At 47.1% G+C, this 110,946-nt stretch overlaps 4 protein-coding genes across 8 annotated transcripts; 2 read left to right on the plus strand and 2 right to left on the minus strand.

Annotated features, from left to right (window-relative positions):
- Positions 1-7,888: 7,888 nt before the first annotated feature.
- LOC134503037 (guanylate-binding protein 1-like) lies at positions 7,889-23,748 on the minus strand. 3 transcript variants are annotated; one of them, XM_063311641.1, is made up of 18 exons: positions 23,733-23,748; positions 22,107-22,302; positions 21,543-21,652; positions 20,542-20,654; positions 19,644-19,831; positions 17,942-18,145; positions 17,345-17,445; positions 16,231-16,317; positions 15,481-15,712; positions 13,963-14,090; positions 13,701-13,810; positions 12,715-12,923; positions 11,882-12,115; positions 11,263-11,537; positions 10,528-10,740; positions 9,980-10,082; positions 9,583-9,776; positions 7,889-8,366 (listed from the first exon to the last, which is right to left on the minus strand). In XM_063311641.1, the coding sequence occupies exons 2-18, from the start codon at positions 22,267-22,269 to the stop codon at positions 8,235-8,237; spliced, it is 2,796 nt and encodes a 931-aa protein (XP_063167711.1). In that variant the 5' UTR covers positions 22,270-22,302; positions 23,733-23,748; the 3' UTR covers positions 7,889-8,234. The 3 variants fall into 3 exon arrangements, with proteins under 3 accessions (XP_063167711.1, XP_063167709.1, XP_063167712.1); XM_063311639.1 differs by lacking the exon at positions 23,733-23,748 and adding an exon at positions 23,136-23,255; XM_063311642.1 differs by lacking the exon at positions 23,733-23,748 and adding an exon at positions 22,964-23,048.
- Positions 23,749-27,717: 3,969 nt separating this feature from the next.
- DMRTC2 (DMRT like family C2) lies at positions 27,718-39,047 on the plus strand. Its single transcript, XM_063312241.1, has 9 exons — positions 27,718-27,809; positions 29,003-29,243; positions 30,551-30,720; positions 31,022-31,119; positions 31,819-31,990; positions 32,995-33,112; positions 34,501-34,576; positions 35,766-36,753; positions 38,321-39,047. Exons 2-9 carry the CDS (start codon positions 29,014-29,016, stop codon positions 38,488-38,490), a joined length of 2,022 nt encoding a protein of 673 aa, XP_063168311.1. The 5' UTR covers positions 27,718-27,809; positions 29,003-29,013; the 3' UTR covers positions 38,491-39,047.
- Positions 39,048-40,813: 1,766 nt separating this feature from the next.
- PAFAH1B3 (platelet activating factor acetylhydrolase 1b catalytic subunit 3) lies at positions 40,814-48,731 on the plus strand. 2 transcript variants are annotated; one of them, XM_063312162.1, is made up of 6 exons: positions 40,814-40,874; positions 41,166-41,261; positions 46,388-46,477; positions 46,566-46,682; positions 47,701-47,823; positions 48,149-48,731. In XM_063312162.1, the coding sequence occupies exons 2-6, from the start codon at positions 41,181-41,183 to the stop codon at positions 48,413-48,415; spliced, it is 678 nt and encodes a 225-aa protein (XP_063168232.1). In that variant the 5' UTR covers positions 40,814-40,874; positions 41,166-41,180; the 3' UTR covers positions 48,416-48,731. The 2 variants fall into 2 exon arrangements, with proteins under 2 accessions (XP_063168232.1, XP_063168231.1); XM_063312161.1 differs by lacking the exon at positions 40,814-40,874 and adding an exon at positions 40,903-40,921.
- Positions 48,732-49,955: 1,224 nt separating this feature from the next.
- Positions 49,956-88,347, minus strand: CIC (capicua transcriptional repressor). 2 transcript variants are annotated; one of them, XM_063312235.1, is made up of 21 exons: positions 88,243-88,347; positions 81,755-84,343; positions 66,948-67,097; positions 66,529-66,748; positions 65,909-66,038; positions 65,473-65,655; positions 64,652-64,811; positions 64,382-64,563; positions 63,191-63,410; positions 61,196-61,296; positions 59,693-60,956; positions 58,410-58,630; positions 56,824-56,993; positions 56,541-56,710; positions 56,106-56,378; positions 55,013-55,494; positions 54,196-54,464; positions 52,923-53,074; positions 51,871-52,002; positions 51,623-51,754; positions 49,956-51,160 (listed from the first exon to the last, which is right to left on the minus strand). In XM_063312235.1, exons 2-21 carry the CDS (start codon positions 84,309-84,311, stop codon positions 50,829-50,831), a joined length of 7,500 nt encoding a protein of 2,499 aa, XP_063168305.1. In that variant the 5' UTR covers positions 84,312-84,343; positions 88,243-88,347; the 3' UTR covers positions 49,956-50,828. The 2 variants fall into 2 exon arrangements, with proteins under 2 accessions (XP_063168305.1, XP_063168306.1); XM_063312236.1 differs by lacking the exon at positions 88,243-88,347 and adding an exon at positions 86,975-87,061.
- Between the last annotated feature and the right edge of the window lie 22,599 nt (positions 88,348-110,946).

A 110,946-nucleotide genomic window follows, 5' to 3' on the forward strand; every position in this document is an offset into this window, starting at 1 on the left:
CATTTTCTCCCTCTATTTGCCAGTTATCAATCAAGCTTTTTTGCCATAATCTTGGTTTTTTTGAGGTTTAGCTGCAAGCCAGCTTTTGCACTTTCTTCTTTCACCTTCATCATAAGGCTCCTCAGTTCCTCTTCGTTTTCAGTCATCAAAGTGGTATCATCTGCATATCTGAGATTGTTAATGTTTCTTCCAGCGATTTTAACTCCAGCCTTGGATTCCTCAAGCCCAGCACGTTGCATGATGTGTTCTGTGTGCAAGTTGAATAGGTAGGGTGAGAGTATACAGCCCTGCCGTACTCCTTTCCCAATCTTAAACCAGTCCGTTGTTCCGTGGTCTGTTCTTACTGTTGCTACTTGGTCGTTATACAGATTCTTCAGGAGGCAGACAAGATGACTTGGTATCCCCATACTGCTAAGAACTTGCCACAATTTGTTATGGTCCAAACAGTCAAAGGCTTTAGAATAGTCAATAAAACAGAAATAGATGTTTTTCTGAAACTCCCTGGCTTTTTCCATTATCCAGCGGATATTGGCAATTTGGTCCCTAGTTCCTCTGCCTTTTCTAAACCCAGCTTGTACATCTGGCAATTCTCGCTCCATGGATTGCTGAAGTCTACCTTGCAGGATCTTGAGCATTACCTTACTGGCATGTGAAATGAGTGCCACTGTTCGATAGTCTGAACATTCTTTAGTGTTTCCCTTTTTTGGTATGGGGATATAAGTTGATTTTTTCCAATCGGATGGTCATTCTTGTGTTTTCCAAATTTGCTGGCATATAGCATGCATTACCTTGACAGCATCATCTTGCAAGATTTTGAACAGTTCAGCTGGGATGCCGTCGTCTCCTGCTGCCTTGTTATTACCAATGCTTCTTAAGGCCCACTCAACCTCACTCTTCAGGATGTCTGGCTCTAGCTCACTGACCACACCATCAAAGCTATCCCCGATATTGTTATCCTTCCTATACAGGTCTTCTGTATATTCTTGCCACCTTTTCTTGATCTCTTCTTCTTCTGTTAGGTCCTTGTCATCTTTGTTTTTGATCATACCCATTTTGGCCTGGAATTTACCTCTGATGTTTCTAATTTCTGGAAGAGGTCTCTTGTCCTTCCTATTCTATTGTCTTCTTCCACTTCCGCGCATTGCTTGTTTAAAAATAATTCCTTATCTCTTCTGGCTAACCTCTGGAATTTTGCATTTAATTGGGCATATCTCCCCCTATTGCTGTTGTCTTTTGCTTTCCTTCTTTCTTGGGCTACTTCTAGTGTCTCAGCAGACAGCCATTTTGCCTTCTTGGTTTTCTCTTTCTTTGAGATGTATTTTGTTGCCACCACCTGAACAATGTTGCGAACCTCTGTCCATAGTTCTTCCGGGACCCTATCTACTAAGTCCAGTCCCATAAATCTATTCTTCACCTCCACTGCATATTCCTTAGGAATATTAGTGAGCTCATATCTAGCTGATCTGTGGGTCTTCCCTAATCTCTTGAGTCTGATCCTAAATAGTGCAAGAAGAAGTTCGTGATCTGAACTACAGTCAGCTCCAGGTCTTGTTTTTACCGACTGTACAGATGTCCGCCACCTTTGCCTGCAAAGGATGTAGTCAATCTGATTTCGGCGTTGTCCATCTGGGGAAGTCCATGTATAAAGCCGTCTCTTAGTTGTTGGAAGAGACTGTTTGTTATGCAGAGTGAGTTGTCTTGACAAAATTCTATCAGCCTGTGTCCTGCTTCATTTTGTTCTCCCAGGCCATGCTTACCTGTAATTCCAGGTGTCATTTGACTGCCCACCTTAGCATTCCAGTCTCCCGTGATGAAAATAACATCTCTTTTAGGCGTCCAGTAGGTGCTGCAGATCCTCATAGAAGTGCTCTACTTCAGCTTCTTCAGCATTTGTGGTTGGGGCGTATATTTGGATCACTGTGATGTTAGATGGCTTGCCCTGAATTTGAACTGAGATCATTCTATCGTTTTTTGGATTGTATCCAAGCACTGCTTTAGCCACTTTACTATTAATTATGAAGGCTACTCCATTTCTTCTGTGGTTCTCTTGTCCACAGTAGTAGATCTGGTGGTCATTTGATGTGAAGTGGCCCATTCCAGTCCATTTCAGTTCACTGACGCCCAAAATGTCTATCTTTAATCTTGACATCTCACCAAGAACCACATCCAATTTGCCCTGGCTCATAGATCTTACATTCCAGGTTCCAATGGTGTGTTGATCCTTAGAACATTGGATTCACCGTTCACCACCAGCACCGTCGGCCACTAGCCGTCCTTTCAGCTTTGAGCTAGCTGCGTCATCACGTCTGGGGCTAGTTGAACTCATCCTCTGTTCCTCCCCAGTAGCATTTTGACCATCTTCCAACCTGGGGGTCTCATCTTCCGATGGTATACCGACATATCTCTGGTTGTACTGATCCATTTAGCTTTCACGGCAAGAATACTGGGGTGGGTTGCCATTACCTTCCCCAGGGATCGCATTTAGCATGACCTTCCCGTCTTGGGTGGCCCTTCACGGTTTAGCTCATGGCATCATTGAGGTGCTCAAGCTCCAGCACCACGACAAGGTAACGATCCTTTGCTGGGTTAGTCTGCTGTAGTTCCTATTATTGTTCCGAAAACTATCTATTCAGAATTCTGGGAATTGAAGTCCACACATCAAAGTTGCCAACTTTGAGAAACACTGTTTCAGAGAATATCAGCATGTGCAATAAACTCCATTGTTGGTTGTATCCACATCACACCATTCCATTCACACTCTGCAGGAAGGACAGCTGTCTGGTTTCTGTTTTCTGCCCCCATTCCAGGGTCACAGTACTGAACTCTGAGCTTCATGCACTTTAATATTTAATCTAATAGAATATAGGCTCTATTTCTAAGGCATAAAAATGAACATATGAATTAGACCTCCACCCTGGAGCACCGGAGATTGCTGCCTCATTGCTCAGCTGCTAAACCTTTACTCAGAAGACTAAACCTGTATATTTAAATAAAACTTCCAATGGTGTGTGAACAGGAAGGCTGCCAGAAAACTTCCAGACATGTTTGAAAGACAACTCATTCTTCTAGATCCACTATTTCTGAGGTTCCCAAGAAGCAATTATTTATTACTCCTGTCTTGTAGATGTAAGCCTGAATATAATTTAAATGGTTGCCAAGTGTTTTTTTAAATAATTCTATTAAAAGAAGACCCAGTCATTGTTGCTCTAACTGCACCAATTGTGTTAAGCTAAATGTATGTTTTAAGAAAGATTCTCCAGTTCTAGGGTTTACTGAATTTATTGATTGCCAAAAGCCATAATAAAAATTCCGTGCCATACAATTCAAACTCATTCTCCAATCTAGATACTTTAATATTCCAGCCAAGCAGAATTCTCCCCTACAAAGCCGCTGTTCCCAATTTAATGCCAGTTGTGAGAATTGGAGCCATGTCTTACCTTACTGCAATCTGATGTAAGCAGCGTGCTAAACTTGCAGTGCCCTTCCGAGAATTTTGCTCTTACTGAGCTCTTACTGAGCTAAGGCATTCTCAACGAGCAACCAAAAGCGAAAGTTGCCTTTAGTTTATATCTCAACAAAACACAGTATTTCCCCGTTGCTGGGCGTGGGGCAGTCTGAGAGGACAATCTCATGCAAAAAAATTAACACCTCCAGCTTGGCAACCACTTTCTTTCCCCTATATTAAGGAAATGGAACAACAACAACGATGAAGTGGAAATCCCCTGCTGAAAAAACATCTGTGGAAAGGGCTTAAAAATATCCCAAGATGGAGGAAGGGACAGAGAGAGGATGTTTGGCTTATAGGAAAGGGAATAGGCTCACCCTCAGAAAAGTTTTACAACTTTGGTCTTCTGAAGTCCACAGAAGCCTTGGATGCATCCTCTAAAAACAGTTCTTGACCAAGAACTCTTAGAATTCTTACCAAACAGTCATTTTGAATGTGATAGAAAAAGGAATATAAACAAATACGTGAGTGGAGGGTCATTGTCAGGGTCAGCCTCGCTCCGAATAAGACACGGACTCACTTAATAGGGATTAAGGATTTCCGGTTTATTGAAACGGTACTGACAGAGAGAAAAACGGGAACGGGGGTGCGGTGGTGAGGCACCCTGTTTATACCCTCTTGCGGGGTCCCGTGCTCCTCCACCCTTCATTGTCCCCAATCCCCCTTGATGGGTTTCTTGATGGCTGTGTGGGCGTTTTCCCGGTGGCTGTCGTCCTCTTGGTTCAGGTGTGTCCTCCAGGGCACCAGGCGCGGCTTATCGCTGCTTATCTGAAGTCCTTCTTTTCAGCTGCATATGATTCCATGGGTGTGGGTGCTTTGGGTGCTTGGTTTAAGCGCTGATTTAATTATCTCCTTCCTCTCTTTCTTAATGATCATGATCCACGTTGTGAGGCTCTTTGTGCCTTGCAACGGGGTCATGACAGTCATCATGTCAATTCTGTTTGTTATGTATTATGGGTAAATGAACTGAAATCAAACTCAGTTATTATTCTGACCCACCCATTGTTTTTGGAAGGTGCCTCCCCTTTCTGTCTGCCTCTCAGAGAGTAAGTGTTGTCTTGGCATAGGGCTGTGCATTTTCATTACCATTCATGTCTAAAGAATCGTACCTCATGGGGCTGGGCAACAACTCCCAGCAGCCACAGATGGTTTAGCTGATGCTGAAGAATGTTGGGCCTTGTAGTTCAGCAACATAAAGGGAGCCACTGGTTCAACTTCTTGAAGCAGGCTTCAATGCAGTTGTGGCTGCCATCTTGACTTTTTTGACCCTCCCTCCAGATGCTTATAGTCTCCATTCTGTTGTCAAATGGGGAGAGGAGCAGTTGGCTATAGGGAAGAAGCATGCCTCACCTGCCCAACTGCCACTATCTTTCAGGGTGGGGAATCATGCTTGCTTTTTTTCCAGGCCACAGTCCCCTTTTTGCCAGTTACATCCCAAGTTTGATTGTTTGTTTAAAACATTTGTATAGCCACCCATCTTCAAACCAAACCCTGGTTAGTTGACAGCTCAACAATGAAAACAATATATGCAACCATAAAACCAAGAACAGAAACACGTAGTGCCACACACTGCTCCCCTGATGCAACCCACCACATTCTCATCCCACCCTGGCCTCACCCTATCCCAGGGGAAGATCAGGTCTTGCATACTCTCTGGAAGGATAAAAGGGCAGGGGCCTGTCGGGTCTCTGAGGGGAGGGTGTTCCATAGGACAGGGGCTGCAATGGAGAAGGCACCATTCTGAGGACCCCCAAGGTGGCAACATTTAAGGGAAGGGACCTGGAGCAAGCCTACCCTATCTGCTCTGGTGGGATGGGCAGGTGTCCTCAGGGAGAAGCGATCCTGCAGATAACCAGGTCCCACATCTCCTCTTGAAATCTATACAGGTCGTCCTTGTTTAGCAACCGCCTTGTTTAGCAACTATTCACAGTTACGACGGTGATTGAAAAGTAACTTTATAATCAATCCTTGCATTTATAACTTTCTTAGGTCTGCTGGCGGCACTCTGCGTGGGAGCAGGAACCGACACTGGATCTGCCTGGATGCGAACGGCGGAGGATTGGTGGAGAAAAAGCCCTGGATGAGCCGACATCCCTAGGAACGCTGCTGGCCAGCTGCTGTGAAGCCGGCTCACCCTCTTGGGGTGCACCGCTGCAACAAAGAACTAGCAACTATCAGCGCCAGAACTTCTACCGTGTGTAAAAACATTGTGGACTCCCTGGCATTGTATGCCATACGTTAAATAAACAAATCAGGTCTGCAAAGCAAAGGAAAGCTGAAGGAAGATCGTATGCACAGTTGTGGTTTCACTTAGCGACAGCTTCGCTTAATAGCTAAGTTGCTGGTCCCAACTGTGATTGCTAAATGAAGACTACCTGTAATTTATTTACTTATTTATTTGCTCAAATTTGTTTTAATAAATGTAGATGTGGGCAATCCTGGCCTTCAGCCAATCACAGACAGCTCTTCTCAAGCACAGAAGAGCAGGCTAGAGCTTAAGGACTATTTATTTCAACAAGGAGATCCCCCCAGGGCTTTGTGGCCCCTGTCAATCAGTGTGGTCAACCTTTGGGTTTTCTGTCTCACTGCAAACCAGGGATGTTGGGGAGGTGTTGAAAATAACAAGATGGCAGCCAAGATCTCATGGTTGCAGATGCCATCTTGACTTTTTTGACACTCTCCCCCCCTACAGACACCTACATGTCATAGCTTGCCTCTGGCCCAGAGAAAGATATGTGGATGGCTTGTGGCTCATTACCATGGTTTATACTGAACTCCTAAAGGCTTAATACTGACCTTTTTCTACAATTCCATCATAAAATACAGACATTTTTACAGTATACACAACTAGACAGGCATTATAAATACCCACTAGTTACAAATATGGTTAATACTGATACTAGTAATTGTATATAACAGTCATGTGAAGATTCAATGGCAGCATTCCTGAGCAGTAAAAAAGTCTGGGGTGGAGCGATGAACATGGTTCCCCATCACAACCCCTGCATAAAATCTATCCAAATTTGCTTCATAACTAATTAGAAACCTAGATATATTTTCCATAAACTGGTTGAATCTGCACACTGAGCTAAGCCATCATGTGGCTTGTTTGTATTTTAGTGTGTAAAGTAAACACGGCCAATTCTAGGCTCCTTAGTAAAATTTTAAAAAATGCTTAGCATAACATGCAAATTCAGTTGATCTCTACAGATAAATCTCTACCTTCTGGTTCAACCCAATGTTATTTGCACCTGATCCCTCTAAAGCAGCCTTTCTCAAGCTTTTTACCCTGGGGGAACCCTTGAAATAATTTTCAAATGTCAAGGAACCCTACATAAAAATTATTATATCTACAGCTCACAGTACAGGTAGTCCTCATTTAGTGACCACAATTAGAACTGGCAACTCAGTTGTTAACCAAAGTGGTCGCTAAGTGAAACCATGACTGTGCTTATGATCTTCCTTCAGCTTTTGTTTGCTTTGTAGACCTGCAAAGGTTGTAAATGTGAGGATTGATCACAAAGTTACTTTTTCATCACTGTCATAACTGTAAACAGTCACTAAACAAGGCAGTCACTAAATGAGAACTACCTGTATGTTATCATGATCAGTAAGGTGTAAATATAATAATCCAATACTAATTATCAACGCTCTTCTGGGTAAAGAGTGGCTTTTTTTTTCAGTGGATCTGATTATTTTGGCCAACTTACTAGCTTACTCTTTTTGTTAGTTCCTCCCTCCCCCACAAAGGTTATCAACTCTAATGGAGGGCAATAGGATAGGCAGAGCAAATGTCAGTTTTTCCTTTCTTAAATTTCCTACTTGATTTTTTTTTCACCTTATCCAAGTAGGCCTAAAAGTCTTATCACAAAATTCTATTCTACAAGATGCTAATGAGGAATAGGATGTGCAAAAGTCCTCTTTTTTCCTATTTAAAACTAAGTGGAAGTTTCACTTCTAACCTACACAATCCATTTTGCAACATTTACAGCAACAGCAGAGCAGCAGGCTAGCAGCTGAGTCACAGTGTGTAAACATTCCCAACACTGCAAGTTTTACAACATCGCAAGGTGTGTGAAGTTCAAAACACAAAGGTTTTTTTCAACCACGCTACCCTGCAGAATCCCGGTGCAACTCTCAGAACCCCAGTTGAGAAAGGCAGTTCTCAAATATTTAGCATCTGTCTGGAGTGCAAATTGTTTTTGGCCTCAGGGGCCACACATCCTCTTCCTGCCCTGCCTGGGGACCATTGGGAGACTTGGCTGGTGATGACACTGGAATGGATCAAATGGGACATTCTAGATCTGTTCTTCTTTATTGGAGGGACAGTTGAAGCAGCAACCTGGTTCCTGAAGCCTTACAAAAGCTTTAGGCAACTATTTTGCCTCTTAACAACCCCCCTCAGGGGGAAAACATAGCCCCATTTTTGGCAGGGGTAGTTTTGAGCCTTGAAAGGATGCTATTTTATCCTTTAACCCCCAACTCAAAAAAACAAAAAATGTCCAGCTCTGCCAGTCTGAGACCTTTGGGAGCTGCAAATGAGGTTCAGAAGGGCATAGATGGGCCACAAGCTACAGAATTTCCACTCCGGCAATACAAGGATTGTCCAAACTTCTCTTCCAGACAGATTCTGTTATCCTGGATATTTCTCTTCACTTCCCACCCATTTTGTCCCAGCTGCACTCAGGAGTCCCTGTCTGTTTCTCAAAGCTTTTCTGAGGTGCCACCTTCACAACAACACACACGGTCCAGGGTCTTCTCTTCCTGAGTTTTGACTAATCTCAGAGTGCAGTTTCTGGATCTCATCCTGAAGATTCCGGACTTCCTGCTGACGCTGTTGTTCATGAAGCCTTGTCATCTCCTAAAAGGCAGAACAAATGTCAGTGGCTGGCTTCACACATCACAATAAACCATGGGGCTTTTTAACCATCACCAACCAAACAAGCCACAATGATTTAAAAAGCAAAACCAAGCAAGGCAGTTCATTGCTCAGCATCCAATAGGAGCCCGTTCAGAGTCCATGGGTTGTACCGCCGTAAGCAGGAGGAGATCAAACGCCCACAACTGCTTTCACACCACAAAACCACAGAAAAGAACAAAGTAACGGGATTGTAGCTAATTCAGCTTAGCACATTAGGTGAATGGAGCTATCAGGTCTAACTGACCTAGTTACATGTCCTATGTCAAGCCAGCCATTCAAACTCATAGGAGAGGAAACTGAATTGCAAAAGAATCCAATCAAGTATTTGGCTGGCCCCAGAATGCTTGAAAACTTGCAAGAAACAAGTTATTTCTTTCCTGCCTAGAAAAAGAAAATAACCTAAAACTTCCCAGAATCCAGAAGTTTTCCACCAACATCAGCTGTGTGCATCAACATGCACTGCTTTCTTAAATTGACCTGGATTTTGACGGCTTGTTCTCTAGGCTTCTGAGAAGTATGAATGGGAACCATGCTTTTGGAATCAGCTGAATGGAGAAACCTGGTTTCCTGTGCACTTTTGAAGGCACGTCTCCTAATGTATGCATTTCGTTGATCTCTTGCAGGCAGTTTTCTCTCATTTTTAATGGGCTTAATAAAGGAAATGCACTGCAGCACTGGGGGAAGTGCAAAATTAAAAGGCGTAAAGTGTGTATTAAGATGAGAATCAGCTGAAAATTCTCCTTGTATTTCTGTGTGTCACTGAAGCAACTGATAAAGGTAAGTGGAGTCCTTGGTGCTCTCTGAGCTTGGTTGTTGGCTTGCAGATGTTTCAAGACCTGACTAGGTAACATCATCAGTGCGAGGGAGTGATGGGTTCATTCCCTGTTTATTTATATACAGTAGCTTGCCCCTGCCAGTGTTTGTGGGGGGGTGGTTTTCTCCTTGGTGGTTCCTTGATTAGGATATTGTTTTCTGCTTGATTGTCTGGTGTTAATCCCTGTTTATCTGGGTATTGGCTGCTGGAGAGGATGTATTCTGGCTTGTTTCATTCTTAGCTTTTTTATTGTCCCTTTTGAATGGTGTGTAAATGGCGTGTAAAAGTAAAGTCTGTGTACTGGTGTGTCAAACAGACAGGAACAATGGTGAAGACCATTACCTGGATCTTCTGGTTCAGGAGCGCCTCATACTGAGTCGTGGTCTTCCTCCTCTCTGCCTCCATTTTGTCCAACAGCTGCTTTTTGTGCTCCTTAAAACTCCGTTCGTTTTCCCTGGCCGTCTGCTCTATCTGTTGCTGAATTTCTCTCTGCAGCTGAATTGCCCGCATAGAGGCCTCAGCCTCAGCTTCCTTGGCTGAAGACAAAAATAATAAATCAGAAATTCTTCCAGTATATTGAGGGTGTCAACACAGAAGGAGTCACCCCAGTGCCTCCAGCCAGGGACTGCCATTCAGAAGCAATCTCATATTTGCTGTGGCGGCAGACATGAGCCGTGGCAACCACTGTGCCTGCTGTCTTCCCTGGGGAAGAATCAAGGGTCCTCCCTGGAAGGATCACCTGCAATCGCCTTTGCCTGCTCTGTGAGAGTCTGATCAGCATGCAAAATGGATTGTCCTTCTAGCTCCTTAGATGTCAACAAGTCTTGCAGGGCCAACTGAGCCTAGAAAGAATATAAAAGAAAACGACAGCTTTTGCTTTTTACTGGGTCCCCCCCCCCCATCCTTTGAAAAAGAAGGGCTCTGTGACTGCATTCATAGAACATTAAATCATAAATTATGGCTTACAGGGGTGTCTGCAGGAAGGGGGATCAAAAAATAGATAGAGGCCACAACCGTGAGATCAAAGCCCTGCCCCTTTTTCATTCACGGATGTGCGTAAAAAAGGGGTGGGGTTTCAATCCCATGGTTGTGGGCATCATCTTGACTTTTTTTACCCTCCCCTTCCTGCAGACAGCCCTGGTGGTTTGCAAATTACGATAGCAGGTTTGCAAAACACAGTTATGACCCAACCAAATAAATCACACAACAGCTTAGCAAGTGCCTGTTCCCAGTCACCCACCCTGGTACACAATTTGATCAAAATATCCAGGTTCTCAGCCCACATACCATTGGTCCTTTCTTAGGTACCGTGTGATACCTCTCCACTAATTCCTGCTGGTCATCCAGGAAGTGTTGGTAGCCACCGGGCACTAAGTAGCTCCCACTGTTGATCTTCATTTCCAGCTCCTGGAACAATTCCTGGAGCACAGCCTGACAACGGCTCATAGACTCCTGCTGGTTCTGAAGGCAGAGATCTTCAAGTTTGGATTGCAGCTGGTTCTAAGAGGCAGAAAGCACAACAAAAGATCTCACAGACCCTCCATAAAGTGGACACAGCCCTTTGAACAGCACGATCTCAAAGACTGGGTACTTGCTGTATTCTGCTCACCAGAAGGGGCGAATAATCAGAATGTTACCAAGGGCAGCTTCTGGGTGTGGAACATCTTCCCAAAGGAAGCTGCCATCCATCATAACCCAAAAGATTCTTCCCAAATGCGATGCACATAAAAAACAGGCAGAGCTTCAATTGCACCATTGTGGCTGCCGTTGTGAGGTTTTTTTTAACCATACCCTGCAGACACCCCTGTCTGATTGAGATCAGCTTTTCTATGTCTTTTAGCTGGGCAGGTATTTCTGTCCTAGACATTCTATGCGTGTTCCTTATTTCAAGTTACTGACCTTCTGTTACTTGAATGCATCTTTTTAACAACCCAGGACAGATTAATTTTATTGTATGTTTCTTTAAGGAGAGGATCCTTTTAGACAGTATAGAAATATTAGACAAGGGATGTAATCTGGTACCTGCAATTGCTTCTGGTACTCTTGATCCTTGTCGTGGAAGGAACGAGCTAAGAACTCCTGAATGGCTGCACTCTCACAGTAGGCATGCATGGAAAACAATTCATTAAGATCTTCTGTGGGCAGATCTACAAAAAGCATGTTCTCGTAGCATCTGAGGGCGTCATTCACAGCAGCCGAGTTCTCTATCTGAGCCAACGCCAGCACCGCGTTCTCAATGCAAGGGATGGCCCCACTCCGAATGGCATCCACATAGGTCACTGCCAGGCTCCCCAACACTGCAAAATTCATCTTTATGTACTGTATCAAGTTGCATTTTCATCCCACCTTCTTCCCACCAGCCTCCTCTAACCCAGCATCTTCCAGATGGGTGGCTGAGAATAGAATGATCTGGTGGAAGCTATGGTCCCCCAGATCCAGAGGTTAAATCTGCTCTAAAGGCTCGACACAAGTTAAGAGTCATTCCACAAAAAAGTAGAAGCCAAAGAGCTTGTTTCAACTGTTTTATGAAGAGTTACACTGAGTCATCACGGGTCTGAAATGTTATCACCCACTTCTCTCCTTGCTCAGCTCCCCTTCCTGGGATTCTCCTGCTATGGCATTCTTTGCTGCTTCTACTTACGTGTCCCAGTGACCACGTATCCTCCCTGGATAGTTTTGGGCTGGGCCTCTTGATAGATGTAGCGGCAAAAGTGGTGTGCTTGCTCCAGGAACTCGGGTTTCAGCTTCGACTCATCCAGAGTCTCAAGGTGCAGCAGATCTCGTCGGGAGGCTGGGCGGTCAAACACGAAGCACTTACGGCGAGGGAAATACTGCCGTATGTACTCCTGAATCTTGGCCTGATTCTCTGGAATATCTAGAACAAAATCCATGGACGCAAAAATACAAATAATCAATCAATCAGGAGGCTTTAGTGGCTGTTCTACGACCCAACAGCCCACACCAACAGTGCCTTGGGAGAGAAGAGGAAGCATAAAATCATTGTGGGAAATTTCTTCTCTCCAACCCTCGTTCCACACCATGGATGAAAACTCGCAATTTGGCAAAGGCCGAGCTTGGTTTCCAAGAATAGGTTGTCTGGGTCTCTGGCAACAATTACATCACCAGTCTTTATAAGCAAAACAGCTGGGAGGAGGAGATGGAGGGGATCCACCTCTTTAGGCTGGGAAGCTAAGCAGGTTTGGGCCTGGTTCATGTTTGGATGGGAGATGCCAGAAAGTATTAGGGCTGTAGGCTGGACTGGGAAGTCGAAAAACATTCTGGAAGAAGGCAATGGCAAATGACCTCCCGAATGATGACAAGAAAACTACAAGGGTACGTAGTCACCAGGAATCCAACTCAGCTCAGAGGGATCTTTGCTTTATTTTTCCCCACCCCCAATCATCTTGGGGACAAAACCTAAGCAGCAAAGTGGCTGAGACCTCCCACGTTAGATCCCACCAGATCCTGCCTCACCGTTCTGTCTTTCCAAGGCTAATTCCAGGTACTCATCTTCAGAGATCGAGCGCCCATCCGCCAACTTCAGCTGCAACCAAAAATCACGCACCACCCAAATGAAGGCAGGGAAAAAAAAGGTGAAGTCATCGGGGGGACCATCGTTCCTTTCCCCATCTTGCTGGGGAGAGGACTTCACCTTGATATGCTTAGTGAGTTCAGCCACATAGCTGGGCATCAAGCTAAGAAACAGGACATGTTTTCTCCATCTGGGACAATCGCTTCTCAATCTCAGAGTCAGGCGGCCCTCTAAAACTCAAATGTCCGAGGCCCATGACATTGGTCCTGCAAACTGCCCACAGGAATCACCTCTTGGCTGACAACCGCCCGGTGATTTTCACCCCGTGACTGCTGCTGTCTGTGTAGGCGCATGTGGGTGCAGGCATATCTGAGCATGAGACTTCTGTAAAATGGCGGGCGCTTCAGTCATGGGATTGCAACTGCCACTGTGACTTTTCTGAACCACTCCTGCTGATGCCTCTGGCGCATATGCTTGCAGGCATGCATGTAGGCCATTACAGCTCACCACCTCCCCCTGAGAACTGGCTCAGGATCTGATGGTCCCCAACGCATTGCCCTCTTGCTCCAAACTGACTTGAACAATCCCTCATTTCATGTTTTGGGAAACCTCCTTGAAAAGAACTCCTTCTGGAGAATCAGAGGGCTTATCTAAAGCAGTGTTTCTCAATCCCAGCAACTTCAGGATGGGTGGACTTCACCTCCCAGAGTTTCCCACCCAGAGGGCATCTTGGGAGTTGAAGTCCACCCATCTTGAAGTTGCTGAGATTGAGCAACACTGATCCAAAGGTCTAGAATCCACAGTGGTCACACCTGCTCAGAAGCTGATGGGAGGTATCAGCATTTGGATGCCTTCCAGTTTCAGTAGCATGCAATCCTCCCCCGCCTCCCCCCCCATCCTCTCAGAAAGCCTCCTGTTAAAAAGATACTGCAGTTGTTCCAAATCGTAGTGGTTAATGGTTCCCATGCTGTTGAAAATGAAAGTGCTACTCAGCAGGATGGAGAGTACAAAGATCCATGCGTCGTTCTTTGTATTGCTCTGCAAAGACATGGATAGGCATCAAAGTCTGATGGAGGAAGACATCCTGGGCAGCCTCATCCTTGGGTGTACAAGACTTGGGAAGGATTCTCTGGCAGGCAAGGTCTCTGGGCTGTCTCTTCCTGATCACCATCATCCTACTTCCAACTCACCTTCTCAACATCACCTAGACCTTCCGTATCCAAGAGCACCAGGGTATGGTCAGGCTTTAAGGGATGTGGAAGACACCACATCCAGATACCTTTGGTGTGGGATTGTACTGTGGCACCTAGTGAGAAACCTAGAGGTTGCAAAACAAACAAGAAAAAGGGGATTAGTTATCTAGGATTCGTCTTTGTCATTCTTTTTCTCTGTCTTGCGCAAACCTTCCTTTTGATGACCACGTTCTCACCATCAAAAGTCATTCTATCAAATTTCAGATTCTCTGGTGTAACAACCCAGTGCAGCATGTATGTGCAAAGGGCACAGAAGCAAAAGAAGGCTTCTATATGCCTCTTTGAAGGAAGAGATGTACAGATTTCAGATTTACTTTACTGGTAATGAGGGTGCCCTGCCTGCAAGACCATCCAATTTCAGCTTTTCTAGTGTAGCAGCAACTTAACTATTCAAGCACAAGAACAAACGGGGTAAAACCTGGGAAATCATAGGCAAACCCTGTGTCTCCATGCACACATCATACTAATAGTAGTGCATTTTTGTAGCTCAGGGTTGAACTGTTGGATTCTTGGTGTTCTCTGAGCTTGGTTGTCTTCCTACAGAGTTTCAGTACCAACCTCAGTAACATCATGAGTCCATGAGAGGATGAAGTTTGTTGGCTGTTTATATATAGTAGCTTGCCCTGCCAGTCTTGATTGGGTTGTGGTTTCTTCACCGACGGTCCTTAATTGGAGTACTGTTTCTTCCCTGATGGTTTATCTAGTGCTGCTTATCTGAGGGTTGGTTGCTGGGGAGGATGTGCTCTGGATTGTTTTACTTCCTTCCTTGACCTTTGATTACATCTTTTAAATGGTACTAAGTCACAGCTGCAATCCATGGTTGTAAACCATGATTTGGTTGATTCACTGAGCCTTTCATTCATCACACCACATTATCCCTAGGTGGGGTGTTGTAGAGTGTAGGGAAGATGATCTTGATGGAGAAAGGTGAGATCCATCACCAAAGCAACAAAGGGAAAAATGTATCTTAGGACCAAAACAAGCAGAAAATATGCAGCTCAGAAAGACACCTCCCTAATTCACATGAGTATAAGAAGGGGAGGAGACTTGCAAGACTGTTGTCAGCCCACCAGATAGACCAGACCAGGATTCAACTCCACAGGAAGGCTAGGACTATTTTTATTGAGAGGGGCTACAATAACAGAATCTTGCAAGTCTGGTTGTGCTATACCTCCTCCCCTTCTTATACTCACGTGTATTAGGGAGGTGTCTGTCTGAGCCTCTTCAGCATATTTTCTGTTTGTTTTAGACTTACGTTTTTCCCCTCTTTGCCTTGCTAACAGATCTTGCCTATCTCCATCAAAGTCATCTTCCTTACCCTCTATAGGTATAGGAACCCAATCAGTGATAAGACAGATCGGGGGGTCTTCAGCTTTAATCACCCATCACGGCCACCATCCTGACTTTTTTGACTGTGGATATCCCTGGGGCAGATGTGCCTTCTTGCATTCTCACCTCCTTTCACCTTTCCTGCCAGCCTGTTCATGAGATAAGATTTGCCAGTGCGGTACAGCCCCACAATGGCCACCACCATCACAGGCTGCCCAATGCTTTGCAGAAGTTGTAAGGCATCCAGATTGATTTGCAGCTGCTCATTGGGCTTGTTCTCTATCAGGCACATTGGCCCTTTCATGATACTTGCTGGATCCCAGGATGGTAGCACTTGAAATGGAGATGCTTCTCTGGACTGAAAGCCAAGAATAAAACAGGTTGGAGGGCACACTTAAAGTTTTGGCACTGAGACACTGTTGCTGAAAATTGGGATGAGTTTGCCGCACTACAGGTTTCTTGGAGATGAAAGTGTCTGCACGTTTGCTACAATCGTAGTGTATGAAGAAATGTAGACATGGAAAGGGAGAAACTGGGTGAATGGATCAACTATGGATTAACTCCAAAGGTGCAACTGACTGGATGGGGCAATGGAGGTAGCTACACATGATTTATGGGAAAGGTCTCCCAGACATTATAGTCTCATCTCTGCAGGACAGAGTCAGCACCAGGAGAGTCCAGGGAGGGGGCCAAAGAAAGTCAAGATGGGTGTTTCAATCCATCAGTCATGGCCACCGTTCTGACTTTTTTGACACCGCCTCTGCAGATGGCCTGGTCTGCACTATGCAATTCCTGCTCCTGCAGATACCCAAGCCTGCCTTTGTGTGCTCAACATCTGGTAGATTCCTCCACTGTTGGCCTCCTCCTGTCACCTACCTTGTGTTCCCCCTCAAAGGGCTCATCTTCTTCTGGGGCTTCCAAGGCAAAATTCTTCATGGCGTCTGTAAGGCTCTCACAGGCATTCTGCAAGGAGGAGCAGGTGGAAAAGCATTGATTAGGTTTCCCACTTCACATTCCCCCATTTATTTTAGCCATCTGATTTACTGCACTCAAATCCGGCCAGTTCAACCACTGCACTAGTCTTCCCAGATGTCTCCCCAGATGTGTTCAAATTACATCTCTCAGAAGAAGATATGTTCAGCACCAGGCATGTCCATGGGGGGTGGGGTTAAAAAAGTAAAAATGGAGGCTGTGGCTCCACCTTCGAAGCCCCACCCCTTTTGGATGGGGCAGGCCTTCAGTCATGAAGTTACAGTCTCCATCTTGACATTTTTGAATCCCTCTGAGAAGGCTGCTGCTGAACATCTTCTTCTGCAGAAAAATGGCATATGTCCTCTAGAGTTGGGCTGGGCTGCTGGATGCAGGGTCTCAAAAGCTCCATAGTTCAGAGCCACACTTAGCTAACTCACTCACTAAAATAGCAGAGATCATATCCTGCCCTCTGCTCTTCTTTCTGAGAAAATAAGATCTGCAGCAGCATTCTATCCTGAGTGCAACTCCTGCTCCCCTGACATTGATGGTGCTGAGAAAAAGCCTTTCCTTTCTGAATCTCCCTACCTGCCGTTATACCATCCAACCCACTGAGGGTGAAGTGGTGAGAGTCCAGCCTTCAGCTCACATTCTGTCCTCCGTGCCGGCTAGTCAAGTGTGTAAGAGTTGAGCAATGCAGTTGGCACCAATTTGGGGGATTCAGGATGGTTTTAAGAGGACTACACTGGGGCTGTCCCCTTCATCCTTGTTTTCCTCTAATCCAGTGTTTCTCATCCTCAGCAACTTTAAGATGTGTGAACTTCAACTCCCAGGATTCCCCAGCCAGCCACACATCCTGAAGTTGCTGTGGTTGAGAAACACTGCTCTAATCTATTGTGGGACTGTTCTGATAATGCTGCTCTTTCAGCCTGTCATCAGCTCTGGAAGAGTTGTCTAAGAGGCGGGAGAACCGTGGCCTGCTGCAAAGTGAGCAAGGGTGCAAATTTAGCTCCAGTCTTACCCACTGGATTACTCCTTGGAGAGTTTCCGAGATCTGGCTGAGAAGGATAGGCTTATCCTTTGATAAGGCATCCACAAACAGGTCCAGCTTATGAGACAAAACTGAAAGGCAAAGAACTTCAAATAATCATGGATGTACCACCAGCTCCATCTGCGCTGTTGCATAACAACCGCTTTATCTTTGCACTACAACTACTGCAGATTTAGATTTACAGCATACCCTTTCTCCTGGAACTCAGCTGAGTGGCTTGCAGGAAACTATCTATTTTCAACCCACCACAACTCTGTGAGGTAGGCTGAGCTGAGGGAGATTGGCCCAAAGTCAGCCAATGAATTTCCATGGCTGAAGGTAGACTTGAACTTAGGTCTCCGCAGTGCAAATCCAACCCAGCTTCCCCACTGCACTATGCTGCTTCTCAGGTGAACTTAGCCCATTATGGCTTGCTAAGCAAAGCATGGCTTGTCACAATGTGCAAACCCAACCGGAAACCTCATGCAGCTTTCTTCCCCCAAATCTGGGCCAGGATCCCTTCCTCCTCCTCCCTCATCACCACTTCTTCTGGGCAGACGCAGGAGAAGAGTCTTAAGGGAATCTCACCTTTACCACTGACATTTATCTTCGGCTCTTTGCTCAGGATATAGTCATTAAATGCTCGAAACTGCTTCTGGAACACGGGATGCAGTGAGTCTGGTGGGAAGAGCCCCCAATCCTCTTCATTCACCTGAGGACAGCGAAAGCAGAATGCCTTCCGAGAGGGGAAGAGCTTCTGTATGCAGTCAATCGGCGTCTCTGCCTTCAAAGCTAAGGAAACATGGAAACAGAATTCCAGGTTACCCCTTCCATAAAAATAATTAAGGACTTGGACAGAGATGTTCATTTGCTACACAGAGGTATCTACCGGGGGTGGTTGAAAAGTCAAGATGGTGTCTGCAACTGTGGGATCAAAGTCCCACCCCTTTTTTTACGTGCGTCACAGACACCATCTTGACTTCTTTGCCCCCTTCCATTTCCACACCTTGTTCACATTCTACACCCACAGCTTTTTGCAACTGAGCCTTTAACTGTAGTCAAGTTTTACTGTTTTCTGGTTCTATCTGCCAATGTGCTTAGGTTTAGGACCTCCTCTTTTTGCCTTGTAGCAACAATTTTGATTAATTTTACAATTTGCTACTTCCCTGCTGCATTACCCCATTGCTTTTTTTCTCACTCTGGTTACGGTAGATTTCTATCTAGATTTAGATTACAACACAATGGTTGGTTTTGCTCTTTCTATACCACCTAGAGTTACTGTTGTGAGATGGGTGGTCATATAAATCATTTAAATAAATAAAATAGATCAATAAAGGTAAATAGTAACATCTGAAGAATTCTAGGAATTATAATTCTTTATGGAAGGAATTGTCATGAGTGCCGTTGAGCTGAAGTCATCAGCGCAATGGCACACATGACAATAGCAAGGAAACAGGGGAAGGGGCTCAAGATAAGTAGCCATCAACCCATAACGACTAACGGTCAAGAAACAATAGCTAAACGGATCACGGAACACACCCAAGCCATCAGCGCTAATACAACGGAGATCGCCCAGCTGAAAGCAATCACCGGAGGAATAGAGAAACCGATGATGGGCGATCCCGGAACGCCAGCGGGGCCTCGCAACCCCTCACCCACCGGCAGGGCAACGTATTGGACAAAGGGGGGTGACGTGACCGCGAGTGAGGGGGCGCTGACCGGCGCGGGGTATTTAAACCCCGCACCGGCGCGCTCCTGTCACTCTCAGCTTTTTTCCCGATGCTGTACCTACGCTATGAATAAACCAGAGCCTGTTCCACCGAGTCAGTGTTTGAGCATTATTCAGGGGTAGGCAGCGCATGACAGGAATCTCCAAACCAGAATCCACTGTTCCCTTATTTTTATTTGCCTGTTTCCTGTCCCTACCCCACAATTAGTTTCCTCTTGACAGATTGCAGGTGGTGTGAACTCCTTGTGTCATGGGCCTTCCGTCTCGTAAAAGTTCATTACTCATAAATGCTGCTGCTCATAAGCAACGCTTTCACCTGACAACTTCCTGTCTTTAATGCATAGAGGAGATTTTTTCATTGCAAGAAATTTCTTTCATTTGGCCAACCGAATGTCATGACTGCTCTGGCCCCTTTCACATACAACCCTTCCTTCTGACAAAATCAATTATATTTGTCCTATATGCGTAGGTTATCCTTTCATACTGCATAGCCCAGCCCCTGTTGTTAGGCCAAAAAGCAAGGTGTAAATACATCTGAAACCACTAAGTTGTGGTTTGTACCTGCAAGGGAAAAAAGGAAGCTATCCATGCTGTTGTTTGTGAGTTGGAACATATCGTCCCAAACTGAGTCAGAAGACACATTGCAAAGGCACCAAACAAACTCAGGAAGGACGCCAGGGAGCAAGCTGCTGTTCTCCAAAGGATCATCCTCAGAGACGAGGATTTTATCTGCCAGCTGTGTCACATAGCTACACAGGTTGTGAGCAAAGGAAATGAAGCAGAAAACATGTCTGCCTGAATAACATGCTTTAAAAAAAAAAGTTTACAAAGCCCAGCATCCTAACTTTCAGCCAAACTGCTTTCAGGCTAAGAGGTTCATCAGTGGTAAGGCCCATTGAGTTCAGTGGAAATCAGGCCCAAGGAGGCAAGACTAAAGTTGCAGCCGAGCTATGCCATCATGGTCTTGAACGGTGAATTGCTCTGAACCATGAATGCTGCAGTGTGAGGACTCACTGCAGGCTACAAAGGGGTGCTGATTTTTGTATGCACCCCAGGATTCGAATATTTCTGGGATACCGTGAACTAGCACAGCAGGCAGAATGGAGCTAGACGCTTTCTCTGTGCTCAGCCCGTTTCCTATCTGTAGAATATCTAAAGAAGAAAAATACAAAAAGGGAGTTCAGAGGTGAAATCTATCACCAGCTATTACACCGTTTCATTCCATTCCTGCCTGTCTATTCTGGGTTTCCAATTCTTCCTTTCCTGTCTAGCCACTTTTGCTTCGGATCCCAAATTCTGAACACAAAGTCTTGTTTGAGTCAAATTTAGCTCCTGGGAGCTCTGGGGCACCCCAAAATATTTCTACAGAGATTTGTTTAGGTCCTGGCCGTAGATTTGAATCTGCCACTCTGCACTCCCACCCTTGGGGGTAAGCAGACAGCTGAACCAGGAAGGATACGAAAGTTTTTCCAACTCTTTCTGGGGATCTTCATCACATTTGGTGTTATATATCAGGAGGTCGCAGAGCAAGGCATTTAAGCAGAAGAAGTTGGAAAAAAGGTTATCATCACCCTGCAAGCACAAAAGAAGAAAAAAGTCAAGGGGACAAAGGACTTGCTACTGTGCTCTTGAAGTCCCTCACTAAATTGTGTCTAACACATCTTGATCTGTCCCATTCAGAGATTTTCCAGTTGGATTTTACTCCATCTAAGACCTGAGGGTTTTTTATCCATAGAGTTTATAGTTCAGTTTCATGGGATATTTAACAACAAATCCTGTTTCAACTCAGTCTACTGCAGCTTATAATTCCATGTGATGATTCATGCTGGGTTTGTTTATTTATTTATTAAATTTGTCACCGCCCATCTCCTCCCACCAGACCATGGCCCTTGATATTTTGCCTTGCTTATAGCTCAGTAGTAACTTTTAGTCATTCAAAGTGATATACTGTATTCAGTCATTCATAATGATATACCAGAAAACTAAAACCTCTTTGACATTTTTTAGATCCCTTATTCACATGGGCTTTATTCTTTTATTCTCTGTATCTGTTTTCTATTTGTGTTTGTCAATCTACTTTCTCTAAAAAGTTAATTTTTTTTTTAAAAAGAGAAACAATTCCAACTCATCTGTCAAGCTCTGGATCTGCAGATTTCTGCACATGGAGCAGCAGGGGAGAGCATCTCAGTGCAATGCAGCCAGGAGAAAATATGCCCCCCTCCAAGTGTTAGGAAGGGCTGGTCTTGAATGAAATGCTGCCTGGTTTGTATGGTATTTTGCATTTCATTTGATTTTTATTGTGTACATTTTTATTCCAGTTGTATCTCTTAGTGTGTTTTATGGTAGATTGCCCAGACAGCTTTGGCTATTAGGCAGTTTAAATTTGGAATGGCATGGCATGGCATGGCATGCCAGGCTAACTGCTACCTGTTTCTATTTCAGAAGCAAATATGATCCTACTTTGTCCATCTTCTCTGGAAAACCTTCTGTGTCCAGTAAAATGAGGTTTTTTTCTGGTTTTGTCGGATGAGCCAGCTGCTGGATCCATATTCCTGGCATGGGGCCAAAGCCTAGGGAGAAAGGGAGATGCTAGCCATGGAGGATGTGGGATCTCAGGCATCAGAGAAGAGTCCCAGAGCGGACTCTTGTCTACATTTATTGGTGACTGGAAACCCCTTATGGACTCTTTGCATAAAAATGAAAAAATTAACTTGTGATTTAAGGTTTTGATGATTAGACAGCATAGATTTTAGAGAGTTGTGATGTAACTTTAGAGAGAGAGGTTAAAATACAATTGCACTTATAACTGCTATGAAAAACATCAAAAGCTGCTACTTTATATCTTTGTATCTTTCTCTTTCTTTCTACTTTCTTCTACTTCTTCTACTTTTAGCTTTTTCTTTTATTTCTCTTTCCTTTTCTTTTTCTCTGTTCTATTTTAGTTTGTCTTACTTCTTCTTATTGCTGCTAAAACTTGTAATAAAAAATATTTTTAAAAAAGGGAAGAGTCCCAGAGCAACTCACCGTTCTCCTGCCCTGCCAGCTGGCCCAAGAGGAAAGATTTCCCCGTGCCCTTCGGTCCAAAGATACCCACCACACAGGGGGGGCCGGAGAGGCTTCCGAGCAGCTTCAAGGCGGCTGGGTTTACTTGCCATGACGAGTCCACCAGAGGTATGGGCTGTGGCATGGTGGCTTCCAGTCTCCAGAAAGTCAGAATCACCTAAGGCAGGGAAAACGGGTAGATTGATAATGGCCAGGCATTCTTCCCAGAATGACAGGTCTGTTTGTGTACAAATGCATGAAACAGACTTTAGTTTCAGTTCCAGAGCAGGGAGACAGAGAGGCTTATGCCATAATAAAGGGGTCAGTCTTTGAAGTACCAGGAAGTCTTTGTTATTTTTATTGCAAAAAAATAAATAAAAAAAACTAAGGAGGATTTGATGGTGATGGTGATGATGATGATGATAAGGAATTTAGAGCTGACCTTAGGGAAGGCATAAAAGAGCCATTAAGGAAGGACTTGGAAAAGAGATTACATAGTCTAGAATAGTGTTTCTCAGCTTCAGCAACTTTAAGGAGGGTGACTTCAACCCAGCATGCTGGCTGGGGAATCCTGGGAGTTGAAGTCACTCACCCGAAAGTTGCTGAAGTCGAGAAACACTGCCCTAGTCTTTGAACATGAGCCTAATCCTTGCTAGCGGCAGGTTTTATCCATTTTACTGCTAGCAAAGCCTGGTTGCCTACCGGCAGGGACCGTGCCTCTTACAAGCAAGATTCTGCTCGCCAAGAAGCCAGTTCCCCTGTTGCCAGCTTGACCCGCCAACCCAGCCCGTCCCTCTGCTCCTGGAAAGCCCGCGCCGCGGGTGCCTGAGCAGACGAACCACGGAAAAACTGTGGCTAAGCTCCCACGCGCGCTCGCTTAGCCCACGGAGCGAACCGAGTCGACAGGGCTCCTTATTCACCGAGCCACGGCTAAGGAAGCCGCCAGGGCTCGCTCTCCTGCCCCTTGGGCCGCTCTGCTCGGCGGCTGGCGGGGGAACCAAGCGCCCAAACCTGGTCCCGGCGCGACGATCCGGCGCGGAGACGCTTCCTTGCCCAGCGTGGAGGAGGTGCAGGACGGAAAGCGGGGAAACAGAGCCGGGCGCCGCTGCGTCTTCGCTGCGGGCTTTACGGACGGAATCTCGTTTCCGGCAACGGAGCTGACTTCGGACCCCGCATTCTCCTCAGAGAATCTGAGACTCTTCGCTTCGCCGCGCCCCCCTCCTCCGCTTCTCGGCGCTCCGGGGAAGAGGCGGCCGGCCCCGTCGCTGCCTCCGCCCGAGCCGCGCGAGGGACTTGCCCGCGATGCTGTCGAGCGAAGCGCGCAGAGCCGCCCCAGCCTCCCCTTTATGCGGTCCGGGGCTGGTCTTTTCCGGTGCGCATCACGCACAAGCGGAGAGCGTGCCAGCCGGGCCGCGCGTGGCCGCGGGGGAGGGGTGTCACGAAAGTGAAGATAGCGGCCACCACCATGCGATCCAAGTGGTGGCCGCCATCTTGACTTTTGTGACCGCCCCCGGGACACCCTTGCCTGGCTGCCTCAGTGGCTTTCCTGCAAACTGGCTATGATAAGACCCTTAGATGGGCACCTGCCTTTTCCTTCTCTCTGCCCACCTCTTCGCCTTCTGGGCATGCCTTTCAGGGTGTCAAAAACAGAGTTTATTATTTATTTATTTATTGGATTTCTATAGCCACCCATCTCAGCAAGTGGCTCTGGGCAGCTATAGAAATCGAATAAATATATAAATAAAACCGAATAAAGGAAGGAAGGAAACAAACTCGTTTTCTGACACCCTGAAAGGCATGCCCAGAAGACGAAGAGGTGGGCAAGGAGAAGGAAAAGGCAGGTGCCCACCTAAGGGTCTTATCATAGCCAGTTAGCCAGCATCGTGATGTCATTGGGCCGTCCCCAATGTGTGTCGTCCCTGTCATCCCTCGAGGACGTCAAACGGCTCTTCCCTGTATTGATTTAGACGGAGCATTTTCGTCCTGATTCCGACCCTGTGCAAAAGCAGCCTGAAGATGTCTAAAACCGGCTGGGGTTAGCTCTGCGTGGCCTTGCAGGGCACCTGTTGTGGATGTGAAGGGGGTGTCTTTGTGGCAGTGTTTCTCAACCTTGGCAACTTTAAGCTGTGTGGAGCTCAACTCCCAGAATTCCCCAGCCAGCACAGCTCCCCACCCCCCACCCCGCTGGTCCCTGCCCTGTATTTTCAGTCTCTTCACCTCCTCCAACTCCCGTTTTGGGCACCCGCTTCTTCCAGTCAGTGGAGAGGAGAGCAGATCTCCACTCGCTCATCTGGGTGTGAAGCAGGAGCGCGTTGGTGTTCATTTGCCGGTTGCGCTTTTGTTTTCGCGCTTCCTCGGAGCCATGGAATTCAGGTGACTTCCCAGAAATCGGTTAGTTTCCGTTCTGCCTCTGTAGCAGAATTAGTAATTGCTCAGCCCTGGCAGGGTCTGGTCCGGGAAGAGGCGTTTCCGCCCTGGTGACTTCTCAAGTTTCTTCATTTCACATTATTTTGACTTTGTAGGTGCCCAAATTGGGGGGTGGGGGTGGGGAGAAAAGCTAAAAGTGCAGTAAGAAAAAAAATAGCAAAAAAGAGAAAGATATAAAGAAATGGCTTCCGATCTTCTTCACAGCAGTTATAAGTACCAACCAGGAAGCTCTGCTCACTGTCAGTCATGCCTGTAGTTTGATTCTATTCCAGAACCAAGCGGCTGCTTTTCCCAACATTCCCAACCTAGACATGGCTTTTCCCACTAGCTTATCCCAACCTGGCCACAATTCAAATATGTCCTGGCAACATCTTTTTTCCTGCTATGTCCTCCATCCCATCTGCAGCCCAAGAGCGAGACAGCCTTACGTCATCCTTAACTGTATCAGTGTTCTCTTTTTCCCTTTATTCCAGTGTTTCTCAACCTTGGCAGCTTGAGGATGTGTGGACTGCGACTCCCAGAACTCCCCAGCCAGCCTTGCTGGTTTTATGAGTTGAAGTCCACACATCCTCAAGCTGCCAAGGTTGAGAAACACTGGAATAAAGGGAAAAAGAGAACACTGATACAGTTAAGGATGACGTAAGGCAGTCTCGCTCTTGGGCTGCAGATGGGCTGCTTTATTCTGACTCTGAAGTGTGCAAAATCTGTTAGGCTTACAGCCATTACCTTGAAGGGAAATTGCATGACTGCAGTGAGCTGGGGCCAGAAATGGTAGGGGTGGGATCAGAGGTATGACTGGAATCAGCATCAGGGACTGCAAATCTCTGGAAAAATGCCTCTCTTTCTTTATTTTCTATCCTGCCTTTATTATTTTTATAAATAACTCAAGGCGGCGAGCATACCAAATGCTCCTTCCTCCTCCTATTTTCCCTACGACAGCAACCCTGTGAGGTGGGTTGGGCTGAGAGAGAGGGATTGGCTCAAGGTCACCCAGCCGGCTTTCATGCCCAAGGCGGGACTAGAATTCACAGCCATCCATGCTGTTTAGCAGGGTTCATTATCCCCAGAGCTTTACAATAGTTCTTCCCTTCCCAGGCTGCTTGACAGAACATCCCCTCCTTCTGCTGTGCTGACATGCAAATTATGTCAGGCAGGCTTATGCGTAACATGGTGGAAAATGCCCTGATGGTTAAATAATTTGCCGTCTCCCAGGTTAGCAGTTAATTTTTTGAAAGACAAAGTCTCTTTTGAATTGTAATTAGGGGCTTTACACACATATCTATGTAGTTTTTAAAGCAACTTTGTAAGTGACTTTCCCTATCCTTCTGGATGTTTTTCTTAATTCTTGGAGGAATCCCATCCAAGCCCTTGCCCATCCAACCGTTGTTTTTTTTTAGCTTCCAAATTCAAACAAAATCAGGTGCTGCCTCCTTCTGGAACTACAGCATGTAACAGATTCTTCTGCCACTTGGACTTTTTTACTTTTTACCCTTATTTTATATTTATTTATTAAGAGTAATTTTATATTTACATATTGTATGTAACCACTCAGAGTCCCCCAATGGGAGGAGATTAAATTAAATAAATAAATAAATAAATAACATCCGCCATGAGCTGGTTTTATGAGTTAACAGCAATGAATAATTTAAGATCTGCAGTAAGAACTCCATCTCCATCAGCTTATTTATATCGGGTGCCCTCCTGTTCTTTTAGACTGAAGCTCCTATCATCCCTAGCCTGAAGGCAATCAGATAATTTTTTCTAGAATTGGTGGAGTTTCAAATACCTCTTTCTGCTGTATTTCATTTTTCTTTGTTGAAACCTTCATATCAAATTACATAATTTTTGTGGGGGGCGGGTAGTGTATTCTGAGTGGCCTCTTTTGCATGATCTTTCTGAAGCAAATTATGGCAGAAATTACTGTGATCCTTTGACTGCCATCTAGCGGGTTTCTGGAAGAGGGTTTCTCAACCTTGGCAACTTTCACATGGGTGGACTTCAACTCCCAGAATTCCCCAGCCAGCATGTTGAACAACATAAGGAGGGGCATTGGTACCCACCCCTTGCAAAGTGGATCCATGAAGCACTTCCTGAGTTACAAGCCCATGTTGTTAATGCCATGCTAAAGTCACTTGCGAGATGGGCTGTGCAGAAATGTGAGGGAAGGAAGGAAGGAAGGAAGGAAGAAGGAAGGAAGGAAGGAAGGAAGGAAGGAAGGAAGGAAGGAAGGAAGGAAGGAAGGAAGGGGGAAATGAAATTTAGAAGCACAGAGATGTACTTACTACCTGTTTCACAAGGACAGTTCACTAAACTGGAGTTTATTATACATTGAGACAGGATACACACTGTTCTAGAGGTTTGCAGCCTAGATATGGCAGCCCTAAAATAACCTGTGTAGCTACATTTCTCCAACACGCCATCCTTGATTATTATAACCTGGGTTAGTAATTTGCATCACATGCAAACTCAGGGGTTCCTTTAAAATTCAGAGGTACTGTTTGTGCAATCCCACCCCAAAGGGGTTAACTCAGTAGCCATTTTAGATATGTTGGGCAAACCCAGCCATATAACGAATCTATCACAACCTCGCTTTCCGTCCAGATGCGTTGGACTACGAAACCTATTATCCACAGCCCGATTACAAGTAGTTACCAGTAGTGGGAGTTGTCAACCGCAACTGGAGGGAAAATGTGTATTTTTTCCTTTTGCCCCTTTTAAAGAAACTTTTTTTGCCGCCGACAGACCCCTATATAAAAGACAGGTGATCCCCCTTTTTGGATACTCTTTCACGCTCCCTTTCACCCCTATGGTTTTGCAATGGTTGGGCCCAACTGTTGGTCGCTCCCTCCTCCCGCATGGTCTGGGCGGCCCCCGCCCCCACCCGAGGCGGCGCGCGCCCCAGTCGCTCTCGCCGCCCATTGGCTCTTTTATTCCATCAGCGTGAAAAAGCGACAGTTTATGTCCTGATCAAAGCAGTCAAACCAGGGGGAGGCGGAGCCAAGCCGGCCGATTCTAATTGGGCGCTGGGGTTGAGGGAAAATAACATCCCACCGGTGACTGGCTCACCGTGCCGGGGGAGGGTGTTAAGAAAGCCGCGATTGGCTGCTTGGCGGCGAGCTGTTGCAGGGACCGTTTTACGGGCAGGAGTGAAAGGAGGCGGGCGTCAGAAACGCAGATTTAATTCTTCTTTGTGGCCTTTCCGACCCGGCGCTCCCCCCAAATAGCCTGTTTAGGCATTATTTGCTCCCAAGGGGCATGGTAATGCTACACGTGGCTTCCTCGTCCCCGAGAGTGGCTTTATCAGAGAAGTCGAGGGTCCCCGTGTTGCCTCACAACCATCTTGTTAGGGGTTGACCACAGTCTCCTCCTCCTATTCGAAAAGCTTAAAGGATACTTAAAAGAAAGTCCTGGTTGCACCCTGCAGCCCCTGCAAACGAGCATCTCTTCCTTCCCAGCCAAGATGCGGCGGCCCTTGGGCTCCTTGGGATGCAGGCGCATCCCTTCTGCTGTGGGGTCCCGATTCCCACGCGGGGCTCCCCCGTCGTGTGAAGCCATTGGGCCTTCAGTTTGGTTTGGCCGCCTCTGCGGTGTGGACCAGGCAGTCCTTGGGGGTTGTGAACCATGGTTTATGCTTCAGGATGGGTGAAGCCAGGCAATTGGGGCTGAGCCAGCAACCCAGGATTAAGCAAGCTGTGGTTTAGCTCAAGCTGTGACTGCAGTCACAATGACCCGAGGTCCTTTCTGGAGGGGCCCCTCCTAAGACTGCTGGGGTCCAGTCCCTGCCCTGTGTCAAGCCTTTATTGCCCTGGCAATTTATTTGTTCATTTCATTTCATTTATTTTAATTTATTATAGCTGCCCGACTGCAATGGACTCATCCAATTCCAGGATGATGATTTCAGTCATATCAAAATGACTCTCCCAGTGTCTGTTCATGAATCTTGCAAATAGGAAATACCCTGAAGCAAACGCTGGTAATTTATGGTGGCAATTAACAGGCCAGGCTTTCCCATAAAAGCTGTCACTTCACAGAATAGATTCTAGTGGTGGTGCCTTATTCCTGGCCTCTAATTGTCATCTTTATGGCTGCAAGCCAAAATTTGCTTATTTAGAAATGAATTTCCTGGAAGCAGATATGGCTGACTTCAAAATACTCTTATTTATTCTCCAGTACATATGTATCCCTCTCTGCCAGTGCTGCTCTACAGTCAGCAAGCAACCATAAAATATGGGAAAGATGTGTGTTTCAAATCAGGAAAAATATAGCAGGTGCATGGCAGGACTGAGTCTCTGCGGAATGTTTCTGATGTGTATCAAACATGGTACCTGAACTGGAAAAAGTTCAGTTCTTCTTACCTTACCTGATAGCAGATTAACTCAGTGCTGGATTTACTCTGATTGAGGAAGGGGCTTTATGTTTCCTTCAATAGGTATTTTCTCCCTCTCTTTCAGGTTCACACATTATGGGGGACAGTGAGGATCTTGATGCTGCGGCTGCCCCAAATGTTCAGAGCTGCCTTTCAGATTCTGCTACGGATAACAGTGCCACTCAGGATGATTACACACTTCCCACAACTGCACGCTCTCCAACCTGTGCCCGCTGCCGTAATCATGGCATCAGAGTCCCATTGAAAGGCCACAAGAACAGTTGCCAATTCCAGGACTGCCAGTGTGACAAATGCATCCTTATTCTGTAAGCTAGGAGGGGAAACAAGGTGAAAGTAAATGTCGAGCTTTGCTGTTCTTGGGAGATGCATTGCAGCTGATGGCATTGTGTGGATTTCAGTAGGAAGCATGAATAAGGGCTAAATTGCTTTTTGCATGGATTTGGTAGCTTGGAGACAAGTTCAGAAGGATAGTGCATGCTTTTGTTTCTGAATAACAGTGGCTTTGGGTTGAATTACCGGCTTCTGGGCCAGTAACTTGCTCTGAAAATGAAAAACAGCCTGGAAGTCTACAGTTTTAATGGGAGAAACATGACTATCTTCTAGCATCTTAAAAGCATCTTTATTAGCAGGGATGGAAAACATGTGGCCCTCTAGATTGTGCTGAATTCCAACTCCCATTTGTGATAATGTGATAAGGGATGATGGAAGTTGTGCTTGAACAAGATAGGGAGGGCCTGTAATGATTGCCTATCCTAAAAGTCAGTTGTTTAAAGGGGTCCTGGTCTATTTAGACGATGTTCTAATTTACACTGAAACCGAGGAGGAACACGAACGCCTCCTCAAACAGGTGTTAAGTAAGCTTACAGATGCCAAACTCTATGCCAAGCTTTCCAAATGTGAATTTCACAAAACCCAACTTGACTATCTAGGCTATAGGGTATCTGACAAAGGCATTGAAATGGACCCTGAAAAAATTCAGGCGATTTTAAGTTGAGAACGCCCCCGCACCCGGAGGCAAAGTTTTTTAGGGTTCAGTAATTACTATCAACAGTTTATCCAGGGATTTGCTGAGATTGCTTTGCCCCTTGCTGACTTACTACGTACCAAGGGGTTGGGAGAGACACGCAAGGTGAAAAATCCTGGGGCAGTGCTGAATTGGACACCTGAATGCCAGGCAGCATTCGAAAAGTTAAAAGCCCTTTTCACTGCTGAGCCTATTTTACAGCACCCCGATCCTGACTGCCCCTTTGTGGTCCAGGTTGATGCTAAAGTTGCTTGTGAGATGGGCAGTGCAGAAATGTGAGAAATAAATAAAGTCAGAGGGAAGTGAAATTCAGGAAGTACAGAGATGTACTTACTACCTGATTCACAAGGACAGTTCACTAAACAGTGTTTATTATACATTGAGGCGATAAAGTCTCTTTGCTTCTCGTGACAAATCGAACATTTTGTTGAGTTAACTTGGAGACAACCACGCCATTGCCCATCAACTCAGCTGGATAGTCATTGGGAAGAGTTATGGGAGTAGTAATACAAAACAGTACTGTGTGCTGGCTTATCTTTACTTCCTCTGTTACTTTATTGTTAAAAAAATATATATTGGGTCTTCTAGGCAAAGACGCCGTGTCATGGCCGCCCAAGTGGCTCTACGCAGACAACAGGAGATGGAGCTGAGAAAGCAGCTTGCCAGTGGTTTGCTACAGCTTCAGGATAGTGGCCCACCAAACTCCCTCCACTTGGCCAAACCACTGAAAGGGACGAAACCATGTAGGGGAGGGGCAGGTAAAACCATTTCTAGCATCTGATTGAATACAAAAAATACAGCACAGTGGGTCAGGAATGGGTGGATGATCTAGAACAGCGTTTCTCAGTCTGAACAACTTTAAGATGTGTGGACTTTCCCAAGCCAGCATGGCTGGGGAATTCTGGGAGCTGAAGTCCGCACATCTTAAAGTTGCTGAGATTGAGAAACACTGAAGACTTGACACACCACTAGTGGGGAAACGGTGTGGTTCGGCCTGAGAATCTGACTGTTTGGCAGACAATGACTCACACTGGGCCCCCTCCCACTTTGGTTGGATAGGCAAGAAGGAAAATGAAGAGCCCTTGAATGATTCAGAAGATGGACTCTGGGGAGCTTCAGGACTCCTGCGAAGACAAAGGCGGAGAACTGCAAGGAAGGTGAGAAAAGGGGTTCTTCTTGATGAAGTCATTTTAACAGCAGAATCCACGTAGCACCTAACAGATGACTTCAGACTCATATTTCCCTGAAAACAAGATTCCTTGAAAACTAACAGTCCATGAAAAAGGGAAAAACATCAGGATGGATGGATGGATGAATGGATATATATATATATATATATATAGTGTGTGTGTGTATATATATATACACACATACATACACACACACACACACACACTATCTATATATATCAACTTAGTACCTATATTATGTGGAAAATCTTAATATTATTCAGGAAAAACATTTACCACTCAGTATTTTCTAAGTAATCATAAAATAGCCATTAATTCTGACAAACTGACATGGGACTCCCTAACTGGCAATGCTTTTATCTCATTTCTCTAAGAACCTAGGAGAAATGTGTTGGTACCTCTGTAATGAACTTTCTGTATACAGTTGGGATTTTCTAAGGATAACTATCTAATATATTTTATAGCTCTAAGTAAACTTTACTGAAATTCTGAAAAGCATACATAGCTCATTTTAAAAATTACAATATTTCCTGTTCACAGATTTCAGTAAGATAGGCACTAGTGGGGGGGTTCATTTATGTCACAAAATAACTTACAAGATATCTAGCAGTGCAGTATTTACAGTATGTTTCCTATAATAAGTCTACGTTATGCATTGTTTTTCAGGAAAATTCCTGGTTGCCCCTCTCTCCTTGTTCAAAAGTGGCGGAGCTGCCCTGGGCCCTCGGAGGACATCAAGCACCTCCTGCTTGGTTCCCACCTCCACTTGCAATGCCCCCAGCTTCCTTCTCCCCTTTCCTGCCTCAGGAACATTCCTTTAATCTTCCACCCATGGAAGGTAGGTAACCTCTTATTCTAGTAACGAAGATAGCATGAAAACCAGTTTGTTGCTGTAGTTAAGGCATCAAGTTTGAAACCGGGAGACCCTGAGTTCCAGTCCCACCTTAGGCATGAAGCCAGGTGAGTAGCCTTGGGTCAGAAATTTTCTCCCTCAGCCCTGGGAAGGAGGCAATGGCAAACCACTTCTGAAAAACCTTTCCAAGAAAACTGCAGGGTCTTGTCCAGACAGTTGCCAGGAGTCAGTGCAGACTTGAAGGCACCAAAAAAAGGAGAAAAGCTAGCATAGATCATAGATAAATAAGTTTGATGTGGGCTCTGTGAAACTAGCAGTCAAATTCCAGAAATGAACAAATGGCTGTTTGCTGGCTTCAGTTTCCTGTTGGTATCTAAATGTAACAGAACTGTCACTTCACAGAACTGTTCTTAGAAATTTTGCAAGGTATTTTTCATTATTACAGTTTGTTAATAAATACAAAAATGCGATTCATACTCAGCATGAAGTCAAGTATTTTTCCTCATAAAAGGGGGATTACATTTTGGAAAAGACTTATGGAAAAAGCTAAGAAATTTAACTTGAAATCTTCTTGGAAATCTAGTATGCTGCCTCAATGTAGATAAATATTAAAATTGATTACAATTAACTCAAATTATGTGGACGTAATTATTGCAAAGAATTCTAAATTGCACTAACAATTAATTATTTGAATTTGCAAACTGCACCATTCACCTATGAGAAGCCCCGTGATGAACAATGCCGGTATCAATTTTCATAAAATTAACAAACCCAAATCAAAAATACTATCGGTATCCCTATTCTAGCAAACACTGAGTAAGAACTTAATCTAGATGGTCTGTGACCTAACATTTTTTAAAACCATTTGTGGATGGTTTCAACCAGGTTGCCCCCAAAAGCTCCACCTCAGTTTTTATACTATAAGCATCTCATTGGCCTTTCTACTCAGGTTCTGACAACAACTGCTGGTGGCTTTTTTCTTTTTGCAGGTTGCAACGGCAATGAAGCTTTGTACACACCAGAGAATTACCTCTCTGCTCCAGGGCAGGTGTTTCATCCAATCCCTGGTGCCTCCTGGTGCCTCCCTCCAGCTACCGACCTATCAAGGTACACTGGGCATCTTCAGCATTTCTGCACAAAGGATATTGTCCAGACACTTCAGAGGCAGCAGCATCTAGCTGATCCTGGGTGATTTCAGAAATACTAAGTAGAGTCCAGTCTGGTTAATACTTGGATGGGAGGCCATCAGGAAATCCCAAGGCTGTGAACAAGACTGGGAAGTTGAAAAAGTACTGTTGCTAAAATCAAGCTGGATAGATCCCTAAATAAATGGGAGAAATGGTTGGCCCCGATTTTGCAGGCCTTTAGAAAGGCATTTAAGGCCTGGCTCTTTCCCTAGGTGCTTGGGTCAGGGTGAGTAGAGCTCCCAGTTGGAGTCATAGAGTATTGTTTAGTCCTGGTTGCCATTTAATTATTTTAGTTTGCTTTAATGGTGCATGTTTCTTTCTTTTGTATTTCTGTTTAGTGATTTTATATACCACCCAGAGTCATGTTTGAGTTGGGCGGCCATGTAAATGTTCTAAATAAATAAATGATAAAATCACCAGGAGTCAAGATTATCTTGAGGGAGAAATGCGGTGAACTGAACCAAAACTGGTTTATAGGAATATACTTACAAGAACCAATTTAGGCTGTGCCAGTTGGATTAACTATGGAAAGTTTTAAATACTTGATTCCTGTGGTTTTGAGAAAGAAAAATTTTAGTGAAAAGAATGAAATCCTATCAGACTTATAAAAAGACATTCTGGCAGAATTACTTATTAAAAACAACACCCAGCTCTGACTCTTCATTCCATCTGAACCAGATGAGATAGTATAGGGGTTACACTTGGGCCTAGATACAAATAAACACAAAAAACAAGATAGAGTTTATTATAGAAATGTGTGAGATAATGTAGATGAGATTATCACTTTTTAAATACCAAGTTTTATTGGTAAAGAAAATGCTGAAACTTCCTGGTTACATGGAGCTCTTCCACTAGAAGAATATAATGGGAGCATGCAATCGAAAACATGAGCTAGATATAACAGATAGAATGGATTAATTGGATTAATGGAAGAAACTGTTGGAATAATGGTTTCGCAAACCATCTTTAAGCTATGTCCAGGCCATACATTCTGGAGGAAAAAAATGCTTCAGCGAAAGGACTAGCCAGCTTAATTAGGTATCTTGTATTTTCTGATCCCAGTACAGCAGCAGCTGTCTATACTGACAAACATTTACTGCAAACAGCAAGCTGTGGGTGTCTATGTAAGGTGAATTTGGGAGAATGACAGCTGCAGTAGTCTTTCTTCCCCCTCAACAGTTTGTGCTTTAGCGGGGACAGAAGGCAAGTGGGAGACAAGCTGCCACGAAGGAATGTTGCAAAGGACAGGACAGACAGCTGTCTCTCTCTCTCTCTCTCTCTCTCTCTCTCTCTCTCTCATCTCTCCAGCCGCATGGCCCTGAACCCCATCAGTGGCAACATGGATCTGAGCAGACGTTCAAAGGCTCCACCTCTGGGAGTTCAGGTATTTGTTCCGTCTGTGTTGAGCCCATGAACTGGAGTTACTCTATTTCTTCTCCCAAAAAGGAACTGATGTGAGGGAAGTTGCAGTGAAACAGTGAAAGAGACACATGGGATTATTTCATCTGTGGGTATGAAATGGGGACAGGCTCATAAAAGTATTTGGTTGGGCCTCCCTTGATATCTCCATTTCCACTTAGCGGCTGATGGGAGTGTGATATTGCCATAAAGAAATGGAGAGTAGTTCAAGATCTCCCTCTTCAGTGGTACTTTGGAAGGGATAACCTATTGCTTCCAAATAACCCACTGGCTGAGTTCACCTGACATGCAAGGCTAAGCTATAATACCCCAGGCACTTTGTGGCTTAGGCATCTGCAGGAGGGACAAGTGCAAAATGTGCATTGCAGCATGGTGACCCACACTTCATCATTGTGGCTAGCCACAGATATCTCTGGATATGTCAAGAACCTAGCCCTCTTTTAGCAAGTTGTGGGAACTAGACCAATCCACTAAGCCATTAATATGGAATATTTGTTTGGGCATGGCCTTTTATATGGGCATAGCAACTGAGTTGTTAATGGGGGTGTAGGGTTGAAGTACATTGCAGGAAGCCAGGCATTCTCTGCGTGGTTGCTTCCTGCTTAGCGCCAATCTCTTGCTTGCAAAAATCTTAGGTCTGCAGATGATGCAATAACTTGGGAAAGTTGCAGAATGCATGAATTGAGCAAAATGAATAAAAGAGAATGCATAGGCAGGGGACAAAGCCACCTAGGCAGCCTAAGCGTTATCCATGAAGTGATTAAAGCCAAGTTTTGCTCTTTGGCACAGGCAAGTGGTCAAATGACTAATTTCTGGGATAACAGTTCACACTATATACTTGAAAAGTAACCAGCACATCATCTTTTTCCCGCTCAGGTTGAAATACCTATAAGGAAGAACCCAGGCCATGTGCCCCCTCCTAAGCCAGGCTTGGGCTTGACTGAAACTCGGGCTAGAAGGGGCCTGGTGTCATGTGTATCTTTCCAGAACATCTAGCCCTGTTGTCTTAGGATGAGGGAGGAGAGCACAGGTTTATCCTGCTCTCATAGTGTCTCCTCACTTGCTGGGTGGAACAAATGTAACGTCTGTCCTTCGGTCCTGTTGACCTCTGTTTGTTCATCATGAGGTTAACTGTCTCTCCTGCTCTCTTTCAGCCAAACTCCTCTGCTCATGTTTCAGTCTGGCCCACCCGAGGATTTTTCTTCTCACCCCTTTCTGAACAACAGCTCCAGAAAGAGGCCGCTGAAGCCTTGATGGTGTTACGAAATGCCCCCCAGTCCGGTCCCCTTCTTGCTTCCTCAGGCCTGCTGCCTCCTGCCAACACCATGCCTGCTCTCATGGCCTCCCCGAGTTTCTCCCACCCTGTAGAAGCCATCCCCAATCCTGCCATTTCCGGCCCTTTCCAGCCACATCCCTCATACTTCATGCCTCCCTACGGTCAGCACGGTGTAAAGGTCTCTCGGGACATAGCTTTGAAACGAGCCCATATACCGCCAGAAGCAGCTAATGCTCATGGCGAGCCGGTTTCAGGACCCTTCTTCTTCCCCCTATTCCACGGTAGCACTCTCCCCCAGCAGTATAAAAATGTCCACCTCTTCTCAGTTGCTCCACCTCGGGGGGCTCAAGTGGCAACTTCCCTAATGGTTTCCAGTATCCAGCCTGTCAAACCTAACCTCGGTGGGGCTTCCAGTATCAGCCACTACCATTTTGCCCCCAACTTGAGAACTTACCATAGCACCTCAGGCTCCATGCAAAAGACTGTCTGCTTGCCACCAAGTATGGAGACGGGTTGGATTTCAGAGACCAGCGTTGAAGTTCTTGCTCCATCTAGCTCCAGTCCTGGCAGTCCTCAGCTGCTGCCTTTCTGTGTCTCCCCAATGGATGTATCTGTCACTGTGCCCCTGCAGCCGGGAACCCCGGTTGGGATGGAACTGCATATGCTTCCTCCCAGTTTGTCTCTACTGAACCCCAGCCCCTGCATTCTAGCTCAGCCAGCTTTCCCAGACCCAATGCTTCCCCCAGGGCAGATAACTCAGCAGTGCCAGCCCCAGCAGATTCAAGAAGGAAGGTTTTCCAGCAAAGGGCTCAAAGGAGAAGAGCACTGCAAGAGTCATAAGATGCCTGGGAGCAAGGATGGAAAAGGTAGACGTCTGCAGCTGCTCAGGCTTCTCGGGGGTTGACTATTTTACTTTGGCCTCCCCCACGTGGATTGGACGGCAACTCCCCTCACCTCACCAGTATGGCAGTGGTTGAGATGATGAGAACTGTAGTCCAAGATACCTGGAAGTGGATGTTTTCTGTTTAGATTTTTGTCAGTTGTTCAGAAAGCCTGTGGCCAACTAGGTAGAGTGTTAAATTTAAAAACAAGCAAGCAAGCGGCTTATGAAACTGATAACAGAATCAAGGTGAAACCACAATTCTCTACAAGACACGTCATCATGGAATTGGTACAGATAATGTATACAAATGAATGCATATGAACTTAGGAAAGAGCATTACTTGTTGAATAAGTAGTTACAAGTATCCCTGGTCAAGGCGTACTTTGCAGGAATTGTCACTGAGTGTAAATCCTATGGGGATGCAAACTGTATCTGTAATTAGATTTACTTTTCTTATATTTACATGGGAAACAAAAGCTACAGTGGGGGCATTCTCTAGCGGTACCTAGGAAGCACACCTTCCCAGTAGTAGCCCTTGCCCTGTGGAACCCCTTCACCCTGAGATACATACAGCAGGCCCCCATCCTCCTGGCCTTCTGGAAGGCCTTAAAAAGCTGGCTCTTTCCCCAAGCACTGGGATCAGGTAAGGCTAGAGCCCAGTCATTGTTACTGGGAGGTATTGCTTGAGGGCACCTGGCACTGTTTTTGGGATGTTGGTTTTTTTATTGTTTCTTACATGCTTGTATTGTTGCTGTGAACTGCCCAGTCTATAATGGGCAGCCATATAAGTGACAGAAATAAATACAATAAATTCTCATTATAAGTAGCATCAATAGATATGAAGTAATGCTTTAAGAGTGTGTGCAAATTAGTTTGAGTAGATTCTCTTATATTAGGAAATCCAGTTTCAGTAACCAAAGGGAAAACAACCACACTGAATTCGATTTCTCCCTAATAAAAGATCCTCTGCAGGACAACAAACTTCTTCTCATATAAGTACCAAATGTCAGTGCTCATACCATAAAGGGAGGCAGTTCTGTGTATAATCAGATAGCTTCTCCAGAACTGGTTCATTAAACATTTTTATTTTTGATTAAGAGTTTTTATAGAAGGTTATTCAGCCAGATTCCCTGTGGTTTAGGCTACAATCTTAATTTATTCCAAAGTAGACCCATTAAAGTTGTTTTGAGGATCATTGGATTAAAGAATCTTGGTCATAGCAGTGTGCAAGAAAGATACACTGAAAAGATCTGGCATGACCGAATAGGGATTTTATATACAGGGCTCCTGCAGGACGTGTCGAATGTGTGTAATGCCACAGCCAGCAGGGTTCACTCGATCAGGCAGAAGGCAATGCAATCTCATTTATCTCGCCTCTGGTTGACCTGGCAAACCCAGGTCAGCGGCATGGTAGTTGCAAATAGCAGATGAGCATTCTGCCAGAGACTGTCTGAATGGCTGTCATAAAATCAGTGTAATTGTTATATGGGAGGTAGGACTCAGTGACGTGCAATGTCAACGATCTGACAGACTTCCTCTGTTCCGTTTAGATTCAACCGAAGCTGTGCCTGACCGCCTGACGTCCAAACAAGCACATAGCCAGCCTGTTCAGCAAGTCGCAGGAAACCCCCAGCAGCCCAGCCAGCTCCACCAGGCCAACACCTCCCCTTCTGTTTCTCTGAGCATTGGCCAGATGGGCTCCATCTCCCTTCCCAGCTAGTCTTCTGACTGGGAGGTGAAGGACAAGGGTGGCCATACATCCAGCTGCAGACACAGGATCCTTTGAGAGGAAGCGGGGAGCTTCTGTTGAATACAATCCCCTTTCAGGCCGTGATTCTTTTAAAAGGAGAGGGGGCTCCTACCCAAGGCTGCAGCCCTCGCATGTCTTTCATTCTCTCTGCAGCTGAGTTATTGCAACTGCTGGTAGCTTTATTGGGGTAATGTACAAAGTCAGGATCATCTAACATGGTCAGTTCATTTTTAACTAGTTCAGTGCCAGATGGAAGGCAGAGTTTGTTTGATGTTATCATCAAATGTTATATTTTAGACAACAGCAAGTTTATTTTTGGCAACAAAAGCAGTTTATATTCCTTTTGGAAAAGGGTACTGACTTTCTACCATTTTAACTAAATCATACTGATACGATTCATAAGCAAAACATGGGTTTAAGACATACTGAGAATTTGATCCACTTAGAAGATCTTGCATATTATTGACTCAGGAGAAGATACATGCATTGAAGTCTTGACCCAAAAGTTTGCTGCCAATAAAATGTTGAGAAGTGCTACTGGAGTTTCTATTGTCTTTTATCAAAAGGTTGCAGTTTTCAAAGACGTTTAGAATTATTTCATGTTTTACGAAGGATTCTTTAATGAGGGCTATTTAGATTTTAAACACAATAGCCTTAAATTCTGCACTCCAGGCATTTTATTACAGTATGTTTATGTGTAAACTTAATACTGAGCTCCACGCTGAAGGTAGCAAAATTCTAGTAATTGAGAAATTAAGCATATTGCTGTGATAAATACCTTTCAGGATATGGATAATGGCTATGAGTAAATAATACAGGCTGCTCTTATAAAACCATTCCATACACAACCTATCCCCTGTGCACTATTTAACCACTACTTCTCTGAATTTCTAGAATTATTTCCACTATAAGATTTTTCTTATTATGTCTGATTCCTCAGGTTAATGTGCAGCTATCCTATGATAGATTCCCCCCCCCCTTAGCTAGCAAATGTCACCTCATAGGGCTGTGATCCCAATTAAGTGAGCTGCTACTCCCCAGAGATTGCCTTTAGCACTGATCTACACACCATCCCTTCTCATGCCTGCCCTCCAGATTTGTAGAGAAACGGGGCCCCTGCGTGGCTGATGGAGATAATGCAAGGATCGCTATTCGTCAGCTCGTGTTTAAACACAACAGACAGCAGATCTGGCCCCAAACAAGGCAAAAAACAGTCATTAAATAATTTGAAAGAAATGCGGATATCTAAAGCCCCAAATGTACGTTATCAAGCAGTAAAACAAATCGTTTGTTACAACGATTGTTTCCAACTATTATTACTTCTACACACATTGATGGGAAATCTCTGTTCTCCAGATGTGGTTGAACGACAACTCCCGTTCAGCCCGAAAACGAGGATGCTGGGACATGTAGTTTAACAACGAACGGAAGACACCAGGTTGGAGAAAGCGGCTAGGTGTACGTCGACTCCAGTGTAAACCCGACTGCTCAAGGTAACCGCCTAGAGGGCTAGACCTGGATAGGGCTGCCGAGCAAATGAAGCTCAATCCCAGCCCGCCGTTCCACCGGGGATGCGCTCGAGCAGCCACGTCGAGGGAGGCAGAGCTTAACGCAGCGGAAAGATGAATGGGAGGCCGGAGTCTGGCTGGAGTAGCCGGTACCATTTGCTTCAGGAGGAGGGTGGGGGAGAGGAAGCCGAGCCTCCTCCCCCCATCTTGCCTGGCCACGTGGTTCCGTCCAGGTGGCGGCGGCGGCGGCGGCAGGAAACCGCGTCCAAAGCGGGGCTGAAACCGCGCAGTCGAAGCGGGTACTCCGGCAGCTGAGAGGTCGGAGGAGCGGCTGAATTTTTTTTCCGGCCAACGCCGTGAGTAGTTCCCCCCTTTTTCGAATGGTACTGGCTATTTACAACAGGCAGCGTTTACAGGGAGAATGAACCATTGTGCACGGGGAGGAGGAAATGGATTAAACCCGCTTTTATTTCCTCTCCGAAAACGAAAGGATTTACTATTCAGTTAGGAGGCTTTAAAAGGAGAGAGGCTCATCGGGCAAATAGGAGGAACTGTGTGTGTGGTAGGGGGAGGTAATGATCCTCCGCGTCTTCCCCCCGCCCGCGTTCTTTGCATTGATGCACTGGTCCCCTCCGCGCTGGTGGTATGGTCGGAACTTGGGGGATGGTGCGAATGATCTTGGGGGATGGTGCGAGGAGGGGGGGGAGGGAGGGACGGAGGGCTGCAGGCTTGTAACATCAAAACGCTGCAGATACATTCGTCTTTTGCTGTGGTGGAAATCAGAATTCTGACAGCCTCGCTATTACCTCTCTAGCGCTACTGGCGCCGCAAGGAAAGCACCCCCACGTGCGTCGCACAGAATAGAATTAAATTTCCCCCTTCTTTGGGGAATGGTACCGCCGAAGCTTTGTATGGTGGAGGGGGATGAGCAGATGAAACCATTTGCTCTCGGCGGGTGGGGGAAGAGCGGTGACTGGCTTTATTGGTCCTGGACTAAGATCCTGCGCAGGTCCAGCGACGCCTTCCTTTCCGGATGCAGAACGGTCGGGTTTCGCTGTGGGATGAGGTGTGGAGGTGTGGGGTGCGTAGGCGATTGAGCAAGGAGCTCCATCCTTATTTTCTGCTTTGTCTCCTTAGAACCTGCAAGGGACCATGAGTGATGGGGACAAGAATCCCGCCAGCACCCCAACCCCAGTCACTGACGTGCAAGGGGATGGACGGTGGATGTCGCTGGTGAGCTGCCTGGCCGAGGGGCAGGGGACCCAGCTAAAAGGGTGGTCTTGGGGGCGGAGGGGAGGCACCAATCTCTAGCTGTGTGGCCACGCAGACCCCCTTGACTTCCTTACCCAGGTTTTCCCCCCCTGCAGCTTCCAGCCTTCCCAACCAGTATGGCCAAAGGAATTCTGGGAGCTGCAGTTACAACACATCTGGAAGATGCTGGTGAAGGAATGGCTAACTTTCACTTTATGTTCATTGTGCTGGGTACAAGGTGAGGAAGATCTTGGCTTTCCTATTTGTGTTTGTTGTATTTTGAACCCTTTGGCAGCGTTTATCTGCAACGTGCTCAATCAGGTTGAGCATAATGTCCTCCAGGTGTTGAATTAAAGCTCCCAATAGGCCTGCTCATTGGTTGTGAAGCACTTAAGGACCAGAGCCCCTCACCCCAATTTACTGTAATTGGATGTAGAGTCAGCATGCTGCGAAGTATAAAGTTTGGGTTTTGCTTTTTCATGCCCTAAAATACTGTTCCCAGAACTTGGTGCTCTCAATTTTTTTTTTTTTTTTTTTTAACTACAACTCCTATCTCCGCAAAGGATCGTTACCTTGTTGTGGTGCTGGAGCTTGAGCACCTCAATGATGCCATGAGCTAAACCGTGAAGGGCCACCCAAGACGGGAAGGTCATGACAGAGAGGTCAGACTAAATGCGATCCCTGGGGAAGGTAATGGCAACCCACCCCAGTATTCTTGCCGTGAAAACTAAATGGATCAGTACAACCAGAGATATGTCGGTATACCATCGGAAGATGAGACCCCCAGGTCGGAAGATGGTCAAAATGCTACTGGGGAGGAACAGAGGATGAGCTCAACTAGCCCCAGTTGTGATGACGCAGCTAGCTCAAAGCCGAAAGGACGGTTAGCGGCCGACGGTGCTGGTGGTGAACGGCGAATCCGATGTTCTAAGGATCAACACACCATTGGAACCTGGAATGTAAGATCTATGAGCCAGGGCAAATTGGATGTAGTTATTGGTGAGATGTCAAGATTAAAGATAGACATTCTGGGCGTCAGTGAACTGAAATGGACTGGAATGGGCCACTTCACATCAAATGACCACCAGATCTACTACTGTGGACAAGAGGACCACAGAAGAAATGGAGTAGCCTTCATAATTAATAGTAAAGTGGCTAAAGCAGTGCTTGGATACAACCCCAAAAACGACAGAATGATCTCAATTCGAATTCAGGGCAAGCCATCTAACATCACAGTGATCCAAATATACGCCCCAACCACAAATGCTGAAGAAGCTGAAGTAGAGTAGTTCTATGAGGATCTGCAGCACCTACTGGACAACACGCCTAAAAGAGATGTTATTTTCATCACAGGAGACTGGAATGCTAAGGTGGGCAGTCAAATGACACCTCGAATTACAGGTAAGTATGGCCTGGGAGAACAAAACGAAGCAGGATAGAATTTTGCCAAGACAATTCACTCTGCATAACAAACACTCTCTTCCAACAACCTAAGAGACGGCTTTACACATGGACTTCACCAGATGGACAACACCGAAATCAGATTGATTACATCCTTTGCAGCCAAAGGTGGCGGACATCTGTACAGTCGGTAAAAACAAGGCCTGGAGCTGACTGTAGTTCAGACCATGAACTTCTTCTTGCACAATTTAGGATCAGACTAAAGAGATTAGGGAAGACCCACAGATCAGCTAGATATGAGCTCACGAATATTCCTCAGGAATATGCAGTGGAGGTGAAGAATAGATTTAAGGGACTGGACTTAGTAGATAGGGTCCCGGAAGAACTCTGGACAGAAGTTGGCAGCATTGTTCAGGAGGCGGCAACAAAATACATCCCAAAGAAAGAGAAAACCAAGAAGGCAAAATGGCTGTCTGCTGAGACACTAGAAGTAGCCCAAGAAAGAAGGAAAGCAAAAGGCAACAGCGATAGGGGGAGATATGCCCAATTAAATGCAAAATTCCAGAGGTTAGCCAGAAGAGATAAGGAATTATTTTTAAACAAGCAATGCGCGGAAGTGGAAGAAGACAATAGAATAGGAAGGACAAGAGACCTCTTCCAGAAAATTAGAAACATTGGAGGTAAATTCCAGGCAAAAATGGGTATGATCAAAAACAAAGATGGCAAGGACCTAACAGAAGAAGAAGAGATCAAGAAAAGGTGGCAAGAATATACAGAAGACCTGTATAGGAAGGATAACAATATCGGGGATAGCTTTGACGGTGTGGTCAGTGAGCTAGAGCCAGACATCCTGAAGAGTGAGGTTGAGTGGGCCTTAAGAAGCATTGCTAATAACAAGGCAACAGGAGAAGACGGCATCCCAGCTGAACTGTTCAAAATCTTGCAAGATGATGCTGTCAAGGTAATGCATGCTATATGCCAGCAAATTTGGAAAACACAAGAATGGCCATCAGATTGGAAAAAATCAACTTATATCCCCATACCAAAAAAGGGAAACACTAAAGAATGTTCAAACTATCGAACAGTGGCACTCATTTCACATGCCAGTAAGGTAATGCTCAAGATCCTGCAAGGTAGACTTCAGCAGTTCATGGAGCGAGAATTGCCAGATGTACAGGCTGGGTTTAGAAAAGGCAGAGGAACTAGGGACCAAATTGCCAATATCCGCTGGATAATGGAAAAAGCCAGGGAGTTTCAGAAAAACATCTATTTCTGTTTTATTGACTATTCTAAAGCCTTTGACTGTGTGGACCATAACAAATTGTGGCAAGTTCTTAGTGGTATGGGGATACCAAGTCATCTTGTATGCCTCCTGAAGAATCTGTATAACGACCAAGTAGCAACAGTAAGAACAGACCACGGAACAACGGACTGGTTTAAGATTGGGAAAGGAGTACGGCAGGGCTGTATACTCTCACCCTACCTATTCAACTTGTATGCAGAACACATCATGCGACAAGCTGGTCTTGAGGAATCCAAGGCTGGAGTTAAAATCTCTGGAAGAAACATTAACAATCTCAGATATGCAGATGATACCACTTTGATGGCTGAAAGTGAAGAGGAACTGAGGAGCCTTATGATGAAGGTGAAAGAAGAAAGTGCAAAAGCTGGCTTGCAGCTAAACCTCAAAAAAACCAAGATTATGGCAACCAGCTTGATTGATAACTGGCAAATAGAGGGAGAAAATGTAGAAGCAGTGAAAGACTTTGTATTCCTAGGTGCAAAGATTACTGCAGATGCTGACTGCAGTCAGGAAATCAGAAGACGCTTAATCCTTGGGAGAAGAGCAATGACAAATCTCGATAAAATAGTTAAGAGCAGAGACATCACACTGACAACAAAGGCCCGCATAGTTAAAGCAATGGTGTTCCCTGTAGTAACATATGGCTGCGAGAGCTGGACCATAAGGAAGGCTGAGCGAAGGAAGATCGATGCTTTTGAACTGTGGTGTTGGAGGAAAATTCTGAGAGTGCCTTGGACTGCAAGAAGATCAAACCAGTCCATCCTCCAGGAAATAAAGCCAGACTGCTCACTTGAGGGAATGATATTAAAGGCAAAACTGAAATACTTTGGCCACATAATGAGAAGACAGGACACCCTGGAGAAGATGCTGATGCTAGGGAGAGTGGAAGGCAAAAGGAAGAGGGGCCGACCAAGGGCAAGATGGATGGATGATATTCTAGAGGTGACGGACTCGTCCCTGGGGGAGCTGGGGATGTTGACGACCGACAGGAAGCTCTGGCGTGGGCTGGTCCATGAAGTCACGAAGAGTCGGAAGCGACTAAACGAATAAACAACAACAACTCCTATTATCCTCACCCAGCATCTGGTCAGAGAAGACTCCTCTAGGGTAGTCATCTTCAATCTGGCAACTTGCAGATCGGGGGAGAGGGGGTGGAGCACCAGATTAGGGAATGACATTCCCAAGGCCTCACAATTAAATCCACAATGCACAGTCTGTTTTTAGCATTAAGCCTATTGAAAGCAAACCAAACCAAGAATCTTATGACACCTTGAAGGTGAACAGATTGTGCCACAAACAGTCTTTTGGGGATTAGAGGCTGCTTTTAACCCATAAACCTTTTCTGCCTGCCTTCCTGTTGGCATTCTCTCTCATCTGTTCAAAAACATCCCGATTATTTAATCTTTGCAAAAGATGATGAGGTTGCTATCATCAGGAAGATCCACCTGGTGTTGCTCTGAAGAGCAATACCAACCTTATGCTGTCTATCCCTTAAAGACCAACGGTAGAGTACTATGCTTGCATTCAAGGAAAACTATAGGATCTCTATTGTTGCTATACAGCAAAGTTCACTAGGAGTGTCTGTTGCTGGTCTAATTTGGCTCACTTTAGCTGAGTCAGCTCAAAACCGCATTCCTGGAGGCTGCCAATATTCTGGATCATGCCTTTAAGAGCAGGGAAAGCGATCTGCCATTGGAGACACAATTCACAATACTTCCATGAACAGCAAACTGGGAGTATACCAACATGTCCTGTGGGTGTGCCAGAAGAAGCTGTATTTCCCTTGGAGCAGGGAAAGAACTGCATCCTATCTTGGAGGGAGCAAAGCTTATTTCTCCCACCCCCAGGGGGGAAAATGGCCAAACTGAGAGAAATAACCTTGTTTTCCCTGTTCTTCCATCTTCTTGCCGAAGATGTGCAGGGTGTGGGAGAAGGCACACTTTCTTATCTGAGGTTTGCTTTGTACAATATGCAACTTTTTCTCTTTTGCCATCTTTGAATCAGTTCTTTCTCATCACGGTGGCTGACAGTAGTTTCCCCTGTTCAGATCTAGCCTCCAAAAGACGTCGTGGTTTGGTGCTGTGACTGAACTTGCTGACTGAGGTCATCAACTTCATCATCGACCCATTAATTCATTGCGGATAATTAGGGCTGTGATCGTAGGCAGAGTGGCACATCTAGTTCTGTGGAAATTACTGGGCTTAAGGCCAGCCTGACCCAATCCAGTCCCTTCCAGATGTGATGTCACTGTCTTGGGGTTGGCAGTCATGGCTCCCGTCCCAGGCACACTGAACTTTGCTTTAGATCCAAATTCCTGGGCTACTCCTTTGCTTCCCCACCCTCTGTCTCTCCCCCTCATCAGCTTCCCCTTTGACGACTCTCCTGCTGTCTCCACTTTATGCAGCACCACCGTTTCATCGCCGACAGCAAAGACAAGGAACCGGAGGTCGTCTTTATTGGCGATTCACTGGTGCAGCTGCTGCACCAGTTTGAGGTAAAGTGGCTCTGAAAGAGTCCAGCAGGAAGCCAAGAGGGAGGGAGGTTTTATAATCTGCTCATCGGCCTTTCTTTTTTACCTCCAGATTTGGAGGGAGCTTTTCTCTCCCCTGCACGCTCTCAACTTTGGCATTGGGGGGGATGCCACCCAGCACGTGCTCTGGCGCCTCCAGAATGGGGAACTGCAGCATATCCGTCCAAAGGTAACAGGATGGAGGCCGATGAAGCAGCCATCGCGCCCAGCATCATCTCCTTACAGCTCTTAAAAGTTCCTCAGCCCTGCTCCCCGTTATTTTTTTTTTTGAAGCTGGATCTGCAAGGCTTAAGCCTGAGATGTCATAATGCAAAGCATGTACAGGTAGTCCCCAGGATAAGAAGGCCCCAGGATAAGGATGACCTGTAGTTAAGAACGGAGCCTATTGTAGCAAAATCCGAGTTAAATACAAAAATTTGAGTTAAATACACAATGATTCAAGTTAAATACACAGTGGCTCGAGTTAATTACACAATACTACTCACACAGTATTATACAGTAATACTGTTCCAGCTTACACATTCGACGTAAGGGCAGACCTTGGAATGAAAAGTATTCCATCAGAAATGACCGGTTCCTTCTTAATGGAAGCATCCATGGGAATCAAAGACTGAAGGGCAAGAAAAGGATTCTGTGGTGGTAGGCAAACTGAAAGATACACCCATTCAGCCCCCGCCCCCCTTTTTCCTTCTGTTTAATAATTAGGAAGAACAAACAGCCTGAGATTATTGGAGATTGATTGCATGCTTAAGGACCTGAAACTTTTTCTAAAAAAAAAAAAAAAAATGAAAACATTCACCTGTAAAATACTATACAGTACCTCTACGGGTTGTGTGCCACCTCCTCGAAATACACAACCCCAGGCATGCAGAGGGCAGCATTGCATTGACCTTCTTTCAACTTGGGCTTCCTGTCCAGTCCTGAGGCCACAACAGAAACTTGTCCTTACTTTTCAGACTCTCATCTGTGTCCATATAAGGGCCCAGAATGTCCACTTTTGCAGCAGCAGGTTTTTTCCTGTGCACAAGATGGTGTGTTTCAATATCCGGAGTTCAGTTCACGGTGTTAGAAAATGGGTGGCTGTGTGTAAGCAGTGACCTTGTTAATTTTCTTTCGCCCAAGCTTCTTCAATCCCTTCCCTCACATACAGCTTAGAAACGATTTTTTTTCCCTTCCAATGGTTGTAGATTGTGGTCCTCTGGGTTGGCACCAATAACCATGAACACACTGCAGAACAGGTGGCTGCTGGCATAGAATCCATTGTGTGTGTCATCAATCAGCAACAGCCACAGGCGCGCGTGGTTGTATTGGTGAGTTCCAAGCCTGGGTCAATGTGATGGTAAGAATGGCCGTGAACACATCACCATCCCTAGGCTGGGCTGAATTGCCTGGCTGCCCCGTAACACTAAGCCAGAATCAGGTTGACCAAGGAAACCACAGTGGTCTGGCTTGCAATATGCAGGCTACCTCCACACATGCAAAGCTCATACCAAACGAGCCTGCTTTGCCGGATCATTGAACTCAGCTGATGGGTCGTTCACACGTTGCATCAGCTTAGGCACCATCCACTGTGTGGCTTGGAATTGTGCGCCAAGCAGATCACCGATTTGGATCTTTTCTGCATTACGCACACAGGGTTTGCTGCCGCGGGGCAAAACCCCCAACCCGTTACGTGAGAAGAACAGACGGGTGAATGAACTGCTTGAGAGTAAGGTGCCGCTGCTCCCAAATGCCTCCTTCCTCGACGTTGACCCAGGCTTTGTGCATTCAGATGGGACTATAAGTCACCATGACATGTATGACTACCTCCACCTGACTCGCAACGGGTATGCCAGACTCTGCCCTGGACTGCACCGCCTGCTGCTGTGCCTGCTGGGAGAATGCCATGCCCAGGCACCCTGACAGGTGCTGTCAGTCCCACCCAAGATGCTCTTCGCTGGCTTGAGTGACTGCTGGGGCGTAGAAGCTAGAATGCGGTTGACTCTCTCCAGACAGTCAACGCAGTTTCCCACGGCAGTCCTCGACCTGGTATTCGGTGCTGGGTACTCGTTTGCTAACTCCATGAGCCTCGGTGTGGGTTGTTTATGAGTATAAAATTGTTATTACGAGGGATGGGGATGAATGGCACGTTGACCCGCAGCTGCCAAAAACAGTTTGGCAGAAGACAAGTTAATGAGGACTTGCCTGTTTTATGTAATAAAAATAACTGCTTAAAATTGCTGGGCAGAAGCCTATGTTTATCTGTAGCTGGGTTTTGGATTGATAATGCCCTAATGGGGTGGGAGTCATTTTTTGTCATGTTTGGGTAGTCATCTAGTTTAAACAAGGAACTGTAGGTTTTCCCAGAAGCAATTAGCACATTTGGGAGCATCTGTTCCTGATCTATGCAAATTTCTCCCTGGTTGCTGCCTTTCTTAATTCTTTAGTGCAGGGTTCCTCAACCTTGGCAACTCTTAAGCTGTGTGGACTTCAACTCCCAGAATTCCCCAACCAGCTTTGCTTTGCTGGCTGGGGAATTCTGGGAGTTGAAGTCCGCACGGCTTACAGTTGCCAAGGTTGAGGAACCCTGCTTTAGTGATTTCTCCCTCTTTAGTACTATCTTCCTGAAGCTGAAAGGGGGAGGCCGTTTTTTTGCTTTCCTCAGCCAGCCGTTATAGCGACAACAGTACGTAGCTTACAGCTGTGCTGCAGAACCTTGTAACATCTCCCTCCCTCCTTCCTCAATTTAACTTGTAATACATTTATTTCCCATCCCACCTCTCTGGGGAAAGTGCTACAAGTAGGTACATTGTGGCTGTAGACACACAACACACTTAACATTAACTTAATAGGGTTTAATTAACCAAGTTGGCTGGATCTGCAGAACCCCTGGGCTAGTACGGGGTGGGCAACTGTGACTAAAAAGCCGTCACTGATAGTGTTGAGTCATTCTGTTTGCTCTCGGGGTTGATCCAGCATTTTTCTTTCCTCACTGGTTGAAAATGGAATGGGGAGGGGAATACAGAAGGGGGGGCGGGGTTGCAACGGGATTCCAACCTGAAAAGCCACATTGAACTGATGTTCTGAAGGGCTTGATTTTAGAAAAACACAATTCTAGAGGTCGGCATCGTGGTGCTGTAGAAACGTGCAAGAAAACGTGTTTCAAAACACAAAGAACAGAATGTCTTTGCCGTGCTGCTGCAAATCAGCAAGGGGAGCTGAGACACCGCCCAAAACTTTAAAAATCTGCCCAAAGGAAGTTCTCCAGTTTCCAACCCTCCTATAGACCAACCTTGCCCAAACATTTCAAGCATACCTTGGCACCTGTAAGGATTAGAAAAGCAGAGCCAAAACAGCAGAAGAAACCAGATGCCCCATGCCCCTGATGCGCATCTGCAAATGAAACACATGAAGAACCAAAAGGAACGGCTTACCGGCACAAACAGAAATTCCACAGCTGGACCAGATTGTTAAAGAGCTTTAATAGTATGTGAGGTGGGGCCACCCCAATACAGAAGGGGTTACACATGGTCAACATGTGGCTGTGGCCACCAGGGCACTCACACTCGGAGGGGAGCTTGCCAGGCCAGCTCCCTTTCTCCAAGACCCCTCTTAACTGCCGTCCAGATTTAGGCTGTGCCACGCATAAAGTCTCTCCTCCAGACAACGCCACTTTCCTCCCTTGGCGAGTCAGAGGAAGAGGCGCTACTCTCAAAACTCAACGCACCCCAGCCTTGGTCTGAATCTACTTCCTCCCTCCTCCTCCTCCAGTGACCCAGCTTTCCAAATGACCAGAGCAATGGCCTGTCCAGGAGGCAAGGCCTCCCTCTTCCCACTGCAAGGATGGGTGGAAAGGCTCCCCCTCTGCCCCAATTACTGACACAGAAGCAACAAGTAGGTGGGATCTCCAAATACTTATAACATTATTAAAAGGAGATGGGGAATCAACACGAGGTCTGTCATTTTACAGGGGGTGGTTTGCCTGGGGGGCCGCGGCAGCCCCTCCCCAGAGGTCTCCTGGCCCGTGTCTTGGAATGGTTGATATGTCAGCACCACCACTTGAGTTCTTGGGAGAAGGGAGGCACAGGGGACCTGCTGGAAGTCCACAGCCCTTCCCTGTCAGATTAGAATGGCTGAAGAGGCCTGCAAGAAGAAAGGAGCCGGGCAGTGTCTGCAGGCTGCGGGCAGATGCTTCCCCCGTACAGTCACAGGAGAGAGCAGGTGAGGTTAGCAAAGGAGGGGATACTGGTGAAGAGCGGGATGGGGTGGGGGTAAAGCTCCGAGACTCCCCCCCGCCCCAACGAGGCTGCTGTTCTTGCTTGTTGCTTGGTGCCCTTCATCTGCTGCTGGTGGTGGTGCTACCGGCCCCCCCTGGAGAAGTCTGCTGGGTACAGTCCCAACCGGCTGCTGTCGCGGAAGGGCTGGCTGCCAAGGGGGCGGCCTCTGCACCTTGGGCTGAGTCCAGCGGGAGGCTCAACTCCGTCAGCTGTCCCTCCACAGTGCTGCCCTGGCCTGGGGGGCCTCCGGGCTCCGGCGTGCTGGGGGCCTGCTCTGTAGGGGTGGCTGCTTGCATAATCTTCTGCCTCACTTCCCGAATCTTAAGTTGTAAGCAGACCTTGGTGGGGAATATGTCAGAATAGCGGGCTTGGAAAGCTGCAGTGGCTTGGGCTGCCAAAGGGGGGGAAAAAAGAGGATCAGCAAGGCTCACAGAAAGCTGACAACAAACGGGGCAATGGGGAGAGGGCAGCTCCCTGTGCAGGAAAATCTTTTCCTAGAGAGTTACTTCTTAAAGGCTTTTCCCCAAAACAACAATCCAGAAACGTGCAGAACAGGGTATGCTTCATCCTGCAGCTTTCAAGACAGCCCTTCCCTTCCCAGCAAGGTCCAAAAGCCATCAAAAGCATCTACTGCCATATTTTGAAAGACGCTGCCATTTGTTGAGCTGGACCAAGACTCAGCTGGAGTTACTCTAGGAAACCCAGAACTGGCTGATACTCAAGGCGGCCGTTCAGCGGGAACCCAGGCAGGCCCAGCTGTACCAGGGCAGGAAATCCGAGTCTGAAGCCGCTCGATCCAAGGCCACTTCATCCTGAAACAAGGCTGAGACCTAACCCGAAACCATCACCCTACCTGAAGGGAAGAAGCCGTGATCCTGGAAGAGCTGCATGACCAGAGCCCTCCTCTGATCCAGGGTACGCCGGAGGGAGGAGTAGGGCACCTTCTCGTACTCCAGCTCCCCCAGGACGTCGTCCGTGTCCGTGCCTGCAGAAAGACGGGGCTGCTGGAAGAGGGGCCCGTGGAGGCTCTGCGCTTCCCGCCCCTCCACTGTGCAGAGACAGCCCTCCCCGTGGGTGGGATTCACTGCCGCTCCCAGCTACCTGTTTTGTCGAAGGTAAAGATGTCTCCTTCACACTTGGCGCTCTTGGGAGTGTTGGGCTCTGAGCTGCAACTGGAGCGGCGCCGCATCTTCCGTTTGGGGGAGATGGGGTCTTCCGTGGAGGAGTCGAGATCTGAAAGGGAGCCCCCGTGTTAGGTGGCAGGGACACAGCAATGCTCGCCCTCCAGCAGTCGACTCCAAGGAGTAAAATTAAATTGCCACAGAAACAACGTGCAATCTTAGACACACACGTTTCTGCTGCTTTTTTTTCGTATCGCACCAGAAGAGGGAAGGGGATGGGGATGGCCAGGGAGCAGAGAAAGCAGAGTGCGGGTAGTCCTTGCTTAACGATCACAACTGGGACCACAATTTTGGTTGCTAAGTGAAGTGGTCATTAATCGAATCCGATTTTATGACCTTTTTTGTGGCAGTTGTTAAGTGAATCACCGTGGGATTAAGCAAACCACATGGTCATTAAGTGAATCACACGGTTCCCCACTGATTTTGCTTGCCAGAAGCTGGCCCGGAAGGTCAAAAATGGAGATCACATGGCCACGGGACACCGCGATGGTCATAAATGTGAACTGGTTGCCAAGTGTCCAAATCATGATCACGTAACCGTGGGGACACTGCGACGGTTGTTAAGTGTGAGTACCGTTGTAAGTCCGTCTTTTTCAGCACTGTCATAAGTCCAAACCATCATTAAATAAACGGTTGTTAAGTGAGGGCTACCTATAACCCAGGAGTACGAAAAGAGGCCCCATGGTGTATTCACAGGTCCCATTTCAGAGCCTTCACACAGTATGCCAAAGGCTGCCCAAGGCCCCTACAATTCCTGAACTACCACAGTCAGTTTAGCTGTCTTCTGTTTCAGGCTAATTCAGTAAATCGTACCACTATTTTTTGTCAAAAAACCCAAACCCTTTCATATCACTCTCCAGTAAAGCCTGGTCCTTGTGTTGTGCTGTACGAACTGCACGGTCACGCCTAGATCCTTGTCAGCACTGGGGCTACAGATGTTCGCCCTCAGCTGCCTCCCCTCCTTCCCCTTACCGGTGGAATTCTTGCGTTTCTTGCGGTAGCTACCCAGGATGGCCCGAGGGGAGGTGGCGAGAGACTGCAGCGTGGGTGAAGGCAACACCTCTTCGGGCTTGAACTCAGGCAATTCAGCAAAGCGCTCCTCGAAATCCACTTCTGAGAGAACCCTGCTGGGGGGAGGAGGCAGGAGTAAGGCAACGCGAGGCAGTGGGTGGCCTCCCCTCCCGCAGACCCCCTATTGCTTCCAACCCAGCCTCCTGTGCATCCCTCCATATGGCAGTGCGGTCAGACCACGCCAGCTCCCTCTACGCATAGTGGCCTTTCTGGGGACACACGGCAGCTCAAGACAGGACTCATACGAGTAACAGCCTCTGTTCCGGGAGGAAACATGGCCACATGACACAGCCAGCATATGACAGGTGAAAGTTAGGGGGGAAGTTTCTGTTTCAGTGAGTTAAGAGGCACTTCCAAGTAGCCCATGGATATGGAAGAAATACACACCAACATAGAAATTGCACGTTTTGGAGACCTTTGTTTTTTTTCGGCATTAGGGTGTTGCCCAAGCAGCAATAACCGTGTAGGAATGACTGTCACCCAGTCGCTTCTGTTTATTCCCAAGAATCTCCATCTCTCCTCAGAGCCTATCTGGGCCTGTTTCCTGCTGAATTGTAATCCCTTCATGGATTCGTATCTTGCAAGCATTCTACCTTGCACTTTGCAGACTCTAATGCAGCGTTTCTCAGCCTTGGCAGCTTGAAGGTGTGTGGACTTCCACTCCCACTGGGGAATTCTGGGAGTTAAAAGTCCACACATCTTCAAGCTGCCAAGGTTGAAAAACACTGCTCTAATGCCTATTTAGGGAACTGTTGACCATCACAGAGGATTTGGGGAAGAGTTTTAACATACATTCAGCTCATCCTGAGGTTCACCATCACTTTAATTCAAACTGAAGGTACTCCGAGGACAACGGAAGTCTGGTACAGTATAGCTCAGGGCTCCTCAACCTTGGCAACTCTAAGCTGTGCGGACTTCAACTCCCAGCAAAACTGGCTGAGGAATTCTGGGAGTTGAAGTCTGCACAGCTGAGAGTTGCCAAGACTGAGGAAAGCTGGTACAGCTGGCCAAAAAGAGTGATACAAATGGGCGAGCTGCACTTTTTCTACTACAGCAAATTGCCCCCACGATAAAATCGCAAAGAACTCCCCCTCCGAAGAATCCAATCCATATAGCGTGAATCTTTCAGACTTTGGCCACAGACACAGTCAGCGATCACCTCCCCATCACTCACTTGTCGACAGAATCAAAGGTTTTCTTCAGGGGGGGAGGTCGGACCTTCACTTTCTTCCCACCTGGACCCTCCTTTGGCTCAGGCCCATCAGCTGTGGGGGCTGCTGTTGTGGGGAGGGTTGAAGCGCCACTTCTAGAGACCTCTCCAGAGCTGGACGGGATCGGACTTGGCGAAGAAGAGGAAGATGGGCCTGCAGATGACACTGAACCCTCAGGATGACCCTCTGGACCAGCGGTTCTCCAGTCAGGGGAGCTGGGGAATTTTGGGGCCTAGACAAGGAGACAGACAGAACACTAGTGAGCAGCTTGGAAGAGGTGATCCAAACGACGATGGTGAATACGGCAGCACGTTACTGGGACACAAACCGGAAGAGGGTCCTCTTTGTTTCTTTGAAGAAACAGGATAAGAAAAGGCAGGAACGGGTAGGGGAAGCACGTGGACCAGGGCACGTTGTTCAAATCCAAGCAAGCGATGTTCAAACATACTCTGTTAATAAGCTCACACCTGGCTACCCGAAGCCATCTAAAACAGGGTTCCTCAACCTTGGCAACACTAAGCTTTGCTGGCTGGGGAATTCCGTGAGTGGAAGTCCGCACAGCTTAGAGTTGCCAAGGTTGAGGAACCCTGATCTAAAACAAGTCCCAAGTCTCCAAAATATGCTCCTGCTTCAAAAAGGCTGTCTAGCCATTCCTTTCCAAAGGGCACTGCGGCCCCATGAAGCCACTGCCGGCCACAGTTTTGGCGGCCAGAAGCCACGAGGAAAGCTTATGGGGAGAGGGAGGGAGGGGGGCCAGGCAGTGCTGCCTGGCTTTCTTACCGTTTCCACCCCTTTGCTGCCTAACAGAGAGGCTGGTGGAGGGTCACGGACAGCACCCTCTTCGCTGGACCCCGCTGCCGCCTCCCGCTGGCTCCAGACAACTTCTGTGGCCGCTGTCTCCGTTACTTGTGGCGGCAGCGGCGGTGGTGGCTGGGATGCCGGGGCTGACACCGGCTCCCGGGAATCTCGTTTCAACTCTTGGGCTTTGGTGGGACTCTGTTCGGCCCCCTGGCATGCAGGGGAAGAGGGGGCATCTTGGGGCCCTGTCTCCCGTGAAGCCCGTTCCAAGGTTTCGGTCTCCCGGTGGTATCGTGCTCCTCCAGAGTCCTGCTGCTGCCCCACAGGAAGCCGAACGGGGCCTGGCGAGGAGGCTGATTCATAAGAACCAACCGGGATGCTAGCAATGGTGGCTTTTACCTTCTGGGGAGGCTTGAGGGGTGGGCGCTGAGGTCGAACGACTGTCGAAGGAATTACCTGTGTGGCTGGAGAGTAAGAACAGAAAAGGTGAAGCTGACGATGTGCAATAAAAGTTCAGCACTATCATCCTGGAACAATAATAAAGACATTCACCCTCCATTTACCATTATTCCCCCTCCCATTAATCCTCCCCTTCCCAGCTCCATTTGCTGAGCTGTATTTATTCCAGGATAATGAAATGCAAGGAAATCCTACTATTGCCTGGAGTCACACAACAGACCAGGCTAGATTAAATGAGGTTGGGTACTCTGTGGTTCTGGTTGTTGTGGGAACATGCTCTATGAACCAGGCTACTGTATAGATTGTCATACGATTAATCTGTTTGGGCATCGCCTATTTGGGCAGCAAGGATATCCGCTAACCTAGTTTTAGGATTCAGCTCAGTCTTGAGCATCAGTTGAGGAGCCTGGCTTGAAACATCCCCGCCCAGCAACATCCGCTGCATCACCAGGACCAATGTGGCTTCAAGAAGATTTACGGCATCATAGTAAGTAATTCTGAGGGAATACAGATTGCCTCCCTCCTAGTTGGCCTTCATTCCCCCTTAGTTTTCTCTCTGTGGGGCAACGACCACCACTCCACACGGTGACTCCGATCCCCAACTAACACCCCATACCTGTGGAAATCAGGCCGTGGTTAGAAGTCCCAGAGCTCTGGCTGACGCTGCCTCCCTTGGGCAGGATAGCCGTGGGAGAGGAGACAGCGGCGGTGCCTGTGGCTGCCACCGAATAGACCACGCTGTGACCAGCAGGCTGAACAGGACTGGTCCCGGTGGGGGTGGGGTAGACAGCAGTAATGACCTGCCCTGGCCCAGCACAGGAAACTGGGAGTTGGGGGCTCTGAAGCGGGGACACTCCCACTTGCCCAGAAGTCAACAGAGGATTCTGGCCTGGAGGAAACAGACCAACATGCCCTTTAGCTCCATCTCTTCTGGGGTTTTCTCCACTATTAACGTTCAGTTCTCAGACCCCTCCTGCAGGGCAGCCAGTCAGTCTGTGAGCCTGGCATCCTGCCCCCTCTCCCCACCCCGTAGCTGCCTCCCTGGCCTTACCCGAGAGCAGTGGCCCAATAGCTGTGAAACCCAGTGCCATGGGGGCAGGTCCCACCGGGGACTGGACGTAGGTCGTGGCAGGAGCAGCTGGGGGGACGCTGGGTTGCGAATGAGAAGCCGAGGTGCCCAGGGAGAGGGCGTGCCCAGCTGCTGACTGCACATAGGTGATCCTGGGGGCAGAGAGGGAGAGACGGGGGGCGTGTTTTATGGCGGCTGCTACAGGCATGGACGCTCCCCAGGCCTGTAAGACCCAGAGCTACAAACTCACCCGGCAAAGCCATACCTGGTAGAGGAGGAGGGCAACAGGACTTTCTGCGTTTGGCTTGGGGACCCAATGACAGCGGTGGCCACAGTGCCCTGAAGAGCAGCAGGGCTAAGAGGGGGCACCAAAGTGGCACTGCTCTGTGAAGAGGACTGAGGCTGGACAACTGGCACTGGAGTGAGCTGGATAATCTGAAAGAGCAGAAAGGCTCAATTGGCACAAGCAGACAAGAGGAACTCCGGGAGTCTAATCGAGCGAATACAGCCTCAGGCTCAGGGTCGTTGACAAAATCTGTACCGTTGCTGTAAAGGAACTTACCGAGTGATATTATGGCAGTATGAATAAATGCCCTTGGAGAGAGGAGACTGAGTCTGTGCAACACGCAGCTCAGGTCCTCGGTCTTTACCCCAACAGGGAGGAAGGGAGAGGAAGCACAAGTGGGCAGGAAATGTGAACTGGGGTTGGAGATGGTGATCGTCAGCAGTGAGGGACTGTGATTCTCTTCAGCATTTGAGGCTATTTATTGTTTCAGACCTTCTAAAGCAGTGTTTTTCAACCTGGGCAACTTTAAGATGTGTGGCCTTCAACTCCCAGAATTCATGGCTGGCTGGGGAATTCTGGGAGTTGAAGTCCACACACCTTAAAGTTGCCCAGGTTGAAAAACACTGTTCCAAAGAGACAAAGAAAGAAACAAGAACTTGATAGGCCCAAAGAGATCTGTTCATTATTAAATCTCTTTTCTCCCTTTTTCACAGTCCAGAGGATGAGAGATTTGTTGTTAAAAAATGAAACAAAGCTAAGTGGGGCACTCAGACTTCTAACAGCAGTCATGAATGGTACAAATTTTCCCACATGGGAACCCTCCAAATGTTTGGACCACACTGACCAGGAACGGTCTGGAGAACACCAGGCTGGGGGACAGACTGTACCTTGTATTTTTCCTTTTCTTAGGTCCAGCTTTGCAGAATGACAGATGTGCAAAACACACACACACACACAATTTAAATCACTGGCATGGCTGTCTGGCTGACAAAACACCCCTCACGCCCATAAAAAACTACAGAATTCAAATGATCTCAGATATACCCTAGGTATGTAAGATATTCAGGGTATTCCAGTGTTGTTACAAATTTTATCCAAATAAGCTGCCAGCATTAGTGTTATGCAGTATGAGATCCTTCCTGTCCCAGTCATGCTTCCTTTCATTTAGTATGCAGTGTGTGTGTGCTTTTCCCCAAGTCTTCACAACCTCCTCTCCACCCCACCTTCTCAGAAATAACTTTGCTCATGCACAGTTTAAGGCAATTGCAGTTCTCTATATATCGATTGAGAAGTCCTCCTTCAACGGACATTATTCCAAACCCTCGCTGCCCCTATGCTTGTCTTTCACCCTCATGAACCTGACACTCGCCTATCTTTCCTAGAACGTACTTCAGATGCTGCGTGTCTAAAATACAGCACAACGCACAATAGATGCCCATTCTGCATCACTTCTGTCACAAAATCTATACTAAAACACAGATCTGTTTATTCATCACCCGCACTTGGTTTCGCATCACCTCTTCTCCCTCCTTACCCCAAAGTCATCCTGTTCTACACATACTGACCTTGCTTGCCGGCTGACTCCCATTTTGCACTGGGACGGGGAAAGGCGGAGTAACCAGAGGCAGCTGGGTGGCTGAGGTGGTCCTCACTGTCACTTGGGAGGCTGCCATAGGCACCAAGACTTTGCCTTGCACCTGCAGCCCTGCAGGAGGCACCACCTGCCCAGACACAAGATGGGCTGAACTGCTGGGAGATGGTGCCTGCACTGGGGACACTGACTGAACTGTGAGGAGGGGGGGAGAAAGGAAAAAAAGAAGGGTCAGGAGAGGTTGGGGGTGGCACAGCAATCGTTGACAATTGGTCTTAGGGATGTATCGCCCTACTGAATGCTGGGAGCACCTGCACATTTAGAGTGGGGCCTCCCCATTTAATCTCCTTGCTCCCTCCCATGTTTTTGACTCATCAGATATTTGACTTCCAATAGATAAACACCTAATACATGGCTTCCCATCAGAGAGCAGATTGACTCAGGGGTTAAATTTCCTATGGAGATATGCTTCTTCATTATCTTCCGCTAATATGAAAGCCATGATTAGGGGTGGCACTAATGAATTAATTGTCCCAATTTCTCAGAAGCATATTTATTTATTTTGCTGTTGTTTTTTTTAAACTCACCCTAATTTGCAGACTCTGTACAGGATATAACAGTGTAATGATGTGAAACAAGTTTTAAAAAAAGACAATTAAAAACAATACACCACAAAAAACCTACTCCCAAGATGGGCACCACAAAGCAAAGAACTCAAATCAAAGTTTGGCAGATAAGGTTGTTCCACAGCCTTACAGAGTTCAAAGCATCAATATTTTGCTTGGAAGTAAATCTATGAGCAACCCACTGTGAAGGCTTCCCGGGGTCAAAGAAACCTCGCTGGACTACATCTATCCTATGAGCCACCAGTCAGATCACAGCTGGCTGGGGAATTCTAGGAGTTGAAGTCTACGCATCTTGAAGTTGCCAAGGTTGAGAAACACTGAGTTAGATAATTGCAGCTGAAACTATGATGAGGCTATATTATATCTCCAGACTTGTTAGCTTTATTCAAATGGGCATTTAGTAAACCTACTGCTTTTTCATACCAATGTAACTATTAGCCTCCAGAGAAACACAAAACAAGCAAACAAAACAATATGGAGGGAATGCAATTTGGGAACAGAGAATAATCCCCTTCTGTCAATGAAGTTATTTAAAAATAAGCTTAATAACAGAGCAGTTATAATCTCTAAGGAAAGTTGCCCAAGCTTTGGTTCCATGAAAAGGTAAAGAGTACTGCCTAAAGAAGTTTACCTTTGGGTGCTGAAGACATGACGGTGACGTTGCCGCTGTTGCTTCCTGGTGCGGGCTGGATGATGGGGATGGCTTGGGGGGCAGTGATCACTTTTCCATTGGGGGGAGGCAGAGTGAAGTGAATGCTGGCAGCTGCAGGAGTGCCCGCTGTCGCTGGCATCTTTCCCCCGGCTACCTGCAGCTGCTGAGGCAACGTAGGCAGGATGTACTGAACCTGAGTGATGCTCCCGGCCTTTCCTGCTGCCCCTGACAAAATACCTTGAGGCTGCAGGATGCTGAGGGGCACCGGCCCATTCTGTCCAGGGGGATTCTGGGTGATGAACTGGACAGAGGGCTGCTGGGCAATGGCCCCAGGCGGCAAAACAGTCACTGGGACGCCAGCTCCTCCAGCACCACTGGCTTGGCTATAACCTTGCGTTCCTACAAGGAGATTGGTCACAACGCTTCCTTGGGTTGGGGGACACTTCCCCACCGCAGCCAAGCCTTGGCCAAGAAGCGGTCCTGCCACCAAGTGAGGAGAGGTGGCTTGGATCCCAGCCAAAGCAGAGCTCTGGGGAGTCTTTTTATCGGCGTAGAGCAGGCCAAGCCGGCCGATGGAGGTCCCTTCTGGTTTCACGTTGCCCTCTGACAGTGGGGGACTGAGCAGTGGCAGCCCATCCCCCGATCCACGCAGGAAAGGTTTGCTGGCAATAGGTACAGGAGTGCTACTAACCGGCTTGACCACGTTGGTGACCACAGTGGACGCTGTCCGGACCAAGCTGGGTGACCCACTGTAGCCGATCACCCCCATGCTTGGTGTGCTTATAGATGGGGCTGTCGCCAGCACGGTGCCAGTGGACAAACGGGTTGAATCAGGAAGCACCACAGTTTGCACCACACCGCTGGGCGGGGAGATGACAGAGTGGGCGGGGACAGAGAGGGGGGCTGCTCCGGACTCCACAGGCCCCTGGGAATTCCCCGCGCTGTCTGCTCTCTTCCGCCTGTAGGGGGCAGCTGCTGGGTCAAAGCGGGCCTCCAACCGCTTGGTTGGGGTGTTGTGGGGACGGAGACCTCCGTGGGAGTCCTGGGCCTTGAAGGGGCTGGGGGACACCTGGAAGGGACTGTAAGGTTTAGAAGGGGGCTGCTCATTGTGACTGTGAGATGGCAGCGGTGGCGGCGGCTCCAAGTCCAGGGGAGGTGGCGGACGACATGGGGCAAAGGCAGCAGGAGGCGGCGGCAGGGCTGCTGAGCGGATCACCGGGGCAAAGAGTTTTCGCCCAAAGTCCTAGAAGCAAATGGGAACGCTCTTAAAAAGAGGGAGGGACAGCCTCAGGCAACCATTTTCATCAGAGTTTTGCTGAAGATGGAGACCAGCCTTGAAAACCGATCAGGTCCCAGTTCAAATCTCATCTAGATGATTTGAGACAAGACCTTCTCGTGCCACATGGCTGAGACCCCCCATTGCTGTACTTACCAGTGCACTTAAAAGCCTTTGTTCTAACTAGCCTCTTGCAACTTACTCACCTTGCTGTCAGATTCCTCTCCTAATGATCCTTCGCTATCACTGTCCGTCACTCGCTCTTTGCACTTCAGGTCAACGTCAGCAGGGTTGAACCCATCCTCAGCTGCGGGAGGAAAGCAAGGGGAGTGAGTCAGCAAGATCCTGTCTCCCCATCTCGCTTCCCTTATGAAAACTCTCCAGAGTGACAGACAGAGAGGTCACTATCCAGGAGAGAGTATTACTGCAGATCTGCAGATACGCTCACTGCGAAGACAAACACAACAGAACAGGGTTTCTGGGGAAGAATGTGGGCCCGAGCGCACATGCCGGAAGTGTTAGAAGAGCTTTATAAACAGGGAGCCTGGGTACAGCCGAGCTGAGTACTCAAAGAACTGAGTAATTGCAGGAAATGAAGGTGGTAAGTCGGCAAATAACTAAGGCACAAGAAACCACGTAACGGAGGAGGTCAAAACGGTAGGCGGAAATGCCTGGTTCCTAACTGGCCACCACCTAGCTTTGAAACAGGGCATTCAGACAAATGTTCAAGATTACCGAGAACACAATCAGATCTTCTAACCAGGGATCGTGGGTTCCCCCATTCTTACTGCTTACATACAAATGGAGCACTGGTGCACAGCTCATTATTTTCTGTACTGACAAGCAATGATTCTTCAGGATTTCTCAGCCTCCAGCAACTGAGCTTGGGACTTTCTCCACAAAAAATATTTGCGCTTCTGCTGAACTGCGTATTTTTTTCATAATGAAAATAGGGTCATGTAGGGAGCTGCCTTATATCCAATTTCTACTTCCTACAACTGATCCCATGTAAGGGAATCTGGTTATTATATTTTATTCCAGCAGCCGTTAAAGAAAATGTTTGAAAATCCCAGCTATTTTATAGGAAAATGGCTGACACATTATAGTCACGGAAACAAGCTTGGGTCCGTATTAATAATTCCAAGATGAAAATGTTCCTCAGAGAGGATCTTGTTGCTAAAGAAAAATAAGAAGTCCCTTCAATTTCTAGCTGGCATTAGTAAATGTCAAACTATTTAGTCAAGGCAATCCAAGATGTACTTCAGCATATATCCACAAGTATTTATTTCACATCTCTCCCTTTTCTCATCCTATGTATGCATCTATTTGGCAGAGTTAAATTCTTAGCTTCTAGAGAGGGCAGTTTTGCCGAAATCAGCTATTCATAATGTAAGGCAGGAAAGGTGAGTGTGGCCAACCAGCATCCCTTTCATTGCCTCCAGAGCCTTGTCAGAATAGGTAAGTCAAAGAGGGTATGGTTAAATCCTTGGATTGTTTTATTGCATTTGGGGAATTTAAGGGGGATTTAAGGAAGACTTCTTAAAACTCTTGAAAACCCCTCTCAAAATGTTTCTGGCTTCTGTTTATTTCTGGAATACGCTCCTTGACCTTTAAGCCCTACATGGCATGAGGCCAGGCTACCTGAGGGACCGTCTCATCCCCACAACATTGACCCGCCCCACCCGGTCAGGCAGAGAAGGCATGTTGCGGACCCCGTCGATAAGAGAATTCCATCTGGCGGGGCCCAGGAGGCAGGCCTTCTCTGCAGTTGCCCCGGCCCTTTGGAACATCTTGCCCCCAGAGGTGAGGTAGGCGCCTTCACTTCCGACCTTCAGGAGGGCCCTGAAAACTTGGTTCTGCTGTCTCGCCTGGGGCGGGAAGGTGGGCAACCATCCATGGGGTTGGCTCGCACCTTAGACCCCCTCCCACCTGATTAGAATTTTTAACCTCTTGGATTTTATACTTATTTATGTTGTATTTTATATTTGTAAATTGTTTTTATAGGATCTTAATTGTTTATTATTATAGTTTTAATTTTATTGTAAACCGCCCAGAGTCCCTCTTTTGGGGGAGATGGGCGCTAGCAAAATTTGAAAAATAAACAAACAAACAAACAAACAAACAGAAAGCCATTCATTTCTGATTTAAAGGCTGATTATTAAAGTTTATATGGAAAAAAAGGCTCAACAGGAGTTCCTCACCAATGACATCATCGTCACCCTCCTCCTCACAGATAACCATGCGCTCCTCATCACTGGTCATGTCCTCACTGGTTGTGCGTTGAGAACGAGAGGCATGGGAGGAACGTGGGTGCAGGGAATGACGGGGACCCTCACCCGGAGTCGCAAATGGGGATCCTGAGGGGCCCAGCCCCCCATACTGCCCCTTCCCGCTGGCATAGGGAGACTGTCCAGAGCAAATCTGAAACACCAAGACAGTCATCTGTTAGAGTAGGGAGAGACCTGTGTACATACATGCTCACTTTTGGCACTGGGAGCACAGAACACCAATTTGCCAAGACCTGCAACTGTTGCCAATTAGTTTCCAGGTACAATTCAAGCTCCTGGTCATGACCTATAAAGCCCTTTATGGCTTGGCACCTGAGGACCCACTAGACCACCTGCTCCAGCTGGAATTGGCTGAAGGAAGGCACGCCAAGGAAACAGAGAAATGCCTTAAAGGCAGTTGATCAGATGATGTTCAGAGGAGCTTAGAAGTTCCACCCTTTAGGAGCTTCCAAGACAGTGTTTTGTGTTGTCTAGCGTACTGCCTTTGTGTTGCACCCTCCCATGTCATGTATGTGCATGTGTATGGGAAAGAGAGAAAGAGGGAAAAAGAGAGAGGGGGGGGGGAGGGATGTCAGTAGTGGTACACAACCTGAGAACAGGATGGGTGACCATAGATGGACATAAATCTCAAATCATGATGGGCAACCTGAGATTTCAAGATAGCATGCAATCCCTCAAACTCCCTTTTTCTGAGCCTCCAGAAACCCCACCAATCACCTTAGAAAAAGTTGGGATGTACTTTCCTACCATTCTGGGTAAGAGATACTGAGGTTTAAAGAGGAGAAAAGGCCCATCTGTAAAATATAGGGAAAAAATTCAACTCTGCAGTGTGCATGGTGTAGCTCCACCTTCCTTGTATCATTGCTCCGCCCACTGTAGATCTCACCTTCCAAAAACTTAGAAGCGCTGCCCTAGCCACCAAGTATTTTCCCACCTCAGGGAGAAATAAAGCCACAGTGTTTGCAGTAAGCAACATTACCCTCAATGGCAGACCAGCGGTGTTCAAAGCCTGATGCTCTCTTGAATTCTAAGGGCAAGCACAGCCCAACCACCCCATAAGCTTCTTGGACTCCTGTCGCCCTGTGGCTCCTTGTGCTGCCTTACCTGGGTCAGCTCTTGCAACACCTGGCTGTCTCGGTCACTCTCCATGCCATGCACACCGCTATGGGAAAAGGCCCGTGGGCGCTGCACATCAGACCCTGAAGGCAAGATTCGCTCCCCATGGCTGTGCCCAGATCCCATGGCACTTGCTTTGCCATCTGGCCCCAGCAGCATTTCAGAAGTACCTGATGAAAGAAAAGGGAGGGGGAAAAAAGTAAGGAGAGCCCAGAGGAGCCTTACCAAGGGACAGCAGGTGGCATGAAAGCAGCTCACCTCCAGGTACAGCAGCAGCACCTGTCTCCGACATGCTACGTTCACGCGTCTCCTTGGGGCACCCCCCTGGCCCAACAGGCTTCACATCCGAACTAGACTTCTTCCGATCTTTGTTACACCACTTCCAGTCCGGGTGTGCTTTGAAATGGGCTTCCTTCACCTTGGAGGTGGGAGAAGATGAGGAAAGAAAACAGTGAAGAGAGAGAGAGGGAGGCGGAGAGTGGGAAAGACAGCAAACAGAGAGATTCCAGATGCTCAGGGCTAAGCTGGAAACAGTCATCGCTACAGCTGCAAAGATTCCACACTGTGGAAGATTCTCAAATGCTGTAAAACCACAACCTCAATCAATTCAATCTATCTGCATAATTTCCATCAATCTGCATAGCTTCACCAAGTGAAGCCAGCTTCCTGTCTAGATCCATCTTAATGACAATGAAGTCCTGTTTGCCAAAGTTGGATATCTTCTCTACCAATTCTTTGGCTTCTGAGATTTCACTATGCTTTACCTACACTTTCAAACATACCTTGGCTGCCACCGGAGATAAAACTCATCTTCTAAAATTACACAAAAGCCAGGATTCTCTGGGAACTCAGTTTTGCTAAAATGCCCATTTTGCACTTTGGGTGCTTCACACAATCCTGGCTGTCACACTTCCTCCCCTACTTGGAAATAGTCTAGTCACTCTTAGAGACAGCACCCTGTACAACAGTGACCCTTAACTACGCCAGCCATGCCAGCTCAGCTAGTAAGAGTGGCATGCCCGAATAGAGCTCTGACTCTTGACCTCATTTTCTGACCAATGCTCTGTAGGAGGCTATACCTGGAAGGCCAAGTCATGGTACTTCTGCTTCTCCTTGGACCCTAAAGCGTACCACCACTCGCCCAAGATCTTGCTGACCGTACGGTTATCTTGGTTGGGGTGCCGTTGGTGCACCAGGGCCCGGTGTCGCTTGCTGAAGATCATGAAAGCATTCATTGGCCGCCGAATGTGGTCTTTTTCTCTCTACCCAAAAGGAAAGAGGGAGTGAAGGAATGTGCCATAGCCAATGGCAGATAATGAATTTATTTATTTATTTATATTTCAAATTTCATCCCTGCCCATCTCACTCAAAGAGTGACTCTTTGAGCGAGTGGAACATTTTGGTGGAACATTTCACAAGTAAACGAAGGGTGGCAAAAGATTTTCCTGGTATACTCCGTACCAAGCAGGTTAAGGAGATGGAAAGGAGAAGGAAAAAATAGGAAAGCCGTCACACCTTGTTTGGGCTGCGCCCATCTTTCTCAGAGGAAGAATCACGCTCTTTTGGCAGTGCACTCAAAGACTGGGTACGCCGCTTGCCAGGCAGTAGCGGGATCGGGATCTCAGAAGATGAAATGGATAGGAACCTAGGTATGAAAATATTAGGTGAAGGCTCAAAGGCAGCTTCCCATTTTCTGCTGCCTATTCCAGAGCCTTCCCACCATCTGGGACTCCCAGCATTCTTCAACACTTCTGGCACCATGCCCATTCCTTCCCTTCTTTCCACACATGAAAACAAGGGGGGGGAGTTTCAATCTCACTGTCACAACCACCATCTGGACTTTTTTGACCACACCTCCATTCACCCCTGCTTCTTTTTCTATGTGGGCTCCTTCCCAAGATGTCCTCCCCCAGGTATTGCTCAATTTCACTCCCTCAGGTCACTGCCTGCAGCTGCATGTCCAATTCCTACTATGCGTCCCATCACAACCAGTGACCCCCTGAAATCCATCGGAAAAGTCAGTCCATGAACCATACAAAAGGGTGGTGAATCAAATAGGAGAACATGTGGCAACAAATGGTTGGTGTCCAAGAAGCCTAACAAAGGATACTACAACCCAAAGCAGCAATACTCACGCATCATCATGGTCACTCTCAGTCTCGCTGTCCAAGCGTGGGTGCCCCGGAAGGTCATCATCATGCTGAGATGGACCTCCACCTCCTCCTGGAGTCACCGTAGAAGGTTGGGGAACTGGAGCGGGACTATCAGGGTGCGAGGGGGTTGGCCTCCCTGCACCGTCAGCCTCTGAAGATAACCCAGGGAGTTCGTGGGCCACAGCAGCTGATTCTGGAGGTTCTGACAACATAAATGCCAAGGTGGGAATGAAAGGCTGCATATTTTGCTAGGAAGGGGTTATCACAGACTTTGCATTACTTCTTTGTGCCAGCAAGGCATCGCCTCATTCCCAGAGAGTCCTCTTCCGAGACTATTTCCTGCCCAGAGATTTTAGGGGGAAATCTGCACAGATTCCATCTCTTTCCTTCGTCCACCTTACCTTTGTTCTGATTGGATGTGGATGGATGACTGACAGGCTGCTGGCCTTCGCTGGGCTGCACGGAGGAATCTGGCTGGCTTGGAGCCAGGAAGGGCACTAGTGAGTGCCATGGGAATACTGCCACAGACCGCGGCTCCACATTTGTCCACACTGGAAGGAGGAGGGGAGAAATAAAACACAAAAGTATTTTGTCAGCCAACTCAGGCCAGCAACTGAAAAAATTTGAGTGAAGTTCAGTGGCATGGGGAAGAATAGGAGTCCAGAATTGAGTTGGGTTACTGGGGAAGGCAGACTATGTTGTTTCCCTCCCTTTAAAAATGCCCTCCCTTTCCTGGCAAAGATGCCTTGTTTTTCTCCACAATTTTCAGTCCCGATAGTCACAATTTGTGCCATGCCTTATCACTAGTCAGTCACTTCAGTCCCTGAGGAGGGGGGCAAGGGGGAGGTTTTCTTCTCCGCCTGCCAGGAAGCAACCATGGCGTCCTCCGCCCTTCCCAGCTGGAAGCCAGGCAAAGGAATTTTACAGCTGCAGGAGGGGAAGGGGAGGGAGAGGTTGGGGCCCCGCTCACTCAGACTCCCACGCTCACTGGGGCAGCCAAGCCGTTTGGCTCCATCCCAGCTAGAGAGCATCCTCAGGAGCTCAAGCTTTGCAGGGCAAAGATAGCCAAACACTACCCCAGAACAGTCTGCCACTACATTGCTCTACACGGTGGGTTTGTGGGCCTCTCCTTTGTAGACAGAGGTGGTCAGATCCTACTTGCAGGCAATTTACAGCTAAAACGAAGAATGTTGTGGCCTGCTGCATTCTCTCACCCCCTCCCATTGCTTCCTGCTGCCCCCATATCAAACTAAGCAATACTTCCTTCTCAAGGTGTCCAGGAAAAGGCTAATGCAGAGGAAAGAGACAAATGTACAAGCCTGTGTATATACACACACAATTTACAACACCCCAAAACCACATTTCACAGTAACATCTAATTGCCAATAAGCCCAAATGTAAGTGATGTTCACTTGTCAATACGGAAATTACAACTTAATGCAGCAACAGGTGTGAATGGACTGGAGTTTTGCATCATGGCAACAGACCATGACTGCAGTGTTTGCAAAAAAAAAAAAAAAACCTTAACCCAACACTGATTATAGTGTAGACTTTGCAGATCAGCCATATTGACTTTCAATCAGCAGCAACAATAAGAGCTTTCAATCTGAGCAGCAGCCCCAACTGGTATCAATCATCCCACCACATATAATATAGCATTACAAGAAACATCCACAGCTGGATAAAGAAGGTTGAAAACTCTAAAACAATCAGATTTTAGCTACAGTCTAGGGAGAGAATAGGGTTGAAGGGTGAGATTCCACTGCTCTAGAACACCTCTGTCCTTAACATTTCAGTAAGGTTAGGAAACAAACCAAAACTACTTTGCACGCATAAGGGCACAGGTTCAGTCTTGGCATCTCCATTCAAAAGATCATGGAAGAGATTATGGAGCAGATTTCCACCATGCTTTTTGAAGAGCTGCTGCCAGTCAGAGCAGACAACACTGAGATACACAGCTAAGCAGCTTGACCATTGAAGGGTCTTAGATCACCTTTGCTAGTTCTTTGATTGTATCTATAATTTGTTTATTGGGGGAAAGGGTTAAAAGCACTTTTAAGTACTTGCTTAAAACAAAAATGTTCAAATTAGTGATTAAATGGTGGGGGGAGGGCTTGACTTTGCTCCCAGAGAAAAGAGACAGGCCTGTTCCAACAGGAGATACATTGCCTACCAAACAAAATACCTCTTTCCCCATCATTCCTCTTCCCTTCCTTGTAATCCCTAATGGATCGGCTACATTTCTCCCCCTCCCCCCTGCACTTGCGTGTAAAGTTAACTCAATTATTAAAAGCACTGAGTGCATCAGTGGTTGGACTCTGCCGGGAAGCGCTGGCTCAGTGGCTTCCTGTCCTCCGGCTGGTGACCACATCCCTACGCAGGAGGAGGAAGGATTAAAGGGGGAAGGAAGGGGGAGAGTAGAAGCAAGGACAAGAAACATTAAGACCACCCCCCAAAACAAGAACTTTAAATATAACAACAGAGGCCATCCACCATCCCAGCCCTACCTCCAAGCAAAGATTAAGATTCAGCTTCTGAGATTGAAGCCACATCAAGCAAAAAAAAAAAAACCCTACCAAAACATGTGACAAAGAAAGTACAGCACATGCGGGGACTAGTGTGAAGCTATACAACAAGCTGAATGCTAGATTTAAGAATCCTGATGTACAGTAAATACGCTCTTCTACCTCCGGTCAGCAGAAACCCCCCCTCCCCCGAGTTTACAAAAGTTCTGCTTGGATTCAAATCCCACTTTTGCCATGAATTATATAGCCACAAGTGTATCTTTCAACCACACACTACAGTTGCAAGGTACACCTGTAAATATGCTTTCTTCTATAAAGGGAGAAACAACATCGAGTGTCCACATGCAAATAATCCGCACCAAACCAAAAGTACTGGGTGCATTTGTGCTGGCCTTGTCCTGCCACTTCTCATCGCATCCACAAGGAGGGACTTCTAATGGCAACGCACACATTCTAACAGAGCTGTCACTTTATTTCACCCACTGCACCTTTAACAGCACCTTGACCCACTGACATTGAGTAACTTCTGTTAATCACATCTCCACTCCAGAAAAAGTTCATCTGCCGAATTTCTGGGTAACAGGATCCTAACATACACCATGGGACAGTAAAAATAATCAAAAACCTTATAGCCAATGCTTGCACCTTGTTTGGGTGGATGGATTGGAAAGACTTGAATCCCACTGCACAGTATGTTTATTAAGCTTTTCACAGATCCTTAGGATATGTTGAGGCTAATTCCCCAACTCCAACTTCTTCCATTCTACAGAACTCAAACCTTATCATCAGTGCAATTATGAAATAGCAGACAAGCCATGTCCCAACACGACAAAGGTTAAAGGTCAGCTCATCTGGGGTTAGGGTCTCTTATAACCTTCACACCACTCATCATTTCATCAAGATAGAGCACAATACAGGAATTGCTCCGCACCGTGCCTCACACCTCTCCATGCACACACATATACCCACGATGCACTGACCGAACATGCCTAACCCCCTGTGTGGCAAAGGGGGTAAAGTTGCTGGGGGTCTTTCTGTGGAAAACATCGCAAGGCGCAAGATGCCGTTGTGAGGACAGATGGCGTTTCTCAGCGAACCTGTCTGGAGACCATTCTCCCCACTCTCCCTCCCCAGGATGGAGGAGGTGTGGCCCAGTAAACTCTGCAGCTTCGATGTAGGTTGAAGGTGTGTTGCGAGGTCAGCAAGCTGGTACTCCTCGGGGCCAGGGGAACACTTCAGCTGGTTCCATGTGGAAAGCAGGCCAGCTGTAGGTCAACCTTCTAAAGACAGGCCACCGGCCACCACCATCGGTGTAATGAGGCAGCAGGAGAGGCAACAGTCTTCTCCTACGGCCTGTTCTGATCCTCCTCACAGGTGGAGCGCCTCTCGGACTCAGCCTGGCGGTCAGCATGGGGTGAGTTAAAAGGCATATTTGGGGGAAGGAGATGAGGAAAGATGAGGTAGTTGTGCAAGGGTGTGTGCGAGCGCGCGTGTGTGCCAGAGAGGAGGGTGCACACAGGCAGCGCAAGTTTTCAAAGGTCGGAGGGGTGCACCAGTCTGTGCAAAGAACTGTCCAGCGCCCCCTCCTTTTCGTCCACCTCCGTTTTGGCCGCAAAAAGGTCCCCCCAGAAAAGAAGTGGGAAAAGGGGGTGGCTAAGCAGCAGAGCAGAGGTAGAGGGGGCAGCCGCCGCCTGTCCGCCCGTTCCGTCCCCCCGCCAGCAGCGGCGACTGTAGCCTGGCAGGATTAAAGGGTGCGCGCAGGGAAAGGAAGGAAAGCGGGGGGGGGGCGGGGGGAGAGAGAAAGAGAGGAAGGGGGAGGGCGAGGGCTCCAAGTTGTCCGGCTGTTCCGTCCCTCCGCCGCCCCTCCGCTTCCTCTTCGCTGGGCTGTCGCGGCTATCGGCGACAGGCGGACGGGCGGTTGCTGGTCGCGGCGCCTCTTGGCGGGGGGGGGGAGGAGAGGCGAGGAGGCTGCCGCTGCTGCTCCGCCTGTCGCGCCGTCCCCTCCGGTTGTAACCAAACACCATTCACTGCCTCTCCCGCCTTCCTTCTTCCTCCTCCTCCTCTCCTTTCCCAGCCGCTCTGGGCTACGAACAAGGGCGGCCCCCCGCCCGAACCTCACCCCTCCCTTCGCTCGCTCGCGCTCCCTCCCTCTCCCTCTCTCGCGCGCAGGCACACACACACAAGGGCGCGCACACCGAGAGCCCCGTCACGCATGCCCAATTAGCCCTCCGTATGCCATTGGCTGCCTCCACGCCGGGTCATTCACATGCAAATGAACCCCCCCTCTTTTCTCTCCAGTCACACACGCACAAGGCGACCTCCCATTGGCCGCCGCTGGAATGTCAGTCATATGCAAAATAAGAACGGTTCACGGGGCCAAAGAGATGCCCATTGGCTGCGGTTTACTCCAGCTTCCCCCCCTACTCGCCTTTTCTACTCTACCGCCTTGGGCTCGCTTGTCAGAACTCTGGGAGAGGGAGGGACCACGCCGGGGGGAAAGCGGGGGGGGGGAGGAGGGAAAGACGACGCCCGGGAGTGGGGGGGGGTGAGAGGGATGTGACTAAGGTGAGAGGGAAAGGAGGGTCGTGGGGGTAGCGGGGCGCTTGACAGCAAAAATAAAAGGGGAGGCAGGAAAAGGGGAAACGTGGGAAGGAAGGAAGGGAGGGAGGGCTGCAAAGAGTGGGCTGCAAAGAGGGGCGCAAGCTACGGAGTGGTGAACAAGAAGGGGCAAAGCAGGATTATCTTAAGGGCGGGAAGCTGGGGGGCAAGAGAAGGGAGACAAATGGAGTGGGGAGAGATTGGTGAAAAACAGAACAAGATGCGGAAAAGCAGAACTGGAAGGGATGAGTTAGAGCGAGGGTGGGGTTAAAGCAAGCACTGGAAACAGGTTCCCAGGGCGTACGTAAACTGGTGGCTTGAATTAACCCTTTTCTGGGTGGCCCAGCACACTGAACATTAAGGAAACCAAATATGCAAAGCCACTCTAAGACCTAATCAGAGTTCACATTAACCAGCACATTCAGCAAACGCAACCTCCAAGACTTTTATCTGGCCTGAAGGAGTATGCTTCCTGGGCCCACCCAGCTGAGGAAAGTGCTGGGGGGGAGGTGTCATTTGATGGCAGGGACAGCATACAAGCAGTAGTCCCCAGTGCACTCCTTCCCTTTTTCTGTGTGTGTGTTAAGGAGATTTCTGACTCACTGCCAGCTCGTATTGCTTCTGAATCTGAATAAATGCTAGTTCACCTTTACACTCCTGTGCAGTGCTATTGAGAGTGGGTCATCGGACCAGCTGACACCCAAAGCTGCAGGCATCCCTGCCTGGACTTGCTAAGGTGTGCACCTGGCTGGCTGTGCACACACCTGCAGGCCAGCATCTTAATTTTACACATAGCTTGGGCACAGATAGCTAAGCTCAACTGGGCGTGCAAAGGAAGGAAGAGACCCTGAAGTGGGAACCCCATCACGTGTGCACACCCATACATGCCCCTGAATGAAAGTCACTCCTATCTCTTGCTCTCTCAGATGTTGAAGCGGTTTCTGCTGGCAGGCAGCCCAGTTGGGGATTAAAAGCTTGCAGCACAGACGCATTCCTGGGATAATCTCTCCTCCCTGGGGCAGGGTGGCGAGAAAGAGAAATGTGTGCATGGGGGGGGGGACAGTGAATGTCTGAATGTTGTGTGATACATCCCCCCCCTCCCGCTTCATTTTCCAAAGAGGCTGCCTCCACTTCATGTTGCACACTCTGACTCACACTCGCCTCCTCCCATCACAGTCTCATCCTCCACAGGCCTGACTCAATGTTGCTTCTGCTCATGTCTGGGGGTGGGTGGGATGCAGCCAGCCTCCAGCCCCCAGCAAGCAGCCAATAGGCAATGAGGTGAAGTGAGGAGACACACAGGAACACCCCCACATACGCACACTACATCTGGGCGCCAGGCCAGGCCAGGCCTGGGCGAGAATCCCATTGTTAAGTGAGGGGGGGAAGAAGACACAAACACACCACTCCCAGCACGCGTTGTACTATCCCAGGGCACAGTGAGGGAGAACGGACACGACTTGTGTGGGGGGTGACAACTGTGTATAAAAAACAACACCCACACTCCCTCTCATGCTCCACAAGGTACATCTACCCACATGCAGATAATTCATGGGAATGTGAACTTCCTTCTTCTTGCAAGACGGTCACACAGTCATATCCCATCCACACAACAGAGATGCCTGCAGAACACCCTATATAGCAGCATTTCTCAGCCTTGGCAACTTTAAGACGCGTGGACGTCAACTCCCAGAATTCCCCAGCCAGCATTGGGAATTCTGGGAATTGACGTCCACACGTCTTAAAGTTGCCAAGGCTGAGAAACGCTGCTATATAGTCTCTCAGAACTTGCTGGGCACAGGACCCTGTATGTTCATGGGGAATTTACAGGAAGAGTCGCCTACACAACAAAATATGGCAGACCTTCATGCTGTCCTCAAACACGGGAAGCACGTGTTAAAGAGAAACCAGCTTATTTTGCTAGCAAGGTTAGCATTTCCTAAATGTTTTAAAATGGTTTAAAGGAGAATGGATTGAACTTTTCTGCCCATCTCAGAGAAAAACACTGCCCAGGGATAAGGAAGGGGCCTCCATTGAATTGTGTCCAGAGATGCTCAATGACAAGCAGTAAGGCGTGCATCAGTCAAAGCCGGGAAACGGAATTAATCTTCTAGCTGATCTTACCTAGCGCTATGTGCAAAGGTTGCCAAATTGCAACTGGAAGTGAAACAGGCAGTTGGCCAACTAAAGAACCCCATGCCCAGTCTAACCAGTGTGACCAAAAGTGGTTGGTTACAGTGTCATCGTTCATTCATTATTTCAGTCTCATGCCTATTATTTATGTAACCTATCCTCTCTTCAGAGAAGTTCCAGGCAATATAACTGGAGTGATTCCAAGCTCTTCTGAATTTTAGTCACATGAGCACAAGTCCTCTCCCTCTCTCTCTCTCTCTCTCTCTCTCTCTCTCTCTCACACACACACACACACACACACACAGAGACACACACTTTCTTAAATAAAATGCAAGTTTTCACTTACTGCAGATACTCTTGTAATCAATAAGCAGGGCCCTGCTCAAAAGCAAGGACACATGCTCCTCCACCATTCCCATTCTGCCTTCTCAGAGGCTTAGCAATCATGCAAGGTTACCAAAATATATCTGGACTAAACTACTACAGAACTTTCTAAATTGACAAGGCTAATGCTCCTCTATGCAAAAAGAAGGAGAAGGAGAGAAGGAAAATATTTCTGCACAGAAACGCCACAAAGATGTCAGAGGATAAAAACACTGCTGGGACATGCTGCCAGTCCAAAGATGTCAGGAAGAAATTTTGCATTAAAAAACTGCAAATTGTTTTACCCCACTCTCTCCCTGTCTGGATTTCTGCACAGCAGCAGCAGCAGCAGCAGCAGGGGAATTTTACATTCCAAATGCAAGTATACGTTCTGTGAAAAGGTGCATATGCCTGTTCACTTGTTGTAATCGAAATATGAAGTCCTATGCACGGTAATAAGTTTACTGGCATTGCAATGGTGTTAAACGCGGTGGCGCTGCGGGTTAAACCGCTGAGCTGCTGAGCTTGCCGATCGGAAGGTCGGCGGTTCGAATCCGCATGACGGGGTGAGCTCCCGTTGCTAGTCCCAGCTCCTGCCAACCTAGCAGTTCGAAAACACGCCAATGTGAGTAGATCAATAGGTACCGCTTCGGCGGGCAGGTAACGGCGTTCCGTGTAGTCATGCCAGCCACATGACCACGGAGGAAATGTCTACGGACAAACGCTGGCTCTTCGGCTTTGAAACGGAGATGAGCACCGCCCCCTAGAGTCGGACACGGCTGGACTTAATGTCAAGGGAAACCTTTACCTTTTACCTTGGATGTAAAACTAAGCTAGAGTTCTTATCAGGAACAAGCAACTACACTTAGCAATCCTGTTAAATCACTCTGGATAAACTCCTCCCATGAGTGGGAATAGCTAAGCAAGCTAGGAAACTTCTAGCCATGGTTTGATTTCAAGTGGGGGAGGGGTAATCTATGGCCCTTCTAACCACTTTCCTGAATTGTGATCAGGGACAGAAGAGGAAAATTACTAAATCCATGGAGAATAATCAAACTATTTAATTAACTGAATTTAACTAAAATGCAGTTAAATTTAGCTCTTGTCCTAGCCCCATCTGTTTTTTGGAGAGTGACCCCGAGCAAGCCATTTAAAGGTCAAGTGTGGCTTTTGACCTTAAAAAGGTTGCCCAGCCTTGGTTTACAGTTACAACTGAACTGGGACTGCTAGCTTATTGCTGTCTTAACAAGCCAGTGGCATAAAGCAGGATTTATTCTTGGTTTATGATTTTGGCTTGCCAGGAAAGAACAAAACCACAGACTTCAGATCTAAGACTAAGTCAGAGGCCTCCTGCTATCAGAAAAAGCCAAACTGCTTGTACTAACAGGCTTACATGGTCTTGGGAAGTCAGAATTCTAAAGAATTTTTATTTAACATCATGTCCAAATAGTATTTACCTATTCACCCTTCACTTTCTCTTCAGAATGTCTAAACCAGTGTTTCTCAACCTTGGCAACTTTAAGATGTGTGGACTTCAACTCCCACAGAAGGGCTGGCTGGAGAATTCTGGGAGTTGAAGTCCACACATTTTAAAGTTGCCAGGGTCGAGAAACACTGGTCTAAACATTGTGCCCCTGTTTCATAGGGTAATTAAATATGGCAGCTTGATCACAGGTTTCTTCCAAAGCCCCGCTCACTTCTGGCTTTTGAGCCATAAGAAAAGTTTGCATGAAAGTAAAATAAGGCACTTGGGGAAACAGAAAGACATAATTTTAGTACATTTAACATTTTCAAAACTCAAGTATTGCAGTATGTGGACCCCTTACTATGGCTTTCCTGGTTATTCCTCTAATTGGGACTGTCAAACATGGCATGGAATTCCAGCTGGGTACATTAAATCAGGATACACAGAGAAACCACAAGAGCCCCCTAAGCTTTCCTTGAGTTGCTTCACAAAAGTGACACGTGAGGACCCTTGTGAAAAATATACACAGGCAAAAATGTGTGCACGTTCCCAGTAAGATGGAGAGCCAGTTTGGTCTAGTGGTTAAGGTGCTGGGCTAGAAACCAGGAGACTGAGAGTTCTAGTCCTGCCTTAGGCATGAAAGCTGGCTGGGTGACCTTGGGCCAGTCCCTCTTTCTCAGCCCAACCCACCTCACAAGGTTGTGGTTTTGGGGAAAATAGGAGGAGGAAGGAGTATTAGGTATGTTCCCTGCCTTGAGTAATTTATAAAAATAATAACGCCAGAATAAAAATTAAAAACAATTAATTTAAAAAGACGGAGAATGCAGCAAGTGTGTCTTTGTTATGGACGCTAAGGGGATGTGTGAGGATGTGGAAATGTGAGCTGGAACACTTCCACTGCCTTAAGCCATATGCACTGAAATGTAATGCCCCCCCTCCCCAAAATCTGGATCAGGTCCTTCCCATTGATGATAAAAATAGAGACGGGGCTCCAAGCAGCAGGGAGACGGTAGTCTTGGTTACCAGTTGCCGAGAGACCGCAACCTGCATATGTGATGCTGTAGGGAGAACTGGAGCCCAACCTTAGGAATCAGAGAAGCACATGCCACACAGTTCCTTACCTTGCAGGCTTCTCCCCAGCTATGTATTCCTTTCCCTGAGCACATCATAGACCGCCCCCCCAACAAGGCAGGCACAGGCCTGAACAAGAACAAACCTGTATGTCCTTGGAGCATAATGTTATACAGCCTGCTCACTACCAGGGCCCAAATCCTCTGATTAAACACCTGAACTCAGAGTTCCTTGAAGAGCACACCTCCATGAGTGAGGAAAGCAGATAAACAGCAAGCATGCCATCACATCCATTCCAAGAGAGCTCTCTGGACATGGCAACTGAAGGGAGTCACAATGCTTGTTAAGATGAAGAACTTTCAGTGGGATTGGGAGCAAGAAATATGCTCAGCTACATCTTGGGGGAGAAGGGTCTAGAAGGAACAGGCACAACAAGGGCTGGGCCTTGGGACAAAATCTAGGGCCCCACAACCATTTGGGGCTTCCCAAATGACCACTGGGAGAATGGTATGTGATCAAGACTGCAGTATCTATGTCTGGAGAGCATCAACAGCTGGGCTAGCCTGGGCCCATCATGGAGAAATCAGCTGACTCCAGAATTCTTTCTTCTTGATTTTCTGAAGCATTTTATATGCATAGGGTGGCTAGCCAAGCACATCATCAGAAATGCTCATTTTATTTTATTATTTTAGTTCATTTTTTCCTTCAATGGCTTATCTTTTTCTGCGAGAAATGACAGGCTTTCCAAAATAAGTTTTTAGCAGCATTAACAAACTAGACAACCTGTGACCCTTTGGGTCATCGTTTCAGAGATATTTCCTTATCAGAGTCCTCAATGCCTTCAACAATGGCAGAGCATCTAATGTACCGCTTTCACCGGAAATGTTCTTAAAAATTCAGGGAGATATTCAGAGATGGATCTGCCTTGAAAATAGCCTGTGTCATTCATATTGAACTCTACAGTACAGTCAAACATCAAGAGTTGACCACAGGGAATGTTTTGACATTTGTATTATGTCATAAAAGGTTTTATGATAATTTTTATGTCATAAAATGTTTTTTTAAAATCTGTCAAATTTCTACTCCACAGGAGTCATGGGTCCTGGATTTTGGACGCATTCTGTAAGTTAGCCCATTTGAGGTACCTTGGTTCAAAAATTGTTGCCCTACGATGCACTGTTTCACCCAGTTAAAGGTTACAAACCAACAGACACAAGAGTTTTAGTAATATAGAGATTCCATTTTATTTCAGTAGTCCGTAAGGGACCATGGCAACTTTCTCTGAGCATCCACATATGGACCACATATAGCTCCTAGCATCCCCAGCCATTGTTCTAGCACATGGAAGGTACTAAGGTCCAGAACGTAGGGTTATCATATATGTACAATACATCTAAAATGTGAAGCTGCTCTCTCTCTCTCTCCATCCTGCAGAGCTGGCAAACAGGTTTGGTTTTGTTTTTATTCTGAACCAGGAATGGGGAGATAGCTATAAGCCATGGAGTGGCACTGGGTGAAGGAGAGAAGAAAAAGGTGAGCTCTATTCTTCAGAAATACTTGCCCATATAAACAGTGCCTCATTGCACCACTCCTGGCAAGTCACATGTTCTATGTGATGCTCCAGCTGGCTTACACTCAGATGCAGCAACCCACGTACACTGATAAAAAAAAAAAAAAAGCGTACCAGAAAGGTATCTTTAATATCCAGCACTTACAGGAAGCCGTACTATTATGCTGCTGGCAGATTCAAGCGTCATGTTGTTCCCGCAGATACTTGGACAGATAAATGTTCTGCAAAGAACCCATATGTCATCACATCATGCATATACCCACTTACAAATAGGTGGAAATCTCCCCTTTCTCCAGTAAAAGGTAACACATACATCCATCTCTTAGTTCTGGTCTTTTACAGATGATTTAAATGATACTTTTTTTTCAACATGAGAGACCAATGCAGAAGAGGGCAACCTTTTGATCTCCAGGAACCACATGAAACATTTGGGAACTGAAGGGCTGCAATGGATGGGACTGTGTAATACATGTTGGTAAGGCTGGCTTTTTTTTGGGGGGGGGCTATTTTTTTAGACTTTTAAACTATGGTAAGCCTATTGTTTGAATACTTACATCTATATACTGCTAAAACTCTCCTGTTTGTCTGTGTGTAACCTTTAACTGGGCAAAACAGTGCATCACAGGGCAACAGTTTTTGAACCAAGGTACCTCAAATGGGCCAACTTACAGAACGTGTCCAAAATCCAGGACCCATCACTTCCGTGGAATGGAAATTTGGCAGATTTTATAAAACATTTTATGACATAAAAATTACCATACAATATTTTATGACAGAATGCAAAATGTCATAATGCATTTCCTGCGGTCAACTCCTGATGTTTGACTGGGCTATACAGTTCAGTAGGAACAACATCGGCTATTTTCAAGGCAGATCCATCTCTGAAGGTCTCCCTGAATTTTTAAGGACTTTTCCAGTGAAGGCAGGACATTAGAAGCTCTGCCGCTGTTGAAGGCATTGAGGACTCTGATAAGGAAATCTCTCTGAAACGATGACCCAATGGGTCATGGGTTGTCTAGTTATTCATATATTTCCTGCCTCAAGAGGGTGAGAAATTATACCACTAATTTTTACAATAGTAGTCAGAAACAGCTCCAGATGCTGCAAATTAAAAAAAAGGGGGGATTGGGAACCCACCAGCAAAGGATACAACAGCCTCCCCTTGCTGTGAGAGGAGGCAGGTCAAAGCACTGGTCATTCTAGAGCAGCACTTTATACTGCTGGATACATATTGGATCACAACTTAATATAACTTCCAGAAAGCATTAAAGAGTTGCAGTCCTGCTCATCTTGTCTGTGTGCACCTTCAAGTCAGTGTTGACTCTTGGCATCTGCCTGGACTAATCCTTGTGGTGTTCTTGGCAAGGTTTTTCGGAAGTGGTTTGCCATTGCCTCCTTCCTAGGGCTGAGAGAGAGGGACTGGCCCATGGTCAGCCAGCTGGCTTTGTGCCTCAGGCAGAACTAGAACTCACAGTCTCCCGGTTTCTAGCCTGGTGCCTTAACCATCACACCAAACTGGCAAATATTACACAAACACACACACACACAAACGTATAACACCTTTCACTGTGTTACAAGATCAAGTTCTAAATGCCAAGGTTTCTGAATATCTGTGAGCACCGTATTGACCCAACATCTCCATGCTGGATAAGGCACAATAAATTATTCGCCAGCTGCCCTATGAACGGCCTGGGAGAAATTCTAAAAGATCCAACTGCCTTTCACTTTATATGCTTTCCCATCCAAGGAATTCCTCTTCATTGCTGGCAAATTGCTATTTACAGGTCTTCAATATCAACCTATAACAAATACACAATAAAATGGGTTTTTATGGCCCATGACTAGCCAGCCAGACACTTACTAACTGCACATGGATGCTCTCTTCATTTTGCTGCCTAACTGGAACTATGAAAATGGTTATGTGGACCCCCAGCATGTCCATACACCTAATTGCCATGTATTGTCACTCTGTACTCCTTCAAGCATAAATATAGAAGCAAGCAACTCAACCTGGAAAACTAACAAAAATATCCCAAGGTATTAGTTCCCCACATCTCATATACTCAAATCTTGGGACTAGAATTTGGACAAATTTGCATCTGTCACCTCTGAAAGGCAGAGAGGACCTCTTTGGTCCTGCTTTCGATCATGATCTAAGAAACCGAAGATGAAATTCCAGTTCAGCTTTGGGCACCCTGCACACACGGACTCTGATGCTACTCCTATCAAATGGGTTTACAGTATTAACAAACTTGGATATGAGCCAATCCAAGTCAAGCATAATCCTGACAGGAGAATTAAACTCAGGTTTAAACCTCTCTCACTAAAAGGCAACATTTAGTGCCCCTCATGTAAAAGCACACCAACTTAGTGGCTGGACGCTATGAAACCATGACTGAAATTCATAAAGGACAGGCCTATCAATGACTATTCTACCCAACAGATATATGGAATCTCCAGTTGATAGAGCAAAAGGAGGACTTCACACTCAGCTTTCTGGAAGCATCTGGAAGCCCACTGTCAGAAGCAAGATGATGGATTACAGAGACTGTTCACCAAGAGGACTCTCAAGAGAATGGAATTTGGTACCTTAAAAATCATTTACCTTTCATGGATATATCATATTCTCTTTCCTTTTTCCATAGGATGGGGGAGGGAAAAGTTGAAACACTACCCCCCAACAAATAATCCTAACATCACAACTTCTGCTGGGTGTAGCAACCACAGTGTACCCCCCAGACTCCCAGGTTTTTGAAGAGAAATCCCATTTTTTTCCAGCTTTTATTATTGTTAATGCACTTATCCTCACAACCACCTTTCTGGGAGATGCTAGTGTTAGCTTTCAAAAGAAGAAAAACAAAAAGATTGCCCAAAGCTATGCATCAAGCTTTCAAAAAAGAGTAATTTTACAAACCGGTCTCCAAGATCCAATCCACTAAGGAACACAGTGAGCAAGATCCGCTCTTATACAAAAAAAAGAAAAAAAAAGATTAATCGCCTGCTGGAGCTGATAGAAAAGGAATGCAGAACTGCAATTCTATTTTAGTTACAGAAAAGAGGGTTCCCTCCTTGAGCAGCCTGCTTGTTTCTGGGTTGTGCAAAGAATCAGTGCAACATTGCAAGCCACTTACACCATCCCACTCATTTGCCAGCATGTATTCCTGGTCACCTATGACTACCCAAGCAAGATACGGCTTGCACAAGCTCTTTCAACAAGCCTTATGCCAAGAAGAAAGCAGTTGTCAGAATTGCTCAGAATACTGGAACTAGAATATGGAAACTAAATCAGGCATTTGCACTGTGACTCCTGCAATCCCCCCCCCAACCCTCACTCCTTTACCCTGAACCACTCTGCTGTTTTGGATTAACACTGTTAGTTCTATTTTGGGCCTGGAGGGATGGAAAAAAGTGAAATAAACACAGAGAGGCAAAAGCTACACAAAGGACAAAACCAAACAGAATACAGTAATCAACAAATCTTACCTGTGCCAGGTCGTCCCATGATAATCTCCTTCTTGGGAGCAGGGTGGCTGGTATACTCTCCGGGGACAAGGAGAGGTAGGAGGGCAGCTGGGGAGGGGTGGAAGGCCACAGGCTGAAAGGGGGAGGACACGCTGAAAACAGGTGGGGCTTGTTCCGGGGCAGATACCACGTTAGGCTGGCTGGAAGGCAGAGTTCGGCCCACGTTAATGGGCACCGGCATTTGCAACTGCCCCTTGCCCGACAAGTGTTCCTTGGAGCCAGCTTTGCCCATCCTTGGACTGCCCACTCGCCCCTCCAGTGGCTTCTCGGTGAACTTGGAGGGCAACGGCACATCTGGGTTGCGCACAATAACCGGGGAGTCCCGCTGCACGGCAGGCACCCTCCTCACCGTGGGGCTAGGATCAGAAGTCAGTCCGGCTGGCGGGGGCACCAGCAAGAGCGGAGAGGCCTGCTGAGAGCGCGAGAAGGGCCCAGCTCCCGCAGGGGACACAGCCCGGAAGCCGGCAGGAGTGGAAGGGGTAGGGGTGTGGGAGATGGATTCTACTCCCGAGTCGAGACTGTCATTCTTGTGGAAGTCAGCTGCTGAGCTGGTGCTACTGTGGTGTGACTCGGCTTTCCGTTTACTGGGGCTCATTGGCACCGTGAAGGTAAGGTTGGTCTGAAAGCTGATGCCTGAATGATGGCGCTCCCGGGAGGTGGCGTGATGCAACATTTCAGGGCTCAGCACCGCACCACCGACCCCCTTCGGGGTGCTGGCGCTGACGTGGCGGCTGCGGGCAGCAGCCCGCTGGATTACGGGGGAGGCGTTGATGGGGCTGAAATTGGCTGGACGGAAGCCGAAGAGAGGGGAGGGGGAGGGGGAGGGGGCAGGCGAGAAGGGGGACTGGTTGGAGACAGGGGAGAAAGAAGGGGTGCCTGAACGGGAGCTGCCCAGGGACACCAGCATGACAGCCGCTTCGCACTCATCAAACTCAAAGCGCGACAGATCAGCAGGGGCCACCAGGCGAGGTCGGGAGTCTCCCCGAGCACTACTGGCCTCGCTGTCCCGCGAAGTTTCATCCCAGTCAAACTCGGCGCTGCCCTCCCGCAAGCCGCTGGCTCGGCCTTCTGAGAGGCTCTCCATTTCCTTGGTGCGCATGGAGAGGTGACGTGAGCAGTAACCCCGCCGCTGAGACTCCTTCATGCAGCCGTCCCGCGAGCAGAGCCGCCGCCACTGCTTCCCATTGAACTTCTTGCGGATGCCGTTGGGTGTGCACACCACATCCCCTTTCTTGTACTTCTGCTGGGCGGCAGTGAGCGGGGTGCGAGAGCGAGAGGAGCCCGGCGTGCTGCACTTGTCCACAGACATCACACTGCTGCTGCGGCTCCCGCTTGCTTCTGGACTCAGCAAGGGCGACCGCTGCTCCGGAAGGCGTGGGAAGGCTGGAGACTTCGGGGGGGAGAGGATCTGAGGTGGCACCACCATGGACTTCTCCTCTGACCGCACCCCAGCACTGATCTTGGATACTTCGGCATCTTCGGGCTGCTTGGGCTCCGGGCACGGGAGGGCCAGAGCAACCTCCTCTGGCTCTGGCAAAGGAGGCGTTATTTCAGGTGGCTTGTTGTCTTCGGAAGGACCGTCACACTGCCACGGGGAGCGCAGAAGGCGCAGGGCGGAGCGGGGCACCCAGGCAGAGTCTTTGGGGGCAGTGCTGGCAGCCCCAGGGAGAACCACAGGACGGGCAAATCGCACTTTGTAGGAAGCAGGCTTGGCACTGACTTCCACCACGGTGCCTTCCTGGTAAGCCGTCTCCTCAGGGTCCACACAAGCGCAGACAGGGGTGCCCACAGTCAAAGCCCCCAGTGGAGGGGTAGCATCCAGAACAACATCCACAGCGCCGGACCCGAGCGCCCCTTCATAATACACTGTGACACGGTCCCCCACAAACTGCACCCCCAAGTCCTGCCCTCGTCTGACCTGCTTCACAATGGCTGGCTGGAAGAGTCCTTCACGCTGAGCCAGCACCCGCTGGGAGCGCAACTGGCGCAGGTCATATTCACTGGGAGGCATCACCCACATGTCCCCGACCCCCTTGTCATTCTCGTCTGCAGAGTGCTCACTGGCTGTATCAGTGCTGGAAGAAGGGCAGCGCCGGGGTCCATCCCCCAAGGCTGCTGCTACATTCCCGCTCCCATTTGATTCTTCGCCCCCAGGGTACTTCCGGCACGGTGCGCGCGACTTAAAAGTAGCCGTCTTGCGGTTCAGCGAGGCTTCTGTCCCGCAGGCCTCAGCCCCCACCTGCCCTTCCCCTTCGGGCAGTTTGTAGGGGTCATTGTGAGCTCCCGCCAAGTCCCGCAGGCTGGGGTCCATCTGCACTTGCATGCGCCGGGCACCCACAAAGGCCGGGGGCTGATCAGGAGCCTCCTCCTCTGCTCCCTCTTCAAGCGTGGGCCCCTCGTCAATGGCTGTCTTGCGCTTCTGAGTTTTGGCCCGGGTGGAGGGCGGAGAGCGGCTGCAGCTGCTGGTACCCGAAGAGGAGGAAGAGGAGGAACTGGCAGCCTTTCTCACTGGTTTCATTTTCCCCCCAGGCTGGGCACAGACTCAGGGAGCTAAGAAGAAAAAGGCAAGGAGGAGGTTACAGGGCCACCCTCTGCTCATCATGCCAGGGCCATCCTGAGCTCTACCACTCCCCTGTAATAGGATTTCTCCAACCACCAACTTAATCCTCCAGGCTCAAGAACTCTGAAATTTTTGTTTCAAAGTGGGCCATCACAAGTTTGGAAATGTGAACAAAATAACTTCCCTGCTTCAGCCGTCAACTGCCCTTTCACAAAATGCCATTTCATTGCTGTTTCTTGCTCCTAAAAACCCAATGCCCCTTTGCTTCATGCCTGTGCTTCCCTTCCTGATTATTCTGCTCCAGTTCCCTATCTCGAACTCTCTTACTCCAAAAAATAAGAAGGCATCAATGCCAGCCTGGGAGTATTCAGAGATAAAAAGCAAGCACACGTTTAACAAGCTGCACATATGTGTACGTACAAGAAGACATTATGCAAGCATATCTATACAAAGGGATTTTTAAAAATTTAAATGTCAACCCATCCTAAGCGGGGAGGGTGGTGGTCTAGACACTCACTCATGCTGGAGCAAGCAAAGAACTAACTTAAAATTAATCCGGGGTTTATGTCCTAAATAACAAAAGCACAAGTTTTCAAGTGATACAAAATTAAGGTGTCAAAAAAAATTATAATAAGGTTCTGTTTTACTCAACACCAGGAGCTCCAACACTTTTAATATTAGATCCCAATTCAGTATCAACATGAGCATAAGAAAGGAAAGATTTCAACTTCCATTGATGTGTTCCTAATAGCCCATAATGTGGGTTTAGCTTAGGGTCTGCCTGAATCAAGCCTTTCTAGTTACAAACCATGATTTATAGCTTAGCATGACATATGAACCCAGCCACTGTAGTTTACTGAATCATGAGTAAAACAAACCATGGCTTAGTGTGAGACGTGAAGCCAGTCTTTACCTGCATTTTGAATCATGCAAACAAGATCTGAGATATGTAACAGTGTATATCTGGGTGGGGACAAATGTTATCCTTAATACCAGTGATTCTGCTGAAGGACACCCCTGGGCTTCAGTGAAATCCCAAACAGTGAACTGCCATTCCCAATATTAAATAGCTCAAAACAAACCATTTTCTTCACACTTAGTGAAGCTTGGGTACTCTCCTAGTACGTTCTCTCATTCATTCACTACGAACCCTGGCCAACTGAAAAGATTCTAAATTTTATAGGAATAAGCTTGGGCAGTATTGGGGGAGCTTAACTCATTTCTCATTGTGAATTATGGTGGGGAAGGGGGGGGCAGGGTGGAAACAATTGTTTGGAGGCCTCCCAAAACAGTCCTCCTTGATCCCTATCTCCCTTGCTGCCCGGAGAGAGGAGGGTGCAGAGGAATGTGGAATGGTTGCAGCCCATCTGCTAACTTAGTCTAATAGGGACTGCAGCCAAATTTCCATCTTTTTCCCCCACCCTACCAAAAGAAAGGCCGGGGGAGGGGGCTGGAAGAGTCTTCCTGGAAAAAAGCAATCTAAGGATTGCCTCTACAATATTCTTAATGTTATCATTTTAAACTTCCTCCTCCCAGTTTCCAAACATCAGCTGCCTCAAGAGAGATGACCAGACACAGCACCAGTGGCCCCCCTAAGCTTCAACCCAGTTCCTCATGTTAGTCTTCTTGCACCTTTCCTTAGATGTCTGGCCTTACCCTTGAATTTATTTAATTCACAGAACTCTGTGTAAGCTTAGAGGCATTCTTTCTCCATTACACCACATCTTGGGCTGAACCTTGGCATACAGTTCAGATTCCTGAAACTCACTGGACATTCCTCATCACAGCCCTCCCCCTGACTCCCCCTAGCCCCAAATCCCATTCCCCGGAGGGGAATTTCTGAAAGGGATTTTCCAGAGTCACAGCTTGCTCCCATATTAGCTTTTCTCCTCCCCTCATCCCACCCCATCTACCTATACCCTTATCTTTAAAAGGCCACCCCTCAACCCCCCCTCCAGCAGGTGACCTTGCTCACTCCCCCCACCCTCAGTGCTGTCAAAAGCTGCGATTCTTCTCTTGGATCTTATGGATCCAGCTCTCTGCACTTCAGGAAGACCCTCCCATATTATGCAACTCCTCTACTTACCAGCCTCTCCGTCCCACTCCTGCCACAGGCAGGCACTAGCCTCCTGTCAATCCCTCTATCCCATAATAACTGGTATTGGGTCTCAGCTTGGAACATTGCCTCCTCTATGCCATCCCATAATAAACATGCCTGCGCTCGCTCGCTCGCTCTCACTCGCTTTCTCTCACACACGCACGCACGCACACACAACCCAGCCCCTGCATTCTGATGGAAGAAGAAAAGGGGCAAAGTTGGTAGCGCTCCTTGATTCCATTTTTGCAAAGGGCTATCCCACCTCTGCAGGTTCCTCTGGGGCGAACCACTAAAACTTGGGGACAAGAAGAAGTGGGGAATGCCCCGGTTCCCGGGCCATGACACCAGAGTTGGCACCACCCCGACATAATTGGAAGGGGGGGGCAATCAATGAAGTTGGCTATGCCACGTATTCCTCCTCCTACTCTGAAGGGTTAGGGTGCAGATATTATCTTCTGCAGATCTTCCCCTTCCCCCCGCCCTTAGTGGGGGTACTAAAGTTGGCACCTCCCAGCCCCCTTACCTGAACGATCCCCCTTTTCCAGAGTGTTTAGTAAAGCCAAAGTCTTTATCCAGGAAATCTTGGAACAGTTCAACTCCCCCCCCCGCTTTTTTTTCCCCGATGGTCCAGCCCGAGCCCCTCTCGGCCCCTCCGAGCCCCTTTTACTCCAACAGACAAAATGGTGAATGAATCTGGACCAGCTGGAACAGCCGTCCAATCAGCACCCACAACTCTGTGACAGATTTTCGTACCAGCCAATAGCTCCTCATCGCAGGTTTCACATTCCCCACCTCGCAAGACAGGCAGTAAGCGCCGCCTATCAGCGGTCAAAGGGGCGGGCTATACCGTTCAAAGGATTCCTGCCCCTCCCTGGAGAGGAACACTTACAGTAACCTGTGAAAAGGCGAATTGAGGAAGGAGGGGAAGAAACTCAACATACAGTAGCCAATAGGAATGAAGAGGTGGAGCAAGAACAGAGACTTGTTTACCTGGAGCAAGAAGAACAGGAAGAAGGAGCCTACTCTAAGCCTCATGGGACATGTAGTCCCTCAAGGGCTCTCGTCTTTAGCTGATTAAGCAGTTCTGCTCGTCCAGAAAAACTTTAATTCCCAGAACGTACCGCGGAACAAGGCTGAGCGAAGGAGAGAGCGAGCATTACTTTGTGGGACTTGTAGTTCTGCGCATTATCCTTCTTATCGGGAATGACACAACTATGGAAGGAAAAGACACCAACTCCCATCTTGCACCAGGGCGAAGTATTCGAACTGCTGGGCGCGCAAAGCCTCACGGCCATAGTAGTCACGGATCCTATAAAGTGTTACAGAAGAAACCAGGAAGTTCTTCTAGACGGACGCACAACTCCCAAGATGCAGCGCGCACCGCTTCTCAGAAAGGTGGGGATGCCGGATATTCATGCGAGCGAAAATCTTCAGGACCAGCGCTTGACATAGGAAAAGTCGAAGAACGCGATAGCGAAAAGACTAGGGCACCCATCATGCTTTGGGGAAATAGAGCCTCTAAACAAGCCGAGACCCGGCGCGCGGCTTCCATGGGGGTCGTAGTCCGCAGCGGCGACCCTCCATTCGGATATCCTGGGGAGCTCCCTATGGAAAAACTACTACTCCCATCAGGCTCTGCAGGTTACTTGAGTCCGTCCCCTCCCCCCTGCAGGACTGCAAAGTACAACTCCTGAGGTGAGGGAAGGTAGACTTCATTCCCATCAGAAATCCCCTTCTTGGAGGGCTCATTTGAATGCGATTTGCATGTCATTAGCATATTCATCAACTTACCGGTGGTCCGCTCCTGGCCTTTCTTGCCCCGGCCGGGCCTCTCGCGCTTCCCCTCAGCAACAGCGGAGCCACCGCCGACAACGCCGCGGCCAATCAGGGCCCGGACCGGGATCCCCTTTCCCACGTGGGGATAGAGAGGCGGGGCCAACAGCAGCCAATCCTTCCCTGAGGCGGCCGAGGAATGAGGTCATCATGGTGGAGTTTTATTGGTCGCTGCTGCTACTGTTGGCAGCCAATCAGAAAGCGCTTTCGACAGGACAAGAATGGGCGAGGAGTCGGGAGTTGAGTGTATTTGGCAACGTGGAGATGCGGCTGTTTTTCGGACTTGGGGTCTCTCGCCTGCGCGTGCAGTACATTTTTCCTTCTCCCCCTATTTTTCCGCTTTTCTTATCGCGGGGAGGCGCCTCCTTTTCCAGCAGGATAAAGCTAACGCGCCCAGTGCTGTTTTAGCCCCGGGGTTGCGCGCGGTCCCTATAGTTGATGCCTAGGGCGTTCGTGGCAAACCCGTTACCCGAAGTGCGGTGTGGTCAGGCCCTGCCCTGCCCTGCCCTGCCCTGCCCAGCCCTGCCCAGCCCTGCCCAGCCCAAACAGGAGTGGCGCGTGCAGAGGAAGTGCACGTGGGTCTTTAGAAGGCAGCGCAATTCCCACGAGCGCAATTCTGGGGGTTGCAGGAAGAGGGAAAGTTGGAGCCCTTGTGCTGTATCTTAAACGCCTTGGCTGCGTAGCTGTTCGCACGGAGGAATGGATGAATATGCGACTGCAATCATAAATACTTTACCGGTTGCATTTATACCCCACCTTTCCTTCTTCCTTCCCTCAACCCTGCATCTATTACATTTATGCACCTGTTTCCTCCGAGATCTGAGTGAGTTGTGTTGATTCGCCTTCTCCCATTTTATCCTCACAACAACCCTGTGAGGTAGAACATTAGGAAATATAAAATAAAAGTAAATATATATATCTCCTGACAATTAAGATATTTCAAATGTAAAAGTACTTGGGACTGTCCAAATGTTGGGGGTGTGAATGTCGTTGGTGCAACCCTACAACTAGGATTTGCGTCTGCTTGTTTCAGACATTGTAGCGCAGTGCCTCTGAGCATATGTAGTGGCCTATTCTCACTACCACCCTGCCTCAAGAGAGATTGTACAGAGCTTTGCTAAAGTGACTTGAGGGCAAAGTACTACTGAGTATTTGCAGGGAATCTTCTTTATTCCCTGGGCCAAAAGCAACGGGGGAGCAAAATGCTTTGAAGTTGTGTGCAGACTTCTCCTGTTTGCAGGCTCCTGTGCTTTTGGATAGAAAGTAAATAGATAAATATCAAAAGTGCAACCCTTTTTCTGGCTTCACATCCATGTTTCTTAGCAATCCCATCCTGTGCGAAACATTCTTAACACCCCAAATGGGATAGCTAAAAGCTGCAGATAATTTGCTATTCATGAGAAGTGGAGATGTGAGACAGCATCTGAATCTCCCATCACATCTCATTCCCATCAGGTGGACCCATCCCACCCGGTCATGCAGAGAGGGCATGCTACGGACCCCATCTGTAAAAGAGTTTCATCTGGTGGGGTCCAGGAAACAGCCCTTCTCTGCAGTAGCTCCTGCCCTCTGGAACACTCTCCTTCCTGGAGGTGAGACAAGCCCCCTCACTCCTGGACTTCTGTAAAAAAATAAAAACCTGGTTCTGCCAGCATGCCTGGAACAGGAAGGGGAATAATCATTCTTGGGGATGGCTAGTGCCCTAGAATGGCCCTATAGACTCATGGACTAAGATTCTATCTTTAGCCATCTGGATTTTATTACATTATATATATATATTATTGTCTATTTATATTCATATGTATTGTATTTATAATGGTATTGAATTTTAAACTTTCCTTTTGTTGTAAACTGCCCAGAGTCCCTCCTTTGGGGGGAGATGGGTGGTGATAAAATTCGATAAATAAATCTGCAGGGTGGGAATTTGTCCCAACTGCTGGTAGTCTGGTCCAAGTGTGAATGATCCCTGTGGTTACCAAGGTGGGGGAAGAAACTCACCATGGCAAACTTCTTTGTGGATTAAGGTGTGGTACATACAGAACAAGTATGGAAACAGCTTAGACATGGGCAATCTTTTAGTGGCTGGAGGCTGTATTTTTGGGAGGGAAGAAGATAGAGTGAGTTAAATAACAAGGCAGAGTGGGAAAGTGTCACATCATCTGGGACAGATTTTCTGGGTTTTTTCCCCAGGTTCCGAGAAGCAGTTTGGGTTCTATAATTAAGCCTATTTTATGGATTACGCTGCTGCTTTCAGGTATATCCTGCCTCCAAATTTTGGAAACCCGTACTGCTGATGGCGATGATCGGCTGTTGTAATCAGTATGCAAAAAAAGAAACTACTCAGAGGCTGCCTTGCAGGAGAGCTGTGTTAGTTTATGGTGGCAAAAAATCTGAAGGAATCTGGTAGCATATTTTCCAGGTTTTTTTTAGTTAAAAAGCATAAGCTTATAAATATGTTAGTTGGAAAAGGGGCTACCAGGCTCCTTTTGAGTTTTTGAAGGCTATCTGTGGCTCTAAATGCTCATGTTTTCAACCACAGGCTTAATTCAAACATGGGTTTTATTTTATGGTATTTGGTTCTGTTTCTTAGGCTTTGGTATTTTGGAAACTTTCTCTGCAACTGAATGATTGCTGTATGTGCACACCCAAAAATCTTTTGTTCACAAGCATCTCAGGTGACCAGGAGCCTGGACATGTACGAACTGATTCTGCCTGTATGCCTTTAGTTTGCTTTGGCTGCAAATAACTGGGGAAAAAACAAAGGTATCTTGTAAGGTTTGAAAGTATGCAGCACTTTAAAAACACAATTTATGCAGTCCAAGCCGATACAGGCAAAGGAAAACATAAGGATTACTGTGTTGGATCAGCCCCAACTCTGTCAAAGTTGCTGTTTCTGCTTGCAACAGTGAACAGCTCTAGAGGCTGTGCAAGATGTTTAGTTAAGAGAGAGAGCACAGATCATTGTCAACATGCAAAGGTCAGGATGTATGGTAATAAAAGTCACTTTAAGTTTCTTCACAAGGCGCATAGTTTGAATGCACCATTTAGATAGGTCTGTTTGCTGCATGCAATCAGTTTTTTTTAGCATGCTGGGTCTAAAAGGTGGGATGGAGCCTTCAGTATGGTTGTAGCTATTACCTGCATCGGTGTAAAATATCTTGCACATCATAAGCACCAATCTTCAGTCCTAAATTTAGGAAGGCTAAATTCTTGATTGAAATCAGTTGTATCTGGGGATTCATGTTTTCAAATGCCTATTAAAGGACAAAACCTACTCCATAGACAGTGTTTCTCAACCTTAGCAATTAGAAGATGTATGGACTTCACCTCCCAGAATTCCCCAGCCAGCATGTTGGCTGGAGAATTCTGGGAGTTGAAATCCACACTTTTTAAAGTTGCCAAGGTTGGGAAAGATGCCATAGACATATCAATCTTATCCCAGTTTGAGTGTCAAGCACTCGCACGAAAATCCTGGGAATTATAATTTGATGAGGGGGCTGAGAATTCCCTGCTGGGGAATCAGTCCCTTCAGGCAATTTCCAGAGCTGCCTTCTTAATTCATAGCAGTTTGCATTTCTTTTTATTACTTTTTAATGACATTCTGCTGGGCTGATGTTGAGAGCTTGTGCTGGTGAGGTCACTGATCTGACTGAGAATCTACAAGTCCTTGGATGTCAATTAATTTTTTGCTATCTCAGATTCTCAAGTTCATGAAAACGTCTTGATACACGCAATAGGAAGGATCTGTTAGCTTTATTTTTAAGGGCAAGAGCTGGGCCACTCTTTTTAGATGACTCAGTAGGTTCCATTAGTTTTGGAGAGATGTGTGGACTTCAGCTCCCAGAATGCTGGCTGGGGAATGCTGGGAGCTGAAGTCCACACTTGCCAAGGTTGAGTAACACTGCTCCAACCCACAGCTGCAACATGGGGTGCAAGCTTTTGGGCAAGGGATACTTATGTATAGGACCTAGAATGATCTTGGGGTGACTGAGTTAACAGGCAGAAGGTTTTTGGATCTGCGCTTACTGCAAACAAGGCTTCTAGACTTCTCTGTCAATCTGGGTGAGTGAATAGGAGGGCATATATCAGTTCATGAAATGGCTATGGAAGGCGACAAGAAGGCAAAAGCTTATCTTCCTTGCATTTACTGCTTGCAACACTGCATCAAAAATTTGCCAGGAGCAGAGAAAACATTACCATAGTATGAATGACGGATTCATTATGGCATATGTTTTCTTGCACCAGAGGCATTTGGAGGTCACCGATCATCCCCACTCCCCAAAATCCCCTTTTGTCAGCTAAGCCAGTTTCTCACCCTTGGCACCTTTACAAGCCATGTCAGGAACCCTGGCTGTGGTTACAGGGTTTCTTCGGGGGGGGGGGGGGTCAAAAAAACTCAAGATGGCTCCCACACCTGTATGATTGAAGCCCCACCTCTTCTGGTGGTGCACATTAAAAAAGCAGGGTATCAGTTACATGGTATTGCCCACCACCTTGATTTGTTTGTCCCTCTGCAGATGCCCCTCTGAAGTGCATAATTAACTAATGCTAATTCAATTTAAATTAAACGGAATCAAATTTAGCTTTCCTCCTGGCCCTTCCGCTTCTTCACCACCTTTTAGAGGGTGGCCATAAGTGTCTCCAGCTAACCATGTTCAAGTGAAAACGGTAAAATGTGACATCATAGCACAAACTCCACCCTTTTGTGTTGGTACTGTAATATCACCCACAAGTACATAAGAAGTGGAGCTTGCTTTGCACCTCACGAGTGTGGTCTTCATCTCCCCAAAACTTGTATGTGGGTACATGCTAAACAATTTTGAAATGTTTGGCGGGGTCCCTTAAAATTAGAGGAAAATAAACAATTGCAACCAGTGAATGGAAATTATAGCTGCCCCCTCATTGGCTCTAGCCTTGGCAGACGTCCAACCTTGCTGCATTCCAGAACTGGTCCTGCAACAACCTCTAGTAATTTTTCCAAACAAACTCTATTGATGCTCTAATGGCTGGCCTGGAATGAAGAATGTAGCCTTTATTTTAGAAGCTCAACTCCATTTATATCATATTTTCCACTTCGCTTTGTTTTGTGATTTGGACCTCCCCCAGCGGGGAGGGGGGGAATCTTGCACATTAGTCTCTTCTTACAAAGGAACAGACATGGGATTTGTGCCATGTTGAGTCAAGATTCAAATCTGCCTTCCCTTATCGGCAAAACAGAATTGTTCTTTTCGTGTCCATGCTGGCTGAAGGGAAGTTTCCAAAAATATATATAGTTCTTACAATGGAACCAGCTGTAGTTAAGCACAGCATTTGTGTTTAGGGACGTAAAAAGACTCTGTATATCACCCATCAGTCTGGTAGCACCTTTTCCAGTTAACATGCTTTATTGAAAGGCAGAACCTTCTACAGGGGCTGGGTTCAGGCAACAGGCTAAGCTAAAATGGAATTGGGTCAGTTTCAGTTCAGTGCATTGTGTGAACCACCCTCCTGTTAAGCCAAGCTAGTATTCTATCACAGTGAAGGTGCTTGGCCAGGCCCTCTCAGTTCAACCTACCTTATAGGGTGGTTGTTGCAGGGAGCTAAGAGTGAGGAGCACCGGGTCTGCCTCCTTGAGCACCCGCATGGGATGGAAATCCAAAACAGGCATACCTCAGAGATATGGCGGGTTCGGTTCCAGACCACCACCACAAAGCAAATATTGCAATTAAGCAGTGTTTCTCAACCCTGGCAGCTTCAAGATGGGTGGACTTCAACTCCCAGAATTCCCCCGCCAGAATTCTGGGAGTTGAAGTCCACCCATCTTAAAGTTCCCAAGGTTGAGAAACACTGATCCAAAGAGTTGGTTCACTACTGGGAGGTTCCCCACCCGTTCCCGTTTGTTGACTTCAGCGAAAGAAAAAAAAATGACATCAACGTGGGATTCATGGAGAAGGAAACGTGGGAAAGGATGAAAGGGTCATTCTGGCCCTCCGACCGTCTCAAAGTCTGCCAAAGCCTCCGCCCCACGGGAAGAACGCCCGCAGTGCCTGCATTCCCACCGCACGCTGCCGTATTAACCCGGCTGTTGGGTCCACGCGGTTGCCCGCAAGCGAACCCAACGGGCTGGGTCCACCCGTCACGCCGCGCCCCCGGAGGAGCTCGCCCCGGGCCCAGCCGGCCCCCGCTGCAGCCGCCCGCTTCTAAGCGCCCCGGCCCAGCGCGTTGCGGGGGCGCAGCCGCGAGGAAGGGCGTCTCGTCGGGACGCGCGCACCAGCAGCGCGGCTCTCCCGCCGCAGCGCCGCCTCGGGCTTCTGCTGGCCGGCAGGAGGCGCCGCGAAGCCGGCGAGAGCAGCGCGCCCCTCCGGCTGGGAAAAGCAGAAAGCGGGGCAGGCGAGCCGGCGGGAGCCGTTTGTTGTGCGTGCGTGCGAGCGGCGGAGCGGGCCCGTGCTTGCGTTTCCCGCGCCCCTCGCCCGGGGCTGGGCAGGAGGGCGATGCCAACTGGCAGGCTCCCCAGGGCGGCGGCGGCGGCGGCAGGGGCAGGAGCGGGAGGAAAGACTTCACAGCAGCTGTTTTTAGTGCCTGCTGCTAATTCAGCCGCAGGAACAAACTTTTCCCTCCCGCGGCTATTTCGACGATGGAGGAGTCACAAGGCGCCTGGCCCTCCTTTCTAAGTTTAATCCTCCGCTACTCCTTCTTTTCCTCCTTCGCGTCTTCCTAAAGCCGACCCCGCCCTGGAGCTAAATATAATCTCCTTCCCTTCCTCTGTCTGGACCCTGCCCGGCGGCCGGCTCTCTGAGTCGCCTTTCGGAGCTCGCTGGGGCCAAGGGGGGGTCCTCTGAAAAAGGGACCCCGCTTCCCTCACGACCCCGGCCTCTTCTTTACTCTGTAAGTGGCTTTACGTTTCTTAGCCCCTGCTTTCTTGGGGGGGGGGGATTTGGGGTTCTCTTGAGTCGCATGGCGCAATTCTTGGCTCCCCCCCACGGGCGGTTGTGGATGAACCAGGCCTCCCTTCGTTTGGGGTGGGGGAAGCTGTGGAAGGGGGTTGGAATAAGGGGAATGACATGGATGTACTTGAAGTTTGTGGCTTCTCCATTCGGATGGACAGTGAAATCAACGCAATTTTTGTAAAGGATATTAGAAGGACAACCTGGGGATATAGGAGTTCTTTGTGCAAAAGCAGCAGTTTAAAAGCAGAAGACCTGGAGAATCGTAATACTAATTAAAGTGGATTTTTTCTAATTGGTAGAGCTTTTTCGTTTCCTTTCTAAACTCCCCCACCCCCACCCCCACCCCCACCCCCACCCCCACCCAAGTGGCTGCTGACAAGTGGCTTTCAACACCCTCTCACCCTTTGGACCACTTACAGATGCAGGTTAGGAGGGGGGGGGAAAGCAAGGGAGCCGTTTTAAATCTGAATGTGTATTCTGAGCCAAAACTGTTTTTACTCTTTGCATGGCATGGCAAAGTGTGAATTTAGTTTAAAAAAAGAAAGTGCCTGAAACTTCATATGGGCTACATCTGCAAGAGAAGCATCACTTGTACAAAAGGCCATCCTTTTAGGGCTAATAAAAGTCGGACTCCCAACTCTCTCTGTAAGGAAGATTTATTTTCTTCTCATTTTATCATGGATTTGACAGGAGATTTACACCATATATACAGTGTGTACACACACACACAAACACGTTTGGTTGCATAACTTGCCCATGGCCACCCAGTAAGTAACATGTGGGCATATATTTGAAACAGAGCTGTGCTCACCCATTGACTTCAGTGAGATTTACTTCTAAGTAGGTGCACATAGGGTGAGGCCTGAACAATCATGCCCTTGGTTCTCTTAGCAGCTCGGAGCTAGCGGCCTGTTGAGAATGAGCACGCCTGCATTTCCAGGATTTGCATTTCAGGGTGTCTGCCTCAGTTTCCCCATCTTATCCTGGCAGGACTTTACTAATTTGCTAGGATCCAGGGTGTAGCAAATACCCCACTCTGATGTTCTGCAGATGTGCTGGACGACGACCAGAATTCTCAAATTAGGAGCCTAACACATCTGGAAGACACTTAGCCAGGCAAGGCTCATCTAATACAAGAATAGATTTTTATGGTCTGTGTGGTATTAATTCAGTTGATCAACAAGGAGCTGCAATATCATGAGTGTAAGATCTTGGAGGTACAAAATACAGGTAGAGCTAAAGCATTTATTATTATCACCAAAGTGACAGATCTCCTAATTTGGCTAAGAGTTGGTATTGGGATGTACTTAGAATCTGTCCTGAAAAACACTTCAAAAATCTTTCTAAACATACCCAGTGCCCCTTTTCCCTCGCTATCAAGAAACCACGGCAATCCCAGACCCATTTTGGTTTAGGAAACAGTCCCCTGGGTCAAAGGGGCACCTCATCTAGCAAGGCTTTAGGCTAAGAAGGGGTTGAAGTCTCTTTCTTCCAAAGTTAACCTCTGCCTTTCATTTCTGCAGACTCCCCTCCCTGCCTTCCTGAGAGCCAGCCCTGCCCTATTACCTTCCCCAGAGTTCAGATGAAAGGGATGCAGTTTGTAGAGCACTGGAATCTTCACTGGGGGGCGGGGGGGAGACACACACCCACACCCCAGGAATAGGCTGCAGGATTCAGGTTGTAGGATTCGCTGCAAAAGCAGCCCGTAAGTCAGCAAAGAAAGGGTGTAAACGAGGAAGCACTTGAAAGAGGCAGAAGGACAGCAGCCCGGCTCTCAGCCCACCCTCCAGCCATATGCAAAAGGCCTGCCTGGCCGCAAACTTCCCACCAGATAATTATAGAGAGAATAATGCTGCATTATTTATAAAGCAGACTATTTATAACGCAGGCCCAGAAAATGTGGCACCAGACTTCGGTGGTGGTGGTTGGCCTTAAGCAGGCGACCCCCCCCCCCTGCCACCCTGTCCTGCACCCAGCTTAGGCTCAAGGGCAGAACAGGGCACCGAAGGCCATTAAAGAGTCCTTGGGGCGGGATTTTCCCCTGCAATGAAAGGTTGCACCAAAAAAAAAAAAAGGAACTGGAGGTCAGGATTTGCACTGGGACGAAGGGGGGTGGATCTGGTGAGTGGGGTCTTCCATCCCTGGTCCTTGTGTATCCTCTCTCCCCCCTAAATACACAGACTCCCCACCCTCTTTTCATTCCATTCCCCCTGAGTTGTCACTTTTCATGCCTGGGGAGATTGTTCCCATATTTTGGCCTGCTTCCCCAGTAGACTGGTCGCCAGGGGTCAGCGGCAGGGGCAGGGTCAGGACCGCCAAATTCCCACATGTCTCTTTAAACAGGTGCCAGAGCCCAGGCATAAGTTAACCCTTTGGACTCTGGGCTTGGCCCAACTGTTCCTCCTTCCCTTCTCTTTGTTTGCTCCTAACTTGAGATGATGTAGGAGAAGAGCAGCGTAGGTCTGGTCACAAAATCTCAAAAGGAATCCGGTAGCCCCTTTTCCAACACACACATTTTATTCCAAGGCAGATGCTTGGAATAAAATAAAATTTGTGTGTTGGAAAAGGCACTAGCAGACTGCAAGGTTTTCCTACTTCAGAATGTCCTAGCAGAGAGGCACTTATTTCTAAACTCAAAATAAAATAAACTTGAAATAAAATTAAAATGAACTTGAAATAAAATTAAAAGAAATTTGAAATTAAATTAAAAGAAAATTGAAATAAAACCCATCAGGCTCGGGTGACAAGCTGGTCAGTCAATTCCTGTTGCAGCCAATGGATCCACATTCAGTTGATCCGAAAAAACTGTACCCTGCACATGTGGGGAAAATGCTAGGAAGAAAAAAATAAAATAAAATTGCAAACTACCACTATGGGATCCTTTGAGGAACTGGGCTCTGTTAATGTTTATGCACGTGCTATTTTCCAATAGACAACCAGGGGAGAAATTAGGGACACGCATATGCCCTTCACCAGCCAAAACCTCTTGTTAAAAATGTTCTGTTAATAAGGGAGAAGATCCTAGAAGGGGGTGCCATGCCCTGGCTCATTTCTATAGATCCTTTCTGCAACCCTTCTGCCCAGTAATACCTCTTAGAGGTTGAATTGTCTTCTGTGAAATATTCTTCAGCATTTGCAGGGAGCTGTTAAAATGTTTAGCATGCATCATCTCAGTAAGTCATTACAACAGCCTTGTCATGTGGGCTGCTGTTACACACTCCTACAGATTAGTATCCCCATTTTGTAGATGAGAAGTTTGGGGAATAAGGGTATGCCTATAGCATTTAAATTTCTTTGCAGTCAGGAACTCAAGTTCTTCATGATGATGCTATGGAGAGATCAGGGCCCTGAAGCACAGCTGAGTTTCAGGGCAATACAGGAACTGAAGTAGGAAATTCCAGCTTCACCTATCAATTCCTTAATCTTGTTTTCCGCTCGTCTCTCTCTTGCACACAAAGACCAAAGGTGTTCGAAAATAAAAGCAGGTAAGCACCACTCAGAGGCTGAAGGAGAATCAGTCTCCCACTTGAAAGGAGCCTCATCGAAGGGGAAAAAGGATCCTTCAAAACAGAAAAGAGGCCAAGTGGGATTTGGGATTGCATGATCTACCCATGAACTGGCTGGAAGCCGCCTTTTGAAATCAGCATCGTAAGCATCCTCCCATTTTCCCTGGGAAAGAGGACACCCAAATCATGCGTTTGTCCTTGTGAGGTCTTTCCTATTCTGCCTCATAGCAAAGATGTGTATCTATCTTTGCGGGCTGAGAAGAACAGGGTGCTGAGTGCAATCAGAGATCAGTTGTTTATTTCTAGAGGTTGATGTACTAGACTTGAGACTTGCCAGCTTTCCTTGCCCAGCTGTCGGTCACTCGAAATCGGACTTCTCCAACCTGCTACCCTCCAGTTGTGTGCTGGACTAAAATACCTGTGATTCCTTAGTCAGCAGGGCCGCAAATTGTAACCCATCTGGAGGATGTCTGTTCTAGAGGGTGATCTCCTCCTCCTCCTCCTCCTCCTCCTCCTCCTCCTTCATCTTCTCCCTCTTCCTCTCCCACTTTAGGTTGGGGTGTTGCTGGTGATCGGTCAGCAGAATCCTGGCTGAAAATAACTTCTGGGGCTGAAGCTTAGGGGGTCCTGGATCAAATTAAACTCATGATCCTAAAAGTCTGTCCTTCAGTTGGTAGCAGGACTTAGGCACTGCTGGTAATCAGCTTACTTGGAGGAGAAAAGTCCTTTGCAGCCATTCTAAGTGTGGCCAGTTCAAAGGTCAATTTTAGATTGAAGTTACTGGCAAAGATCTCCAGGACTAAAACATAAATGCTGGTGTATGAAACAGGAATGCTTTTTCTCCTGGATCCCAGCTGTGGGCAAAACTAAAGAAAGGTATTGTCTGTAATTATTAGAGGTCGGTGGTCGCTTATTAAGGGGTGATGAGAAGGAAGGAGCACTGGACTCTGCATTCCATCATGCAATTTCTGGGGCCAGAGCAAATTGCATCAGTTTTAAACTCTGAGCTTTTCTCCACTGCTAAGATGAAGTGCCCTTTCCGCCATCCTTGAGCCCACAGAGAACTATACTGGCATGATACTTGCTATCCCCTTATCCTGTGCATCCTGCCTTGTGCCCAGTCACTGCCAGTCCCCTAAGGTAACAGAGGGCAAAGTGTAACAGATTTTACCCACCTTGAAGCTGCCCCGGGATGGTGATGGAATAAGAGGAAAAACACCAATCTAACATCAATATAGCTCAGGATGAGTTACCCGTGTCTCGCTCATGGGCTGCAATGAGATGAAGGGACAGTAAGGGGGAGACAGCAGAAAATAAATATTCCCAAGACATGCTTATGCCACAATTAGAGGAAAAAGGCTCTGTGATACCAAAGAAATTCAACCCCTTCCTCTTAAGGTGCTGAATTGCTGAGTGAGATGACCCACTGCCACTGTAGCCTTGATCGTCATTCCCATACTACTGTATATTTTAACAGTGATTCTCCAGCTATTTCAGGAGTTTTAGGACTGGTCACTCAGCTGGGTTGTAGCAAGGAGACGACTGCTTCAGACTTAAAACATAAACTGTTTTTTTTCCAGCACAGGGTTCCCCCTTTTTGTGCCTACTGTGTAATGTCAGATTGTTGGCTTTTTTGGCACAGCTAGAACATCCCCAGCTGTGGCATGCACTGTGGATGTCGATTGCCAGGCAGCAAACGGGATGGAGCAGCAGCAGACTGGAGACCAGGTGAGTGGCGCCTTACGGACCGCCCTGCCCCTTAGACCTGCTTGTTCGGCCCCACTTCCTCTTGCCCAAGGACTTCTAGTACGTGTTTCTGTGTGTGTAGATGTGCCTGTGGGTATGCATGCATGCTCCAGGCTGCCTCAGGTGTTTCTAACACTGTAATTAATAAAGTTAGGAATAATTTGGGCCAGTTCCCTAGCCACTAAGTCCTCCCACGCTTCCACTCGTAGTTACAGTGCTTCTAATTTTAGTCCTTGCTGTTTCAAAGAGCCCATCTCGAGGGACAGTCCAGGCCTTAGTCTGACCTGGATGGGATATTGTAGAAATAAGGGACAGGGGCAGAATATGGGACTCTCCTCCCAAACTTCCTGTCTCAGAGGATCCATCCCTGTTTTGGGTCCCCTCCTCCTAGCTTTCAAACTAGAAGGTACACTTCCCTCTAATTAAGAGAGTAGCAATCCTTCCCTGAATGTTGAGTTGTTGCATCAGTCAGTTGCACGCATGCAAACACACACACACACACGCAGATATACACGCGCGCGCGCAAGGCAGGTTCTGTATGGTACAGAAGTCACTTGTGTCTAAATGAGGCGATCGAAAACAAACATCTTTATAATTACCCCACTGAGGATTGGTGTGCAGCTCAAAGGCTTGGAGAAGAGAGAAGGGTCCCCATGGAGGTAGGTAGTGTGAGACATTGCACATGCCTACCATATATACACCCTGTGCTTATTTTTGCATTTTGATCCAGGGGAATCGAGTTCAAATCTCCTACTGATTAATCCATCAGGCAGGTCAGGTGCACCCTTGGACCAAAGTTTGTGTCCTTAAGAACGGTAGCCTGGCTAGCCGGGATCCAAAAGAGTGTTCCTGTGTATTGCCATTAACCGCTGCTCGGCATCTTCTGCTCGCGTGACTGGCTAAGCAAAGTATTTCATGGCTTGTCTGGACCTGACCCCTGACTAGCTGCTGTGCTGACATGCTTCACAGGATAAAACTTTACAAGCTAGGATTCATAAACCACCAACACATCTTGTTTCAATGACCATGTTTGGTAAAAGAAGCCTCAAGCCCAGATGATCAGTCCCGCTTAAACAAATCTTTCCTGACTTGCTGCATTAGCTTCAGCGAAGTTTGTGTGCAAGACATGGAACAGGTTTACGGGAAGGCAGGATTGCCAGAAACATTGCTTACCATTTGTGTGAATGTGACACTATCCTCTCAGTTGCAGCTTCCCGGTGGAATAACAATGCAAGGTTCAGGAAAGAAGCTGTTCCCTACGACTGGTATTAGCCTATGGAATTCACTGCCTCAAGATGCGTTGGGGGTCATTAGCTAGCCGAGCTTTGAGAAAAAAGGCATACAAATGAATTATAGCTAAATGGAGCCTTGAGACCCATGGCAGTGGGTGAACCAAGAGTTCTGGTTTTTGGGTTGAGTGGTTGAAAACCACACTGAGATTCGGGTGGTGCAGTGGAGTTCTTGCTGTGTTCCTGGACAGTTGCAAGAACAAAGGGTTTACCTTTATATGTAAAAAAACAAACAGACATAAATTCCAACACCCACAGAATTCTCACTTACATGAAACTTCCTTATGCTGAATTAGATCAGATGTCGCATTTAGGTAACAAAAAAGTGCGCTATCTTCATAGTCCACTGCCTTATTTGAGTTTTGCAGCTAAGCAATAACTTACATGTCTTAGAGTTTCCATCTTAACTCAGAACAGTGACCTTTGTCATTTACTTGATTTATACATTGCACTAAGCCATAGTTTCTTTTAACCATTGGTGGTTGTATAATCCATAGTGACTGACTGTACACATCAGACTAAATTATAAGTTGTGGTTTGCAAACCACAAGGTTTTAGCTTTCAGTATTATTCACATAATACTGAAAGCTAAAATCAAACAAGTTACATTATGGCTCAGGGCATTGTGTGACCCCAGCCACTGGCTCTTATGATACTGAAAAGTCCTAATTTCTAAATCCAGTCTAGATAAGCACACCACCATCCTCAGAGTCATTGGGACTGCAACCTCCAGAATTCCTAGCCATTTGAGCTGTTGTATCTGAGGCTGTTGGAGATTATATTTGCAATGTGTCCACAGAAGGCCAATTTAGATAACTGCAGTACTTTTAATAATGGTTAGAAGGCTTCCTAGCCTGCAGTCCTGAACCTACTAGCACAGGGTTAGAGAACAGCTGCCAACATCTGTTACCACTAGCTATGCTAGTTGGGTCTGCTGAGAGTTGTAGGTTAGCAATCTGTGGATGGCTATAGGATCCCCAGCCCAGTAGGAGAGAATGGCCATGTTCGCACAACACACTTAAGCAGACCAGTGTAATGGTATGTGGGAATGGCCTTGGGAGATTGGGTGAAGAGATGCTGCTGAGGGAACAGTCAGATAAGAGAGGGCATAGCCTGCAGCTGGATAGTGGGTGGGGCAAGAGGTTCAGAAGGGACCCTCCCTAGTTTCTTGGGTGGTAAAGGAGATGGGGGTGTGGAGAATTGTACTTTCAGACTTGCAAGATTCTGTCAATGTAGCCTTACAATAAAGTAGAATGAGCTCATCTGGTCGTGTTTCTGACATCAGTTACAAACTTATGTCAGAAACATAAGTTTGAAACTTACAGCTGCTTTCACACAATATGCTGAGCTTGTTCAAGGTTTGCATTTTTTTTTTTTGGGTGGTTTGGTGTGACCCCAGATCATCTGGTTAGTTTATCTTTCAGTGTGTAGTACAAAAATCAGAAATGGGTTGATTCAGTAATCAGGGTGAGCCTGTTAGGACACAGCCCACAAGTCCCATTGAGCTCAGTGGATCTTACATATAAGCAAGCATGTTTGGGATGCTATTGCACAGCAATTAGCAGGAAATAGTACAGAAGGCTACTTCCAGCAGCAGCAGTAATAGTCATCAGATAACATATTCCATGGCAGAACCGATTTTAGCCCCCCAAAAAAGTAAAAATTGAATTTAAAAATTTAAATTTTAAATTTTAAATTAAAAATTAAAAATTGAATTGTAAAAATTGAATTTGTAATGAGCTTCTTCATTAACAAAATCATCAACCTTTTCACTACTCTCTCCACAGAGATCCTAATGTAAACTCGGGTTTTCAACTCCCAAGTGACTGCTGATGCGTGCATGCCTACTGTATAAGTGTATTTACCTATAGGTATGGAAAGAAAAACCTTCATGGCTTAAATAAACATTAGATGCTACCACCTATAATAGTCAGACAGGCTAGGAACCTGCTAGATTGGAGTCTTAATCCCATCCTCCAACCCTTTATTTAAACAGAAGAAAAAGCAGGCAAAACTCAGCAGTGGAGACACGATGTAGTATCATTCCCTTTAGTAAAGAATTCAGATGGATCGGTCCCAGTGAAAGTAGAACCCAAACGGAGCCACCAGAGGGATGAGAGGAAGATTGGCAAACTCAGGTAAACTCTAAGATCCACAAAACTAGCCTCCCTTTTAAAAAAATACCCTCATAAGGTGATGCTTTCCCATGAAAACAGTCCCACAAGGACCGTACATGTTTAGTGGATTTTGGAATTGACAGAATGCTGCGTTTCATTTGAGAAGGAAGCCAGAAGACAAGGTTGCCCTGCTTGACTCCGGCATAGCTTTGTTTAGAATCTGGCCTGCACAAACAGGGTTTCCTCACTGTCTTAAGCTTTAACTTTTTTGCTTGCTTGTGGTTTCGTGCGTTATGAAGGGCTGTGCTGTGCTTCAGATTCCAAATGAAACAAACGCAGGTGCATCTTTTCCTGGGATTATACAGCTACTCTTGGTACAATCCAATACAACAGTGCAATCCCAGGAAAAGACATCGTGGTTTAAGGAGTTGCCAGTAGGTGTTGTGTGGCATGTCCCTGAAAGCTGCAGAGTATCTTTTTTTCTTCAAATCCAAGGCACCCAACAGCCCTAGAGTTATGTGTATCATAGGTTATAGTTTGTAAAGCGTGGTTTAGGGCTTTGTGTGTTGCATAAACTGAGCCAATCGTGGCTTTTTAAATCAACATCCTCATGGCTCAGCAGGACACATGGATGAAACCTTTCTGTCTCAACCTAGCAGGATTGGTGTGAGTATAAAAACAGAGAGTTCTGTGTGTTCCTCTGAGCCCCCTTAGATGAAGGGCAAGGTGAGAAAACTAAGAAAAATGTCATAAAGTGGGGACAAGACTGGAAAAGCAAAATATTAATTATATAAATACAATAAAAAAAAGTTGAAATGATGAGATTGGAAGCAAGGATGGAAATCTTATTTCCAATTTTGGGTGGCCAACATCCCAATTTTTAAAAGGGTATCCTACTTCAAGGTCTGTGGATTTCTCCCGCTCATCTCTGCAATTAGGACAATGTTGAAATTTAAATGATGGCTTTGGAACAGGCAGTCCGAGCGATGGATAATAGTCCGTGTAGAATGTGAGAGAAATAGAAAGTTTGCCTGGAATTCTGGGATTAAGTCGTTGATGTTAAACCCGGCTTTAAAAAACTTTTTTGCTCTCAGGGAACCCCTTTCCACGTCATTTTTCTGTTAAGGAACCTTGAGTGGCTGTTTTCCATGGAAACCCAGCATGTTGCGACAGCTTCTGGGGACAAATTCTAAAGAAACTGTGATGTGGCTTCATCCTAAGGCTGCCCAGCCCTCTCACGCAGCTGTGCATTGTGAAGGTGGACAAACTGCTTTAAAAAAAAAAATGTCTTCCATTATTGACCTTCTCATTGGAAAGATAAGTTTCCATGGAAATCCATGACTCAAGAGCCACTGAACTGGAATATCAAATCTAACAGACAAAAGACAGTATTCTTCACAGTTGGCATCACTTAGTTACTAGCCTCCTTTAACCCTGGTCCTCCAGATAGCTGGATTTCAACTTCAGTAATGACAGAGGTTAGAGGATGATGGAGCTTGGAGTTCAATGCATTTGAAGAGCATCAGGTTGGGGGACTTAAGTATGTGACATATGTCACCACAGGACATGGGGACAGATGCTCCTTTATATGTCTCTTGAAAATAGATTAGGCAAAGGCTGAGTTCACCACACTAATCCATAACATGCTTCATTTGGTTTCAACTTAATAGGTTTCAGCTTTACAGCTTAACAGACATGATGGCTTGTAAATCATGGTTTATGGTTTAACGATGTCTGTGAACCCAACCAGTAGTGGCTTGTTTCACAGATTGGCTTTGTGCGTTGTGTGAAGTTAGTCACATATGTAGCAGGCCACTTTTAGCACCGGTTCTTAGGCTGGGTGACCAAGTGAAGTCCTCAGGATGCTCCTGAATGATGTTTCTGCCAAACAGGACATGGGAATAAATGGAGCTTTCACTTGAACCAACAGACCTTTTCTCAGATGTCTGCAGTTCACAATCCATCAGATTTTGTTCTGCAGTCCACTCCTGAGATGCCAAGGTTTTAATACTCCCCCGCCAGGCCTGACGTACCATTTTCTCAGCATTTGGTACTGATAGGTAGAGAATTCAAATGTCAGTTCATTATCTGGCAATAGGCAGGACTTGATTAAAACCAGACCAGCCCTGTTGCTCCATTAGTGATTTGCCGGTTGCCTTTGTGCACCCAGCTCTTTCCCCCTGGTAGCTGTACAGGGAATCATCCATTTCACAACAGCCTGGGGAACAAGGCAAGGGACGGGGTGGGGTGGGAGTCGGTGCTGAAGGCTGCCTCCAGGATTCTGGAAAAAATTAAAGCATGTCGATCAGTAATATTTACCTGCAAACAAAGGGTGTGGCGTGCTCGGTATTTGGGTAGCTCTGGGGAATCTTGCTGTTCTTCAGTTGATACCTTCAGAGTATAATTTTGAACAGTTTAATGGCAACTTGCATGTACCTTTCTGAAGCAGTCAAAGCACCTTATTCATTGTTCCACACTGACCCCCCATTCCAGATAGTTTACAGGACAAAATCTGTTTATCAAGAGAAGGATGTCAATGTTAGACCATGTTCAGGACTACAGTCCATGCCAGCCTTGCCATTCCTTCCTCCCCTTCCCCTCCAGATACGTTCGGGTAGAAACCCATGGGCATGCCTGTGGCTCATTGGGAAGGGAGAATATAGACCTGGTTCATTCATCACACACTCAGTCATAATACTGTTTGTGTGATTTGGCCTTTGGGTGATACACAACCCCTCCCGCATACATGTGCGTGTGCGTGTGCGTGCACACACACACACAGTGTGATTTCTAAAGGATGGTTTAGGGGCATCTTCCCCAACCTGGGTCCTTTCCAAACTGGAGGAACAGTTCCCAAGTTTTCAGCAGTAGCAAAGCGCCCACATTGAGAAAGGCTGATGTCTAGTTTTATATGTGTCGTGATTAAATCATAATCTAGCACCCTTTGTGAATCCAGTCCTACTCTTTGGGGCAAAGTGCATCTAGAATGAATGTCCCATTAACGCATTGGGTCGGTCCAGAGGGCCAGCCCCGTAATAACCCCATGATTTCATGCTTGTGTTGCATGTGACTTTTCAGGGGACCTCCAAATAAATCCAAACAATTCTTTGGGGCTCAGCCAGTAACTGCTAAGGGGCAACGGTGCCCAAATCTTGAGAAAGTTTTAAAACTACAACATTTCGTGGCAAGTGGAGTTTATTTCCTAAACATGTGCAGAGGATTGTGGTCTAAAGCTTCTGGAAATGTTAGTTGGGTCCCCTGTTGTTAAACCTGGTGCTTTCCAGATGTGTTAGGACTAATCACAGGTTGGGGAAGTATCAACTGGTCCTTCCTTCTTCCTTTCTCCCTCTTTAGTGATTTTACTTCCCTCCAACTCCTTTTCTGGAACTTTACAGCAACTTGTTTGTAAAAAAAATTCCACTTCCGTTTATACTGTTTCATACCATGACTATTTACTCTGGGGAGGGAGAGTGAAAAAAAAAGGTTAAAATGCTATTAAATTAAAAACCTCTTGGTGATGTCTATGAGGGCCTTATCACAAGGCATTGGACTTAATGGGATGAGAGAGACTGAGAGAAAGAAAGGAGCCGTAACCATGAGGACTGGAAACTTGGTCTTCTTTTTTATCAAGCTACTTAAATGGAATCTGAGAATTTCAGAATGCTAGCATCCAACCTTGCTGATAACTCTGGGGATTACTGCTAGGATATGAAGGCCATCTCCCACTGCTCTGCTCAAGAGCTTCATTTCTCTGAACCTGAAGGATCACTGTATGCAAATGGCACCTGAGGAAGGTGGGGTTCATACCCAGTGCGAGGCTGTGATGTGGTTGCTTTAGTGTTGGCTAAGCATGCTGCATAGACCAAACCAGTGTGATTTATAAACTGTGGTTTATGGCTTAATGTATTATGAGTAGAGCCAGTTGTGGTTTATGCACTCTTCTCAGTTTTCTGCAGCAAGCAACGTTGCTGAAATCCAATTGCCCTCCTCCCTGTACGGAATTCCCCGTCTGCCTTTATGGTAGCCAAGTCTTCCTGCCTGTCTTCCTTCCCTTGAAGGGATCCAGGATTAGCCAGCCCTCCAAATTTGCAATGTGATGTCTGCAGAGCAGAGCTGGCTCTCCTTCCTGTGGTGCTCAGCAGCCCGTCCCTGTTTCTTTGGGTGCAGCTGCAAAGCAATTCTGCCGTCTCAGCTGCTGTTCTCCGGGATTTCCTGGCCAGCCTTTCCTTCATTCTAGCTCTGATCATTGTCTCTCTCACAGGGCAGCATGGAATCTTCCACACTCCCCAACGTGCCTGGACAGGGATCCCGCCCCATTCGCATGATTTCAAAGCTGCTGTTGCTGCCTGCTGTATGCCCTGTGGCCCGGGAACAAGCAAATGCTATGCTCCCACCCTCCTGTGCTAAGCTTTCTGGGTCCTGGTGAGCCCTGTGCTGCGTCCCACCTGGGGCTTTGCCAGAATCACACACCCCCCCAGCCTCTGCACCGGAGGAGCACCATGGCCATCCCAGCCCTTTCAGACAAAGTAGTTGACCCAACCGAGAGGGAGTTTGGTTGGTTGGTTTTTAAAAAGCTGTATGCTTCAGATAGGCCAACTTGAAACTCAGTTCTCCACTTTCCAGAAATGTGGATTTATAAAGACTGGTTTGCCAAACATGCTTGGATAACATATGGGTGGCCTAGTTTCTGGTGCAATGTGTTGTGTGCACTTAGCCTGTGTGGTTCCTTGTGGTTCTGTGGGTTCAGCAACACCGAGCAACTGGCCTCGTTCAGAAACTACAGCTCGGCTGGATTAGCAACTGAGGCAAACAGAGCCAGGATGTTTCACTGTTTTTACTAAATCTGTAATCCTTCCAGAGAGCTTTGGCTAGAGGGCAGATTAGGAAAAAAAACCCCAGTAATAATGTTGTGTATAAAAAGCCATTTTTTCCTGTCAATGGTGGAGTTTGTGAAGGTATTCCCATATTACTTAAATATTTAAAACCAGAAAACATAATAAGCAAGGCAACTCATGTGTCAACCCATACAGGTAGTCCTCACTTAACAACCACAGTTGGGACCGGAATTTCAGTTGCTAAGCGAAGCTGTCATTAAGCGAATCTGACCCAATGTTACAACCTTTTTGTTGTGGCAGCTGTTAAGCGAATCACTGAGGGTGTTAAGCAAACCATGCGGTCGTTAAGTGGATCGTGCAGTTCCCCATTGATTTTCCTTGCCAAAAGCTGGACGGGAAGGTCAAAAATGGTGATCACGTGACCACGGGACGCCGTGATGGTCATAAATGCAAACCAGTTGCCAAGCACCCAGATTGTGATCCCATGACCACTGGGACGCTGCAACGGTTGTAAGTGTGAGAACCGGTCGTAAGTTGGTTTTTCCAGCACTGTCGTGAGTCTGAACCATCACTAAATCAATGGTTGTTAAGCGAGGACTACCTGTACAGCCATCTAGCAGGCTCCAAACTGTAGCCAGATCCCCAGGCACACTGATATATTAGTTGATAACGTATCCCCAAATTGCTTCTTGCATCCCCAAGGATGCAGGGAGTGGGTCTAACCTGATTTGTGTTAGACTTCTGCTCCTAGCAAGGCAGATGCCCAGAGGTAAATGCCAGGGTCTGCCAGAGTGGCTAAGCCAGTTGTGAGTAGGTTGTCCCATCTAGGCATGGTGCCTAGACTTGATCCCTGCTTAGCTTTAACAGACCTAATAGCATCATGTGCTTTTAGCCCATTGTCTGGACATTCTTCCTCAGCCATTCATCTTATCTGCTTTTATACCCTTTCTCTGCTCCCCTAGGCTGTTGGCAGAACATTTTTAGTTCTTTCCTCTTCTCCTGATTCTCTTCTGCTTCGTTGCCATCATGTGCATCTTTGTTTGTTTGTTTGTTTAAAAAATCTACACCTCCAGGGTACTTGTAACAATAAACTGTACATTTTTCTCTCTAAGACCGTGTTTCTCAACCTTGGCAGCTTGAAGATGTGTGGACTTCAACTCCCACATCTGGGAGCAGCATGGCTGGCTGGGGAATTCTGGGAGTTGAAGTCCACACATCTTCAAGCTGCCAAGGTTGAGAAATGCTGCTAAGACCTCAACTCCACATCTTTCCCTTCTCTTAGACAGACTGTCGCAGTCTTGGCTTCCACGAGGTCTAGATTCCATCAGCTTCGGCTCTCCAGATAAACTATTCCTGATTATGTCATGCAGTGGGCTAATCTGGTGGACTTAATTCTTGGAAGTCTATTTCAAATTGCCCGTCAACCCTTAAACACAATGAGGAGGTGCTCAGCAGTTTGCAGTTTCTTAGTTTTGGCCCCTGTGAAGGTTTGTGGTGAAGATACATGGCATACAAATATCTCTGGGTTAAATAGAGGCATTGAATGGAAAAGGCACTTTTTTCCTCCTTTTACACTCTGCTCCATCTTACATCACTTCCCAGTGATTTGGTTCAATAACATGCTAGACTAAATTAAAAGTTAGGGTGGGCAGGTATGTGGTTAGCATGTGGGAACCAGGCTATCATGTTAAACTAGAATGTTTTACATGCACACAGCACATTGTGTGAACCTTGCCACCGGGTTGAAATTTAAACGGCAAGTTATTTGGGATTGCATTCTAGCTCTTCGTTATAAAAAGGTTATTTATATTAATCATGTTTTAGTTCTTTAAAATACCTTTAGGCTATCTTTTAGGGTACCAAGCCTTCTCAAGGCAGCTATTAAGATAAAACAGTATGCCAAAATAAACATTATAATTAATACAAATCATTGATGACAAAAAAAATGTCACACCCAAAAATACTGAGACCAGGATAACACTGTAGTCAAAACCATAAAAATGAAGAGAAAGACATGGAAAATAAATGGATCTTGAAGATTTTTCTGAAATCTTGTTATGATGTTCCTGGGAAATATCAGATAAGCCTTTTGCCTTTTTAAAAATTCTTTTGATTTTTGACCAAACTCATGATTTGGGTATAATAATCAGGAACTGAGAGCCAGTTCGGGATAGTGGTTAAGGCATCAAGCTAGAAACCCGGAGACCGTGGGTTCTAGTCCTGCCTTAGGAACAAAGCCAGCT

The sequence above is a fragment of the Candoia aspera genome, chromosome 10, assembly GCF_035149785.1.
Source record: "Candoia aspera isolate rCanAsp1 chromosome 10, rCanAsp1.hap2, whole genome shotgun sequence".
In the NCBI taxonomy this organism is placed as follows: Eukaryota; Metazoa; Chordata; class Lepidosauria; order Squamata; family Boidae; genus Candoia; species Candoia aspera.

Coding starts and splice junctions, on each gene's coding strand:
- LOC134503037 (XM_063311641.1), bottom strand. CDS start 22,269: ATGCCACAGCCCATACCTCTGGTGGACTCGTCATGGCAAGTAAACCCA. Junction 21,653..22,106: donor GCTGGCAGGGCAGGAGAACG/GTGAGTTGCTCT, acceptor CTTTCTCCCTAG/GCTTTGGCCCCATGCCAGGA. Junction 14,091..15,480: donor GGCAGGAAAGGTGAAAGGAG/GTGAGAATGCAA, acceptor TGCAACCTCTAG/GTTTCTCACTAGGTGCCACA.
- DMRTC2 (XM_063312241.1), top strand. CDS start 29,014: ATGGGGGACAGTGAGGATCTTGATGCTGCGGCTGCCCCAAATGTTCAG. Junction 33,113..34,500: donor CCAGCTACCGACCTATCAAG/GTACACTGGGCA, acceptor TCATCTCTCCAG/CCGCATGGCCCTGAACCCCA. Junction 36,754..38,320: donor TGGGAGCAAGGATGGAAAAG/GTAGACGTCTGC, acceptor TGTTCCGTTTAG/ATTCAACCGAAGCTGTGCCT.
- PAFAH1B3 (XM_063312161.1), top strand. Junction 41,262..46,387: donor ATGGACGGTGGATGTCGCTG/GTGAGCTGCCTG, acceptor CACTTTATGCAG/CACCACCGTTTCATCGCCGA. Junction 46,683..47,700: donor TGCAGCATATCCGTCCAAAG/GTAACAGGATGG, acceptor CAATGGTTGTAG/ATTGTGGTCCTCTGGGTTGG.
- CIC (XM_063312235.1), bottom strand. CDS start 84,311: ATGAAACCAGTGAGAAAGGCTGCCAGTTCCTCCTCTTCCTCCTCTTCG. Junction 67,098..81,754: donor CATGGGACGACCTGGCACAG/GTAAGATTTGTT, acceptor TCCTCCTTCCAG/TGTGGACAAATGTGGAGCCG. Junction 52,003..52,922: donor GAAACGCAAGAATTCCACCG/GTAAGGGGAAGG, acceptor GCTCCCTTTCAG/ATCTCGACTCCTCCACGGAA.